At 29.0% G+C, this 144179-nt stretch overlaps 1 protein-coding gene across 2 annotated transcripts; it reads left to right on the forward strand.

Annotated features, from left to right (window-relative positions):
- Window positions 1–5642: 5642 nt before the first annotated feature.
- On the forward strand, window positions 5643–72508 carry LOC111628933 (para-nitrobenzyl esterase-like). Of its 2 annotated transcripts, none has more exons than XM_023372792.1 (9): window positions 5643–5754; window positions 26816–27149; window positions 31597–31809; window positions 32016–32294; window positions 33361–33682; window positions 33757–33828; window positions 34740–34898; window positions 67211–67359; window positions 71629–72508. In XM_023372792.1, the coding sequence occupies exons 2-9, from the start codon at window positions 26817–26819 to the stop codon at window positions 71932–71934; spliced, it is 1833 nt and encodes a 610-aa protein (XP_023228560.1). In that variant the 5' UTR covers window positions 5643–5754; window position 26816; the 3' UTR covers window positions 71935–72508. The 2 variants fall into 2 exon arrangements, with proteins under 2 accessions (XP_023228560.1, XP_023228559.1); XM_023372791.1 differs by lacking the exon at window positions 5643–5754 and adding an exon at window positions 10672–10969.
- The last annotated feature ends 71671 nt before the right edge of the window (window positions 72509–144179 follow it).

Here is a 144179-nt window from a genome sequence, read left to right on the forward strand (position 1 = left end):
TATTATAAAATATATATGATTTATTTTATAATAAATAACGTCACTAAACAATAAGCATTAGTTATATTTCTCAGATAATTTCGACGAATTGATTACTCGTTTGATGAATCATTATCGAACGTAGATAATTCTTTGTTTTAACAACGATTTCATTTTATCTGTAAAGTTTCGCTAATGACTTTATTTTTTTTAACCTTATTTTTCTCGCGATGAAAGGTTCCTAAAACAAAAAACAACCGTATTATTGTTCAACTAAACACTAATAGAATTTTTTCATTTATAATACTCTTCAATAATGGGTCATAACATAGAAAGATATATTTTTATCCTCTTTTCTTGATGTTTCCTGTTAGAAACTAATTAAAAAACTACTGAAGACTAAAATTTACATTAGCATTAAATTATTTTATATTTNCTGAACTTGAGTAATTTTATAAAAATAAAAATTACAAGAAAGGATAGAATTAAAAAAAATAATAATAAATTCGAATTTAAACTGTCGATGACATTTTTGAAAGGTCTTCTACCTTTTTAAAAAATGTCTTATGGGGACTAGGGCTTAGAAGTAGGGCGTAAGGCCAAATTTACAAATAACCTAAACAAGTTATAGTTTAGAAACAAAGAAATAAAAAATAAATTCGAATTTAAACCGTTGAGAGCGTTTCTAAAAGGTAAAAGGCCTTTCATAAACGTCGATAAGTTTAAATAGAGTCTAGGACCAAATCTACAAAGAACCTAAACAAGTTACAGTATAAGGTTTCATGCCTTACTGTTCTTTCTTTCATTTTAAAATTCTGTTAAGCTTATATTAATCTATTCTTCTATTCTTTTAAAAATAGTTTTGTACATTTATCTTATATTTTTTCGTAATTAAAACTAAATTTAGTTATGCAGAATGTTGATACATTAAATTTTTTAAATATGAAATGTCTCAAGAGAGTCTGGGATTCTTTTTATATAATGGAATTTTAAGATCTGAAATTTTATCTGGTTTATTTATATGAATTTATTTAAATATTAGACTATACTCCAATAAACAATCTATTACATTCAATAATCCTTTATCTCTTACAATATATTTTGTTTTCAGAACCAGATAGAGAAATGCCAAAAGGGCCCATTTGCACTAGATCCTGAATGGAGAGGAGCCTCAAAATTTAGTCTTTTAAGTAAAAAAAGCATATGAAATAAAACTTTTTTCGATAAGAGGTAGAAAAAAATTATTTTATTAATTTATTATATAAAAGTCTAGAAGTTAATGAATAGTTTGAATGGAAAGCTTGTTAAATGACAAAAGGAACAAAAATAGAAAAGACATGATAAGATGTTAGCTGTCAAACTGACAGTTCATTGATTATGTTGGGAATAGAACATGTGGAAGGTGAAAGGTTGACTGCTTACCCAAAATATTGCAAAGAAATATGGTTAATGTTCTAGCAATTTCTAGAATTTAATTTTCTTAAAGATATATATAAAATCCTATAGTGGATTAATACCTTCCGAGGCTCCTAGGCACAGAAGATTGGGGCCCCTAGTTTCACGACATCATAAACTAATAATGTCTAATTGTATCTGTAGTATTATTTATAAAATTTAATTACAAAAACCGTAAAATTATTATTATTTTTTTTCAGTTTTGGGGCCCTTTCGATCCGGTCTTAGATATGTTCCTCAAGTGAAATCCTGCACTGATAAAATATATCAATACTTTTACATTCATAAACATTCCTATAATGAAGGAAAAACACTTAAAATTTATTATTTAGAGTTTTAATCATTTAAATGAATTTATTTTACATTTAAATGATTATTTTTAAAGAAAATTCTACATTATTAACTATAAATAATGTAGTATTGTATATCTACAGTCGACAGAAAGGAACGACAATAATATTGATAAATTATTCATAGACGAGAGAAATCTTTCAAGTATATTATTGTTTACTTCACGCAATAATGCAATATATTAGATCTAAGAGGTTTTTATAAGAAGAGAGTGCTTTTATAATTGGTTATAATTTATTTAATATATATTTTTTATTATAAATATTAATTAAGATCCACTTTTTTTATAATGTTTTCAAGTTATTTTTAGCTTTTTAGGAGTCTAAATTATGAAAAAACAAGTATAAAATATTGATTATTTCAATTTTAGGGAAGAATGCTAAATTGAAAAAAAGAAATTGTACAAAAGATGGTAGTAAATACCTAAAATTATAAATATCGATTGAGAAATAACAACATAACTAGTTATTTCTCAATTAATTTTCACAATTAATTCATGCAATTAGTTCATCGTATTTCTGGGTTTCATTAATGTTTAGTTAGCAAAATTTCTCCCAGGCAAAAATATAAGCCTACATTATCTCTTTAAAACTGTTTTTAATTAAATAAATATATAAAAATATATTTAATTACAAAAAAATAAATCGTTTTTATTAATATGCAGTGGCATAGCGAGGAATTAAGTTTGGTATAGATAGCAAATAAATTTAAATTACAGTCAGTAATTGCGGTTCTAAATTACAATATACATGTCTTTCATCTCTACTAAACAAGAATAAATTTAAAAGTTTTAGGCTCTAACCTGTAGAATGAGATGACTATGAATATATGACATTCGTGCAGGCCCCGCGCCAGCATTTTAAAGCCTCTAAATTCCATAGAGGAGTTTAAAGGGACCTCGCACTTGATTAATGCTCTGTCTTAATGTTTTGAAAAGGCTCCGCATTTATACTTTGCATTATTGAGCTAATTACGATCGTAGCTTTTAGCATGAGGCCTAAGGTATAAATTATAATAGTTATATATGTTCTTACATTTTAATAAACTTTTTTTCAGAACATAAAAAATTCTTTAAAATAATGAAAATTGATTCAGTATAATATTTGAATTCTTTTATTCATTTCTTTTAATTTAATTAAAATTTTAAAATTAAAATTACTCTTTTTTACGTGATGTTACATCCATTTAATCCCCTAAGCTATGCCTGTGTATTTATATATAAATTAAACATTTAACCAATTATTCTTACAAAAAGGTTCACATTTTAATTTGATAAATATTCCTTTTTGTGCAGAACAATTTTCTCTATAGAAAATAGAAGAATAAAAAAAATATCCACAAGGAAAATAACCTATACATAATTCAACTCAACATAAAAAATGGATATTTTTGTAATTTCCCAATTTTCTGTGAAATATTTTCGAATTTCTCGCTCACAAATCAAGTTTAAAAAAAAAAAAAACTTTACTCAATCTGTAAGGCCTTTTCCATAAGGCTTAATATCTATGGGAAAAAGGCCTCTTAAGCTTTTTTCCAAAGACATTATTGGTTCGTCAGACCCATAATGGGGGTGGCCTGGTGACGAAGAACCAGGACTTACTGCCTATGAACAATTCCTGGGAAGTTGTTCATACAGATTCAATTCCGGATCCCTCAGAGCGGTAGTCTGACGTTTTAACCGCCTCGGCCGTCTACAAATCAAGATTAAGTTAATTTTCAATTATAGAAATTAATTTATTTAATCTCAACAAGATATGCATAACACGATATGACTAATTACAGTCTACTTAATCATAAATACGTGCTATAGAATAATTATTAAAGCTGCACAGAATAACTTCAGCAATTACATAATGTAAATCCATATCAATTAATATAACGTTATATAGCGAAAACAATTATTCATAAGATACATACATGAAAAATTTATTAAGTAACGGCGATTAATTAGTAATAAATGGAAGTTACAAACGTTTTGCGTAAGACTATTCAATCGAGGTTTTACTAAAATTCGTTCGATAATTATTAATTTAATGCAATTAACGCGTATATAAGCAATACATATGTATTAAGTTCTATTAACTGATAACAGATGGCGTTATATCGATTATTTTTGAATGTTTCTACGTCAGTGTTGATGTGTCTGTTGATGTTAGTCGGTTTGTAGGTCTGTCTGTATTAAAATTAAATAGTAAAGTTTGTATTTTTAATGTAAAATTGCTGGATTTTTCTTTAATTCGTGAAATTACGTAATTTTAATGAATTTTTTTAAGTTAAATTTTCTATTAATAGGATGATTTAAATAATTTTTAATTATTTTTTATATATTACATATCCAGCTAAATATTAGCTTTTATTTTTATTTAATTTTTAATTTCTTATGTATTTTCTGTATTATTTAAGAATATTTTATAATTTAATAACTCATTCATTACACGTTTAATTATATCTCTGTGTATCACTGGATAATTTTCGACACTTTTTAGAAATTTTTATCAGTAAAATAGAAATATTTAAGGTAGTCCAAAAACCAGTTAACCATTAATAAATTTATACACAACAAAATATTTGAGTAATAGCAAGTGTATATGTGGTTAACTGAGTTTTGGGCCAATTTCTAAATAGCGATTTTAGAATCATTTTTAAATTTTTTATAATAATAATAACGCTTTTCAATTAATGAAGCCCTCTATAATCAAGAAATTGGGAAAGAAAATAAGAGCTCGCGATTCACCACTTGAGCAACTCTTCAATAATATCCCAATCTCTAAGGAATCATGAAAAATCTATTGTTGTGTAATTCATCATTTATGTAAGTAATAATGTTGACATACACGCCACTCTGTCTGTTGAGTATATTTACTTCGTTGGTGTTTAAAAGTAAATAAAATTTATATTATCAGTAGGCATACCTTTTTAATTAGAGAATATTCTCGGTATTTTTGAGTTTCAATCTTCAGAAAATGGAATATAGTAGAGAAGAAAGAAAACAAATAACATTTTCAAAGAGAAAATCATTTATTTCGGCTCCTTAAATGGAAATGTAATGAATATAAGATTAAGAAGATGAAAGCTTTTGGAGATATATGCTTACTTCTCGAATTATTTTTCTGTTTTTTAATCATATTCTTTTATTTTTACATTAGTCGTGAAGCTAAAATAAATAAAAAGGATGCTGAACTTGAGTAATTTTATAAAAATAAAAATTACAAGAAAGGATAGAATTAAAAAAAATAATAATAAATTCGAATTTAAACTGTCGATGACATTTTTGAAAGGTCTTCTACCTTTTTAAAAAATGTCTTATGGGGACTAGGGCTTAGAAGTAGGGCGTAAGGCCAAATTTACAAATAACCTAAACAAGTTATAGTTTAGAAACAAAGAAATAAAAAATAAATTCGAATTTAAACCGTTGAGAGCGTTTCTAAAAGGTAAAAGGCCTTTCATAAACGTCGATAAGTTTAAATAGAGTCTAGGACCAAATCTACAAAGAACCTAAACAAGTTACAGTATAAGGTTTCATGCCTTACTGTTCTTTCTTTCATTTTAAAATTCTGTTAAGCTTATATTAATCTATTCTTCTATTCTTTTAAAAATAGTTTTGTACATTTATCTTATATTTTTTCGTAATTAAAACTAAATTTAGTTATGCAGAATGTTGATACATTAAATTTTTTAAATATGAAATGTCTCAAGAGAGTCTGGGATTCTTTTTATATAATGGAATTTTAAGATCTGAAATTTTATCTGGTTTATTTATATGAATTTATTTAAATATTAGACTATACTCCAATAAACAATCTATTACATTCAATAATCCTTTATCTCTTACAATATATTTTGTTTTCAGAACCAGATAGAGAAATGCCAAAAGGGCCCATTTGCACTAGATCCTGAATGGAGAGGAGCCTCAAAATTTAGTCTTTTAAGTAAAAAAAGCATATGAAATAAAACTTTTTTCGATAAGAGGTAGAAAAAATTATTTTATTAATCTTATTTATATATTTTTATGACTTTCAGAGAGAGATAGGACCTAAGGCCAAATTTACTAACAACCTAAACAAGTTACAGTATAAGGCTTTAAAATTTATTATTATTATTTAAAACGAGAAGCCTCTTAATTTTTTATTTTACAGGAAAACCAAGCATAAATGAGGTCCTACCAGGGCCTCATTTATATTTGTACTTTATATTTGTGTCAGGTTAGAGCCCTCATCTCACCCCACTCAAGCCTTGTGAAATACTATTCTATCTGTTTTGATAGAGTCAACAAAAGCCAATATTTAAATAATGTTGATTATTAGATACTATATAAAATATTTAAGATAAATCTTATTTTTTTTATTTAAAATGTTAAATTAATATAAAAAGTGTATCAATGATAATTATCTATATATTTATTTCAGTGTAATATTTTGAAATGTTTTTAATAAATATTATTCATTAAACATAAATGAATTAAATATAATTGGTTTATATTTTATTTTGAATTTGAGATTTAAAATTAAAAAATATTAAATTTTTTATTTTATTGTTTTATTATTTTATCTTTAAGAATATTCTCTCTGTTTTCAGAGGTTAAAAATAGATTCAACTGAATATAAGGAAAACATAAGATTTAATCCAAGAGAGAATAGAATCCAATTTCTTCTAAAAATAAAACTGCAGATATGAAACAACACATCATTTTTCCACAATATTTTAATTAGCATTTAGTTTTGTTTATTCTTTTAAAATTTCAATACAGTGTTCTTTTTAATTATAACTAAGATTTTTTATATAAAATTCAGATCTATTTATATTTAAAATATTGAAAATTAATAGTAAATTTTCTGAATGTTTTGCTAAATTTCAATTTATCAATATGCCTTATTTTATTAAATCATAGTCTACATACAGTATATAAAATAGAATGTCTGTTTGTCTGTTCTCTATACACTTCTAAACCTTTTTACTGATCAACACCAGATTATTTATAATTATTTTCTAAGACCCCGCGAAAAATATAGACTACCATAAAATCTGGACATTCTACTTCAGCCCCTGTAGGCTAAAATAACTAAACTTTTAATATGGTTTTCATTTTAATGTTTGTACTGTACTTACTAATGTTTTGTCCGGCAGTGCTGGGCTCATCTGCTAGTATATAATATAATAATAAATTGTTTTATTTATATATTTACTTTTCATAGTTTCTCAGTACCCTTTTGGGACCTTCTCTCTTCTTTCTTATCCCTCACTCTCTACTTTTCTTCAGGTAGACCCTTGAATTGGCTTTACTATCTAATAATAATCTAGCTGTAAGAAGGAAATGTTATCTTTCATAATATAAGTAAATTCAATTTGTTATTATCTGCTTCTTGTAGTAAAATCTAGTAAATCTAGTAAAAAAATATATTACATCTTCTTCAATTAATAAATTCAAAGCTTTTTTTCTATTTTGCATTATTTCGTAGAATAAGAATGGAGCCGATATGCTGAATCCTAAATGTGTATCACTCCGCCGCCGTAGTTTAAAAAATTCAAAAATTCAAACATCACGTCACGTATGACATCGAGTGACATTTTTTGTTTTTTGTAATCTTAAATTTCTTGCAAAAATGTCGAAACTTTTAATAGATTATAACAGTTTAACATATCTTATAATTTTCTGATATATGTTCTGTGGATATCAAGTTCTGCTTCGTAATGAATACGGAACTATTTTCATTCGCATATGTAGACTTTGTTATTCTGGGAAAGCCTATATTCATGTATCAAACCTATTGTTTTAGGACGTTTTCAAAATATCAAATGTGTGTTTTCTCTCGAGTATTTTTCAAGAACAAAAATCAAATTTAAATTTTAATTGATTCAAAATGTATTTGATTTTATGCTTGGGCTTCAATCGTTTTAATTGTAAAGTCCGACCCATAATGGGGTCGTCATTATGGTGAGAGATGAAGAATGACGTTCCTACTATGATGGCATTTCAAACCAGAAGCCAATTCCATTGCATTTGCCCACAAGCTTTCTTCATCTTCCTCTATCCCTTCATGCATTTTTGTTGATTCCTGTTTTGTCTGCATCCTTTTTTACTGAGTCTAGCCATCTTGATCTAAGTCTTTTTCGTATTTTCTTTTCAGCGAAATTCTTCTTTACTTTTCTTTTATTATTAGCACTAGATCTCGTCTTATTACATGGCTTTACCACTGTAACCTTTTTCTTCGATAATCGTAACAATACAGATCTCCTAGTTCATTGTTTTTTCCTTCTTTTCCATTCTTTACTTAACTTTAACTAGTCCAAAATTTTGTATAAAACAGTATAAGATTTTCAATAAAATAATTGAAATAAATAAGGCTTATTTTAAATATTATAGAAGAAAATATTGCAGAATTGCTTATTTACTATTGCAGCATTATCTTACCTAACATATACGTTAAATACTACAGAAATTGTGCATCTTCCTAAGAAAATTGTCCACTGAACAGAATAGTTCCAATTTTTAAATTTAAAACATAAATGACAAATAATACGGAAATTAAAGGTTTGTTTCATTATTTTATTATAAAATATATATGATTTATTTTATAATAAATAACGTCACTAAACAATAAGCATTAGTTATATTTCTCAGATAATTTCGACGAATTGATTACTCGTTTGATGAATCATTATCGAACGTAGATAATTCTTTGTTTTAACAACGATTTCATTTTATCTGTAAAGTTTCGCTAATGACTTTATTTTTTTTAACCTTATTTTTCTCGCGATGAAAGGTTCCTAAAACAAAAAACAACCGTATTATTGTTCAACTAAACACTAATAGAATTTTTTCATTTATAATACTCTTCAATAATGGGTCATAACATAGAAAGATATATTTTTATCCTCTTTTCTTGATGTTTCCTGTTAGAAACTAATTAAAAAACTACTGAAGACTAAAATTTACATTAGCATTAAATTATTTTATAGAAGACAATATTTTATTAAATTAAATTTAAAAGTTTTTCTTTAAATTATTATTAAAATTATTTAAATAATTTCAGATAAAAATAGAATAATATAATAAAATGTGAAATATATTAAAATTATAAGGTATATAATGCTTCAGGCTAATTATTATTACTGTACCTAATATATACAGGCAAACCTTCGAATAACGGCCAATGATAGAAACATAAAAGATGGTCGCCGTTTAGAGGTTCGACTGCAGATCCAGATTTACGTATAAGATAAGCTATAGCTTGGGGCCTCGCATTATGAGGGGTATCGTTATATATATATATCTCATTACTATTTGATAGAGGAAGGCCTTTTGTTGTTGTAGTGTAGGGCTACAATAAGTCTAAATCCGGATCTGTTCCACTATGTATATAAAGTGTGTGTCTGTGAGTAATGATATACATAATATTTATGTATTTATTTATTTTACTTTATTTTATTGCTAAATTATTGTTTTATAAAAAGAAAATAATATATATATATATATAGCATTATTATTATCATCAACAGCAGCATCCATTTTCAAACCACTGATTCTCAATCTCAATCCATTTTCAATCCACTGATTCTCCAAATACCTTTCAACTACGCCTGTCCAATATATAAATACATACATACATAAGCCAAAGTCTTACATAGTTCTTGACCTCTATTAAGAACTACATAGCACATCTATATTAGGATAATCTTCAAAAATATAAATTTAAACGTTAACTGCAATTACATAAAAATAAACCTTGAATATATATCGAATTGAAGAACTATAATTTATAATTATACATACATAAACATACAGTAAAGGATTTATTAACTATGTTTTTAATATCTAAATTCTTACTTTGTGTAAGCTTACTAATTATTATAAAATAAAAAAATTCATTATATAAATACACAATGAAAGTACTTAGGGCCCCTATAATGCTTATCTTAAAATATCCAAATTTACAGTTTAAAAAAAAAAATTATTTTCACACTTAAATTTCCTTTGAAAGCTTGTATGAGGCCCGAAGAGTGGATGCGGTCCTTTCTTTTTATTGAAAGAAATACGCAGAGTGTTTCTTTATTAATAAAAAGCAATCTTAACACTTTTATTTCTTGTTAGTAAAAATGACATTAAGTTATATGACCAGGAAACACTATGGACTCGAAGAAAAATCCCAGCTTCCCCTCTCGACGGCCTGATAATGTATTATTGATTTAATTATAAAATAGGAATTTGCTAGAATATTAATTAATTCCATTAGATCTATTTTCTTCTTACATATTTTAACACTTATCAGATTATATCGATTTATGAATCAAGGATCTTCGCTTTATACTTGTCTTCTTCGTTCTTACTCAAAGAACTCTTATAAAGTTGTATGCACACGATTTCTACATCTTTCACTTTTTTAAAACATCCTTTTAACGCTTACTTCCATTCGAAAATTTCCTCGTTTATTCAAAATTGTTAAATTAAATTACTTTAAAATATTGTTAAATTAATTATACGTAATTATTATAACAAATAATTATTTACCAATATTGTTAAATTAAATTACTTAAAAATATTCAAAAATTATTCATTTTTGGGATCAAATTTGGTACAATTTAAATTATAAAAAATAACCTAATTTAATTAATAATTTATATAAAAATGGATTTAAATTTTAAAATAAACTAATTAGAATAAGAAAAGTTTTAAAATGTTTTAAATGTTTGTACGCTTGAGAATTTATTCTTGAATAATTTGTACGAAATTCGAAATTACTTATTTATGTTTAAAACAATTTTAATCTATCAAAATGACAAGAGAACAATAGGAAAATATTAAAAATTTTATCGTGGATTAACATGACACTAATTTCTAATAACGAAAAGAGCAACTAAACTCGAGAGAATTGTATATATCAAAATAGAAGACAGATGATCATTAGAAAAACAAAGCATGCTGTATAACAAACGAACGCCATATTTCAAGCATCTTTCTTTCTTTCACAAGAGATGTTTCAGTCTTTCCTCATCGACCGACGTCATTTAAGACAAACCCTGATTGGCCCGTCTCTACAGAGTTTCCTATTGGTAGTCGAGACAGCTTTTGCTCACAGCGCGATCCACAAGCACACATCCAGTCTGCACCTTGGAAATAACATATACAGCTTTTCATCTTCTAAATAAGTTTAACTTAAATGAAGTACGACGATTGTTGACCAGTTAGGTAAGGAAGTTTTTACTCTTCTCTACTTAAAATTTATTATATTACTCATCCTTTCTACTCGATAACGCTTTTAATTTCGTTACTATATATATACGTATATATCTATATCTATATATAAATATATTTTTAGTTGTGTGATATATTGTTGGTTATATGTCTGGTCGTTCAACTCAATCGATGGTCTTGTCAGACTGTGGGCTTTGAGTAGAGAAAATTCTCCAGTCTCTTCTATTGTTAAATAACAATGACACCGAGCACGTTTTCGATAGAATTCTCCTTCTCTGCTTACACAGCTTTATTTCTTAACCCCCAATTGATTTCTAACTAATTAATATGCATATTGGTATGTTGTAGTTATGTTTAGTAGATAGACATCCGTGTCTCCTCCACCTGACAGTTAAGAGATGGAGATAAACGCTCATTATTTCTGGTATGCAAATCATGATATTATCTACTACCGAGATGCGAAAATATTTAAAGACAATTATCCACTTCTAAACTTTAATATCTTGACACTAAGCTTAGAATATTCTATATATTGTGTAGGGTATTATTTGAATTGCATCCGCTTTAACGCTATGCTCTTCTGTTTGGTGACGATGTTTAATATTTGTTTAGTTCATTACATTGGATGTCTCGGGTTGACATTACCTCAACGCTTTATTTCGTACATCCGATGTATTGTAGTGACGCCAGATGTGCTATAACGCCTACAAAGACAAGGCATTTTAGAAGAAAGGAACAGGGAAAAAAATTCTGTATTACTAAGATAGGAAAATATCTCGGAGTTTACGCTTGTTTCCCTTGAGTATTGGTGGGTATCTTGACGTCGAACGGATTTTTTTATATTGTAAGGAAACATTGGATGTTGTCTATGGCGAGAGGAAAAATTGTAGTATTTTTTTTTCTTAGTTATAAGATCTTCTGTGCCAATTCAGTTCATATGTTAAATATTTTATTCCTCTATTTTTATCATACTAGTTTTTGGTTTTTATATTTAAAATATTTTTTGTCTCACCAGTGGACGAGTAGATAAAACCACGAAACACTGACAGTTGATCACGTGTTCACGCCTAACCGACGGGTTCACGTGGAGTTTTCTGGATTTTTTCACGTGTCTAACACCTAAATAGGGGTCAGTTTTCCTTTAAAATATTATCTCAGTGGTCAACCCCCTTGATAGAATGTCCATGTGTTGTGTTGCCTTATTCTATCAATCCTAAACTGTCTTTTACGCATGATATTTTTTAGATAAAATTCGAAAAATCGAAAATTCAATCAAATTTTGTCCTTCTGATATTTGATATATTTATTTTTTAATCTTTCAAATTCTGTTTTCAATATATATATATTTGTTTTCTCCATAGATAGATGACCGGCACGACTCTATTGTTTATGATGTACAGGGGCAAGCCACTACTAATTTGAGGTAAGAGTATATATTTTAAGTTAAATACATTAAAAATACAATTAAAAATTGCAGCCCAGCATTATGACGATGTCCCAATAAATAATCGCTCCTTTACATTAAAATCTTTTAATCTCGTTAGTAAAACAGTTCGTAATATTTATCATTATCTTGTTAAATCCAGTTCTTTGACAATTTTAAATAAAGCGATAGACTTGGAAGGCGTCTTTTTTAGATGATTTTTCCATTTTACTTTTCCCGGATGTGAAAAAATGAATTCGAATTTATTTGCGATTCAACTGTAAACAATTATTTAACTTACCGAGCGTATATTTCATATTTGCTATTGATCCTCGTGCCACTTACTTTTATCATCATTGTATTAGATCCACAAACATATAGGGCACGTTACCTAGTAAAGAGGCTTTAATACAGCTGGATAAGCCAGCCAATCACATAGTCCGTTTCATATATCGCTAGTAACCGTATCCAGCTGTATTAAAGCTACAGATTTAAAAGTGAATACGGAATCTTCGATATCTATGGAACTTTAAATGCAATAATAAAATATTCTCTATAGTAATTTTAAGATGATTGAATATTCCCTTTGTTGTGTTTATTTACTCGAACGCAATATTTGAATTGGTGATTTAACCTTTCCCCCTATAAACTATATTTCTTATAAATATAACCACCTACTCGAAGAACTTTCTTCATATTCTTAAAGAAATTGTTAAAGTCTTAATATCTAAATTTACATTGGCTACGTGGAAGTGCTAAAANCTTTTAACAATTATTTTAAAAAAGTTTCTCGTTTGCAAAAAGTGAGATCTTACAGCTTACTTCCTTTAACAATCATTTCTAAATTACAACCCATTAAACGTTTCTTTAATGTCATCACTCTACATTGGCTTCTATAGAAAACCAGAAATCGCTAACAAGTAATAAATTGATGGTTTAATGAACTAATATCTGTAGTACTTTATTGGTAACCTCATAAATCTCTATATGATTTAGAATCGATATATCTTTTATTATATGTAGATATATATATATGTGTTATTAGCTTCGCCTCACGTTCTGAATCTGATTATACTAATTAAGTGCAATACAAAATATTATAATTAGAAAGGTTACACTCTGCAGCCGTTTGAATACTTATTATCTCTTTCCTAACTGCAAATTATCTTTAATTAAATTTATATCTTTTACATAATATAAAATTTGCAACTCATTTTCAAATTTTTCTTTTGGATTGTAAAGGAAAATAAAAATTCTTTACTCAGTTACCTGCTTTTTATAACACCCTTTTTTATTGGCTCTCAAGCAGCATTTTTTAAGTTAAAAACTTTGAAGAAGTCATAAAGATAGAAAAATATTACGTTAATTACTACATTATGAAGAAAAGATCTACACGTTTTTATATTTGGAACGTCCTTTTTAACGTTTTTTTCCTTACATCTTTTCATTTTCTCAGCACACAAATATATGTATGAAGTGTCAAAAATCCATATTTATCTTGGGATTTATTAAAGTTTACAAGTTTCGAAAGCGTTAAATTTATGAGGACATTCGCTTCCCCTGAGCGTGGATGCACGTAAAGCGATAGCAAACCTTGATTTACCCCCTCACAGATTGACTAAACATTCTTGTTGGAAAGTAGAGAGCAACCGAAGCGAAGTTAAATATAAATAATTCGATAAGATGGAGGCGATAATAAGTTAGTTAATTAGATGTGAAGTTTAGCCAATATTATTGGATTAATACATTTGGCTGAGGATTAAATCATCTTATTGGTATGGAAGAGCGCACCAGTAATTTGCCACATATCTAGGACGCTTCCCAGATGAGTGAAGTTCTAAGTCTAGTCACTGAAGTCTTGGGAATTATTATTTCGACATTCGACAGATGAGGATGGTTTGTAATTACCAAGTCTTGTTGCGTTGTAATCGAGTCACTTCTAGATCGAAAGAAAGTATTTCAGTTGCCAAATTGAGACATCGATTATCATCCACAGGTCTAGCTTGTCTTCCTTACTGTTGCTAGAGAGGGAGAGACAGACAGAGAAGGGGAGACAAAAGCTTTATTCAGGAATATTTTTACTTGTTTGTCTACTTATGAGAAAATTCAGTTGGGAGTTGATTGGTTTTCATTGGATGTTCTATAATCTGACAATCTAATCTAATCTCTTATCTAATTTATTTTGAAAATTAAGGTTTACTCTCTGAAAATTTAGATAAAAGAATATATAAATATTAAAATTGCTTTGAGAATATTTTCCAAACATTTTGTATATATTATTCAGGTTTGTTTCTATTATTATTCATTCTGTAAAGATGTTGTTGTTAAAAACATTTTTATTTTGTGAAAAATTAAATCGATTTTTGAAAATAAAACAATTTATGCAGAAAAGATATAAAAAATATGTTTTTAATATTTTCCAGTTGAATTTTCTGTTTACTGTTATAATTTTTCCAGTTATAAAGAAAAATTGTTTTTATTCGATTTTAAATTTAACTGTTGAGATTTGATTTCATTAAATTCTGAATTTAATGTTTGAAATGTTAAATTTTCGTATACATTCTTAATTTTAAAATCATTTTTTCTGTTTAAAATATTTTTAATGTTAACTCCAATTATATATAACTAGAATATTATTTATAATAAATTCTGTAAAAAGAAAAAAGATAATCCAATGCAAGTTAAAAGATGCTTTACCTTTCTTAAGAGAATCATCTGGATAAAATTATATTTGCACATAATTAAGCCAATAAATATAATCAGATTAGTAGATTAGAATAGCATTTTCTGTTACTATTCAGATATAATTTCTAAGTTTGGAGTGTGCTTAAATATCAGAGTTAATGTAAAGATCTTTTTTATGAAGTATCTTCTATATTGAACTAACTTACACTTAGAACCAGAATTAAAATCAGCGGGTTTATTAATCAAGCAAATTCTATACAAATTTAACAAGCAACTAAGATGACCATTGGCGAGGAAATTTGTTAATTACATCACTCATTAAACTAACAACTTTCACCAACAAATAATTGGATGCAAATACATGGTTTCTGTCTTAAATCAGAAACAAATCCTTCCCGTGTATTAGAATAGTAACATTTAAAACGGAATCAATTAAATGATGCATCTTTAAAAATAAAATTAATTAATTAAACTCCCCTATCACCCCTTCTTCCTATCACTAATTAATTAAACAAGATACTGTCAAAGAAGATTACAATATTCCTCATCTAAAAGTTTGGATTTGTCTTTCTCTATTTCTACTATTATTAAAAACTTTGTAGTGCTCCTTATATAAACTGAGCACGTTTTACTAGAAAATTAAAGAGGTTTTATTATCCCAAAGATAATTTGATTGTTGTGTGGTTAATTTAATTTCACGTCAGAATTTTTTTGCAAAATATCACCGCACTACTTTTACCCGCTTTATTAATTATAAAAACATCAATTGTTTAAAAATACATTTGACACGTCCGGTTTAACAATTCTTCTCCAACATTCACACAGTTTCTTTTCTTTTTATATATATATTTTTTTTTTATTCGTTCTTTTTGCAAGTTGCAGCGAGAAAATTTCACTAGCAACTTTTTTCTCTAGAGAATAGTACTTTACCCCTGTACATGTATCTTCGCAGCATTACTTCGCTGCAATGCAGTAATGACACCTTCTTGTTTATCATTTCAATTTTTACTCTCTTTATTCTTTTCTCTATAATTTTTGTTGTTTATTATTTTCGAAATATTTTAATGTTTTATAATTTATTAATTTATTAAATTTTTATCTTTTGTTAAATTAACAACGCTTAACTAAATTTTGCTACATCAGTTTGTTATACATCTTTAGTGCATTCTTTAGATTTCGTATAATTTATAACTGTCTGGGGAATGAGTTGAGTGGAAATGTACTTTAGTTGAATCTAGAATTCCACTTAAGATCAACCCATTGTCAAAGCAAGCTTAAGAGATACAATGCCTGATTCTAAAATTGGATTAAACAGTTTATTGAAGGGAACTCTTTTATCAACTTTTCATTAAACATTTACCAATTGTCGATTATAATGGTTGTCTGATGATAGTATTAATTCAGGTTTTTGTTAGATGTCTGTCTTGCTGCTTATGTATTTATTAATACAATACACGTTCTATAGTACAAAAAAGAGCAAGTTGATATAATATAATTTTTATAATTAAGTGCACATTATTTTATTTAATGGGTTCAACAACATTTGCTATTCTAGTAACAGTACAGTTATTTATAGTTGTATAATTACTTACATAATTATTTAATATTAAATAAATGATGATAAAATTCTATTGTTCTATTTAAATCGAGGATACTTATATACAATTCTACAAGGATATTATTGCTAATTATACACAAATTATATGTTTATAAACTTGATAAAGAGCTTTTTTCATTCATTTATATAATCATATAATCATACGTTTGTGTAAAATTCTTATAAATTTAAATAATGTGAGAATTTAGTCAGGCTCATCTACCCATCTCGCTTTAGATTAATTTAACCCATTGTTAAATCAATCTAACAATGGGTTGAGTAACTTTTACATTGTTAATCCAATGAGATATTGTTATGTAAATATTCTCTAACCCCATTAAAATTTTGAAGAAGTGTTTATTCTTTACATAATCGAATCGTGATTTTATCTATCGCTCTATAGCAATAACAAGAGAAGTAATAAAACAGCAAGTATTTGTCGAAACAATTGAAAGTTGCTTTGAAACAACCACAAACCACATATAATTGGGAACGAAACAATTAGCTAGAGGCCAAAGGATAACATGCTTCAGCAACTTTCTTTCTCTATCTATCTAGTTAAACCAAAAACTTTCCTCTGGCTAAAACTTCATAGAAAACCGACACTAATGGATAATATATTATGAAAATTATTCGATATACAATAAAAATTAAATTAACTAATTTATTTTAATTTTAAAAATTATTTTACAATTAATAAGCAATGTTTAACATTGGAAGAGTTGATTCTTAACTTTACTTCTTGCACAAAATATAAGCAACACAATTTCCATTTTTTATATTTGAATATATAATCGAGAATTTAAATGATATTTCAATAAAAATATTACTATTTCACTTATTATTTTTTTTACTTTTCAAACTTTTTCTCAACAAATCTCGTTTATAATTCAAATTTTTTGAATTATAAACGAGATTTATGATCAAATATTCGATAGTTTATAATGTTTATAGTAAAAAAAATTTTCAGGTTAAAACTAATCCATTAATCAGGAAAAGCATATCAGATAAATGAAGGAGAAAGTAAAAGTCGAGAAAGTGGAAATGACTTGAGAGCAGTGACCTGAGAACTGTTGAAAGTGACCAGTGGTTATAACAGCAAATGATGAAAGTCCAAGTGAAGAAAACAAAAACACTCATGACGTCAAGCTTCGTTACTTCTTAAACAACTTCTAACTAATTTAAGCAAAAAATAGCCTTATATTGTGCCTTTTTTTAGATTAGATGAATTTTTTAATAAATCGAATTCATAATTTCAAATTTTATTTTATATTATATTAAGGAAAATGTTTTAAACCTTTCTCCTTACACAAAATGTTTGCGACATCATTTTTATTTTAAGGGAAATATTTAGTTATTATTATTTTAAGATAATTTTGCGAGGATTTTGATATTTTAAGAGAAGTTTTTATCTAGAGAATATGTATTGTTTATCATCACTTTTGATAAGGATATCAATAATAATAAGGAATAATTTGATTTTCTTTCAAGAAAATGAAATCATTTCCCCTAATAACTGTTTCACTTAATATTTTATTATAATAAATTCCTTATTATTGTTACTCTTCCTATGAAAAGTGAAGGCGGAAAAACACAAATTTTCCGTTTCATCAATTTAAAATAATTGAATATAAATTTAATCCTACCAAAATTTTATCCCTGTTTATTACACGAATTAATGAGGTTTTAATTTCAACAATTCGCCAATTTAACTTTTCCTAAATCATTAAAAAGCAATTCATTGTCCAAACCTATCGAAACCATAAGCTTGCTATGATAATCTAAGTGGGAAAAAGAGCATAATATCATCTTGACTCGAAGAAAATAAATAAAATATTAATAAAAAAAAGATATTTTATGATCTGATATGATCTATAGCTGCAAGTTTAATCCCCTTAAAGTGGGGTGTTTGATAGAAGAGCGTGGAGAGTGAAGAGTTTCTCTTTACATCAAATTCAAAATTCGGATAGTAAACGATTGGAATGATGTTAGAACGGGAAAGAAAATCGATTAGGTGGCCACCACGTGCGTCTTAATGAGACTACAAACATTTCAATTTTGCTGTTACATATATTGGGATATAAGCAAAATTTACTACATAAAACTCGAGCTTACGGAATTAATTCTCTTCCTCATCATTATACTTTCTGGTTTATAAATTAAATTTTAAAATTTATTATTGAAAATGAAATAAATTAACCTGAAATTTAATATTTTTGTAACAAAATTACGAACATTTTATTCGTTTTTTACAAATTTAAAGTGGTGAATTTTAATGTTTAATAAAGCTTATTTCGTTGTATATCTATACTGCTTAATCTAAAACTAAATTAGCTTTATTTGGTTTTCAGTATGCCCTAAAGCGAGGCCCTAAACCGTAACTTAAGGCCTCACATTTTACATGTATCATTATTTGATGGAAGGGAAGGGCTTGTTATACGTTATAGCTTACGGCCACAACAAGTTTTTGTCTGAATGTTTTAAGCTGTTTTGTACGTTATATATTAAACAGAAATACTTAAAATAAAGCAAGACTTTTTTAATATTTTAAAATATAATTAAAACATAAATTTATTTTAAAAAGAACCCAACTTTCTATTAGTACAGTTGACAATTATTTGAATTCTCTTATTATAAAATAATGAAAGAGCAAAAATTTTTCTTTAATTATTTATTCTTTTTTGTTATTTACTAAAATGATTTAGGAACTTGTAATTTGGAAAAATACTTGGAAGTTATAAATTGCAAAAAAAGCTTTTTGATGTACAAATTACAAGAATAGTTCATAAACTATAAATTTTCTTGTTTACAAGAAGGAAACGTTTCCATTGTAAAGATTAAAAGCTATGAAAGGAGAGGAAGACATTCCTTCACTTCTTCGATTATTTTGGAAAAACTAGAAGATATATCTGAGATATTAAACGTAAGATAGCTACTTTATGACAATAATTACTTGCCTAGTTAAAGCAGAGAAAATATTAATGTCATAATTCTCAAATAATCGATCTTAATCTAAGAGTTAGTACAATTAATGTGTAGAGTGGAGCCTATCTGTACTGATTATGCTTTAAATTGTGCTTTTTTCATATAAAATTTTTAAAGGAAGAAATTAAAAATTCATTATTTTCTTTTCATAGTTATCATTGCTTCAAAATTTTGTATTCTATTAAATATTTATGCACTTATTACGGGGCCAATGCTTCAGGAAATAGAAAATTTCAAGATAAGAGAAGGTTATGATGCGATTATACAGTACTTCTCAACGAGTAGCTCGCAAGCTACTCGAAGTTTATTACTTAAAAAGAGTCAATAATGTAACTATTGATAGAACCGATATTAAGAAGTTCCGAATTAAAACACACTTGTATTTGTAGATGAAGAGTAAACTCTTTGATATTGCATATACATGTGTAATTTCATTTGGCACATTCAATTGTGTTTTCTTCTACTAATTTAATTTTATTTATATATTTACAAAGGTAAGGAGATCGGAATCACTGGGTCCTCCCTGATTACGCTAGTGAAAGGAATAAAATATTTAAAATTTGGAGAGTAATTTATATAAAGGAGAATAGCCTGTTTAAAAAGTATTTAAACCGTTCTAAAATTAGAAATATAAATCCTGTATAAGCCACAAAGAAAATTTAAATTATGACACTCGATTAGACAAAATGACAGTATAAATCACCAAGAATTTATATTCATTAGTCTTTTTTTAACACATCCCTTAATATCTTTTAAAATATTTTTTGTCTCACCAGTGGACGAGTAGATAAAACCACGAAACACTGACAGTTGATCACGTGTTCACGCCTAACCGACGGGTTCACGTGGAGTTTTCTGGATTTTTTCACGTGTCTAACACCTAAATAGGGGTCAGTTTTCCTTTAAAATATTATCTCAGTGGTCAACCCCCTTGATAGAATGTCCATGTGTTGTGTTGCCTTATTCTATCAATCCTAAACTGTCTTTTACGCATGATATTTTTTAGATAAAATTCGAAAAATCGAAAATTCAATCAAATTTTGTCCTTCTGATATTTGATATATTTATTTTTTAATCTTTCAAATTCTGTTTTCAATATATATATATTTGTTTTCTCCATAGATAGATGACCGGCACGACTCTATTGTTTATGATGTACAGGGGCAAGCCACTACTAATTTGAGGTAAGAGTATATATTTTAAGTTAAATACATTAAAAATACAATTAAAAATTGCAGCCCAGCATTATGACGATGTCCCAATAAATAATCGCTCCTTTACATTAAAATCTTTTAATCTCGTTAGTAAAACAGTTCGTAATATTTATCATTATCTTGTTAAATCCAGTTCTTTGACAATTTTAAATAAAGCGATAGACTTGGAAGGCGTCTTTTTTANGTATCTTTTTGATATAATTGAGAATAAAATTCAATTTTAAATAATAAATACGAAGTGTTTGAATTGAATTTTATCTTCTTATCTTTGAATTATTATTATCATTAATTTCGTAAAAAATGGAGCAGAAATGTATGTTAATCTGGAATAGAAATCGATTTTATTTTTACAATTACAAATTTTAGACGTTGGTTTTTGGGATAATCAGTGACTGAACAGACCTTATGACCGGGCTAACAACGAGAAATTGTTTTGGGTTTTTTTTAACGTATATAACACCTAAATAGGGACCATTAAGAAATTCTCCTGGGAGGCATCACCCCTTGACAGATCGTATAAGTGCTGTGTTACCTTATTCCATTAAATCAAACCAAACCAAATTGGTAATTGGTCGTGGGTTCGCAACTCACCAACGTACTAACCACGTGAAATTTTCTGGGTTTTCTTCACGTGACTAACACCTAAATAAGGGCCAGTTTTCTGTGTAAAATCCTTCCGGGGCATTTCCCTCGGCAGATGTATTGTGTTGCACATTCCATCAACCCAAAACCCTACTTTATTTTTTCAAATTTTCCAATTAAAATTTCTTTATAAAAAAAAGCGCAATATTCTCGCAATTTTTAAAGCTTTTTTTTTAATTAAACAATTTTCTTAAAACATTAATTTATAGCTATCTTCTCATAGATAACATTCCCTCGTTTTTTTAGTATTTTTTCGTTGTGAAATGTTAAAATAATAACAAAGTACAAGCTATCTTTTTAATAAAACTTTATCTTTCTAGTAAACAAAACACTAAAGCAGCGATATTGAGTGCTCTTCTAAGAAAAAAAATTGTTTCACAGCTACAGAAATTTATATAAATAACTTCTTCCTCTGCTTCAAGTAAATTTGAGTAAATTATTGATGAGGTGTGAACTAGATTTAAGTTGGAGTTTGGAATTTTAATAACTACTCTCTTGCTTGCTTTCTATTTTTATCCATAGTTGCAGACAATTGGATTGTTGCTCCCAGGGATGCGTGTGACTGACAACTTATTACTTCAAATCATTCATACTAAGCTGAACACGATATGTTTAATGTCGACAGTCACACACTCGTATAGTTTTTTAAGAACTTTCGAATGGATTACCGTAAAGAGATTTAAAAATATATTTTCTAACCGAATTATGCGAACTTTACTTAGATTTTTATATATTATTGAAGATATCGCACTTATTTCTGTCAAGAAATCTCATTTTTCTTTTTCAATTTGGCTCCTCTCATGGTTCTTTCTGTTTAACCATTTTCTTCTTTGCCATCAATGGCTTACAAGAACCTGTCAATTACACAGAGTTTACTTTTGACATCCAACTTTCCATCTGTAAAATTGTCAATTTGGGAAGGGATCGTGTCAACCAATCTTTTCTTCTAGAACAAATAATATTAGAAATACTAAAAATTTCCAGAAAAAATTAATTGTGTCAAATAAAGTTATTTAAAAAAATAGAAAATTTATCATTATACATCTCGTCCTCTTTAACTAAATTACGGTTCCTATTTCTTTGTACGCATCGAACTTTTATTATGCTGATACAATCAGAAAATAGTAAAAAAAATCGAACAATAGTTATTTGCACAGAATAAATATATAACAATAATATTGTTTATTTCGTCCTCTTCAGCTACAGAATATGCTTGAATACCTATCTTAGTTCTAAGAACCGATAAATTAGAACAGTGCATATTTTTAAGTAAATTTGACAACATTCTTTAAAAGTTTTCATTGTTAAACTGAAGTAATAGCGTAAAATTGTACGCTATCCCAACTAATCGAAGACCTAAAGTATAAGTTATAGTTATAGTGCAAAATTACTAAACAGCACAGTTACAGTCCAGCCCTATTCATTGCCAGACTGCCCACTAGGAAAGTGAGGCATGTATCTAGAGGCTCCGAAATTAGAAAAAAATTAAGTAATTTTACCGTTGCAATTACAAATCTTAAGTCATAAAAATTTCTATACGTACAATTAGATGTATTAGTTTATAATGTAAAATTATGTGAAGGGCCCAATCTTCTGTGCCCAAGAGCCTCGAAAGGTGTTAATTAACTACGGTTTTAATAACGATTTTATTATAGTTATAGTCCAGTAGTAAACAGTTGTAGTTACAATCCGGAATTACTAAAAAACTTATTTTAAAAATTTTAATTTTTTATAATATTTTTCTACTCTTTAGCTACTGAATATAATAGATTGGATATTTCAGTTCTTAGTAAGCACCGAACACTCTTGATCTATATAATGCAGTTACTGTTAGAGACCGGAATTCAGAAGGAAAAAAATTGAGTTTATTTGTGTTAATAGTAAAAAAGATATATATTATTCCGCTCATGATATTCTCCAAAGTGGTTCTTATAGGCGTAAAAGTGATAACTTATCCATTGCGGCCAAAATAATCACCATTAAACATTACGGAGCTGGAAAAGAAATAGTTGAATTCCTCATCACGTGTTAAATGCAATAAACCTTTGCTGATCCACTGGCATTCACTAGTAGTCGAGCAGAATCAATTTTCTGCACTTTCATCCGATTCCAGAACGGAAAATATTAAAATTTTATACAATATATAATCTTAAACACCTGATTTTTTGGTATCTTTTTGATATAATTGAGAATAAAATTCAATTTTAAATAATAAATACGAAGTGTTTGAATTGAATTTTATCTTCTTATCTTTGAATTATTATTATCATTAATTTCGTAAAAAATGGAGCAGAAATGTATGTTAATCTGGAATAGAAATCGATTTTATTTTTACAATTACAAATTTTAGACGTTGGTTTTTGGGATAATCAATGACTGAACAGACCTTATGACCGGGCTAACAACGAGAAATTGTTTTGGGTTTTTTTTAACGTATATAACACCTAAATAGGGACCATTAAGAAATTCTCCTGGGAGGCATCACCCCTTGACAGATCGTATAAGTGCTGTGTTACCTTATTCCATTAAATCAAACCAAACCAAATTGGTAATTGGTCGTGGGTTCGCAACTCACCAACGTACTAACCACGTGAAATTTTCTGGGTTTTCTTCACGTGACTAACACCTAAATAAGGGCCAGTTTTCTGTGTAAAATCCTTCCGGGGCATTTCCCTCGGTAGATGTATTGTGTTGCACATTCCATCAACCCAAAACCCTACTTTATTTTTTCAAATTTTCCAATTAAAATTTCTTTATAAAAAAAAGCGCAATATTCTCGCAATTTTTAAAGCTTTTTTTTTAATTAAACAATTTTCTTAAAACTATTACGAAATTTTATTTTAAAAATTTGACTAAATGAAAACAAATTTTTAATTTAAATACTGAGTTTCAAATTTTCCAAATCGTTATTTAGAATTTTAGAGCTAAAAATCGAAATAAAGTAGAACAATTTTTCTGTTGGGAAATAATATTATCTTCTCTCTCGCAGCTAGAAAATATAACTGATCAATACTTTTGGCTCTTGGCACCGAAATCAACAGAAAGATTTAAGTTGAGCAGTTGGCTTAATGCAAAACACTTATTTTAAGCTATGAAACTAACTTAATATTCGTTTTTTCTTAAAGCAATTTTAACTTTACATTATGGAATGTATCAAAGAGATAAAGTTTAAAGAAACACATGCAGAACTAATCAATAACATGGAATTTTATTAAATCTTCTTATACGGTGATGCAACTTAAGAGATGCTTTCTCTTCAGTTTATTCGTTTATAGAACAGAATTTTTTCATTTTTTATACACTAAATTTGGTTTATTATTTAGTTATTAAAGTTTAACTGATTTAAACGTTTTTTCTTATGTTTTAGTCAAAATAATGTACAATGTTATATCAGTTTGACGTCATTCTTACAGTTTTCTTATGAAAAAAACTGTAATAATGACTTCAATTTGATGTAAAAGTGCACTTTATAGGAGCATTCGTTTTGTTTAAATAGTGTACACTTTTAAGTCAAGTTAACATCATTATCACTTTCTCGTAAGAAAACAAGTTGACGTCAAATTGACGTACTACTGTACATTATTCGTATAAAGCAAATAGTCCTACAGTTAACACTTTTACGTGAAATTGATGTCATTATCACACTTTCTTGTATGAAAACCTCAAGAATGACATCAAATTAACGTCATTATCGCACTTTCTCATAAGGAAACTGCAAGAAAACTTCAAATTAACGTAATAGTGTACATTATTCTTACAAAACGAATGATGTTAAGAAGATGACGTTGAATCTATTCTTCATATTATTCATTTATAAATTTATAAAAGTATAATTAATAAATTTCCATTTTTTATATACTAAATTCGATTTATTGTCCAGTTATATTGTTTTATTTTTCAACGTTTTTCTGACGTTTTAAACTGTTAGAAGAATGATGTTGACTCCATTCACTATAGAAAAATTCAAATTTTATTTTCTTGTGATTGTCATTTCTTAGATTTCCTTAGGCCAGACAGATCAATGGAAAATATTATGTATCCTATTCAACTTAACTCAGAATAAATTTTTATATTGATTTTATTCTATAAAAATACAAAATAAAACGTTAAAAAATACTATTTATATATCATTAAATTATTTTTTTTATATTTAAAATCACGTCAAAGTCTCTTAAAGTGAATTCTTTATCAAATGTAGCTTCTATAGTTAATCGATCAGGTAAGAAGCATCATCAAGTGCAGCATCACAGGAAGAAAAAGAGGTGTAATTGCAACTGAAATATATTTTTAAAAGTTACTCAAATTAATTTTTAATATAAAATTCGCGTAAGAAATTTAAATATAATAATTTTTCAACTTTGAAAGACATTAATAAATGCGTGTTTTGTGTGTAGACAAGCCCGGAGCGTTTTTTTTGGAAGCAGAAGGCTATGCACCTTGTCAATAACTACCTTCGATAGGTATTATTGAGAGTGTATGGCCCGCAGATATTTTGATGGAATTGCAATGCTTTGATAAGCTTACAGCTTTGCAATGTGTAACTGTGATGTATTTCTTCTTGTCAGCCCTTGCCACGTTATTACTGGAAATAGCGTTATGTATCATTCTGACACATGTAGTCACTCTTTCCGATTTGTGGTCACATTCTTTCATACTGTTCTATAAAGAAAAATTATCGTGATATTAATAACCTTGTTCGTTCTTTAAAAAAGATGATCATTTTTTTAAGCTAAGCGTGCTAATTAACTTTCGTGTATTTTGCGTGTTTGGAATACTTTTACATGAAATTCGTGAGTATTTTAAACAATATTTTATGCAACTTCTTCTTTTCAAACTTAAGCACTAACGTAACTATAATAGGTATTAGGGGGAGCACTAATTAGAACGTGCTACGCTCTGCACTACTAGCGCTGTGGATGACGATTATACTTTTTACAAAGGTAGGGGACTCCTGGTCCCCTCCCTGCTTACGCTACTGATCTTAACATTAACTTAATCACTTTAACTTTACATTTTAATATGAAAACCTTCGGTATATTTGAGTTAAATATTGATTTTTGACTCACACAATAAAGTTATTTATATATTCAAAAATTAACCCGAAGCGAATAGAATAATTATTAATTCTTTCAATAATTGAATAGGTTGTCTCATACAGAAAATATCGGATTTCAAAACAATTCAGTCAGAGTAAATAATATCCGACTGTTTATGTCAGTTTTAATTAAAATTTACGAATATTATCAAAATTGACGTCATTAAAATGATGAATATTTTTTTCCACGTGCCGTTAGCATGTCCCTCTTGCGTAATGTCCATCGACCTTACTGTCATCTGGATGATGAAGACGAAGCCATTAGAAAAAGGTACCAGGAACTGAGAATGAAGAGACGTTGGTACCAAAAAGCCAAGGTGACATTGATTACTGTGGCTCTTATGGTCGTCCTATTGGCCATGGCTGGTGTCACTTTATGCTTCGTCCTACCCTGGAAAGATGGTTTTAACACGCTACGCCTAACACCAGATGCTAAATCTTCTAATGGTGGAGGTTTTGAAGATGCTCTCCTGGTTAAAACTAACTGCGGACAATATGCAGGGGTGGTAGAAGAAGGTGCTTTTGTTTTCAAGGTAAGTAATGATAAATTTGTTATTGCTTTAATTAAAATTAATGTTGAAAAGTATAATTTACATACCTCAAAACTGGAATTCTTAAATTTCATTCTTAATAATCAAGAGAAATTTAAAACTTTGTTTAAAATAAGTGGTATCTCATTTATATTCGTCATTAAGCAAAGGCAGAGGTTGTTTTAAATTGCAGTTTAATGAAAAATATTTTAATTTTTAAGTGTCACATATCAATGATATGATCACTGTAATTGAAAATCTGACGTTGCAATAGTTAAAATTAAGAGGCCTATGGGGTTGAGATAGTTCATACTTTTACGTCAATTTGACGTCATTTTTTTAAAACTCGTTCATTATAAAAATGAAGAGATGGTGTCAATTTGACATTAAAGTGTACACTTTCTGGGCGAAACGAAGAGAGCTGAGGTTAAAGACAATAATATAATTATTTTTAAAGCTAAGATTTATGAATTAACGAAGAAATTTATCATTAAAATTTTGTTTTGATTATAAAAATGATAAATTTATAGTTTTTAACATTGAAAAAAGTTGTTTTAATTTAAATTTTTAAGTGACATACATTAATAATGGACGAATTACACTTGTTATTAATGATCCGTTAATGTTAATGAAGGAGATGAGGGTTATCAGTTTGTTAAAATTAAATACGAGTGTCTACTTAAGAGAAATATTATCTACTTTATTCTGAGAATATTCATTTAAGTGAATATCAACAGATATTCTCGAAATTTATTTAAATAAGTAGCCATTTATGAAATATGCAAATTTGAATTTTTAATTTAAAAAATAAATAAATAAACTTGTTTTATCAATATTTTAAAAATTATTAAAATAATTTGTTATTAAACATTTAAAAATAAATAAAAAAATATCTTTTAAATCTTAAGTTTCTTAATTGAAAATATTATTTTAAGAAAGTAAAAAGATAGACAATTAAAGTTTTTAAAATTCGGTTAAACTAAGGTAAATATAAAATTAAACTCTTTATTAACTTGAATATTGACCCAAAAGTTTAAGCACTGATAATGGGTTCGTGCCTGATTAATGGACTAGCCGCTTGGAGTTTTCTAGTTTTTCATCATGTGTCTAACACTTAAATAGGGGCCAGTTTACTATAGAAAGTCCTCATAAACAGTATCTATTTTGGCAGATTGTTCATGTGTTGGGTTGCCTTATACCATCAATCCAATACCAAAAATTTAATGTTTTAAGGTTTAACCTCAAATTTATGTTAATACCTTAGAGTTTATAATCCTTACAAAGTGACAGACAAATTGATTAAAACATAAGCCTGCTGTTCTGGTGGACCCGGAATCGAATCTGGAAGAGCAACACCCCCAGAATGTATATATGTATTTTTAATGAGTGGTTTAACCGAATATATTCAGCTCCCGTTTCTCATATGTTAAGGGGTTTTTTAATCAACCCATTATGGGTATGATTTAAAAAAGTATCTCTTAGTGACTATAGCGTAAAAAGAGTAAAAAAAAAATAACTGTTTGGACTGAAATTTTCAAATTACAGACCTACGCATTCCCACTGCCGTCTGTTTGTCTGTCTTCTTTCATTAATCTCGAGAACGGAATTAGATAGATGAAAATCGCGACCAGATATGGAAAACTTTTGGACCTAGCGACTCGATTAACTATATACAAACTTCCGAGCTGAATCGGAAGTTACGTGATTTCAATTCAAAATTTTCTCGAGAACGGAGTTAGATAGATAACAGGCATGACTCAATTGTTGTCAGGAGAAGTATGATGTACAGGGGCAAGACGCCACTAAAATCCAGATCGAGTATGGAAAGCTTAGGAATCGGAAACCCCGATTAACTATATACGAAGTCGTGTGACTTTTTAAATTAAAGTATGGTGAAAAATTGCAGCCCGGCATTGTGACGATGTCACAATAAATAATCGCTCGTTTCATTTACCTTACATTTACCTAAAGTTTTTGGTATATTTACTCAAATTATTAAATATTCATACGAATTTTATATGCCAAATTTTTAATATTTTAATTTTTGTATTGACATTTGACTTAAAATTGCGATCAAATTTTATTTTTCTTATTTTAATCACTTTCATTAACAAACGAACAGACTTTTTTTTAGTTTTACTTCACAATTTTAAACTGTAAACAGATTATTTTTATAATAACCATTTTCTTTTATCGAATATTAAAAAAAAAATTATTTTTCAAAAAATAAATTACAATTTTCAGATATTTATTTTTATAATTCACGCAAACTGAATAATTAAATAAGATTAAATCCGTTAATTATTATTATGAAAATTTGAAAAAAAAAACAATTTATAAATGTAAAATGAACGAATTCATTATTTTGTTGTTGAAATTTATAATATCGTATAAAGAATTTAAATTATATTCCTCTANTTAACCTAGCCAAATAAATAATAAAATAAGTTATTATTTCATGCAGATAATAAGATTAATCAAGTTATTTATTTGCTTAATTCTTGACGATAATAAGCTTAGTTACTGTACGTATCGGATGATCGTAATTAAAGTACCACTATTCAACGCTGTCTACAGAGATATTTAACAGTCTAAGTGCAACGAAATCTGGTGTGGCGATATTTCGGGAGAAGCCGAAGACATTTTCATTTAAAAAATTAATACCAAATTTAGCACTTTCGGTGCTGCAAATAACAAATACAGTATTTTATTTGTACATGACATTCGTGTTTTACACAAACCTCGGCGATACTTTCAATGTGGTTCCCATTCTGAACGTGTATCGAAGGCGATGAACAGTGTATTGAACAGTCGAACGTAATTAATGTTCTTTGTAATATTTCTCGCGTGCTGTATTTGGGAGAGTCCATAAATTACGTTACGCATATCCTCGATCGACCCCATTAACTGTACTAAGGAACAATACACAGCGTGGAGTATTGAGCGTTACAATATTTCATTCACGTATAATGTTACACCTGTAATATTCAAAGCAACGACATAAACAGTGTGGTTTGTTATGCAACGCTACAGAATTATTGTGAGGTCCAAGATCATTGGACTCTAGCATTATGTAACGTTTTTGTAAACACTCTCACCCAGTTGTAAGGCGTAACAATTTCCTCCGTAGCCACTCCGTTGTAACGCATCGTAACGATTACCTTCATACCCATCACCCATACTTATGTTAAGTAGTTTCTAAACAGAACCTGATACTATCTTTCAAGGCTTCCAAATTTACAACATGCCTTCGATAAAGCACATTTTTAAGTTTTCTAAAGCCGAAAATTACCCGAATTAAGATAAAATGGCTTGTAGTATCTTGAAATGTCGCCATACCAGATTTGCACTGCAAAATATCTCTCTAGACAGCGCTAAATAGAGGTGCTTTAATTACGACCACTCGGTATATTTATCTACTTCTTCACATTCTAATATTACTCGATAAAATTATTTTATAATTCTTTAAATATCTAAATGTTCGAGCATATAGGATGACTCAAAATTCAGGTAACCAAGATATATTTTTAACCTCAGATGTAGCTGTTCTAAACAGGTTTTCACAGTTCTGAAAATATATTTCAGTTAACTGAATTTTGGGACATATGTTATGACTTTTTTAATTGTAAAAACACTAATTAAATTATTTTTTAACGATTTACTTAATAAATTAAGCCTTGTTTAAACACTCTAAAAGGAACAAAGACCTCGATTATATGAACTATAATTTATTAGTTTTAAGTGGTGGACATGTTTAAACGTATGCTATTTTAAGTATTTAAAGTTAACATATTTTCAAATAAATATGCATAATTTGCGGAAACGAATTTAAAACCGCGAGGGCCTTATATTCGTTATTATTTGGTAGATGGAAAGAAGCCCTTTATATTACTGCATCTTCTTTATGGCTGCAACAAGTAGCCTATAAGTTTGACACTTGTAATTTTTTCTAGAATGATTTAAAATCTAGTTTAAATACTGTACTTTTGTACAGGCAAACCTCTAAATAACGGACACTGACGTGAACATAAAATGGTGGTGTAAAGAAGTAAACGTTTGGAGGTTATTTTGTACGTATTTGAAAAAGAAATGACGCCGTTTAGAGAAAAGGACGTTCCTGAGAAATGACCGCCGTTTAGAGGTGGCCTTTGTTGTGAGGTTTGACTCTATAATGTAACTCGACTTTATTATGGCTCAAAATGATTTAAATGAAAGAAGTAAAAAGATTGCCACATAACAAATATATTTTGTGTTTGTTACTATCCATTAATAACGAGTTATAATAACAAATAAAAGAAAACTAATTAAATTTATAGTTGCGTCTTTTGGTAATGACATTTTCTGACATAAGTCGATTTAGAAACAAGATTTTATATTAATTATCCTTATTTTGTTTAATTCTTATTTACAAAATACATTATAAATACATTAATAAATTTATTATGTTCAGGGAATACCTTACGCAGTTCCTCCAGTGGGAGATTTAAGATGGAAGAAGACGGTTCCTATATGGACTGATACTAAACATTGTAGCAACACAAGTAGACAAAGAGCTCATCAGTTTAGTCCTCCTTGCTTTCAACTTAGTCCTTATAACAAAAAGTATAAAGGACAAGAAGATTGCTTATATTTAAATATTTGGTCCCCTCGATTGGATAGTTCTGTACGTATCTGCTTTTTTTTTATTTAAAGTTATACATAATTAAGGCTATGTTCGATTGGTTGGAATAGTGCAGTTTTTACGTCAAGTTGATGTCGTTACGTCAGTTTCACTGTGAAAAATTCTAAAGAATAATGTCAAATTTACATAAAAATTTGCACTATTTCAACCAATCGATCGTATTTTGAGATTAATCGAAAGAATTTTAGGCAGATTTAGAGGTTATGGTATGGATTCACGGAGGATTTCTTCAATTTGGTGCTGGAAATCGACCGGGACTATGCCCATCAGCTAAATTGGCAAAGAAGTTAAACATGGTCTTCGTGTCTCTCAATTATCGCCTTCACTCTTTAGGTTTTATGGCACTAGACTTACTTGTAGGAAGTATTTTAGCCGATGGTTTCGGCAATTACGGCTTGTGGGACATGATTGTGGCATTGCAATGGATACAGGATAACATAAAGAATTTCGGTGGAGATCCGAAAAAGGTTGGTACTTGAGTGTCTCTATCGTTTATGTCAGTAGTTACGGTTATTGCTGTCAAAAATAGATACCCCTCTCTGAACATTAATCTATTTTTTTATCTTTTGATAATAAAATAAACGAGTTAAACAATCTTTTATTATGCTTTTATATCTGGTCTGTTTATAGGAGAATTGGTTTTAATGCATTTGAGTTACAGGAATGAATTCGTAATTTATTTACAGACCGTAACAATGCTTGTCGTATTGTCCCTTTTAACACTGAATATTAGCTTTAATGCTTCTATGCTACAATTATTTCCCTTTCAATTTACAAGATTTTACAAATTATACGCTTGAACTATGTCCTGTAATACAGGAAGTGAGGATTAACCATTAGGCTGAGAAGGCTTAAGCCTAGGAGCCCGGAAAAGAGGGGCCCGAGAGCAAAAACAAATATTTTAATTGATATGTTATGTAACGTAAGTTAAGTACAAAGGATTTGACAGGAAGGTCGGGGAAACCTTGCTAAATCTCAGCCTAGGGATGGTTTTTAATCCTCCACTGGATACAGAATAAGTCAAGAATCGCTTATCATACTTTTAAAATCGAACTGAGTTGGGCAGAAGAATTTTGTTACGATAGAAATATGTTATGCCTAGGGGGCAACCATCTTTATGTGTGTCAACTGGACTACGTACAGTACGTACATGTTTCTTTCGTGCCAAAATTTTTCCTGTCTAACTGAGTTCGATTTTATAAGGGTATTCAACAACTTTTGACTTATCCTGTAGAACGTAATGTCAGTGATTTATCCAGGATTTTGAGAATATGGGTGCTGCTAAATTCAGATTCGGTAGGTAATGGCAGGGTGGGTTCCCTCTGTCTTTTAGAGCATGTTAATCAATTACCTTAAATTATTTTAGCTACCTAATCAAAGTTATATTTATTTTTACATTAAAGTAACAAAACTGATTGCATTTACATCAAAAGAGTGCTGCAACACCAAAAGTACCCTTTCCTAGATGTGCCCCTGTATAATATATAATTTTACAAGAATAATAGTAAAAAATTTTATTAATATTTTATTTAGATAACAGTCTTCGGTCCCGATGCGGGAGCTTCTTCTATATTAGCAATGATTTCTTCTAAAGTTGGTAGAGAGTTGTTCAGATCCGCTTGGTTGATAGGTCCTGCAGCCATCTTTAATCGAACTTTTGAAGAACTGCAAAAACATAATACGGCTTTTTTCCTGGCTAGAAGTGGTTGCAGAGATGTAAAATGCCTAAAACAGATGTCTAGTAAGGAGATTTTGCTGTCATATTTAGGAAAAGACGATCCCTCGTTCAGAATCAGAGATCAGAACGATCTTCCTATTCAAGGAATATATCCGGAGCAATTAATTGTAGTCGATGGTAAAATCTCGTAAATCCTCATTTAATTAATTAATTTTAAAATACGTTTATTTAATGATTTTATTATTTTTCAGGTGATATTTTACCAGCTACACCTTTTGAAACTATAAACATGGGACAAGCTAACGACTTGCCTCTACTTATAGGTAAATCTTGCTGTAAAGGCAAAATTTTTGATTTTTTAATTTTTATTAATTTATCAAATTTATGTATATTCATAAATATATAGATGTCTACATAAAAATTAAATATATCTTTGGATATCTTTTATAAGAAAGACGTGTGAATATTATTAAGTAAGCGTACATATTGCTACGTATATAAAATGCTTATAAACCGCTTTAAAATAGAGCTTAAATGATTAAAACATTATCTGAATGACCACAAAAAGCAAGCAATTATAGTAAAATTAGTAAAAGAAGTTGGTATTTAGTTAGTAGGATAATAAACAATAGCGTTATTTAAGAGACGTTTAAGGTATAAAGTGTTTTACAATGGATAAGGCATGATTCTATTAAAGTATCGATTTAGTAGTAGGACAGTCATTTGGAGAATGATTAATAGACAAAGAAGCTGAACGCCTGAAGCGTTTTCCAAGTGACAAGTTGGAAGTGCCACCAGATGTGAGTCGCCTCGCTCGTTGATATCGCATCAAGATGCTATGTCTCGCAGAAAGCGAAATCAAACGATCAAAGTTCTTACTGAAAAGAAAAGTCCTTTGATAGATAGATCGATTTAGTAAAAACTCTTGGGAAATCCGTGGCAGATGGTTTTAAGATAGAATTTTCTATGTAATTCTTTCTCTAACGTCAACAGAAATTCGTATTGGGCCTTCCTGCAATCTATTTATAGAATCTTTTATATATATATATGTAACGCTTGCCGCACACCTATACTTTATATAGGGTAAATTGACTTTGGCAAGTTTCTGGAAGATGATTCGATACGGAGTATTTGCCTTATTTCGAACATTTTTACTAGCTGTTAATATATAATGCATGAATCTTGCCTTTATTTCCGTATCGATTTTTTAGTGATGATTTGTAAATATCTACAGGTACTGGGTCGCAGAGTGTAGATATTTGGCCAGGACCCGAAGATCTTAGCCTTTGGACTTGGAACCAGTTAAGAAAATACGTTACAACTAGTTTAGATAGCTTCGATCCGAGGATTAGTCAAATGGCTTTACATCTTTATAACGATACCGACGTGGAAGGTAAATATATACAATTAATTACTTTTTATTAGAGAAAAAATTTATAAATAAATATTTTACAGTGAAACCAGTCCAAAACGGAACTCGAATAAAACGGAAATTTGCCAAACTGAAAAAAAAAAATTCGATACTGTACCATTCCAGTTTACACAAAGAAAGTTGATACAGCAAAACCTGTGTAAACCGGAATCCCGTCGTACTGATTTTTTTTTTTTTTTTTTAATTTTGGAGATTGCCAACAGTTGCCAAATAGATAAAATCACTGAACACTGGTAGTTGGTCGAGGGCTCCATCTTATCAACGGGCTGGTCACGTGGAATTTTCCGGGTATTTTACACCTAAATAGGTGTCAGTTTCCACAGAAAGCCCTCCCGAGGGTACCCTTCTTTGTTAAATCATCAATCCGAATTTTTTCATTTAGGAGGTTCCGTTTTAGACAAGTTTTACTGTACAATAATTTTGAAGTATTTAACAAATGTTAAACAGTCGACGACAATTTCTGATAAAGACATGAAAATATATAGAAAATTCATTTGAAAAATTAACAATTAAGATTGATTTCCCTACTGACAATTTACCACATTAACTCGAATTATGCGAAATTTATATTTGAAGATTGTTATTAATATTAAAATTTAGTGATTTTATAAAACAATTTTTCTAGTTTTCTTTAAATATAGGTTATATATAATAAAAAAGCGTCGAACTGTTCATTTTAATAATAAAAGTATGTTAATTAGTTATAAAAAATGGTGGAATATTTTTAAATAGTTTACGCTATTCGAAAATTGGCATTTTTTTTTTGTATAAATTAATTATTTTTCTTTCACGAGTTGAGTTTTTTATTGATGTTTCATGCGTAAAAAGTCACCAAAGAGATAATTTTCATTTATAAAACCGCATTTTTTTAAATCAATTTTCATGATAATTTACGTAGTTTTTGAACAAGAAATTGTGAATATTACCGTAACAGTGGGCCACTAGAGAATCTGCAGACGGTAATTGGGATAATTATCTTTTCTAAGATTTATATCTTTAATGTTGAAAGGATCTAATTTCCTTATCTAATTTTCCAATTTTATTATTATTTATTTGTAAATGTTTTATATTGTAAATTCTGATTTAATTAATTACATTAAATAGATTGCTTGAAATATTTTTAATTAATTCTCCCTAAAACATTATTTATCCTAGATGCGAATGATTTAATATTTTCAATTAATAATGCTCAATAATGTTTAATGAAGCTCGCGCTAATAATAATTACTATTCTTTAATGAATTTTATGTTAATAATGTCTAAATTACGTATAATGTTAATAATTATAATGTAATGTAATTTTATTAATAACGTTAATAAAAATAATAAAGAGGCGCGTGTTAATAAATGTTCAATTGTGTTGAATAGTTAGTGATCAGTAATGCTAAATGAGATTTAAAATGATGAATAATGCGTCGAATAGTTATATTAATAAAGTTTGATTATGTTAAATAAATTGAATAATGCCAATAATTCTTAGGTCAACAGAGGTAAATAATGTTGAACAATGCTCAATTATTAACGCGTTAATAAAGCCCATTAATGCTAAATAATCCTAATAATGCTCAATTAATAAGGCTAACTATTAATAATATCAACTAATATTCAATAATATTGAATAATTGTCACGTTAATAAAGCTTAACAATGCTCAGTCAACAAGGCTAATTACTAGTAGCCTAAATAGTGCTCAGTTAACGAGTTTAATTAATGGTAAATAATGCTCAATCAGTCCTAATAATTCTCACGTTAATACAGCTGAATTATAAGGATACTAACAGTAGATAATGTTCAATATCGAATAATTTTCAAATTAATAAAGCTCGATAATACTGAATAATTCCACTTTAAATAATGGTTTTACTTACATAAGGAAGAAAAATATTTATTTTTCGGTAATTCAAATACAAAAGATTTTAAATTATAAAGAAATGAATTTATTTAGTTGACAAAGAGAATCTTAAAGTAAAACTTATTGATCTTTTATGCGAAATAACTAAATGTTAAATGATTTATTAAATTATTCATTATTATTGTGTAACTTATCTAAAATGTAATCTTAGTTGCACGTGATGAATTTTTAATCATTCGAATAAATAAATAAATAAATAAATAATATATTTTCTTGTATTATGAATTGTCTTATCAGTTTAAATATTTAAAAATTGTCATTATTTATTATCAAAGATATTCACGAGCAATATTTGATTGTTCATCAGACTTCAGGTAAAGTTCATACAAACGAAGAATAGTTTTCATTAATCATTATATTATGTATATTTTGTTTATTATATTTAATATACTTTGCAGATTTCAAGTTCTAAATGTGGTTTTAAATTGTTGAATTTGCAATTTTATTTAATGAATCGTGTACTGGTTTTACCAGTAATCTGTATAAGAAACTAATTTAAAGTTGTTATAGTCCTAAGATATAACCCACCCAAAACAATCACTAAATACTGTTAGTTGGTCGCGGGTTTGAGCCTCACCAATGGCTGACCACGTAGAATTTTCCGAATTTTTTCACTTTTGTAACACCTAAATAGTAGCCAGTTTGCCATAGAAATCCTTCCAACAGGTATCCCTCCTGGCAGATAGCCCAAGTCCCATCAATTCAATCCGAATCTAAGCTTTAGCATATCAGGGGTCCTTCCTCCTCCATCAAATAACAATACATTTAAAAGCTGAGGCCAGTCCGGAAATACAGTCAAATCTTCAATAATTGCTACCTTCTAATAACGAGCATTTTTTTCAAAAACGGATTTTCTTTCTTTACAAAAATTCCTGAAAAATACCTTCAAATAACGACCTCCTCCGAATATCGACTAATTTTCACGTTGCATCAGTGGCCTTTGTTTAGATGTTTGACTGTATTTGTACAATTTAATAAATGATATATTCACAATAAATTTTTTATTATTTTAATTCTTTTTTACTAATTAAAATATTGTTTTCATTATAAATTAGTATTTTTCTATTAGTATTTTTTAATCTTTAAAGACAAATCAAAAAATTTAGTGAAATGAAATAAAAATAGAATATTCATTAGATATTTGGAGCTAGAGAAGAGGTGAAGAATTATAGTCTTCAAGCCTTATGATGCCTTTTATAGCTTTTAGTGAGGCCTTATAAGATGTAAATTATTATAAATTTAAGTTTGCTGTTATGAGTTTGAGTTATGAAAGTATATTTCCTGTTCTTTTGTCAACAAAGGCATCCATTTAAACACAGTCTAACCTGTGAACAGCGGCCACTGATGGAAAAAAAATTATGGCCGTTGCTTGAAAGTGGTCATTTTTTATTCATTTCAAAAAAACAAACGTGCCTGAAAAAATGGCCGCCGTTTAGAGTTTATCTGTTATTGGGATTTGGCCATTATTGGAGATTTGACTGTATTAATATTCATTTTTTCACATGTATGCCGAATGTATGCACTCATACAATTTGCAAATACAACACGAGGTCTTATGAGTGGGCCTTCTTAAATGGCGTTCTGGTTAAAAACACGCTCCCTCCTCTAAATAAAGATTTTTTTAATCAAAAGATGAGAATGGTCATATCACAAAAGTGCTTTAAAATTTAATTTTTAAAAATTTTATTAAGTTTAATAAATTTTAAAAAGTCAACGTAAATTTCTTCTATGTTATATTATGTTTATTAGTATTCTTTTGTATTATTTTAGTGCCAAATTAATATTTTTATACAATTAAATCTCTAAAGAACGGCCATTCAAAGTAGCCGTTGTTTGGAGGTTATTTTATATGCATTTTTGTTAAAAAAAAAAAAAAATACAATAGTTGTTGTTTAGAGGTGATCGTTATCGAAGGTTCTGCTATATTATTATATTAAATATTACTTTGTGTATGTGTGTTTAAGTAGCGTATAACTCTCAAATTTGTTTTATCTTATTTTACGAAAATTTTTAAAAATGATTCAATATTTACATGTTATGTTTGCAATCATTAAACGATTGAAAGCGAAACGGGTATATTTTCTATGGATTAAATTAACTTTTTAAACGAAATGAAATATTATTTTTAATGCATATTTTAAGAACTTTTTTATATATTTGTTTATTTAATATACTGTTTAATATAGGCTACAAATATTTAATGTAACACATATAGAACTCTTTAAACGCTTACTTTTAATTCTTTTTACAAATGAAATATATTTAAAGAAAGTATAGGTTAATTTTAAACTTGTATTAATCGATTTTTTAAATATATTTTTTATAAGGTAAATTTTGAATTAGTTACCAGTAGTGAGATAAAACTATCAATAAATAAGCTTGCTTTAATTTATTTGTACATTAGAGGAAACAGAAGAAAATGATAAATATAGATGATTTTTTGCCAAAATTTTGTTCTAAAATGCTTTAAAATAAATTTTTAAAATGTATATGTTTTATCTAATGCTTAGATATAAAAGACAAAAACTACAATAATCCATTTAAATTTGCAACATACCTTTGATAAACCACACTTTTTAAGTGTTCTAAGAACCAAAAATCGCACGAATTAAGACCCAAAGGGCCAAAAGTGCAGTAGTAAATGAGTTTTCATATTGAAGTTTTTTATGAAAATGTCTTCTGCAAATCTTGAAGTGTCACTATACCCAGATTTGGTTCACTGACTGTTAAATATCTCTCTAGACAGTGTTGAAAAGGGATATTTTAATTACGATGATTGACTGACTTTTGACTCATTCTGCGACAAAGTACTTTACACAAAACATTTACTTTACTTAAATATTGTGGACTATAATCCGCATTTTGATATATTTATAATTAAAAATCAAAATTAGTGGTCGAGACGGTAAAAACCACTGAAACACTGGTAGTTTGTCACGGGTACCAACGTTAAAGTTTTTCGGGTTTTTCTCATGTGTCTAACACTTGAATAGGGATCAGTTTTCTGGTTTTCCAATTTCCCAGGCAGATTATCCGTGTGTTTCATTGTCTTACCCCATCACTTTCAATACAAAACGTGTGAAAAATTCCTGAACATGTTACCAAAATCAAGTGTAGAGAAAAGTATATTGGCCCATCAAGAATAAAATTGATTAAATTTTTAAATAAGCAAAATGTTATAATGGTTATATTACAATAATAGTAAATTAATACGTGTGAGGTCAGCTGGATCTTAAAAGATCCATTGTGCACTGTGATAATGGAAATTGTATATGCAACGGTAATATTTTCTAAATAATGATTTGTTTATGTAGTTCAACATTCAATTTGTTTGAATTAAATAAATTCGAAATACAACGCACAGACGCAAATATTTTTGTATCAGTAAGTTGTACTGTATGTATCTGTTTCCATAACATCATAAACGACTGCTACGAAGAGATATTTAATTAAATAATTATTCCTATTATACGTTGTATCTATGATATAATATCTTGTATATGTATTACATTACAATTATAGAAGCAATTAATAGTGTGAATTGTTACGAAATACTGTAACAACATACACAAACAGTGTGCTTATATTACATTGTTATGAACGTATTGTTTGCGCAGGATCCTGAATAAATCAATTTTTATAGTATTTTCTGTTTTATTTTTATTGTTATTTAGTGAACAGACATTTCTATTCATTTTTAGTAACTTACAATTAAATTGGATTAATGGGATAAGGCAATGCAATCTTTGAATTATCTGCCAAGGGAAAGTGCCTCTTATAGAACACTTTTTAATGGGAAACTGGTCCCTATTTAAGTGTGAAGAAAACACGGAAAATTTCACATAGCCAAACAGTGAAGCGCAAATTCACCACCAACTCACATCCCAGGTGTTCAGTAGTTACACCCACTTGGCCAGTGTTTGGAATATAGCAAAATTGATTAATTAAAAAATAAGGTATGAAAATTCACTTTGATGAAGTAAATAGACACATATTATGCGAAAAAGTAAGGAAATAAAATTCCTAAAGACGTACAAAATATTGCAAGACAGTAAAAAATATTCCAATATAGAAAACGTTGTACGTAAAGTGAATATTTTGATGAACACATATCGTATTTTAATAGATAAATAATGTAATAATCGTACAGCTATCAAAATCAAGTGTGTATCGATGACAATATTGACAATTTTGTCAAAACAAGCGTGAAAGGTTTGATCTCTTTTTTGTTGTGGTGCAGACAAGCAGATATCTCTAGTGATATAGAAGAAAGAAATGTATAAAATAGCTTAAAACGTTATGTTAAAATTATAATTAAAGATTTTTTATAATCGATAAAGTCAAAATAATGCTGTACAATATGAATACACATTAAAATATTCGCAAAAATATATTGGAGTTAAACTTGAATAGGAAGATATTCAAGGGATCCAAACCGAGGACGAATCTATGTACTGTACAGTTACCTCTTTTAAGCGAATTACTATTTCTATAAGAATTCTCTTGCTCTTTCACAACTATTCTCTTGCTATTTTGTTGTGGAAACAAAAATAAGTGAAATAAATTTTTACAAACATATATTTTCCTTCACAATATTCTTAAAAATGCATTAAATATTACTTGAAATATGGTTGCATGAGATTGATAGATGGAAGTGTATCTTATACTTTTTATTTTTATTTTCCAGCAAGCTATCTTTAGTGCGATATCTCGAAAAGATATTTATTAAAATCTTTCTCAGCTATTATATTAACAGTGAACGAAATTGGAGATTGTATTGGATACGAAATTATTGCATTTATTTCATAATTAGCATATGATTAATTCAAGATCTTAAATTGAAGCTTATGTGAAGTAGTCCAAGTAATTGATTGATTAAATCATATTCAAAATTTAATTTACATTTCTAACAATGACCGTTTGCATTAATTGTCTCCTATTTTAATTATTAAAACGAACTTTATAAATGACTAGCAGATATGTCATGTTAGAGAGTAACTATGAAAAATTTGGTGATGATCAATGATTTTAGAAGTGTTTGAAGAACAGATACATATTCGTAATTTTGTTATATATATAAATTCTAATTCGAAAACGATTAATTTTTAGAATGTCCAAATATAAAAATTCTCTTAGGAAAAGCTATTAATCTATCTTACACAGTCGTAGATTCTGTTATACAATTGTATAATATCTATTCAGAACAAACTACAATTATCCAATTAACGAAATGAAATTACAAAATCAATCAGTTTAGTTAGCCCATCTTGAATTTAAAATACAATTTATGAAACAATAGTAGAAGAACAATGAGAAGAGAATGAATAGAATCATTTGCATCGCTTGTCTTTTGAAAATAATAGAAACTATTACAAATAAAACTGTCAAAAATCATATTTAACAATAGAAACTGACGTAAAAGAATTGTCCTTGAGAAAATGCAAAGAACTTAATCCCCTGCTGACGTTCAACCAACTTCATTTTACATCAGATTTTGCAGATTATAAATGAGTTTAGCATAAAAATTAAGGTATTATCTTGCAATTTAAATCATTCAAAGCCATTTTGTTTATTTAAATAACGAGAAATCCAATTCAGAATTCTGTTTTAAATGAAGTATGCAGCTATTCAAATTATTCAGATATCATATATTCAAAGTAAGTAACAATACTTGCAGTCAATGAATCATGAAAGTTTTTAAGGATGCTTTAATATTATTAAACTTCAACTTTGAAAAGTAACACTATTCATCATAAAAATAAAAAGAATATCTTACTGGGGAGTAATTGAGTGTAGGATAATAAAAAAAGAAAAGGGAAGAAGCGAAGACGAAGAGAACGCCTTAATATTTATACTTTATGAACGACCTGCATCGGATAAAAGTAGAAGTGTAAGCGATCAAAACGGGAAAAAATTACCTTTTTAATACGTTTGATAGCATTATTTTATATCAAAGCATTAAATTAATGTGTCTGTTTGTCTATTTTATATTGTATACGTTTACGTTCTTATCGTAACGTTAGAAAATCTTATAATGAGAAGTGATATCTTAGAGAAAACAGAGAAAGAAAGTCATTTATCAGTGCATAAAATAAATTAAAGAAACCTGAAAATAAAAAACGTACAATCTAATGTTTATACAGTCAAACCTGTAAACAACGGCCATTGACAGAACATAAAGACCGCCGTTCTTCGGAAGTGATTGTTGTTTGGAATCTATTTTGAATGCAGTTTTGCTAAAGAAATTTTTTGAAAAATGGTCACTGTTTACAGGTGACCGTTGTTGGGAGGTGGCCGTTATCGGAGGTAAAACTTTTGAATATATATATAAAGCCTTTATTACGTAGAATAAACTGTAAGTGATGATTTAATACATAAAAAAATGCATTCTTTTACGAATTTTATATAGATCCTTACACTTTAAGAGCGCATAAAGGTTTAAAAAAGGTATTATCTCGAATATATTTATTGAAAAATTGAATGTAATATTCACTCCAGAATGTTTTTATAACGTCAAATAATCAATAAACTTATATTAACGATTTGATAAAGCATAATAATATTTTTATATAATTAACTTCTCGTACAACAAATATTGAAACTATTATAAGGCCTGTATTTCTTGCTGAATACACAGTAAATCTATTCTTACAGATAGTCTTATAGATCTATTCCCTTCGATTATGAAACTCAAAGAAATTCAGCAAAATCTATGACGTTTTTTAGTAGAATTGCTACACGTATACCAATCTCTACGAGGTAAACCCTCCTCACAAAAATGGCATTACATCTAACTGCGAATTTCCTAGATATTACTTCGAAATTGAAAGGAGTAATACATTCCAAAGTATCAGTCGAGTGAAAAAGTTAGAAAAATAACTGGACCATGACTGAGTACAGATTATGAAAGATAGGCAGTGCCGCATCTAGACGGAATATTTATAGTGCATTTTTGTTCTTTTTTTTTATTCATATAATGAAAGTTTTCTTTATAGGTCACTCCACTTTTTGACCATAAATTTAAATTTTTGCTTAATTTTTCCGCCCACAGGGCCACAAATAGATAAAACTACTGAACAGTGCCAATTGGTTGTTGGTTCGCGCCTGACCAACGGACTGGCCAAGTGAAGTTTTCTAGATTTTATTTCACGTGCCTAACACCGAAATAGGAACCAGTTTCCAGTAGAATATTCTACGGGAGTCAGATCGTCCATGAATGTTGCGTTACCTTATCCCATCAACCTAATCCATAATTTCTCTAGCTATATGTATTTTATTTAATGTTTTTGCATCATGTTCTCAAATCTTGAAACACCCCATCACTCTTCCCAATATAACCACAAAATGTAAAATTTATTTGTAAATGGCACTGTAGTGATGGCTCATCCCAATCTCGAAAATGACCAATAAAACCAACTTTTTAAAAATATATTAAAATTACTAACCTCTTGATTTTTCAGTTAGCTGTCTAGAAACATAAATAAATTATTTTATGTCGAAACAGAAAGAAATTAAAGTTACTTTAATAGGAAAAATGGTGAAGTAAACGGAATAAATAAATGTTTTTACTCCGCTACTAAATTTACCTTCTTAATTATTCTGTTGTCAGTAAAATTTACATCATATATCAGTTAGATCAACGTTAAGATCTTCTAGAGGAATCGACATACCAAGCTTGGATTCTTTTAAAATGATGAAAGATTACAGATTACGATGTTTGATACCAGATTTTTCCTGATAAAAAGCCTAACTTTTCCGCACTGTCATCCAACTGAACCTATGATTAATAGGAGAATCGAGTGAATGATTGCTAGAAATCCGGAATGAAGTCATTAAATACATCAGAAAACCAATAAACATTTTCCCGATACAAGTATTAATGTTAAATGTGGAAGAATTTTAAAAAAGAAGTCTTTGTAAACGATTCTTGTTCGACACTTTACTGCAAACAAGAACAAAAGTTCGAGGTTCAGCTTGCTTCTCACAAAAAAAACAGTATATTCCGTGTTAATAAGCAAACGAACTGAATTAAAACTACTTAAATCAATTTAGTAAACAACTTTTGTAGTTTTTCTAAGCAGAATTTCTTAAAACTTCTAATAAAATTAGCAAGTTATAATATAACATAATATAATTACATTCAACTATATTCATATATATAAGTATAGAATGTAAGAGATGACTCAGAAGTCGATTAACTATTATAAAAACGGATTAGTGGAATAAGAGCGATTTACTAAGGGAGTCAGTTCCTTTCAGGGATGACTTCTATGGGAAACTGGACCTTATTTAAGTATTAGAGACACGTTGTTCTCTAATACGTGCCGGAAAACAGCACGTTGTTCAGGTGCGAACCCAAAGTATTCAGTGCTTTTATTAATTCGGTCACAGGTGGGCAAAATTCATAGAATTTTTTGCTCTTCCCCTGTGGGCACTAAAAAGGCCTGGGGGAAAAAAAGATTTGGACCGACTCATAATGGGACAGTCGATGGTGAAGAATGGGCCCGACGAATCCGGGACGAACTTCCATGAAAAAAATTTCTATGGTTCTTCGCCACTTGGATTCATTTCCAGATCCTCCAAAGCAGTTTGCTGACGCCTTAACCACCTTGCTCATCTGGCTAGTATTTTTAGAATTTTATACGGAGTTATTCATTTGGAGTTAAAAAACTGTAATTATTTAATTCGAAAAACTAAGTAAATGCTTGTTTATTTTTTCTTTTTTATAGAATAAAAGTTATTTGTTATAATTAATCAGTTTATTTATAGATTGTTCCAATTTTTGTTAAAATAAGCAAACTTTTGATGTAAGTTTTTTTTTGCTTTTTTCATCGCTTCGTATAAATAAATGAAATAAAACAATTATAATCATTATCATCTATACAGTTAATTAATAAAAATAATTGAATTCTTAAATTAGTTTATTAAAATATTAAAAATACAAACCAATTTCTTACTTCTGTTACTTTTCTTAAATCCTTTCCAAGCCATTTTAGTCCACTTTTCCGAGAACTGTTATATTAAATTTTTTATGTAAATAAACTTAGAAATCTTTATGAAAACAAGAAAAGTTTAGTGTTTGCAATATTCTCAATTCTTATAATAAAAACAAAGAAACGAATTGCATTCTAAGCTGCTGTTTTTTAATCTGCACAATGGATTTCAACAAAACTTCCGAATTTCAGGCAAATTTTTATTATTTTTCGGCAGAAATTTGGCTAGTGGATAAAACACTGGCAGTTGATCGTGGGTTCGCTCCTCGCCAACGGGCTGACCACGTGGAGTTTTTCGGCTTTATTTGCGTGTCTATCTTAAATAAAGGACAGTTTCCCGTAGAAAGTCCTCTTTGGCAGATGGCAAATTGCCTACATTCAAATCGCCACCGCCTTCAAAAAATGGCCTCTCTTGGCACCTGAAAGGCCTCGACTAGAAAGAAAGTTAGTAATATTATATAAATGAAATATTAAATACGAAGCTTAAATTATAAAGAATTATACACTGAATTTAATAATTAAACAATAAAATATTTTTAAAATTTAACGAGAAATTTTTCGTACATAAAATGAGATGAAATATTTTTGTTATTTAAAGGAGGGAAAAAATATTCAGGTGAAACTCATTCCATTGTTAGCAACAATAATCAATAGGACGAAGTTAATGAACTAAAATATTCATTAATTTCGTGTTTTGTTACTTTCAGCCTATTGATTGCAAATTTAAGAAGAATTTCACTAAATTTAATTATAAAATTACCTATTACTTCAATTATAAATTCTTATAATGTAGTCCCTTTTACGCAAGAAGAAGAAGGATTCGTCACACTTGCTCTTTTCATTACCTTCAATTATCTCCTTTATCAATAATTTATATAAGAATAAAATTTAATTATATTTAAAAATTATAAATAATAGATAATATAATTTGTTATATATTAAATTTAATTTTATATTCGATTCGTTTATTCATTTACAATATTTTTCTTATAACAAAAGCAATAATTATTTTGTTGCTTTATTTTTTTAAACTGCAGTCAAACCTCTGAACAATGACCACTGACGAGAACATAAAAAATGGCCGTTGTCTGAGGTTACCTTCTTTACAATTGTAAATCATGCTTTTATTTTTATCATTGATTATTTTTAATTAAAAGTGCAAAATTAATCTTTACTTCTTTCTTATTTGACTTGAAAAATGCGTTCAGGAGCATGATAATGATGTAAAACAATCATACAGAACACCATAATGACTAACTAGACTTATATTTCAAATGCTATTTAATTTATTGTTCTTTGTATCATATTGCAGATCAATAAACGTCATCTATACTACAATAATAGCAATGTTTATTGAATTATTTAATGAATTCTAGATTTATAATAATGCATTTTTCTTTTATATTACTTTATAATAAAGATTTTCTCATAAGTTATGATCATCTTTGTTCACTCATTTAAGAGAAAAGCATGATGCTGAGTAAGAGGAACGAATTCTTTTGATGATGAAAACTCGCAATAAGCGTGAAATCACTGAAGAGACTGCATCTAGACTTTTCACCAATTACACAATGCGGTCTGGATGTAGCCTGTTAAACTCTTCAGTGATTTCACGCTGATTGAGAGTCTTCGCCATCAAAATAACTTGAAATCGTTCCTCCTTACTTGGTGTCATGCTTTACCTGTAAAAAATAAACAGAGATTAATATAACGCGTATAGTTCCAATTTTATGGGACCCAACAATGGAATGGATAAAGTCCATAAACACCGGTTTTTGGTCGTTGGTTTGCGCCTGATCAACGGGCTGACACCGCAGAGTTTTCCCGGTTTTATTCACATGCCTAACGCCTAAATAGGAGCTAGTTTCGTGTAAGAAGTTCTTCCAGGAAGCATCTCTTGGCAGTTCACTCATGTGATGTGTTGCTTTAACTCAGTAGTTTTCAACCGGAGTGCCGCGAATAATTCTGAGCAGCTTCATAACACTTCTTACATATATTAGAAATATAATGTTTTTAGCATAATAGCTCTACATTGATAAAGGAGTAGAAGTGCCGGAAGAAAAAATTTATTAAATTAGGAGTGCCACTATTAGAAACAGGTTGAAAAACATTGCGACCCTCAATCAGATCTAGACTTATGGGACACTCTGTATAAAGAAATTTTCAATATTTCTATACGTTTTTTATGCATCTATCAGGTTTTTGTGTCTTTAACAATTTTTTCTTTAAAAATGCTCTATAATATTAATTGCTTTAACGTTTTACGAGACAATTCAGCTTTAAAATTAGATATAATGATTGTGATTTGTTAGGAAAGAGAACATGGCTGCTGCATAATATGAGAAGTGAATGCTAAGTATATTTGTGTTTCGTGATCAATAGAGCAATAACGTCTGACGAAACATATTAAATTGATTTTCAATGTTTATCCAAAGTTCTTACGATAGTCATAGATTCCTTTATTTACTGCCATTCACAATATCCATTTCAAGTAGATGAAATTTATTATATCGTTCTTCACATTAAATTTTAATGAAAAATAAAGTTATTTTTATAAATAAACACTTTAAAATAATTAAATTCCTTAAATATTAAATATACTGTATAAACACTAAATTTATATTTTAGACTGTAATTTATTCACAATTAATATATAAAGCTTACTTCTACATAATCTGTTCATTAATTAAAGAGAGTCATATGACCGTTGTATGGAAGATTAATGTAATAGTTTTAATAATCAAATAAACACAATTGTTGAAACACCAACAAGCTATACTTTTATATAAAATAAGTATAGAATGCTCCAAAAGTCAATTAACAGTGTAAATATGAATAGTACAATGAGTTTGTAATAACGTGTTTTTCTTTTATAAAATAAATGAAAGTGTAATTTAAAAATATGCGATAGAATGTTTAAATAAGGCAGCAATACATTTTTACAGTGGTTAACTGACTTTTAGTCCACCCTCTGTTATACGGTACTCTATATATTTATTTTATTATATAAAATATAACAAAGTCCCTCCCACCCTTATTGCAGGGATAGCAAATTCACATGAGTATGGAATATAAATGCCCTCTTAAAGTCCAAAAGGTGGAAAAAGCCAAAAAAATTGGAAAAAAAATAAGTAAATAAAAAGAATCAAATGTAAGCGTAGGAAATTTTTTAACATTTCTCCCCTAAAATTGTAAAAACTTTATAAAAGTTTATTACATAATTATAATTTCTGATAAAATATATTTTACGAAATTTTGTATTGTTTACGTCCAATAAAATAAAATACCTTTGTTATTCATTAGAAGTCATTCCATTAAGAATTTTTATAGCATTATAACGTAATAATATAAATTTAAATAATATTTTATTAAAGTAAACTTCTCAGTAAATCTTTAAATAAGCTAAATTAAGCTATAAAAATTAAGAGAATGAGTTATAATTTTTTAAAACATTTTTAGCGAACAAAATTATTATTTTTTTTTTCGTATTACATTAATAATATAGCAACATATTGTTATTTAATGTAGCGGTAAACCAATACAATCTACACTAAAATTATATTACCTGCGAAGATATATTGTTCTCATCTCTTCCCATCTCTTTGTTTCTCTTTCTATTGTCCTCATTTTTCCTATTTTTTCATTACTTCGTCTTCTTTTCATCTTTATATGAATCTCCATTTAAAAGCTAAGGTCTTGATATCAATTCTTCTTTCACACTTTAATATAAAAAACCATATTTAAATTCTTTATACCATTTTTCTCTACATATAATTGAAAAATGTATAAATAAAATTTGAATATGAACACTTTCCGGTAGTAAAGCATTGTCTAAATCACGTGCATATTGATTAAATCGCTGAACACTGGTGGCCGCGGGTTCGTACCTGACTAACCTGCTGGGTGCGCTTTTTTCGGTTTTTTTTTTTTACGTTTCGAACAACTAAATACGGGCCAGTTTTCTGTAGAAAGTCTTCTCGGGTGGCATCTTCATGACAGATCGCTTATGTGTTGCTTTTCCGTATCCCATCAAATCAAACGAAACTAATCGTGGGTTCGTGCATCACCAATAGGCTGGCCACGTGGAATTTTCTGAGTTTTCTTTTTACTTTTTAACACCTAAGGTGCCAGTTTACCTAGAAAGCCTCTCGATTCGCATTCCCTTGGCAGATCGTTCATGTGTTGCGTTGCCTTATCCCCCGAATCCTACACGTAAATCTTGAATTTCTTAGCTCCTGTAGTTAAACGTAAAATATTTAAATGGAAGAAATGAGAAGTCATTGTTGATTTAAATACCATTGCTTTTTATTTGAATAAGAGTAAAAAAAATACTGTCTACATATGAAAAGAAAACAGAATTGCTAGCTTTAAGCAGACAAATTCGTTACCTAAAGGCGATTTACTGCACAAAAGTATATTTGCATTAAACATACCAGTGAATCAATCTAGAAAAAAAAAGTAAAAATATCTGCTCAATCGGATTACCTTTTTTATCGGCTTTCTTGCAGATTGCTTGTAATTGTTGTTTACCAGTGAAGAATAGAAAACTTACTCTTTATGGATAAACTTCAATATAATAGCAATTTAAAAGACCTAAAAGCAACCTATTTATGAGAAAATAATGAATTTAGCTCGATCCACATATGCAGGGTAAGCATAAACACTGCACCAATGCTATGTAATAACTAAATGCAATTGCACTGGAGTGTAACATACAACAGGTCCTTTCCCTCTACCAAATAATAATACACTTAAAAATGTGAGGTTCAAATTGCAGACACATGTGAAGTAACTTGAGGTCCTAAGCTGCAGCTTAGCTAACTCAATAAGCTTATGTGCAAATCCGGCCCTGACCACGAAACCAATAAATCTGGTTTGTGCTTAACTATGGAGTTTCTCTTGATGATAAGATTAAATTTTCCTATTCACAAGATGTCGAATTGTTCCATATACTTCCTGGAAAACTTATATTATAGTAAAATGACAATTTATACAGGGTGTAGACAAAAACATTGCATCAAGCTAGCTTAGGGCTGTAAGTCTGTCCAGCGTTGGGACGTGCATAGTATTGAAACCAAATAGTACATTACCGATTACTTATATATCTCGCTTCGGCTACGTCCATAATAAAACGTAAAATACAATTGTATCGAAGTATGGGTAGCCGGAAAGAACGCCATGCATCCCTAAACCAATTTCATATGATGGCAAAACCTATTTCAAGTCCTATGAAAGATAACACCATAGTTTAAATTAGAAAATCGTAGAGCATCTTAGGAATAGCGTAAAACCTTTTTTACTGATCTTGCACCTTTCACAGCCTTGAGTATTCAAAGCTGTGCAGAGAAGCAAGCTACTCACAGTTTCATTACTCATTTTCTAATAATGTATAGCCGTTCTTTCGAGTATTTTAAATAGACAAAAACGTATTGTACTAATTTCGAACCGCTCCATCACTTTGTGATTTAAACTATGTCATTATCGAGATAAGATTTATCCAATGCTAAGGAGATTGAGAGCATGGGCGTTTGCTGGGGGACGAACAAGTAATTTTCCCCTACTAAATCAACCATTATAACCGAAAAAAGGGGTTTAGAATCATATAATTAATTTTTTAAGAAATATTGGTTCTAAATCTGTTTTTTATATTTAAATTTATATGTGATCAATAATCGGTATAATATGTATGAATATTTATATTTATATTAGTATTTTTATTTTATTCTATTTGGAACTTTAAAAAATTATTTTAAATCTTCCTGCAGCCTGATATATCTCAATTGAGTTCTGATAGTCTTTATGATTGTGTTCACTGAAAACCCACTTCCTAGCTATAGAAGCCCACTAAACTCGCCTTACCTCATTACCACTACGCCGTATGAGGACTCATGGCTAGTATAATGTTAAGCAATAATTGCGCTAGTGGGGATGTATACCTTTGCTCCCTTGGGAAAGTTGCAGTGGACGTCCGAGTTTGGGGTTCCAAACTAAATTGTCTACTACGGATTATCTATACTCTACTGAAATTACGTAGCAGAAATGAGTTATAATCCGGTGCAATATTTGTACCAGTATCTATACTCTGTTTAAACTATAACAAAGTTTTCCAAACAAATATATGCAACAATTCAACGTTTTGTGAATAGGAAAATTTGATCTTATCATTAAGAGGACCTATTATAAAAGGCTCATATGTGAATCCACACAGTTAAGCACGAATTAGATTTATTTGACATGTCCAGTGGCTATTGTATGTAAGTGTGTCAGCTCTAATTCATCTTTGATCTGTTTCGTTTTACATACGGATATACTTTGCACCTAGTTTGAAATTTTGATAACATTGATTTTGAATCGCGAGCAAAATTTTAAATTTTATTCATAAATTAATTCAGCGTAACATCATTATGCTGAATTAATTTATGAATATCGCATTCAAAATAAATAATTTAATATTGTAAAATTATAGAAGATTGATACAGTTGAGTAAGATCCACATTCACTAAACAAATATACATTTATCTATTGAATCAAGCATAATCTTTTAGGAATAATAACCTATGTTATAACAATGTTTTATAAGAAAATTATGTAATCGGTCAAAGAATAGAGGAATGTTATATAAAATTTTATTGTATACATTATGGAGAAAAAATTTTATATATAATATTGATTTATTAATGAACGCGAGATAGTAGCACATATGATCGATTACAATAATTATGCCCATTACGGACAAGATTGATCGGGATGAGTTGATGGGATATGGCAATGCAATGCAATATATGGGCAATCGATCTGCTAAGGGGATGCCCTGGAAAATTTTATGGGAATGGACCCTTATTTAGGTGTTAAGTACGTGAAGAAAACCCGGAAAATTCAATGCAGCCAGTTTGTTGGTCAGGCGCAAACCCGCAATCAACTAATGATTTAATGGTTTTATCCCTTTGGTTACATGATAGCAATGTGGTCGACCAGCATAAGTGAGAATGGGAACTGCTCTTAGGAAGGATGGTACTGCCATGATTAATTATGGGTGTCTGAATTGGAAAGATATCCAAGCCGAAACAAATTATTGAATAAAATTCATGTTATCCGAATATTGTGTAAACATTAGATACAGTCAGTAACGATTTTACGCAAAGCATCTTAAACTTTTGCCTAAGTTGTCGCATTTTTAGAGAATTACACACGCACAAAAATATGCTTGTCGATACGCTGTCATGTCAAATTCTATCTACGATCCTAATTTTATACAATAATAGGCCTAATTGTTTTGTGCTACAGTCATTATTTAAACCTATATAAAAGACCTTACATATTTAACCTTGTTTAGAATATAAAACTGCTTCTTGGTATAATTACAATAATTATATTCATTTTTAAAAAATAAATTGTTATTTCTAAGCATTTTATGTTGTACAAGAAATAATAACTTTCTTTTATATAAATGTTATAAAAATTATTTTGTAACACAAAACATTATATGGAATACAATCGAATCTCTGACAAAGGTCATCTCCCTATAACGGCCATTTTTCAGGAACATTTTTTTGAATAAAAATTCATACAAAATAACCTTCTAGAACGGTCATTTTTATGTTCCCGTCAGTGGCCGTTTTTCAGAGGTTTTGCTGTATAAACAATGTTATCTCAAGAAAATAACAAACACATCTTAAAATTGCTTTCTTCTTCTCCCGAAAAAAGAATAACTGACAAGTAGAGAAAAAAGCAATTTTAAAATGCGTTTTTTATTATATAAAATCAAGCTATTTTGATTTCAAACAATAAAAAAATAATTTTTTTGATAAAAATTCTCTAAGGAAAAAAACAATTCTCATTAAATTTGATACCGATTCCGCATTGTTCTATTATTAAAGAACGGTATTTTTTTAGAAGAAAATAAATTTGAGAGAGATTTTAGAGGAGGAAAAAATAATAATGTCGTAAAGTAATCTATAACAATCATCCTTTACGTAGTTGATTCTTGATTACAGTAATTTAGTTCACAGTTTTAGAGGCGTTGTCAACTTTAAAACCATTAAATCAACCAACGACTCTATTATTTGAGGTTACTATTTAATATTGGATCAAATATGGCTACCTGATTATTTTTTCAATGATTATTTTCATTTTATTGATGATTTTTAATGTAATTTCTGATATTTTTTCATCGAAAATTCCATTTATGTATCGAAATTTATCTCGCATTACAATGATTATTAAGGGGAAGACTGGAAATGTCTATACTGTACCGTACAGTACATGCGATCTTGATAACAAAGATAGTTTTGAATTTTAATTTTTAAAGGTAGTTTTGAATTTAAATTTTTGAATTTCTCTTTATATCTGAATATGTTTTCGATGTTTTTATATTTTTCTTGGTTTTATTTATAGATGCGTAAAGTTTTCAAAATAATGTTTATACATTTTTCATATAGTCAATTTAAACAAAATATTTGATAAAATAAGAAATCTGTCACAGTGTAAATGTACAGTTTACATCGTCCGTAAATTACGTAACGCTATCTATTTTTATACTTTTCAACTGTCATTCCCCCTCGTAACACCCAGTAATACTATCGCATATATTAGGTAACGCGTCGATCCTCTTAATTGTACTAAGAAGCATTATTCAGCACGAAGTACTGGATGTTATATTATTTTATTAAATACATGTATAACGTACAAATCAGTGACATAAACGATATGGTTCTTTACCCAACACTTTAGAAACTAGTATGAATCATTCGGTTATTCAAGGATTGAGACCGTAGCATTACGTAACGTTTTTGTAAGCACACCACCCCTTTGTAACGCAACATAACGATTACCTAAATACCAATCCACCCAAATATGTGTATAAATAACGTATATTTTATTAATTAAAGTATGCAAATTTATATTATCTCATTCACGAAAATTTTATGAGATATCTAACTAAGTTCTATAACAACAATATACATGATGTAGATAAAAGTATTGCAACAGGCTATAAGTTCCTTCTGCTACTTATTAGCTAAATGCAACTGCACAAACGTATACGTAATCGATGGCGTGGCTGGCATGCACGCCGACCCCTTTCCTTCTCATGGGACTAAATCATTTCTCGTCTTCTACGAAAGATAGCGACACAGTTTAAGTACAGAGTCGTAGAACATCTCGAAATTAGTACAAAACGTTTTTCGTTCGGTTAAAATACTGAAACGGGAGCAGCTGAGCTCTGTAGAAAATGGTTGAGGAAAATTAGGAAACTTCTCTGCATAGCCTCGCACTCTAAACTTTATCAGACAGCCTCATATCTTACTTTGCTATTTGTTTTCCCCTGAAATTACTAAATCTAATATGGTATTAAACTGAAGTATATCAAACAATGAGAATTAGGTATAGTAATGATGTCTGCATACAAATGATTTGCAGTATAAGTCACGTGATTTGGTTAGAGGGCTATCGGTTACAATGCAAATCGTTTATTTAGTAATTCATAAATACTGAAGGGCTCCATTTAATATTTACGAAAATATTCATTCATAAGTATTTATTAACTCTTTTACGAGGGCAGCGTTATTTAGGCACGCGTTATATCGGGATTTTATTACATATAACTTTCATATTTATAACTTTACGTAGTTTATTACATCTACCTTATAGTTTTTTGCGAATGCATTATATCGAGGTTTTATTATATTTGGTATTGTGGCATTTCAGGACACGAAGATGACATTTCTGTAAACAACAAATTTTATAAATTTAGAAATTACAAGTATATATTTGCATTTTTGGGCTGCAGTTTTCAAATTGCAGACCTATAAATTCTCACTGGTGTCCATTTGTCTGTCTGTGTATCTTTCCTTAACCTCGAGAACGGAGTTAGATAGATGAAAATAGAGACAGAGACCTGATTTGGAAAGCTCAGGGACAGAAAACCCCTATTAACTATATACGAATTTCTAGTTTAAACCGTAAATCAAGTAATTTCAATTCAAATTTTTCTCCAGAGCAGATTTAGATGACCGGTATGACTTTGTTGTTACCAGGAAAAGTATGATATACAGGGGCAAGACGCCACTAAAATCGAAAAGATGTTCTAAATTAAATAATTGAAAATTGTAGCCCGGCATTGTGATGATGATGTAATAATTTTTGCTTTCCTTAAAAATAATTTCCTATGGGGTATAAAATCTGTAAGAAATAATTAAGTTAATTTAAAAAAGGTTGGTTTGACGGGATAATGCAACGCTACACGTAGAAGGTGGACTTCTAATGAGAAATTGGCTCCTCTTTAGGTGTTAGACTCGTAAAGAAAACCCAGAAAATTCCACGTGACCAGCACGTTAGTAAAGCGCGAACCCGCGTCGAATTACCAGTGTTTAGTGCTTTTATTTACTCGGCCAGGGGTGAGCGAATACAGAAACGAACAAATGTACAATATACAGTTAAAAATTATGAAAATTTTTGTGAAGAGAAATTTAAAAATACTTTTATATTTGTAAAGATATAAAAAGAAACGTGTACTTTTTATTTTTTTGTGATTTTTATGTTGATAGACGTATATATATATCGATATTGAATACTTAAGTGATCGCATCTTTAATCTTATTTCCAAGTTTAAGAGAGTGATGACATTTATCTCCAATCTGTTACAAATCCTTTACGTTTTTTAAAGTAAATTTACTACTTAAAGTTACAAAAATATCGATAATTCTTTCTTTCTTTATTCTTAGGCACATATTTAAGCAATTATAATTTTAAAAAATAAGCAATTTTTATTAAATGTAAGAAGATATATCCACGAAGAATTTTAATTTTAAGCACCTACAAAAAAAATGATAAAATGTTTATTTTCTACGTTATTAAATAATTTTCGAATTGAGATCGCAAACTATATAAGGGGCTTCAAATTGGTCTCTAGCAACCCCCTAGGGATCGATCGATTTATCTACAGATCGATAAATAGGAAGTCGGTGGATAAATTTATTTTTATTATACAGTCAAACCTCTGTATAACGGCCACTGACGAGAACATAGAAATATCGTTGTTCAAATTGGCCGTTGTTTGGAGATTATTTTATATGCATATAAAAGGAACAGTTTCTAATATGGCCGCCATTTAGAGGTGGCCATTGTTAGAGATTCGACTGAGTTTAAAAAGTATAAAAAAAAATAATTTTATTTTATATAATACTTTATAATAAAATAAATAAATAAATAAATAAAATAAAATAAAATAATACTTTTTATTTTATCAGGAAAAGTATGATATACAGGGACAAGACGCCACTAAAATCGGAAAGATGTTATAAATTAAATAATTGAAAATTGTAGCCCGGCATTGTAAATTTTATTTACAATAACTTAAAATCGTGTTTGTGTCTAATTAATAGAAAAGCATCATTAATTCCTTTTTCATTTCATTTTTATTCAATTTGTAATTTATTATTTTGTATATAGGCCTAAATATAGGAAGAGGTCGACAAATTAAATCTAATTTCGGAGGAGAAGAAAAAAAAATGGAAATCTCTGAATTAAATGATAAATATTTATAAATATTTTAAATAGAAACAAGAGAAATTTTGCTTATAAAATTTTAATTATATAGAATTTTTCTTATTATTTTTACACTTATAACTCAATTGTATTGATATAAAATTTTAAAGAAAAAAAATCTGGAAAGGAATTATTCTATAGAAGAAAAAAAAAGTAAATCTCAATCATCTAAGTGCATCTCACAGATCTTTGCCTGACCATCATCTCAACTAACTTTCCAATTTCGATTCTTTGGAAACCCGATAATTCTCCTAATATCGGAAGATCCGGGAGGAAACTAGACTTTGCAACTTTGCATTTACTACAGAAAACTCAAACAAATATTCTTTTAAAGTAAAGGAAAGAACATCAATTCCGTAACTAATGGTTTCATTCAGAAACAAGTGAAACAAAGTTTAAAACTCGAAATGAACTAGTAGACATTAATTTCGTGAGTTGAATATATTTCGAAATCCTCCAATGAAACATGTTGTTTTCTTCCTTTTACTCTCTCAAGAATTCTTTATTTAGTGTATATATATATATATATATTTTTTTTTACTTTAAAGAAACACAAAATCGTGGGTAGAATATATTGTAAGTGATATATACTGATTCATTCGAAAGTAAACTTAAAATATATCTGGAGTGGAAAATGATAAAGTTAGCCGGAAGGAAAAGTTTTCTTAATATTCTCAGATTGGATTTTTGCACAATTTTTTGTATATTTCATATTGACTAGTACTTGTCGTAGGATGTGTGGCACTCCACTTCAGTCCACGTTCATGTTTGCACAGTTGCATCTGTCTGCCCAATGAGAGTCTGTTAAGAGAAATAGATTTGTTTAGTGGCTGAATCACATATTAAGTAAACAGTACTCTACTCTCTTCCATACTATAAATAGTAACGGGTATTGTTATCCTAACTCAGATTTATAACTACAGAGTTGATATTTTGCATAATAATGCCATTAGATAACCGAATTGTTAAAGTTTTGGTATTATAAAATATTTATGGAATTAAATTTATTTAATTAATTGTTGGATATATTAATTTTTAGATCGTTGAGAGATTGGAATTTGATATAAACAATAGTACAAAGAGATGGATAACATATCATTATTTTGTTCTACAACATTAGTTCTGTCTACTTAACTCATCTCTGGCAACAATCTATCTTATATCCTACCTCTTGGTCCTTACTCAGTCAATAATCTGAATTATGTTCTATTACTTACTTATTTCTAGACATTTCTTGATCTCTTTCTTTCAGTTTCATCATTTAGTTCTATCATGAATCTTCCAAGTTCTGTTAAGGCAAGTTGGAAAGATCATATAAAATATTTAATAATTTTCCATTTTATCAATTAATTTAGTTTTAAAAATTAATAAATTTTATATAATTTACTTCATAAAGTATATTCATATAAACTCACTAGTTTCTATTAATTAGAATTAAAAATTTTATTTTAAAAATACACAAGTAAAGAGTATGTGTTTAGATTTCTCTGTAGAGAGAACTATTGGGTTACCTTCAATCTACTTTACTTCTAAATTTAGCTGCTAGGGTAAAATTTAGCGCTGCTCACTCCTTAATATGCATATTACGTACGTTTTCTAACCAATTTTGGGAGTTAATAAACAAAGTGCAATAATTTTGTCTTAATTACAGGTGCGATTACATACCTAAAATTGAGATCTAAAATTGGTAATTACATGAAAGATTTGGTTTCATTCCATTCTCTAAAAACTGCAACTCGCCTGCTCGTTTTGCGACTCCTTTTGTAATCGAAATTCTTTATAAAACCTACGTAATGTGTGTATTGAAGAGGCAGCAGCGATAATTTTACCCTAGTGGTTGAATTCTAAAATACAAATTTTTTCACAAAATAGAAACAACATGCTCAGAATAGTAGGGGAGACCGGGGCAAGATCGGCATGTTAAGTTTTACTTACATTTTGTGTAATAAATACTGCTGTAAACTGAAAAAAAAGCTTTGCATATTGTCTATTAGAATGTTACCTTACTATAGAACTGGTTAAAATCAGTTTGGAAATAAAAATAATTAAAATAATTACAACTTTACAAGAAGAGAGAAATTGACGAAGTTGCCCCGGGTATAGGGGCAAGATCGGCAACTTCTCTCTTTTTGTAAAGTTGTAATTATTTTAATTATTTTTATTAAAGTTGCCCCTGGTATAGGGGCAACAGTAATGGGGCAAGATAGGCACGTATATAAAATTATGTTATTAACAATGTATAAGTTGGAATTCACTATTAAAACAAAGAAATACAAATCCAACACCCATTTAATATTATTACAACGAAATGCAAGTTCAAAGACATATATACATGAATAACAAATGCAAACATGTTTTCATTTATCATCTGTTTGATTTTTATCCTTTGCTTCTAATGTGGCTTTATGTTGCCGATCTTACCCCGCTAGTCATGATTTCGAAACATTAAGTACAACCCTGAGAACAGAATGCCAAGCCACGATCTGGCCACGTGAATAAGTTGAAGTTACATCCTTCTAACAGGAAAAGTAACTTTCGTTATCATGGAATTATAACAAAACCTGCCAATTCAATATAAATGGAAAAAAAATATTATATGGAATTGAACGAAAATGAAAATTTGCTTGATAATTCAACTACGCTTGTTGGAGAACAATAAAAACACTACACTCAACAAGCCACCAATAAAACTCAACTGCCTAACCTATAACCAAAGTCTCCTTTTAATTTGTTTTTTAAAAAAAGCGCTTGACAAACTTGCCCCGCATGCCGAAGTTGCCCCGGTCTCCCCTACGTATTTAAGCTCTTGATACCTTGTGCAATAATAAAAACAAAAATTTTAAATAGTTTCTCTTAAGCATTCAAAGAAGTTTTTTAAATTTTATTTTTATTTTTTACATTTTTTTATAAATTTATTTTTATTGACATAAATTTTCATGTGCTCGTCTTTAGTATTTTATAAGAGCTTATTACGAGGCTAAATAAATTGAAATGAATTGATGCAAATAGATTCCGAAATAAAATGTAAGAAATTAATAATAATTGTGTAGATTTATAAATCATAAATCATAATTTATTTGCAAAAGTGATTACAAAATATAGAAGATTTTCAGTAACAGCAGTCGACTCCATTCATGTTTTTGAAAGTCTTTTATATTTTCTAATCTCTTTTGCAAATAAATTATGATTTATGAAGCGTGTATTTATCGTTTTCTAAACGTTCAAAATGGAAATATTCAAATAACAATAACAGAAATTTATGAAAAATACGTGATAAATAGTGCAGAAGAATATTTAAAACATGATTAAAATGTTTGGAATATTATCCAACCATATATTCTTATTTATTTTATTTATATTTTAAAAAATTGTCAATTTATTGGCTTGCAGTAAGCTTGAAATCATAACATTAAGAAGTTATATATTCATTTTTAGGCACTAATGAAGTGTGATAGATTCCACTTGAAGCTCTGTCCCTCATAAAATTATATAGATAAAATCAAATAAGTAGTAAAATATCTGTTTGTTTAATACAAACAATAATTTATATTATTTTACACTGTGTTTTTATATAAAATAATAAATTTGGTGCCCCTCTGTGCTCGAATCTTAAGCTAACTGGTCCTCCTAGTTTATTCTATCTAGGCCTGTTCGCCTTTTTTGCTATACAAATAGCTCACCCAAAATATACCTTTTTTATTAAGATATATAATATACATAAAATAAATAGTATATACACAAATCAATATATATATATATATATTGATTTGTATATATGTATATATATTTAAATAATGAAATATAAAGTCAAACTTCGATATAGCGTCCTTCTAAGCAATACCACCCACTTAAAACGTCAACGAATACTTCGACATCTATGTATTACTAAATGTACATAATTTTGGATTGTTAAAGACATTATCATCACAAAATCACGACTTTCAAGCTGAAATTCATGTGCAGACATTATTAATATACAGACAGACCTCTGAACAACGGCCACTGACGATAACATAAAGAATGATCGTTGTATTGTGATTTTTAACAAAAACGTTTAGAGGCGGCCGTTTTTGCAGGTTCGACTGCATATAATACTTGTTTGAGGTACAGTACCTTAGTTTAACGCCATACTCGATTTAGTGACAATTTCAGGGAATGGCGATGTTAAACCGAGATACGACTGTATATATTTAAGCAACATAAGATGAAGTTAATTTATGTTTTTATTGAATATTTAAACAGAATGATATGAACGATTGAACCTGTTTAACCATTACTACTATTGTCTTGTACAATTATTATATTCATTTAGAGCTCACTTTATAATAATATAATCTATATAAATTTATATTAAGCAAAACAAAATATTGCTGATTAGGAATTTATGCAATCGAACGGCCATTATTTTATGTTTTCGTCAGTGGCCGTTATTCAGAGGTTTGACTTTATTATTTAGTGTATTACTGTATTAAAATTTACTAAATTTAATTATGTTTAATTAGTTTTTATTTTTTTAATTAATAATTTAGCAAAGGCAAACTATTGTTTCTAATATAGAATCTACAGGATTTAATAATAATTTATAAGTTTTATTTGATTAATTTTACCAAATTCTTAAAATAATCTAGAAAATAAATTAAATCAATTTATTATCTCAGAATTAAATTAAGTATCCTTAATGAAGAGAATAATAATATTATTAAATATATTTAGTCAGATTGAGATAATATAAAATAATACAAATGAGATTTACAATTAATTCGTAATGCTTTCTCTAATACGAATCTCTGAACAACGATCACTGATAGAAAACATAAAAAATAGCCGTTGGTTGTAGGTTATTTTCCATACATTTTGTTAAGAAAGAATATTCTGAAAAAATGATCGCTGAGGTGGCCGTTATAGGAGATTCAGCTGTATTTGTAGGGTAAATAGGAGAATACCAAAAATATAATTAGTTAATTTTGATGATACGATGGATAGATTTAGGGCATAAACATTAATATTGATATTTGCCTAAAGTTATTAAAAAAACATAAAATAATCTATTATTAAATACAGTAAAACCTGTCTAAAACGGAAAACGGTGGTATCGTGGTACGGTGGAAAAATGAAAATATTTACAGTAAAACGTGTAAATCGGACTCACACCATATATTTTTTTTCCGGTTCGACAGGTTTTCGTTTTAAACATGTATTTTTTTTTTAACACAGAAAAATGTTCCGTTCCGAAGAATATTTCCCGTTAGGCAGATTTCCATTTTATTAAGCTTCATTTTGAATAGGTTTTACTGTATATAACTTTCTTGCAGTCCATATAAGATAAAACGATAATAATGCATTTCAAAATCCTTACATAGAGCTAACGTTATGTTACAATTATATAGGCCTATATATATATAATAGAACCTCTAATAACAGCAGCTCCTAACAATGGCCACTTTTTCAGGAGCATTTTTCTTCGAAATGAATAGAAAATAACCTCCATACAACGACCACTATTTCTCATCCCATCAATGGCCGTTGTTTAGAAGTTTGACTTCATATATTATTTTCAAGAAGAGTACTGTATAATTTTATTATATTTTATATATTAATATGCTAAATAGATACATTAATAATAGAATTTACTAGAGAAAATACTTCTTTGGGGGAAAGTTGCGTATTTTTGTCTAGGAAATACATTATTTTGTATAGTAAATTATTTATTGTCTGGTGAATTTATTTGTCTACTGAATACCAATGGATTTTGTCTGGTAAACATAACCATTGTCTGTAATATTTTTTTCTACAATTGATTCTTATGATGCTTTAAATTGGCATTTCAGGACTTGTGGAAGACATTTCCGTAAAAAAAAATTAGTACTAAAACTTACCACTATGGCACATTTGGCGCTTTGATTATTACTCTATATGTTTTTTGGTTGAAGACACTTAAAAAGTGTGTTTTTAGAGGGCATGCCACGTGTAGCAGTATCCTCTATATCGCTGAAGTCTGTGTAGCACGAGCATCTTGCACATACAAAATATTTGTTGCTTGCAGCACCAAAAGTGCCACAGCGGTGAGTCTTAGTAATATATATATATATATATTACAGAAATGTCTTCCGCGTATTTTGAAATGCCACCATACCAGATTAGTTTGGATTAGACTGTTAAATATTTTTCTAGACAGCGTTGAATAAAGGTACTTTAATTACGATCACCAGGTACTTGCTAGTGCTTTGTATTGATAAAAAAAATCGTATAACTATTTACTAAAAATTAATTTAAAACATTACAGATAAAAATTATATTTACAAGACAAAAATTCCGAATTCCATAATTAATAAATGGTAATGTTAATAAACTTAATTAGCTAATATCTATTTATTTATTAGGGGAGATCGGGGCAACTTCGGCAGGCGGGGCAAGTTTGTCAAGCGCTTTTTTTTAAAAACAAATTAAAAGGAGACTTTGGTTATAGGTTAGGCAGTTGAGTTTTATTGGTGGCTTGTTGAGTGTAGTGTTTTTATTGTTCTCCAACAAGCGTAGTTGAATTATCAAGCAAATTTTCATTTTCGTTCAATTCCATATAATATTTTTTTTCCATTTATATTGAATTGGCAGGTTTTGTTATAATTCCATGATAACGAAAGTTACTTTTCCTGTTAGAAGGATGTAACTTCAACTTATTCACGTGGCCAGATCGTGGCTTGGCATTCTGTTCTCAGGGTTGTACTTAATGTTTCGAAATCATGACTAGCGGGGTAAGATCGGCAACATAAAGCCACATTAGAAGCAAAGGATAAAAATCAAACAGATGATAAATGAAAACATGTTTGCATTTGTTATTCATGTATATATGTCTTTGAACTTGCATTTCGTTGTAATAATATTAAATGGGTGTTGGATTTGTATTTCTTTGTTTTAATAGTGAATTCCAACTTATACATTGTTAATAACATAATTTTATATACGTGCCTATCTTGCCCCATTACTGTTGCCCCTATACCAGGGGCAACTTTAATAAAAATAATTAAAATAATTACAACTTTACAAAAAGAGAGAAGTTGCCGATCTTGCCCCTATACCCGGGGCAACTTCGTCAATTTCTCTCTTCTTGTAAAGTTGTAATTATTTTAATTATTTTTATTTCCAAACTGATTTTAACCAGTTCTATAGTAAGGTAACATTCCAATAGACAATATGCAAAGCTTTTTTTTCAGTTTACAGCAGTATTTATTACACAAAATTTAAGTAAAGCTTAACATGCCGATCTTGCCCCGATCTCCCCTATTATAAACTAAACTTGAATTTTTCTACTTTTATTTGCCTAAAAGGACTAAAAAATTCTACATTTTTTTGTAGGAATGTACTGTACAGTGCCCTTGTTTATATTTGTATTTAGCATCCCAATAAATTAAATTTAAAATTTAATTTGTACTTTTCTAATGCCAGATAAATATGTTTTAATATAATGATGCTGAGATTATTTAATTAATTATTAATAATACAATATCTAAAATGTCGCATATAATCAGATATTGAACACAAGAATTGTAACAAAGCAATTATTACAGTAGAATGGATTTACTTTGATATTTTTTGTTGATATTTTCTCAAACGAGAAGGAAATGTAGCAGTAAAGCTGGATTGTAAAATCTCGCATCGTCGAATATTATGTCTCTTATTGATTACAGTACTGAGATCTTACGATGCCAAGTTTTAAAATAAGTTACATTACACCTTTATTTAAGAAATGACTCTTCGTGTAATTATAAAATATTAATTATTTAGTCGTTTGTAAATACTTTATCGTCTATTGTATATAATAATGTACATGTAATAAGAGTTTCAGATTAACCGTTATTCTATTTAAAACAAGATTAATCTGGAAAGACGGTGGAGTTCGCAGCGAACGAAAATCGAACTCGGATTCACCTGCATTGGACTGATAAATAAAGCAACATAATACTTAGGCGATTTGCCAATGGGGTGCTGCCCAGGACTTTCTATAAGAAACCGACCCTTTTTAAGTGTTAAACGTGGTCAGGCGTGAACCCGCGACCTATTCAGGAGTTTTACCCATTCAGATAATGTTAGAAGCAAAGTATATTTTCATGTAATCATACGAATATATATGTACTGTACGGTACAAAAATATGTACGTGTGCGCGGATGTGTAATAAGTGTTTAGGCATATGCATAATCTGTATGCTTGTTGTATGTCTATGATTTGTTTGTGTCCGTATACTCATATATGTATATATTAGCATATACTATATCCTTTGTAAATAACAACACTTTCGTATTCTTAACTTAATTTCGTTTACTCAAAAACCTCTGAATTAAATAAAATAAAAGTTCGATATAACATTATTGGGCTATGTGTGTGTGTGTTTAAGGACCTGATATTAAAAAAATCAATTTTGAATTTTATAAACCATAATTATATGTAAATTATTACTGTTTCAGTACTTAAATTTTTACGAATTTAATAAATTTAAATTACCATAAAAAACAGAGAAGAAACACAATCAATTGGTTGGTGTTTTCTTCTCTATGTGTAATTGCCATTTTGGATAGAGTCTCTCAAAAATAAATTACAGACCTATAAACAAAAAAAAATAGACAGCTTATATAAAGAGACTTATAATTTTCTATCGAGTTCAAAACTTTTATTTCCAACTGCCATTTTATCACTAGTTTTGTTACTTAACTTACTTGTAGCTATCCCACTTCAACTCCCATCATTTCCTAGATATAAAGCACTCCATGCAGTCAGGCAGAAGATCCAACAATCCTAGTTAAACTATAATCTGCTCGCAGAAGATATCCATCCCATCTGTCTGTACGCAATTTTAGCGATACTGTTTAATACTAAAAAGCATTATTTATACAATAAAAACCTGTTTACCAGATTTAACTTTCGAAGAAGAGTAGAACAAATGATGGGATTTCAGTTTTATAGTGATATATATATATATATTTTTTTTTTAAATTTTAAGTCTTTTATTTTAAGATTTCCAGGAAAATAAATCTAATGATTATTATACTTTTAGCAATAGATCAAATTCTCTTGAGATTAAATTTTTCGGATTCAATCTTAGAAGGAGAATATACAATTTATTTACTTTGATACGTCAACTGTGTTATATTCAGTAAACAAACACTAAAATTACAGTTTATAGCTAAAAATCCACTTAAAATATCCTATTTTCGTGTAGAAAAGTGTTGTTATTTATATTTTAAAACAGGCTATTTAATTATTAATGATTAACTTTGATTTTACTTTTTAAATTAGAATATTTGTTATACAATGTGCAGATAATTCTTGTAAAATTTTAAACAGTTTCTGTGGAAATAGGATAAACTACTTGAGAGAAAAGATTTTGTATATATGTATAGGCGTGTATTTTGTGCGTTTGTTGATTGAATTTTGCTTAATATCTGAGGATCCTACTCATCAAAAAATTTTGAAATTTGACAGGTATTTTTATATTTGGCCATTGATGCTATTACAATTTGGAAATTATAAGTCAAAGAGGAGGGAAATTAGAGGGATAGGAATCATATCTGGAGTGTGGTCAGAATTAATGAAAATTTTACACGTACGAGTTTTTTGGTTCATTAAAAACAAATTTTGTTGGCATTTACAGGTTTTTAAAAATTTACCCAACCCAAAATCTCCGTTCCTCCTGTTCAAGTGCCAAGAAAGTGCCGCAAGAACTATTGCCAGCTTTTTTCTTAACTATAACAAGGAACATACATTTATATTAAGTGTTTAATAATGGATATTGATAGCAACGCCTTAAAATAAAACAATTTCTTCGTAAATTACAGATGAATTATATACTCCCGAACGTTTGTATACTACAATGGTTACCGATTTGAGACAGACGTGCCCTGTTAAAGACTTGGCATCGATGCTTGCTAAATCGTTTCAATCTCCCATACATCGTTACATAGTGACGTCCATTCCATCCAAACCAGTAAGTACAGTTTTTTTAAATTATTAAAACTCCTCTCGCTATTTCCTTTCTTCTTTCTTTTCTGAATTTTAATACTGAACTCTGCAACGCTTACATCTTTATAATCGTAAAAATTCACTTAATGGTTCCCACAGGTGGTGCAAAAAGGGGCTAACGTTATGTGAGTTCGCTAAAGTTTAAAGTATTTTTTAGGGATTTTTTTAATAGGATTCAATAATTTAAAACTTTACCGTTACTAAAAATAGACAAACCTTTCATCATTCTGTCATTTTTGCACCTGATATGTTTGGACCTTTGCCATCTTTTCTAAAACTTTTACCAAGACCGATCGTTTATAGTTGAAACAACGATTTCTAAATCTTATCCCCCCTTTATAAAAAAAAAAAAAAATGTTTCTTCGAGACTCATATGTCTTTTATTGTTAGGTTCTTTTCTAGTATGAGGGGGAAAAAGATATTCATTTTCTTAAAGAAGATAAATCAGAATTTCAATTGTCCCTCAAGTCATGTGACTGCAGTCAGTAAGCTGTACAACTAAAAGATTTATTCTGTAAAAACTTGTATTTTTCTATACGTTTTTTAAAAATTGAATGAAAATTCTATTTACATATAAACATCGGCTTCACTACACTATTTATATCTGTTAGAAGTTTACAAAATGAAACAATTTTTCAATAAAAAAACTTATTACATTATTCCATTACGTACTTACATACATAAACAGTTTTTTACGTTCTTACAACTTATTTTACATAAATATAAATAATTTAAAAAGTGTTATAAAATATTTTTCGAATAAATAATAATTTACATTAATTATAAATCTAATTTTCTTTAGAATAAGCAAGGAAAATATATTTTACCGTACACTAGATTATACTAAGTACTGTACATTTACAAGCATATAAATACATTCCAGTAATATTTTTAGTATTTTAGTGTACTTAATAATACCTTAAAGTATATTAAGTACAGGCCTACTAAGAAAAGTACATTTATAAGAAAGTATACTTAATAGAATTTATTTAATTTTTATTCCTCGAAAGTTATTAAATTTTATTGTGATTAGATTCTAATTCATAATCACAATATAAGAGATTGTCTATTAATTACATGTACAGTTTTTGGCTGTTATATACCATGATGCATTTTTGTCAAACTTCATCCTTTAATTACGTGCATTGTACAATAGTTTATGACATTGAATAAACGACTTTAAAAAGTTCTGCAAATATTTTTCTAACTGAATACTAAATAGACTTATAAGACCATATTTGTACGCCACTACTACCATTAAAAAAGCCACATATACGACTTCCTTTCACCCCTTATACTACTCGTAGTATAATGAACGACTCTAAGAATTATTCAAATAAATCCTATATTGCAATTATCCAATACAATTGTGAATGTCTTAGAAGCAATGCAGTTCTGTAAAAATATCATACACATACTTTATACGCTCCTGTAAATTATTTTATACAAATATAGAAAAACCTATTTAAGCCGGAATCTCACGATACCAAATATTTTTCCTGTTTGACAGATTTCTGTTTTGAACAGGTTTTTTTTTAACAGAAAAATCATTGCTATCCGAAGAATTTTTCCGTCTAGACAGGTTTCCGTTTCGTACAGGTTTTATTTTACAAACAATTTAAATTTATTGTAAATATAATTTTCTATCCAATAAAGAAAATACACATCGCAAAACTTCTTTATTATTCCATGAAAATCATTATTGTGATTTTTTGCTTACGCAGGTCTTACGTCTTCCATTTTCAAAATCGTTGATCTTTGTTTTTTTTTTCTTTTTTTTTAAAAAGGGAGAAATTTATCGAACCGTCTACTACTGTAGCGATAAATCACGCTCTGTTCGGAATATAATTCTGTAGTAGAGTTTATAGCAATGTTGCTATATCCGGAATCATTAGATACAGGCTGCAATGTATACAAAATGTTTCAAGTCTTATCTTTGTGATAAAATATCAAGTCATCAAGTTAAATAACTGAACGCAGAATATCCAACTATACTTAGATAAATACGTAATTATATTTTTATTGCTTTAGGGATCGACAATTTATGCCTTTTATTAACCAACTTTATAATCATTAATTTCGTTGAAGTCCAAGTAAGTAATGCGTTTGTCACCGTAACTTTTATAAAATAGGATCGTAACGGAAGAATTGCTTCTGTAATACTTAAGATTACAATGGAGATTTTCTCATTTTTTTAACATTAAAATGTTCCCAATTCTCTAATTTACAGTCGTGTTTATAAACTTATAATAATGCCTCAAAACTTTAGAAATTAGACACCTACATACATTTATATGTAGAAAATATGTAAATAAAGCTACGCGGAAGTAAGGTATAAAAAAATAATTTTATAGAGGAATGTATAAAATAGCGTCATAAAAACAAAAAAAAAAAAAAACGTAGAAAATTACATTCGAACATTTTCTTATTTATTTACATAATTATGCAAAAGCTGTGATGCGTATGTAATTGTAATATATATGGTGCACGCACTCCCCACTTTTATAAAGGGATTTCGAGGGATGTAAATGGTATTTAAGGGGTGAAATTGTTAATAAAGTATAATTAATATAAAATAAATAGTGATTAATTTATAACACACTCCAATGGAAACGTGAGAAAAGTGCCTCTGAGATTCGAAGTAATGTAGTGTGTGTATACAGGGTGTACCATAAGTCACGCACCATAAATGTTCGATGTGATTGCTTCGGCCTCTGTGAATTACTAAATATGCGATCGATTCTGCATCATAAAGGTCATTTTTTATCACAAAATCACGCGACTTTCAAACTTGTGTGTATATCCCGTTGTTTTATATAGTATAATTCTTATCGTTCGAGTTCCTTCAGTTCGATTTAGTGCCAATTTCGAAAGGTGGTGCTATATCGAGGTTTCACTGTATGTAAAAAAATAATAAGCTTTATATAGAATAAATATATTTTAAAAATAATTACATCAGAATGAGTGTAATTACGAGGAAAATTATTTGCAAAGAAACAGTCAGACAGAAAGAACGTTTACAGAAAATTATGCAAGAAATAATTACGTTTGAAAATAATATTTATATGTTTTAAAAAATCATTTTCACTCTGATTATTGATTTTTGAACGATAGAGGAATTCATTATTTGCATAAAACTAGTATAGATCTTACGTCTAAGAAGTTTGACGTTTCTAAATATATTCATGAAATCTCTCGATATTCGCAAATGTAATTGATACCATGAAATATTTTAAATAAAATATATTTCATTCTTATTCAAATCTACATTTTTCAAAGTATAATTTTAATAATATCCAATTTATTTTTGTATGCAAATGTCATCTTGAAATCCTTTACATTTACGGATTTCAATTCATCAATTAATTAAAATTATTTATTTTACTGTTTATTAAGAAAACATTATTTAAATTTTTCTGCTTATTTTAAGCAATATTTAAGAATATTTTAAATGAAAGAATACTATCCGTGAATTTATAAATGTGTGAGTTTGCATTCCGAAAGGGCTTGTCATCACCATATCACGTGACTTTCAAACACTCAAACTTCTATGCAGACCTTGTTGTTTTACATAACTGTTATTGTTTCAGCTCCTTCTATGTAGCATCACGTTCGATTTAATGTTAACTTCGATATATTGGGGCTATATCGAGTTTGAAGTGAAAATTTATCTGTCAAAACTTGAAAACTTGGAAAACATAATTGAAATTCTGAAAGGTTAAGCTAGGCATCGTCTATAAATTACGTAAAGCTATCCATTTTTATACTTTTCAACTGCCATTTCATCCTCGTGACGCTCAGTAACGCTAGCGCACATATACGTTCTGAAAATACGTAACGCGTCGACAATTTTTAATTGTACAGTACTAAGAAATAATACACAGTACGGGAATATCGTACGTTACATTATTTTATTAATTACACCTTTAACGTATAAAGCTGTGATGTAAACGGTACAGTTCGCTAATCGACATTTCAGAAACTTTTGTTACTTAGCATTACGTAACGTTTTTGTAAAACCCTACTCCTTTGTAACGCATCATAACGATTCCTGCATACTCACCCTCTCATATATGTGTTACGTAATTTTCGACAGCCCCTTGAGTAAAAGAAATTGTAACGATATGTGTGTAATATTTAACTACAGACCTCGTATTCTTTCTCTTCTATCTATATTTTAGTGAAGGAGAGAAAAAAACAGAGCAAAGGTTAACGACATTTTTCTCTATTTCAGGTGAGAGTATACGATTATAACTCACGCTACAGCTTTCACATGTGGGAAGCGATAGCATTCCTCGACCAATTGGAGCATTTTTTAAAAGAACCAACCGCAGAAGATTACGCTTTCAGAGACTCCATCCAAAATGCTGTAACATCATTCGTCCGCAGTGGAGGAGTAACTGCAACCAGCGGATGGTGCAGTTATCCGGATTGCATAGCCCTGATATCAAATAACATCACTTACGTTGAAAGTTACCAAAGAAGACAATGTAAATTTTGGTCTTCTCAAGGATTAACCGATTACGCATGGGTCAGTTAACTGATTCTACGTTAAAAAAAAAAAAACACATTTTAATTGGTGTTTGGGATTTTGATCGTGCATGTGTATCGAATGAGGTTTATAAATTCATCCAAGTTTGTAGAATATATATATATATTTCTGACTCCCTCCTACCGACTCGATGTTTTAAAATGGAAAAAAAGATTTTAAACCGAATAATTGGGTCAAAATCTTGTTTTTTTATTGTTTTACTGGTAAATGGTGTCAACCAGCAGGCCGTCGAGAGCTTGTATGCGACTTGGGTGTAGAGCGGGCTCCTTTTGCTCTTTAGAGGGCCTTATTTATCTTTTTTTAAACAAATGAAATACGTAGAATGTTTCTTTATTAATAAAAAGCAGTCTTGACGATTTTATTTTATATTGGTAATAAAATAACGTTAATTTATAGGGGTAGGAACTATTACGGGTTTTTCACTTTTTTCTGGGAATCGGGAAAAATCCCCAGCTCCTTCCTCTCGACGGCCTCGTCAACCAGTACATACATGCTTTACCTTCGAATTATATAAATCAATAAAAAAATAAATAAAGGAATTATAGGATTAGAATTAATAAATCACCCCTTGAAATTTATACAATAAAAACCTGTTTACCAGATTTAACTTTCGAAGAAGAGTAGAACAAATGATGGGATTTCAGTTTTATAGTGATATATATATATATAAATAGATAAATAAATTTTGCTTTTTTATATAAAAAATTGCTATTTAACTTAAAATTTATTCGAGAAATTTGGCAAAGTTCCCGCGAATGAGTTCATTTTCTTGACGAACGGTTACATTCCTGTTAACATTCTAACTGAATTTTTAATTTTAATGTATTATGTAAGTACGTGGTCGAAAGAAGGATTACTATGGGAATGGATGTGCTTTACGCTGTGTACTGAGGATTTAAATAGGATCTAGAAAAGGAAGTTCGTGTGTAGGAGACCAAGGATTATATCTGTTGGGGATTTCAAGAGATAAGGAAAACAAGAGGCATTTAATAGACTTTATTTCTTTTTCAGTTTCATAATTTATATTTTTCGTTTAAAAATGTAAAAAAAAACACAAAAATTTTTATTTAAACAGTTTTTGTGTTTTAGTTACAAATTTTTGTGTTTTAAAAAAGTTTTTATAAAATAAGATAAAGTTCATATTTAAGAGATTTTTAAAACTCTTTTTGCCCTGTGGGTACTAAGAAAACCTTTATTAAAGCCTATTGTGGGTTCAATCAGACCCACAATAAGGCGGTCGGGTGGGAAAGAAGGGGGCTCAACAATTGCAGGACAGACTGTAATGGATTTATTCGTTAGATTTGCTGTATTTCTGAGCTATAACATATAACAGCATTTTTCCCTTCTTATCAAATAAAGATACATGTAAAAATGTGAGAACGTAAGCTATAGACTCATAACGAGAGACCCCAAGCTGCAGCTTATTTAGCTTATTGTGCAAATCCGGCCCTAGGGACAAACCACCACCCGAAAAATTCCTGGGGTTTTTCGACCGCTCGAATTCGATCCCGGATCCCCAGAGAGATAAACTGAAGCCTTAACCACTTCGGTCGTGAAATAAATATATTAATTTGTACCAGTCATGTAATTTATTATAGAATTTGGCGTTTTTATGTAAGAACTGTATCGGTTATTTGATGTATTTATATATAAATTATCGATTCAAAGCGTTATTAATAAGAACTTCTAGCATCTCTACATACACTTTTTACACAGCTGTTGAAACATTTTATTAATATTATAAGCGAGAACGATTATCAATATTAATAGTAACTCCAATAAATGTGCTAAATATACTTTAGATATTTTCTGGGTCATTTATTACGTTAGAGATGCCAACAATTAAATTTATTGTGCTATTTTTTCGTGATTTATATTAATTAAATCTATAAATAGTATTATTAAAGATTTTAAAAGGGATGATACGGTTATATTATTTTATATTTTTCAACATACAGTACATAATAGTATTTATATATAAATTAACTCTATGACTACAAGGAGATAGGAGGGACACATGATGAAGACTCGTAATCTTAGAAACCGTCTTTGTTTCATGGGATAAGGAAATGCAACATCAGTGCACTTTGCAAACTGGGGAGGCTTCTAGGAGGAAAACAGGCCCTATTTAGGTGTTAGACACACGAAGAAAACCCAGAAGACTCCTCTTAGCCAGAGAGTTGGGGAGGACTTCTATGGAAAACTGGCCTCTATTTATATATTAAACAAGTTAAGAAAACCCGGAAAATTCCACGTTGTCAGTCCATTAATTAGATGCGAACCCAAGAGTCAGTATGCAGTCACTGGTGGGTTCGTATTAATTCGAAGTTATAATTTTCAAAATAAATTCAAAGACAATATTAATATCAAAATGTTATTAAACTATACTAATACGAAATAACTTAAAAACACAATTTTACTTTAATAACTACCCATAAAGGTGCAATTTATCTTCCTCAAATACCATCAAACAACACAATTTTATAACATAGTAATTGGTCTATAAACCATAATAAAAGGTTAAAACATACAATTCTAAAGACATAAATTATGTTAATACGTAGTAAAAACATTTTATAATATTTCTTAATCCAATAAAACGGGAGAATAACATAAATCCATCTTAACTCAAACACATCTATTACATAAGCGTTAAAGAAGATACAAACTAAAAAAAGTTCTTCATAATATAAAAAATTCAAGAAAAGTTGTATAAACTTTTAAAGCAAGAAACAATCGTTAAAAAAGGAAACTCATGGCATCTGAGTTTAAACCAACAAATGAAAATCCCAGCGGGATGGTGCTGACGGTTGACAACACAGTAAATAATTACGTGTTGGCAATTCCCAAATGGGGTTGGAGGTCGCACCTTTTAATTAATTCTTTATTTTACTGTGAACAATAGTGTTTCTATACTGTGTCAATGATAAAGGAGAAGCGCCAATATACTATATTGATAATGTGAATTATTAATGAAGACACTAATTTAGTTTAGAGTCAGATAATAAAATAAAAATCGTGTCTAGTCTGATAAGATACGTCGAAGTCATTTAGAGATTAATTAATAACTTTTCAAGCTTTAATTCATCTTTCATTCCTAAATATTGATTTAAGAGTTAATTATAAACTCTACACTTGTCTTATTTGTTTGTATGTTTAATTAATTATGAATGAATTTTGTGAAATTGAGCGCAGCTCAATTTAATGTTTCCAATTCAGATAATGTCTTAAGAATGTTTCTCAGTTGAATACAGAATTTCATGTTTTGTTCTTCCATGTTAAAGTTTTAAATATTAATTTATAAATAAAATTAATGTTTTAAAATTTAAAATAATTTATATAATATAATATATTTTTAGAAAATTGTTTGAATTCTTCACTCAATTTAAACTCATTTAAATCTTTGAATTTAAGTTCAAACAGTTTGAATTATTTAAGAGAGGAAAATCCTTTAAAAATTTATAAAAATTTAATTTTTAAAATGGGTTTCAGTTGTTTGTTTTAGTGTTTAAATTATTTATATTTTATTTTGAAATGTTTTTATAAATAATTTTAAAGATTTTTAGCTTAGCTCAGGGAGCTTATCTTATAGATCAGGGATGGCCAACACGTAGACCGCGGTCGACCGGCCGACTGCAAACTTTAGATTCGCGGGCTACTTTTGAAAGTAGCCCGCGAATCTAAAGTTGAACAATTTGCTTTCACTTAAATTAATGTTTAAAAATCTTAATTCGATAATTTATTCTTACAATAATAGACTGTGCAAGGTACCCATAGTGTTTGTATTTATCCCTATGAACAATGCAAATGAATGTTAACGCATGCGCATATAAAAATCCTAAAATTGTTTGCCCATATTCATAGTTGCCCGCAGATTATATTTTACCAAAAAAGTAGCCCCTAAGGGATAAAAGTTTGGCCACACCTGTTACAGATTATTGGTTTCCCTTAGAGAAATTTAACTCTAAATAGTCTTTTATATAGACACTTAATTATTAATTTTTATATTTTATACAATAAAAATATAATTTAAAACATGAGAGATCAAAAGGCCCAGATAGAGGGGTCCAGCAGGACTATTTGACTCGATTCCTAGACACAGAGGCCCTAAATATAAGAATTGTGATATGAAAATGATATAAATTAAAGTTTCTTTTGATAAATTTATTTTTATTTTTGTTTACTTTATATATTTGTATAGCTTTCGATGAAGAACAAGACCCAAATTTATGATTCTAGTTTCATTTTTATTTTTATTACACCTTGGACACACGAAACAAAAATATAGAAATTAATTTATATCCAATTTTTAAAAATAATTTTATAAATATCATTAAAAGTTTTAAATATATTTAGATACAATTTTAACTAATTAAATTCTCCTATTTAATAATAAAACAAAATTAGTTTATAATAAGAACTGGTTATAAGAGATTGGCGTGGATTTAAAGTCTTATATTTTTATTTTCTAAAAATCCGCTTCAAATTACTCTCACAAAGTTTTATAAACAATATTATGGATTATCATACGTTTAGTTTTAAATTTAATTAGTTTAATAAAAAAAATAGTATAAGGTTACAACGTTTTCAGCAACAAAGAGAACACATTTGTCCTCTTTTTGTTGATAGAAAATGCCTTCTGTTTTCTTTAAAAAAGAGGACAGAGGTTATTTTCTAGTTCTTTAAATCTGTCTTCTGTTCAAAAATCTTAATAGTAATTATAAAAAATTTAAAAAAACTGATGTTTCATGTAATTAAACACGTTTCGAAATTTATTCTATTATATTTTTTAGTTTATCTACCTCATAAAACGAATGAATAATGAAAAATATTAGTTAGATACGAAAAATGCTTAATTTAACTTCCACTCAATTGTTGATTACTGAATATAAATATGAAATATTTGCAAATTTTAGTAAATTATGTTTTTAATATCGATATCTAATGGTATTTACAGCATTATGAATGTGTTATTTAAAATGTATAACGAGCAACCAAAACTAAATGATCTGTGCTTTTCATTCATCATGACCACGTGTTAAGCACGCAACTTTTACTTTTAATTCGTCAGCTAGTTTACAGTTTTTCTTTAATGACATTGTGCTTTATTCTTAGTTACGAAGCTAATTATTAAATTATGCAGTTGCTTCGAATAACAGAAATAAAATATTCAGAAATTATATGAAGTAAATATTTGGATATAAGATAATAGCAATTTTAATGGTACTGAATGAGTTATAATAGCATCTTTAAAGTACAGGCGGCTCAATAATCAGTTAACCGTGTTTTATTTTACTCGCGAATAATGAATCGTAAACTAGTTTAAAACAATGTATAGCGGAGTATCAAAATTGCTACAATTCTCTATTTAATAAGCAATAATTAATGCTTATTCTGTATCAATAACTAATATTAATTAGAAGGCCGGATGGCCGAGGCAGTTACGATTGAATTGGATTGATGACATATGTTAACGCAAGCCCCTTGATGGGAGGCACCCACTTTTGTATGGATGATTTGCCAAGAAGAATGCTTTCCTGGAAAACTTACTATGGGAAACTGGCCCTTAGATGTATATGTGAAAAAAAAAATCCCTGATAAACTGCACATGGCCAGTTGTTGGTCAAATGCGAACCAGTGTTCGTCGAATCCGGAAGGGTCGAAATATCCCAGGAAATTTTTCATGGTCGGTACGTTATGGATTCGGTCGCCCCATTGTGGGCCGAGCTGAGTCCATAACGGACTTGATAAAGGGCCATCTTAGTTTCCAAAAAGCGAAAAGAGTAATAAAAAAACGCTGTTATTAGTTAATTAATTAATCAATGTTTGCCTTTTTTATAATAAGTTGTAGTCACTTTGATGAAAAATTGTAATTTAAACTTTATAACGATTAACAGACTTTTGGGACACCGTATATTTAGCAAAGTTCGTATTTAAATCTCTAATTTGACTATTATTATAAGAACGAAAGCAAGTTAATTAGCAAATTCTACTTTTTTCTTAAATCAGCGATGTTGACAGCTTATTTTATTAGTAATTTACAGAAGATGATTGAAATTATGAGTGATAGTTATACAAACTTATTATAAAAAAAAGTCCCGAATGTTTGAATTTCTTCTTGATACTAATTTAAGTTACAAAAAAGGACATGTCAGAGAAATAATGACGTTTTTAATGTTTCTCTCAGAGCCAGATTTATGTCTAAACTAAACGAAATATCTTAGGGCCTCATATTACGAGGGCCCTCGTTTCCTCGTGCATTATTATTTGATGAAGGAAGAAGGGCCTTTTGTATATTGTCAGCTTAGAACCACAACAAATTTAAATCTCTGGTTCCTCTATAAATATCATAAAGAAATTATTCTGTGAATTATTTTAAATTCAATTACTTAAAGTATATTCATGCACAATTGGAGTATATTAAACAACCCGCCGTCTTCCAGTATAATTCTGTAAAAAGTAAAAATTGCTGTTATAGATTTAGATCTAATTTTAAGCTATATTTACGATTTAAGAAATTTCGTTCGTCAAATGAATTAAATTAAACTAAGTCAAATCACCTACGAGATATATGTTAATCTAGGAAGCAGCTGCAATAGTTTCTCTCACCCCCACTTCTATAAAGTCATGCAAAACCAGGATTACAACAAATTTATTCCACTTAATTATATGGAAGGAAGCTATCAAATAAATTTCAATTTTAAATATTTGACTAAAGTCGTAAAATTGTGTAAGATTCCTATTTTACTATCCAATTTAGGTAAATAGGATTGAAGGAAACTAATTAACAAGCTGATGGGGCGGATCCGGAAAATGCTTTTGTTAAGAAAATAGATTGTAGATAAGGCGAAAAAACTTGTAAGGCAAACATGAATAATTCAAGATAAAAAACAATGATAACGTCTGCAACAACATCTGATTTGCATCAACCTGTCAGACCCGCTTTCATTCCTACAGAAATGCCCAAACTGCTTATCGAAATCAAATCTGACGAACACAAACTCTGTATCGATCTTTCCATTCGGAAGAGGACCAAAGCCGGAATGCTTCCATAGAAATCTCGCCACTTCACAAGCAAACTTTTCCTTCCCCCCTTTGCAGAAGAAGCGCCATTTACAAAAGGAAAAGTATCTTACGATGAAAAAGATGAGATCCGTTATATAGAATGTCACTTTCCTTTTCTTTTACTTTCTTTTTTATAAACGGAATTTCTCGATTTTTCTGCTCCCCATTATTATAGATCTATACTTTCTCCCCTTTACATTTTTTTTTCTTTTCTTTTTTTAAAGGAGTTTCCGATTTTCTGCTACCGCGCCATTTTGTAAAATTCAACGCTATCGCGCTCGTATTTATTTTTTCTAAAACAGGGGTTTTCCTAAATTTTATCAAACTTGACCCATTCATTATTCATGTAGAATGTAGTTTGCTTCTCCTTTCAATATCTCGCGTTTTTAATTTCCCTTTTCTCCAATCTTTTTTTCTTTAAATAAAACGTTTCCTGTCCTATCTCTCTCCCACTTCTTCGCTCCTAAAAAAAACGATCTCCATCCCTCTATCTGCTTCTAAAATGATTCACTTCCTATCTACTTCTTTATAAAATATATTTATTCTTCTCTATTTTTGCTTACTAAAGTTTTCTTTTTTTTGTTTTCTCTTCCAAAATACAGGACCTTACTGCACTAATATAATGATTCCATTTACATGTCCGAGAACAAACAAGACGTTCCATTGGATTTTTTAAAAGTCTTTCTAGAACTAAATAGGTGTTATCTGGAAATTACATTCCCAATTTGGGGGAAATGATACTTATCTTTTTTTTAAAGCGTTAATGTTTTTATCAAAATAACAAAACCTTAGAAATCGTTAATGACTGGCGGATTGTCTTTTTTTCTGCTTGTGGTGGGATGTCAAAATGACCTTCTTTATCACTTTCACATAAAAAAAGTGCACTTCTTGATGATTTTTTCTTATCCTCAGATAAAGTTTTTCTACAGATATCCTCTAATTAACTCAACAAATGGCCAATTTCATCTATTCTTATCATTCGTTCATCTGCGGGTTCGAAAACACTCGAGGATCTCGCACTCTGAAGTGTGGCACATAGAAGAAGTTTAAATCGAATCACGTAGGATTTTAAAGATACAAGAAGCTCTTATCACTTAATAATTTATTTACAAAACTCCTGAGATCCATTTACAGTTATTAACCTTATATATATTTATCTATATATATATATAAGTTTTAGGGGAATAAACCGTTCAAACTACAAACACGTCGCAAATTATATTAGGTAATTACGTTACTAAGTTTTGTATTTTTATATTTTAGAGCATAAAAATTTCATTTTTAAGCATCCAAAGAGGTAAAAAGTGTTAAAACATGTATAGATTTGTAATGGATGATGAATTTTAGAGAAGGAAAAATCGAGTGATGCTTCAAACCCCTCTCGAGGGGGTGCTCGACTATAATTATCAAAATTTGAAGCAATTTTAGATTATCGCCAGAGATTAGCTAATGGTTTGCCATTTTTGTGACCTTAGTGAGAGAAGAAGGTTTTTGAAGCGATTAAGAGCGATCGAAGTTACACAATGTTCTTTCAAGATGGCGCGTTGCCGGGCAACCGTACCATTTCGACTCGTTTTGCTATCAGCCATGCAATCTGCTCCAGATTACTTCTGATTATAGAAATGATTAATGGAAGCGGGAGATTGCTTGCAAACAGTTGATTGAAAAGACCGCATCTCTCCGTCGGCCGATTGATAATAAAGAAAAAATAAATAAATAAAAAGAAGTGCTCAGATTGATCTCAGCTAAGCATTTTCCTAAAATCTTGATAGCAAAGAAGAAAGTGATAAATTTTGCACAACAAAACATTTACTGAAATTTTATTTGAATAATAATAATAATAGAAATGTAAATTTTTTTATTTTTTATTTTTTAGTACAAAAAATTGCTTGTTGAGTGTTTACTTCACTTTTTTTTTGTAAATTATTTTATTAGTTAAAATATTAAATTTCACTTAAGCTGTTTATGGCAGAAAGTATGAAAAATTTGATCCAGATTAGTTAAAGTGTTTTGGAGTTACTCGGGATATAAACAAAGGGAAGGGGTGTCCATGTTTTGTGGGAACTTACATTTTCCTAAGGTTTCCTAGAGAGTTTCTAGAGGCTCCTAACTATAAAAAGTTTGGTGTAGATCGGTCAAAGAGTTAAAAGTGCCTAGAATAACAGATATGTACACATTATATATATATAATTTCTGCATTATATTTATAATCACTTCAGAGCAACGATACCGAAACGATGATAATTTTCACTAAATATTTCATTTCTTTGCCTTCGTTTTAGTAAATATTTATTTTTAGTCTATATTTATAGTATTATTGTATGTATTTAGTCCATTTAATTCGCACAAAAAGCAAGAAACAGGCGCATTATATGAAATATTTGAACAAACTATTTCAAATTCAAACACGTTTAAAGCACTCTACAAATTTGTTTATAGACTAGCGGAATGGGTATTTCTGATAATGCATCGGCATGGAATTTAAATCCTAGTGTGTATGCTTCATATTCACATAAAAATATATTGATCTTAAATAGAAACAATAAGCACGTAATTCAAAATGGTGGACGAAGATGGATTCAATTCTCATCTTAATAAAATACATTTTTTTCTTTCTTTAATCAAACATTTATAGTTTAAACTTTGTTTATTAATTACAATATTTTATTTATTTATTATAATAATACCGATTAATGTTGAAATTTAGCTATTTAATCATTTATTCTAGCTGAGCAACAGAAAAAGTTTCAGAACAGATTTTCCATTAAATTCATATTCTGAATATGTCTTCATAGGAGACTGCAAGGATTCAAATATGAATGTGAGCCACTATAAAATCTAAATTTTCTAGTGGATCACATTCATATTTCAATACACTCATCTCATAAAAATACACTCCAGAATAAGGGTTGCTATGGTGTAGAATATGTATTTTTAAGACTTGTAAAGGATACAGTAGAATAAACCTTTATCATCATTCAGTATTTAGAGCCTTCAAACAGTATTCGTAACCTTCATATACTACTCGAATACTTTATATACTGTAGTATTCGGAGTCTCTATACAGTATTCAGGTATCCATAAGAGCAAATTCTTCGTCATGGTACCCATATTTTGGAATATACCTTCATAAGAGACTGAAAGACCCATAATAAGCCAATGTTTTTGAATGATACTAAAAAGCCCATCCATTTATAAATATGTTTTTAGTCGGAATTTAAAATAAGAATTTTATTCGATTATAAGCATAATTGTTAAAATTAGTGCTGGAAATCCAAGAAAACTTCATAATTACATAATCATTTACTAATTTTAGAATGACTTAAAATAAAATAATGCAAAAAAAGGTTCTAATTTAATATTGAGCATGATTGGACACTTTAAACATCATTAGAGTTCCTTATGAAGGCTAGGGGGAAGAGAAACAATCAAATTGATTACATATCATTTTTGATAAATGATTATAATTTTATGATTAAATATTATTATAAACTGTAACTGTAGTTATAATGAAGATCGTTACACATAACAGATTGCGTTCATTCGACTGAAGTTATAATAATTTCGCATTTATAAACTGCATTGGATTGATGGAAGAAGGCAGCGCAACACATAAAGAGGCACGCACTAATAGAGGAGCATAACCTAATATAACAGGGACAACCTAAATAGGAGTAAACTGAGGATATAAAAATAACCTAACCTAACGTAGGATAACTTAAATAAGGACAAACTAAGGGTATAAGGTGAACAGTAAATTGAGAGAACAGTTTGTACCTATTTAGATATTAGACACGTGAAAATACTCAGAAAACCCCACAAGGTTAGCCCGTTGGTGAGGTGCGAACCCGTGATCAACTACTTGTGTTTAGCAGTTTTATCCGCGTGGCCTCTGATGGGCGCATTTATAAACTGTGCGAAGAATTCTCGTTACTCCATTTTATGTAATAAAATTTATGAATTGCAACTAGAAAAATGTAATTCTTATATATATTGAATACATAAATATGAAATATTCAATTCTTTCGATTTTTATCAACAAAAAGTGTAATAGAGAGAAAACAAACACAGTTTTATAAAAAAAAAACTAGCGCAAAATGAAAGAAAAACAAGTATATAGACTAATATATCACGCAAGCATTGGTTGATAAATTGATTGCTAATCTATGGTTTCGATATGAAAGTTTGCAAAATATTATTTTTTTCTTGTTTAGAAAATAGAAAAGAAAGGGAAAAAAGAAAGATTGAATATTATTTTTCTTCTCATTTTTTAAAAATTTTACATTAAATTTCGATCAATTTTTTCGTTCTCTTGTAACGTTTACTTAATTAAAATAATGATGTAAAAATTTTAAGTTTATGAGTGTAAAATATATTTAAATAAAGAAATTTTTTGTTTGAATAGTTTAAAAAATTAAATAAAATATATAAAAGCAATTAAAGTTTAAAATCTTTTAACGATTTTCGCAACAGGAAGACGATCATTTGTCAGATCAACGTTTCTTTTAATGCAATTTCTTGAGAAATTACTCTTTTTAGTTAAACAATTTTTATTTTAAAATTTAATTAAGTATATTCAAATTCGATTTTACTTGAAGCTGCGTAAAATTATTTAAATTTGTTTAAAGTCTTTCTAATTCTTGCTTACTTTATACACGAAACCATTCCTCCTTACAATGAAACAAATTAGATTTTATTTAATTTTGTCTTGCAAAGGATGAAAAATTACTTTATTTACTACTCGAAACTACAAAATTTATGTTAAATTAAAATATTATGAGAAATATGAAGAAAAATAAATAAAAATCCTAATAAATTTTACTGAACTTTAACAACTTTCTCTGTTTGTGATGAAAGATCAATATTCTCTTTATAGTGTTTAAAGTTATATCATAGTTAAAACATTAAAGTTATGCTATTGAAGCTCGACTCTGCTTAAAGGAATTGTATAAAATTATTTAAATTTATGTAAAACCTTCTAATTCACGTTTACGTCGTACAAATATCTGAAGAAATCATTCTTTGTTATGCTGAAAAAAGGTATATTTTATCTAATTTCGGTGTCAGAAAAGTAAAAATAAATGGATTAATTTATTAAAATCTTTATGATAAAATTAAAATATTATGACAAACATATATAAAAAAATAAAAAAATCCAGATAAATCAACTAAACATTAGCATCTTTCTTTGCTTTGTTTGTTAAGAAAGATCAATATCCTGTAGCAGTAATGCTTATATATCGGAGTGTACAGTTTAATATACTTATTTGTTAGATAATTTTGATTGCTATCATCGAAATTTAAAATGAAAGTTGTACTTAATTAATCTTACTTAATTATCGATAGATTATCAGAATTCCTATTTGGTTCGATGGCATGGAAACGGGATTTTTCTTCAGCTGTTTCTGTGTTCCTTCCACACCATTAAGTACGATTACGTCACCGCATCTCTTACAAGACGGAATCAAACCATGCGTCAGATTGAGTTAAGGTTCAGTCTGTCAATGTTAACATACATTCTTGGTATTTTCAATTTAATTACAAAGAAAACTGTAAAAAGTAAAAGGCAAATTTACAAATGAGAAATTTACAAATATTCTTAATTTCTTTAAATTCCCAAATTTTTTTATTTCACAATTTTCTTTAATATCCCCAAATTTAAAGTGAAAAATTTATAAATATTGTATCCCCAAATTTCTTTAATATCCTCAAATTTTTCATTCCTCCAAATTTCTTTAATATCACCCGAAATATTCCAAAATTTCTTACATCGTGCAAATATCCCAATTTTGTATAATATTCCCGAAATTTCTTAAATGTCTCCCTGAATTTCCAAATGGAAAATTTATAAATTTTCCATTTGTGAATTTGTCAATTGAAATTTGATTTTTCTTTCGTTTAAATCTAAAAAAATTAGTTTCGATAAATGCTTCTTTAACTTCCGAAAACGGATATAAGAAATGATATTATGTGACGTTAAGGAATCAATAAAAAGTTTAGGAAAGAACTGAGTTTTTTTTCTTGAAAAAATCGAGCTTTAAAAATAAAAGAAAAGGTTTAACAACAACTTGTAAATAGAAAGAACAAATTCGATTAGTTGATCCGTAAGTGAATAGGTTGACTTGTGGCATTAAAAAATACAAAAAAATTGTTTTTTTAAGAAAAAATACTATATATCGATTTAAGTTGATCGATAATTTCCGTTATATTCATTTAAAAAATCATTTTAGTTTTTAGAATATAAATATAAAGCTACTGTCAAATCTCTGAACGGCGACCGCTGAGAGGGACGTAAAAACTAGGCGTTGTTCGGAAGTTATTTTGTATGCAAATTTATTCAAAAAAGTGTCCTCTGTTTAGAGGTGGCCGTTGCTTAAAGGTTATTCTTTATGCATTTTGTTCAAAAATGTAGTCGTTGTTGGGAAGTGGCCTTTATTGGAGGTTTAAAAATGACACGAAACCATGTCTGGGTTGATGGTTACATATGGTGAAAAAATTGACTTTAAAATACCAGAAAGACCCTATTTCTAGAATATAATCTTTTCTAAACAGTCGAAAAATAATTTAATCATAAATTGAATATTAAAATTATTTAAAAAGTTAATTGATTAAGTTTCCGTTAAATTTGATTAAAATCTATTTTTCTCAAGTTAAAATGCAATCAACTAAATAAGAGAGATAAAAAGTAATTTTCTATTCGTGGTCTGTTTTGTATTATCTTAAATTCGTTTAAAACAGAATTTTCCTTAAAAAGTTTTCGAGAAAAATGTCGATATTAAAAGTTATCAATACATTCACCTCTATATCGATTGATTTCTAACATCAATGTGAAAAAAATGCTATTAGCATCCGTCTGACTGTCTAGCTATATAAACAAATTTAAACTGACGAACAGAGTTTATTAACAAAAACAGAACTGCCCAAAAGTCAATTAACCATGATTTTTCAAAACCACTGAATACTGGTAATTCGTTGCGAGTTCGACAAAAAGTCAATCTTTACACCACTCGAATTACACATTCGCAATCTGTGAATGTGTAATTCGAGTATCGAAATTTGTTAAGTACAAATGCATATGAATAAAACAGCGTTTCAATCTAACAAGGTCCACCAGTGGATAAAAGTGACTGAGTGGATAAAACCACTGAATACTGGTAATTTGTCGCGTGTTCGTGTCCTACAAAAGACTGGCCACGTAGAGTTTTCCGGGTTTTCTTCACGTCTTTCCAAGAAGCGTTGCAATCGCCTGCAAGTCCCTTAATACCAGTATTGCAATTGCTAACTGACTTTTGGACCACCCTATGCGTGGAAACCTTTTACAATCAGCTACGAACGAACATTTAAAACATATTTTTCCATAAAAAGTTATTTATTAAATTTTAACAAAATTTTATTTAACTTATGAAATTTTAACGACAATTTAACTATAATTTTCATTTTTTCATTAATAAATCAAATTTTTGTACAGAATAACAATTAAAAATTTATATTATTGGAAAAGTTTTATGGCACAATTATAATGTCTAGACGTTTAATTTTACTTTTATATTTCAGAACATATTTCTTGTTTTAAAATGCGCTCACTTGACATTAAATATACACTTGAGTTTTACTAATGCATCCTTTTTATTGAATACAGTAGATTCTTACTAATCCGGCCATTCTTTCCACGGAGGGGTTGTCGTATTTGCGAGAGTCTAATGTATTATAGAATAATGATTATAGAAAATGTAATTCTAGGATATAACTGTAAGAATCATAAAGATAATTTTGAAATTATTTAAAAAGCTCAGGATAGAACTTACGAGATAAAGCAATGCAACACTTTGGAAATTTGGAAAAAGGCTTTATGGAAAACTGGCCCCTATTTAGGTGTCAGACGTAAAAACACGAAAAATTTTGTCAGCACGAATCCGCAAACAGTGGTCAGTAATTTTATCCACTCGGCCACTGGTGGGCTTCAAGAGGTTCAAACATATCTTAGATTAAAAAAAAAAAAAAAACAAGTTTTCCTGTTCATCTTAAACATCTTGCCAGATATTTTCAAATAACATTCCCGTTTGGACCAACTGTTGGACCCAGAAATAGAACAAATTCAATGCAGGAAGCACATCTCCCAATAATACGAGTGCATATACTTTTCGTTTCAGATGGATCGATCTGTAAGATCGGATCAGTCTTTATCCCGTGATACACATTGGTTCTATCATGTGTTTTAGTTGACCGAAAGTATACAAGTAGGATCGAATCGTATTTACTCTGCAAATAAAATTGCTCAGAAAATGGCAAAATGGGAGAGTGCACGCTATGCATTCCTGCCGTACAATCTCGCAAAATTGTCTCTTAATATTTATTTTTTTTTTATCTCAGTTTATCGGAAATTTTCATAATGATGTTTTTACCATTTATAAATTTTAAATACTTTTCATTGTTGACCGTTATACATATTTCTTTGCTGTAAACTATAAACTTGACTTTAACAATGGAGATTGCCATCTTTAATCTTTATCCAATTCAAACGATTCTATCCTCCTCTCAGATTAGTTTGATCGCAATCCAGTTAATCCTAGATGACATTTGTATATGCGGATAGAGATTAATCATATCTCTACAATTAGTTTGTACAGACGATTTGAACGATCAGTGTAATCTTGGATCAGTTTGATTTCCCTAGTATATACATCCTAGGAAATGAGAATCAAATTGAAATCTTCCTATTTACTCAAGATAAAGAGGTATGGAGAGATTTAATTAAGTCTGTTTATAGCCATTCCTTGTTTATAGGCCACCATTAGACCAACGGTAGACCTACCATTGAATGCTAGTAGTTGATCGTGGGTTCGCACTTGACAAACGGACTGCCTCAGGGAGTTTTTTTGTGTTTTTGTGTTTTCTTCACGTAAATAGACACGTAAAGACAATTTAATACATGGGTGATGGGAAACTAGTTTCCCACCCCATGTGATGAGAACTAGTTTCCCATCACCCATGAATTAAGTTGTCTTATCCTATCAATCCTTAATTTGTACTGTTTCCCAATTCACAAATGCGTTAATTTAAATTTTGTTCTGTCATTTTAAATATAAATACATAAACTTATAAGTTATTAATACAGTTTTCTATATAATAATAGAAACTAAAAAAATAATTAATTAATTAAAGTTACTTCGCCAGACAAACTTCAGAAAGAAAATTTGGCTGTTCACTCTTTGCTCTTGAGTCAATGAAGACTTTTTCTAGTGTAATTGGCAAGGCCTCTTCTGTGTGTAGATTAACCTTTAATGAACAATTTACCTCTCGAGTAGATATATGGTGACTCTATAGCTCTGGGAATGAAGTGACACCCCAAGGCATCGCGAAATTAGTTTGGAAAGCGCTACATTAACAGTATGATAATGGTAATAATCTACGCATAAAATTGATAACATTTATATATGTTCCGTATATAACCCCTGCAATAGGTTCTCGACAATTATTAACTGTATCGAATAATTGATACATTCGAAATTTAAGAGAAAACTTTTGATTGAATGAATGATTCCAATTATACTGCTTCGTATGTACTGTACAGTACAGCCTTTTATCGATAGATTCTCTAAAAATTAAAAATTGTTTGTCGTAATAAAAAAACTTTGCTAAGAATTCAAATATACAAGACGACCCAAAAGTCAGTTAACCATGGTAAGGGCCAAATTACCACTTAACATTGGTAAAATTTTCAAAATTTGTTGAAAGAAGAGGGAAATTTTATTGCAAAAATTACATAGTTGACTGACTTTCGGGTTACCTTGCATATGTATATAATCCCAAATTACTTCAAAACTTCGTAAGGTTCGTGAATTCTTCATCTCTGTCGGATCGTTAATGTTACTTGGACTGTGAAGTATTTATGGCCTTCATTAGTTATACAGTATATGGATTTATGGTGTATAACTGCATATTAGGCCATAATTTAAAATTATTTTATATACTTCATGTACAAAACCCAGTAATTTATTTAATTGAGTGTAAAAAAACTGTAACAAAGTATTTGGAAATGTAACGATTAAATGTAAAATACAATAGGAAGAATAATATAAAGCTACTTATGTTACTGTAAATACATTACATATATTATTTACATTTCTATTTTAGGCATATTTTATATAATACAAGAGAATTGTTTAAAATATTTAATTTGGCGTGTATAATTTATCTAGGTCCAAATGAAGGAGAGTACAGTATAGACATTTGGTCAAGACTGCAGATAGAGGAAATCCAATATTTAGTTGTTTTTTTTTTAAATATAAATAAATAACGTGAAAGTGAAACAAGTTGCTGTCGAACCTCCAATAATGGTCACCTCAAAATGCGGACAGTTTTTTTAAGAACGTTATTTGCAGGTTATTTTATATGCATTTTTATGCATTCAAAATAACCTCCGAACAACGGCTACTCCCTACAGCGTCCATTTTTTAATGTTCCCACTAGTGGCCGTTGTTCAGAGGTTTGATTATAGTTTTTTCTGATGAGTTTATTCGTATATTTTTATAGTTTTTATTACAAAATAACTGCATTTGCACTAGTTTGAATCGCATTTCGCTTCTCTCAAGCTTTGATCATTAAATATAAGCTAATAAATACTTTACTATTTATAATGAATTTAAATATTTGTAACTTTAATTACATTTAATGTCATAATTAATGATATATTTCTAATTTTAAAAGCAATTTATCTTTTTTTAATTTTAATTTTTCGATTATTTTACCAATAAAATAGGAACGATGAAGCGCCTCCAAGTTAATAGAATCAGAAAAAAAGCGTAACAAACTTTCAAACATTAAATATTCTAACTTAAAATAAACAGAGGTTTATGTACTTATGAATTTTAACGAAATTTTGAATTTTTAATAAGAAGAATTTAATCGAAACAGAAATTAATTTACACTTCGCATTGAGTACTAATTCATAAAGATACTGAAGGTATTTGCAGTAGGCTAAAAAAGAAGTTGGACTCTTTTAATATTGTATTTGTTGGAATATGGTAAATCTTTCTTAGATTCCGGTTAAAAAAAAATAGATAAATGTTTATTTTAAATAGTTCTTTCTTTAATTTCCTCTCTTCTATTTGCAGTCAGCGCTAGAAATACTTATAAATTCTCGAATTGCGTTGTTAAATTTATTATATACCATCTAAAAAAACTAGAATTTAATAAATATTTTATACGAAAAATGTAGTTATTTATCACAAAAATCTTTAATGACATACAAGCTTAAGAAATGCATAGAAAATAACCTCCAAACAACGACCATTTTTTAACGTTCCTGTTAATGTCCGTTGTTTACAAGTTTGTCTGAACTACTTTTTGTTAAATTTACTCGTATATTTTAATAGTTTTTGGAGCAAAAATGAATCACACCTTCGACTATTTTGAGCCACATCTCGCATCTCTCAAGCTTTAATTAGGTAAATATAAATCTATAATATATGAATAAAAATAATATATTTAATAGTAAATATTTCTTATATAAATTTATAAACATTAATAATTTATAAGGGAAAACAGTATAAAAAGATAATTTTTAAAAATATTTTTGGCTTACATAATTAGCTAGAATATGTAGAAAAATGAATATCCAATCTAAAATATGACAGGAGTTAGACAAGCGTAAAGTGAACTTTATCGTCATGTAAATGAATTCGATTCTTCAACATGATCTCTTTTATAATCGATTTTTGTGGTTTAGCCATTTTTTAATTTTATTTTCTTTTTTCTTATGTCTTATGATGTCTATAAATTTATTTTCTTGCGTATAATCTACGTCATTCATTGATTAGTAATGTTGAAAGTGTGTATAATGTTAATTGAATCGGCCTTTTATCGGAAATAATGAAATAAATTCTTAACAAGATATCGTATTTCGATAATAATTTATTAAATTATTTAATCTTGAATATTTCGCATCGATCGAAACAATACTCGTGTATTTACGCCAATATTTAAGCCTTATTTTTGTCTGTAAATGATAAAAATCTTAAATTATTGAATATTTATATATTTTTTTTCATAGATCTAGCTTCGTACTATATAAAATGTATAAATTATTCATAAATTCTCATTTGAAATATTATATTTTTAAATATAAAATTTGAGACAAGAATTTGCAATTTTATTAAAATTTTAAAGTAAATTCGTATACAGTATTTCAGCTAGTGTAAATAATAGAAATTATCATAATTTTTAGATAAAAACAATTTTAAAATAAACGTAAATTTACTACTTTTCTTCATTCTTTCTTGAACTTTCTGCGATCAAGAAAGAATGAAGAAAAGCGGTGAAGAAAGAAATTAAATGAGCAGAAGGTAAGATATAAAAAAAAATCTGAAGACCTGAGATCAGTGAATTAGTCCACCAATGGCTGAGTGGATAAAACGACTGAATACTAGTCATCACTAACATCGTGGAATTTTCCTGTTTTCTCATCTAGAGTTCAATTTCCTATAGAAAATGCACTCGGAGGCATCTCCTTACCAGATCTCTCTCATAGTGCGTTGCCTTATCCCATCAGTGAAACTCAGATCTAGACTCTTTCGGGTCTTCGTCCACAATATTTAAGAATCTCCTTTTCTCCTCAAAATAATGATGAACACGAGGCTTTCTTAAGCTTAATAGTTTCAGGCCCTAAATTCTAGTTTGTCTAGCTTATATATGAATCCGACTTTGTGATTAGCTGATTGAGACAGAAGAAACAACACTAACTTATTTGAGAATTCTTTCAGTATATGCTAAATATATATATTTTAAATAAGCCATTAAAAATGCAGCTAAAATAAATTTTTGAGTATTGCATTTCAAAATATATTTGAGAATTTTTATAGTAAATATAAAATTTATATATCTATATATAAATAAATAAATTTATGCAATAATTCGTCAGTTTAAAAGACACAAATATCCATTTATAAATAATGAATAATTCACTTTTTACAACATTAATTAAAGAAAAAGGTTAATAATACATTGTTCAATTTTCATTAATGTTCTAACCCGTCAGTAGCCGAGTGGATAAAGTTTAGTGGTAGTTGGTTGTGGATTAATATCTGTCACATGATTAGCTTCGCGAATTTCCCGGTTTTTCTTCAAGTATCAAACACTTAAATAGAGGTCAGTTTTCCATAGAAAGGCCTTCCGGGAGACACCCCCTTGTCAGATCGCTTATGTGTTCCGTTAACCTTTCAAACCAAACCAAACTATAAATATTCTGATCACATTTTATTTTTAAATTCTTGCTTTTTTTTCATTCAGACAGAATGAAGCAGGCAAGAAATTCAACAGGTTTGATACACCTAAATACATTATAGCAATATTACACGGAAAAGTCAGTAACATAAGCTGTTAAATCGCTGTAAAAACCGTTAAAGATAACTTTTGACATTCTACATCTGCAGTTGAAATTGCTCGAATCATGATATTAACCAATCAGAACCCGTAAAATAAATTTGAAAAATTTCTAGACTCTACGCTGTTATGGAAACGGACTGTCTGGACACTTCAGAGTTTATAAATAGTAGCATAACAAATAGCTTCTATCAATTTTTAAATGGTTTCAATATTTTATAAACTAAACTATTTAACAGTTTATTTTTTAAATAATAAAAAATATTGACATAAAAAATAAATTATATTTTATCTGAATTAATTAATCTCATTTAAGAAATATTCTGTATGTTAAATTTCACATATATTTAAACATATAAATCGTGTTTCTATTTGATATTTTAAGAGAAATTTTATGAATTATAATAAATTTTAAAGTAAATTTTATTTGCTTTTAAACTTTTATAATATTAACTTAATATATGCTTATTTAACCATTGGTGGTCTCTAGCCTATTGCTCTGGAGGATCCGGGATCAAACAGGGCGAGCAATTCCAAGAATTTAAAAAAAATTTTTTGAGTGGCCAGTCCCGGATTTTTCGGACTTCATCATCCTGCCATATCCATTGTATTCCTGGCTGAACTCACGATGAGTTTAGAAAAAGCCCTATTAGTGTCCACAAGGCACTGAAAGAGGTTAGATTGGATCAGGAGAGGATTTAGGAGTAGGACACAGCTGTACTCCTTTCTGGGGCTTTTTCCCGAGTAAAACAGGGTACCACAGGCAATAAAAAATTTTGTAAGGCATATTTTTCCTTTCTGCGACCCCATCTAAGATTTCTGTATCCGCTATTAAATGGTATAGTTCCATCTCACTTCTTTCTCTAACTCTTTCCTAAATATATATAAATCAAATTAAGAAAATGAATAAATAACTGAGTTTTTAAAAATCATTTATAAAAATAAACTTTAATTTATATAACTTTCGCATTGTCTTTACGTAAAAGACTAAATTTTGAAAACTCTTTCAGCGGTGATTTTCGATGTAAACGAGAGCCTGGAGAGAGGTCCACTTTAAAATTCTCCTTATACTATGCTTATATAATTATTAATGTTGTATATTTACAAGAATTTAAAATGTAAAATATTTTCCATTCTATAAGAACATCTTGTTCGTCTACTGGCAGAAACGGGGCTTGGAGACCCGAAATTTTTATCCTGCGTAGAGCCCGATATGGAGTAAAATCGCTGCTGAGGCCCCTTGGTGTTTAGAGCTCCAGTCAAATGGGTTTTCATTTTACATGGGCCTAAGAGGACTTAGGTAAACTTTCAAAACCACATAAAATAGTAAACGGTGCTTAAATCTATCTAAATTTAATAGTTTATTAATGTTTAAAACTTAATATAAAATTTAATTTAATATTAATAAATTTAAGTAATTATGATAAATTTCGAAAAATGTTTGCAAGTTTAAAACTTATTAATTAAGAAAACTGATAACATACTTTGTAATTTATAAAGTTTAGAAGAAAAATTTTCTCGACACCATCTTGTGCGATTAAATCGAGCTTTAGCATGTGAAGCGTGTATAAATCTCCATAAATCCCCAAATTTCCTAGCTAAAATAACCATAAATTACCTTTATTTAAAAAATATGAATGTAATTATAGAAACCTTACATTTAAAAGTAATGTATGTTTGGATATATATATATATAATAATATATAATATATATATATATATATTAAAGATATTACTATGCTTCTTACCGGTAGCATAACTAGAGATGATCCCAGGGGCCTGGGCTCTCTTACTTTTGTAAATAAATTACTTAAGGATAAAGATTTAAATGTGACAAACACATTTATAGATGTGTATAAACAATATTTAAGAGTTTATTTTTTATACACAGCTCTAGTGTCTACATCTACAGTGATACAATAGAACAAGTCTTTATGGAACCGCTAGGCACAGAAGATTGGGGACTTTTGTACATACTTTTACGACATCATGAGCTAATAACGTTTAATTGTAGCTATAGAATTATTTATAAATTATGATATACAATTACTTAATTTAATTTAATTTAATTATAATTCTCCTCTAGACTCGGAGCTCCTAGGAATGTTTCTCACGTGCGTATTGAGCAATCCGGCATTGTACAGAGTGAATGTAGATTTTCATATTTAGGCTGATATTAGGGGGTCCGAATTATAATGTAGATTTGAACATTATAAGTGCCCTCTTAATATAGATTCTAGTTACACTCTTGTTGCTACACTTGCACTTGTTTTACAGATGTGAACGAAGAAAAATTATGCAACGTTTAAACAATACAGTATTTTTGTTTGAAATATATATTTATTATTATATAAACTTATATTTCATTCGTCAGTTTAACATGTACAAAGTTCTGTAAAGAAAATAATCAATATTTCTTGAGATAACGCGTTATAAATAGCGACAGGGGTTAGTAGAATTGCCATTATCTGAAATTTTATAGATAATTCTCTANATATAGGCCTATATATGCTGAATATCTATCGGCGGCGTCGACAGATCTGGAGTTAATTAATTAAACTTTTCGTGGTCCTGCGCTACTATACACGAGACATACCAAATATCTAATAATGGGCAATGTATATAAACTGTCTTTGAGAATAGGCCCCACTATTGATCAGGTGGATAAAACCGCTGAACATTGGCAGTTGATCGGGTTGTGTTCTAGTCATGCTCGATCAACAGAGTGTTCACGTGGAGTTTTCCGGATTTTCTTCACTCCTCTAACACTGTAAATAGAGGCCAATTTCCTTTAGAAAGTTCAGCTGGAAGGCATCTCTCTTGGTAGATCACCTACAGTGCTTTATTTCATCAATCCTATCATTGATATTAGGACGAGGCCTTTCGAAACATGAGGCCCTAAGCTACAGTTTATTTAGTCTGTACATAAATTCGGTTCTAAGCTTTAGAGGAGAAACAATTTGCCTGTGTAAAAATATTGGGGAGGTATAACCGCCTTTGTCCCTTATGGATCGACGCCCGTATATATATCACATAGCGAATTGGCTAGTTAATCGACCCATAGTTAATTAAATTGAACTCGCTAAACTCGATTAAAATCTCATTTCCTTCATCTGCCAACTTTCGATGTCCTCGGGGGGTGTAACCGTTTTATTATCCAAAATGCTGGCGGAGATGTAAACATATATATGCTATTATTAAGGTTATTAATCGAAATTTCAATAATATTTGACATTTGGTTATCTCTCTAATATTATGTAATTGCCTGAAAATTTCTCTAACAAATTGGTTAAAGGCCCCATTTTTCATTCTAATTGATACTCTTATCAAGCATATATTATTGTATATATTTATTATTATATAAACTTATATTTCATTCGTCAGTTTAACATGTACAAAGTTCTGTAAAGAAAATAATCAATATTTCTTGAGATAACGCGTTATAAATAGCGACAGGGGTTAGTAGAATTGCCATTATCTGAAATTTTATAGATAATTCTCTAGTCGGTTGGTTTCGAAGTTATTATCTCCTCTTCGAGTCAATGTAGATCATTTTAGAAAGCATTAATCCGCTTTATCTTTGTAATGATTCCCAATTTGATTGAACGAGTCAATGACCAGAGAATTAAAATCGAATTAATGTTGCTTAATGTCTTATGTGTAACACAATAGATAATTTTCTGTCATTTAGACTTAATGAAACATCAAATTATCCAATAATCTGATAATTAAACCGTTTATTAAATGCTGTAGAATTTTATAGTCTTGAATTTATTCAAATTTGAATTTTTCATTATCTTAAGATGATAAATTTCATTCATTTAGGCCAAAATAGGAAGAATTTTGTAAGTTTATTCATGATAATGTTAAATATTAATAAGGGTGATTAATTAACGATCCGTAAGATAATTTACATCCAACTAGACCGGGAATTCAATCTGAACAATAGTTTGATAACAAGGATAATGCGATGAGATTCTGTTAGAGATATTGAAATTGTCTTAGAAAATTTTTTTAAAAAATTAACAAAATACCTTTTCGGTTTATCGAAATAATTTTATTAAATATGATATTCTAAATGGTCAGAACAAGGAAAAAAGTTATACAATCGAATCTCCAAAATCGGCCGCTTCTAAACAAAGGCCACTTATTTAGGTTTTTTTTAAATCAAAAATGCATTTAAAAATTTGACAATTGTCAAAGTTTTAAATGCATTTTTGCTTATAAATAACGGCAATTTCTTACGTTATCTTCAGTGGCCGTTCTTCAGAGGTTTGATGCACATCGAAACATAACTGCAAGGAAACGAATGTTATCATCTGCTTAAAAATATAATTATATGAATGCGATTACATAAAATATATACATTTAAGCTTGTTACTTATAGTTTTTTAATATATAAGAAATACCAAGGAATGAATTATTTATAACAAATGTGTATGAGGCCTATAGATGTGAGATCTGCTCAAATATAAGAGGCTCTATTGTCTCCTTGACAGATTGTGTTTAGAGCCATCCGTTAATTACATGTAGAATATAGTTTTTGAGACACTTTTTATCCTCTCATTTCTTGTTGTATACAGTGATGTACTGTACTTTTGATGAACTTCCTCCCTTCTAATTATATGTACTGTACGTAGATCATAAACATCCCATGAAATTGAAAAAACAACTTTAAAGAATTCTGCAAATGTTTTTTTTTATGATAGTGTTTATTCACATGACTAGTAAGTCATAAGGACAAATTTAGATGCCAGTAATACTACTAAAAACGTTTATGTAGACAACGTTTCGATCCTCTCCACTTTCGTGTACAACGATGTACTTTTCTCGATCGACATCAACTTTTCATTGTACAGAGTGAATGTAGATTTTCATATTTAGGCTGATATTAGGGGGTCCGAATTATAATGTAGATTTGAACATTATAAGTGCCCTCTTAATATAGATTCTAGTTACACTCTTGTTGCTACACTTGCACTTGTTTTACAGATGTGAACGAAGAAAAATTATGCAACGTTTAAACAATACAGTATTTTTGTTTGAAATATATATTTATTATTATATAAACTTATATTTCATTCGTCAGTTTAACATGTACAAAGTTCTGTAAAGAAAATAATCAATATTTCTTGAGATAACGCGTTATAAATAGCGACAGGGGTTAGTAGAATTGCCATTATCTGAAATTTTATAGATAATTCTCTAGTCGGTTGGTTTCGAAGTTATTATCTCCTCTTCGAGTCAATGTAGATCATTTTAGAAAGCATTAATCCGCTTTATCTTTGTAATGATTCCCAATTTGATTGAACGAGTCAATGACCAGAGAATTAAAATCGAATTAATGTTGCTTAATGTCTTATGTGTAACACAATAGATAATTTTCTGTCATTTAGACTTAATGAAACATCAAATTATCCAATAATCTGATAATTAAACCGTTTATTAAATGCTGTAGAATTTTATAGTCTTGAATTTATTCAAATTTGAATTTTTCATTATCTTAAGATGATAAATTTCATTCATTTAGGCCAAAATAGGAAGAATTTTGTAAGTTTATTCATGATAATGTTAAATATTAATAAGGGTGATTAATTAACGATCCGTAAGATAATTTACATCCAACTAGACCGGGAATTCAATCTGAACAATAGTTTGATAACAAGGATAATGCGATGAGATTCTGTTAGAGATATTGAAATTGTCTTAGAAAATTTTTTTAAAAAATTAACAAAATACCTTTTCGGTTTATCGAAATAATTTTATTAAATATGATATTCTAAATGGTCAGAACAAGGAAAAAAGTTATACAATCGAATCTCCAAAATCGGCCGCTTCTAAACAAAGGCCACTTATTTAGGTTTTTTTTAAATCAAAAATGCATTTAAAAATTTGACAATTGTCAAAGTTTTAAATGCATTTTTGCTTATAAATAACGGCAATTTCTTACGTTATCTTCAGTGGCCGTTCTTCAGAGGTTTGATGCACATCGAAACATAACTGCAAGGAAACGAATGTTATCATCTGCTTAAAAATATAATTATATGAATGCGATTACATAAAATATATACATTTAAGCTTGTTACTTATAGTTTTTTAATATATAAATAAAAAATAGTTCTGTTAAAAGTGTATCTTAATTAAGCCCTATTTAGTCTATACATATGCTGTTTTAAATGTTACAAATTAATTTTTTAATTAAAAATATTTATAATTAGAAGATAAGTATGAATTTGGGTCTTCATAATTTGTTCTTTCTCATAATATAGGAACGCAAGATGACACTGTAAAGCCGCCTTTCTTTTGTAGGCTTTCCTTGTGTCTTATGGAGGTCTTGTTTATAGATTTTTCTTCTTATATTACTAGAGGTCTTGTCTAAATATTTTTTCCTACTTAAATACGTAAAATTGTTAAAAACGGTCCTCTAGTATCTGAAATTATTTAAAAGTACAGAGTATAATAATACAGAAAAATAGTACAGAGTATAATTTTTAAATTTTCAGTTTATACTTTAATAACGAATATTTTTCAGTAGAATGCATCTTGAATTTTTATTGCTATACAATCTATCACTTTTAAAATTTTCTTTTTTCCAGAAATAAAGTAGAGGGTTGGGAAATGTGTAATGGATTTTCATCAATTTATATTTTGTCTTCCTGTTATATTTTTCTAAAGTTATAAAAGATGATTACTTTTGTATCAACCTGTATATAGGGTCTCTAAGAATCAGAGATGCACTTGTCTTTTTAAAATATCTCCAGCTTATTAAAAAAAGAAANAATGTAAGTCTATTCATTAAAGAAAATATATTACTAATTATAAAAATAATTTTAAAAATTAATACAGTTGAATCCCAAGCAATAGGAACTTCAAACAATGGTCACTTTATGTTCCCGTCAGTGGCCTTTTTCTTAGGTTTTAATAAAATAAAATTATTTTAAAAAATACTTAATATAGTCGAGCTTTTAATAACGGCCAATTTTTCAGAACGTTTCTTTTTGAAATGTATTCAAAATAACCTCCAAACGCCCCCGAACAACGATCAATTTATCAGTGGCCGTTGTTCAGAGGTTTGACTGAAATAAAATTATATTCAAAAATTTCTATGAATACAAATGTTCGGTCTTACGCAAATTGAATTAATTGGGCTTAAGATTCTCATGCTTCAAGGGGTCCTTGAGCAATTGGGCCAAATTCTAGAGTGTTAGATGCAATAGGACTATAGACACTAGGGTTATAGTCATCCCGAAGGAAGGAAATTTTCATTGTAAAGTGCAAATCGTTGTCCCATTTTGTGTTTTAGATTTTTAGAGTTATCAAAACCTTGCGCAGTTAAGATTTTATTGTTTTTTCATGATCTCAGTAAAGTCCTATATTTGGCAAGACCGTCTGTTCGCTATATACATATAAAAATAAACATGTATGTCCCTATACTTCAGCTTTTCGCCAAAACTACACATCGCACGTGAATGGTGTTTGTATGTGACAGTAGCCCCAAGTCTCCATTCGTGCATAGGGGTGGTTGCGTCTCGATAGCTATAAGGATGCGGGAGATATGAGGCTGAAGTGGTTGAAAGTGGCTTTCTATTTCGAATGTTTTGTTCGANGCTATATACATATAAAAATAAAATAAAATAAAACTATTTAATATAAATTGATTTCAGTTTTAGTTCTATTAGCGAAAATTAGCTGAAAGAATAAAAATTGACATATTTCTGATTTGTTTACTGTCTTTTTTTAATTAATTTGTCATTAAAATGATTATTTTTGTTAGTTTCCTCAATTCTTTCATGCTGTATATGGAGTATACACATGCTTTGTTTAATTTTGTTTCCAATATCTCTTCCACTGGCATCGTATTTATTTAAAGATCATTCTGCATGCAAAAGGATTATAAAGAATATTGATTTTTTAGATTCTTTTAGAAGTAGTTATTATTATATAGGCTTTTATTGATTATTCTCTAAATAAACGTGATTGTACTGAAGAACTGTATCCGCATATCTCTAACGTAAGTATCTTTAATAAAAGAAAAATCGTGCCTATATTTATTATATGCAATATATCATAATTAACTGTAAAATTTCTTTTATTTTAATGAGAATTTTAAGAGAACGTTTATAGAATGCACTACGTTTTACACGGAGAAAACACAACACTTCCTTATTTAAAACAATTAAAAAAATTCTGTAAAGTTTCATTTAATTAAAAGTATCAAAAATTCCTTCTAAGAGCATTTAAATTTCGTTAAATTGCTCTTTTATAAAATCCTCCATAAAGTACACTTCTTACTTCAGCTAAAATGAGAATTTCTATAAGAGAAGCCATTCGTTTTCATTCGATCATTAGAATACTGATACGAAGTGTAGGAGATGTTAAGAAATTTTTCACATTTTCATTTTAAATGCCTCCATAAAAATGTTTTAGTCGCATTTATAATTGAAATATTGTATTCGGCTGTACTATAAATGCTGTAGCAATAACTTAAAAATGTCAGTCTGTCCATCTGTGAGCACGATAACTTTTTCGTATGGTGTACTGTACATCCTTTGGAGTTAAATATTTTTGTCTTCAATAACGATTCGCTATAAAGAAAAATATTTTTTAAAAAAATGTTCTTAAAGAATATTTAATAAGGTATTTTAAGGATTTTTTTAAATATTTACATAATATAATTTAATTAAGATTTTGCCAACATCCAAGGTTGGATTTATATACGTAGTCTAAGCTAAATGAATTACAGTTTGGGGCCTGATAGCACGAAAGGCAAGACTTTTAATGAGAAACTGGGTCCTATTTAGGTGTTAGGCACGTGAAAAAACCCAAAAAATTTTACATAGCCAGCCTGTTTATCGGGGGTGAACTCATTTTATCCACTCGGGCACTGTTGGGTCCCTGCAAAGAGCCTCGCTACATCTTCAAAAAATAAATAAATAAATAATAATAATAATAATTAATATATACTATCTAGTATTATTTGATGGATGTATACATATATATATATATTTATTATCTTTAAAAATATTTTAAAAATTGAGTTATTTAATAAAATATAATAAATACAGGCAATTAATAGCGTAATTAGCGTATATTTAAGCGCTGTTAGATAGAGAAATAAAATTAAAAGTACACCCCACCCCCCTTTGAGGGAAGACAATCTTTAACGTAAGAGATATAAAGGCTATTTTTCCTTCTTTTGGGAAAATACCTTCAACAAAGCCGAATATAAATGATCTTCATTTACTTAATGACTAATTACATAGACCAATTTGTTCTTAATTAAGTTTTGCCGTATCGTCTTGACATTATGTAAATGAAAAGCAAAAATTACTTTGATACGCGGCTTTGTTTCATTTACTTGACGTATTTTCTTAATAAGTAATCTCTTGCAGGGGCAATTTTTATTTTATTCTCAACTTTCCTATCTTACTTTAATAAGAAAATGTAATTTTAACCGTCAAGATGTAGAACAAAACATAAAAAAAATTAAAATAAAAAAGAAAAAGTCATTCAGCGCTAAGAACTACTAATTTGTCTCTTAACTTATTTGTAATTTATACTAGAATTTAATAAATTTAATCGCTGAATTTGCAACTGGAACAGAATTTCATCAAAATTTAATTTATCTTATTTACGTTTTTATAGAATTTATAGGAGATAAGTAATATTGGACATGTTGTGGCCGTAAACTATAACATACAGTATAACAGGGGCCTCCCCTTTACCAAATAATGATACACGTAAAGACGTAAGGCCCTAAACTATAACATGACAGGACTTTTTTCTTTATCAAATAATAATACATGTAAACATGTGAGGCCCTAAGGCATAGATTCATAACTCGAGGCCCTAAGCAGCAATTTCTTTAGCTTCCGTGTAAATCCGATCCTGGAGGTAAGCGTTATGGAAGAGAACTTTAACTGAAAGTTTTGATAATTATAGCACATTTTTTTTTGTTAAGCGAAAATAAATTTCCTTTCAGATTTTTAATAGAAGAAAGTTTTTTTCATTAAATATAAATTATTTTCATCATAATTTATATATTAATTCAAAGATTTTAATAACATATCGTTGGCCATGTTACTACTCGTAAATTAAAGTGTCTTGCTACGTTCCACCCGCGAGCTGTTCCTTCAAAACTTGGCAAGTTAAAAACCCTTTAATGAAAAAGATGACGATATCATAAAAAATAATGATTTTTAAATAAATAAACTTCTGGAAATTTCATAAATTATCTCGTGTTTACAGTGTAATTGCTGATTGAAACGTCAAAAATATAATGTAAGTCTATTCATTAAAGTGCAAATTTTATTTAAATTTATTTTGTAGAAGGAAAAAAAATTAATTAAAATATGTAATAAATAAATTATAAATGTATAAGAGAATGAATTAGATTTATGAATTTTTTAGAAGTTGTAAAATTGATTTAGTAACTTTGTTAAGAATTAAGACTCTTACTTAATCATACTTAAAATATTCATTATATATAAGATATATCGTGTGATCATTAAAGTACCCTATTCAACGCTGTTTAGGGAGACATTTAACTGATCAAATGCAACCAAATTTAGTATGGTGCTATTTCAGTACGCGAGAAAGACATTTCTGTAATAAAAAAATTTATATCCAAACTCACCACTGTGGCACTTTTGGTGCTTCAAGCAACAAACATTTTATTTGTACAAGACGCCGTACTATACAAAAACTTTAGAGATTTAGAGGATACTGTTCTATGGTTCCCATTCTGAATGTAAAGAACCTAAGGAGATGAACAGTATGTTCAATTTTTTATTGAATCTCTGTGATGCTCCCACATGCAGTGTTATACTATCTTTCAAGGCTGTAAAGTTTGCTACAGGCCCTCGATAAAACTTACTTTTCAAGAGTTCCAAAAGTCAAAAATCATAAGAAGTAAGGTCCAAAGCGCCAAAAGGGACATAGTGGTGAATTTTGGTACTATTTTCCTTTTTACTGAAATGGCTTTCGCAAGTTCTGAAATGCCACCGTACCACATTTAGTTGCATTTGGGTTGAATTAATAGGATAAGACAACATGATACATGGACGATCTGTCAAGAAATCAATTTCCCATAGGAAAACTAATCTCTATTTAGATATTAAACACGTGAAGAAAATTCTCAAAATTCCACTAGGCACAGATAAAAGCATCTACTCGGCCACTAGTGGGCACACTAGTTGCATTTGAATTCTTAAATATTTGTCTACACAACATTAGATAGGTGTACTTTAATTACAATTAGCCAGTACTGTAGCCTAATATGAAGTTGTAGTTATCATTACTCCACATAAAATTTATATAAAGTTATGTAGTTCAGTGTTTTGAGTTTATGGAACAAAATATTATATTTTCTAACTGTAGAAGAGAATCGTGTAACTAAAATTGGATAAGGTAACAGTCAACTTCAAATATACTTCAGAGTCAGATAAATTTTAAAACTTAATGTATATTGAAATAAAACGTATGTACAGTTACAATTAAAGTTCACATATAAGAATTACAAACATTAGATATTAACAAAGTTCAAGGTAATCATCCACTGCAACAGGTCCGTCGGAAAAGCACCTTGCGACGTACAAATTCAAAGTCCACAACAATACAACAAGATGAGGCAAACTTCTAAAACAGTTTAGGCGAGCTAAGGTCAGCGTGAGTTCACTTCCTGATGTCCGAAGCAAACTGAACTTCCCGCCAGAACTTCAATGCTTTTATAGGATTGAAACAGCATTGGATTCCACCAATCAGCATTTACCAGCTCTATAAGACGTCCGCCGATGGTCTGATGTCTTTTAACCAATGAACGGTCGAGTTTTCAAAATGGTCTGATGGCCGTATCTATGGCGACAACGGTCGTTCATAAAAAGGCGGGAAAACTGAGTGCCAGACGATTTTTCCATCCCGACAGTAACTATGAATAAATTAAAATAAACTTTAATGTCTATATAAACATACATTATTCGGAAGGAAGAATCATTTTGATTCTGAAAATATTAATTTTTTCCCTCAGACTCCAAAATGAAGTTCACCTAAATTTATATAAATTTATTTGTATATATTAAATATTAAATATATATTTAAATAAAATAGCAATTCGTCATTAATTAAAACTTTTATCAATAATTTTTCTCTGTGATTATTAATTCAAAAAACTTATTAGTCTTTGGAATGAATAATTCCAAAAGACCTATAAACAGACGTTATAATAAATACAATATAACTTCTAAGAAACTAAAATTTAAACTGAATGTATTATAGAAATATTCGCAAATAAATTGCCGTTTACTGCCTAAATATTCCCCAAGAAATTCACATTTATTTCTAAATATTTCTCAATAAATACGGTAATAAAGTTAATAGGTTATTGGTAAAAAGGTCTTCTTAGTGCCCTGTGGGAACTTTGTTAATTTTATCTATTATGGGTTTGACCAGGTCCACAATGAAGGCCACTAGGATGGTGCAAAAAACGGGGCCTGACATATTCGGAGCAGATCACCCTTCGAAAAATTTTTGAGGTATTGCTGGCAAAAATTTGATTCCGGGTTCCCGGGAGTGGTAGAATGACGCGTTTTTCGAAAGTATACTTTTAAAAAGCAGACATTTGTATGTTGAATTATAAGATAGATACAATTTCAAACACATAAAATGAAAGCCGTGTTCGTTATATTTATAAATTTTATTACTATAAAACAGGATCCCTACTACTAGTAAATCATGCTGTTAAAATTTTAAAAACTCGTATTCACTCGGCCCACTAGCGGCCGAGTAAATACTGATAGTGGGTCATCGGTTCGCGCCTCACTAACAAACTGGTTATGTATAGTTTTCCAGGTTTTCTTCATATGGCACTTAAATATGGACAAGTTTCATGTAAAAGTTCTCTGGAGAGGCATCCCTTTTGCAGAAGTGTTGAGTTTCCTTTATCCATCAATCCAATCCATTCTAATCTAATAACCATTATTCTAGAAATAATCAAAGGAAGAATGAAAGGAGAACTGGTTAATATCCAATTTGGCTTCTGCAGAAATAGAATCACAATGGAAGCAATCATCTTCTTAAGAGTAATTGATGGAAAGATTATAAATCATGGTGGAAGGCTTCACCTAGGCTTTATTGACTTTGATAATGACAAACATAAGATGCTGTTTCATATACTTGAGTGTATAGATACTGACAAATACCACATAGAATTTTATCAAAAGGTTGCACTAGATACAGAAAATTAATGCGATGATTGAATCAGAACACTCAAAAGTCTTCCTAAAAGAAAAGGAATAAGACAAAATTCATGTCTCTCCCTATCTTGTTAAATATGTGTATTGAATAGATCCACAGAGAGGTAATTGACAATACAAGTGAAGACACAAATTAATAACAAAAAATTCAACACGCAGATGATATGGCAGTAATGGCAGATTTAAATGGCAGAGCAGGTTTACGACTGTTGGATAGAATAGAAGACGTTAGTAACAAATATAGTTTGAAAATAAACATAACACAGACAAAGATTGATGGCAAAAACAACAATAGATTTAATACCAAATATAACTAAACGTCAAATCAAATATAACGTTAAAAGTTGTAAACAAATTTCTTTATCTAGGAAGCTGAGTTAAAAATAATTGAACTCCAACCCTAAGTGTAAAGTGAGGAATTGGTAAGACAAAGGCGCTTTTTCACGGGTCCAAGAAGTAATTACAAATAATTATATAACCAGAAAACTGAAAATTAGACTAATTAGAAGTTTAATATAACGTGTGATGAGCTATGGATGAATACTAGACTGCGAGAAAAAGAAACAAGAAAATTATTAACGCATTTGACATGTGCTGTCATAGAAGGATGAAAATAAGTAGCATACAGCAACAAATGAAGTACGAGAAAGAATTGGGAAAAGAGAAAACTTTTACAGCAAATTATGGAAAGGAAAATTAGCTTTGAAGGACATACACAAGCAAGTAAAAGGATCAGGAAAGATTACTAAAATTATCAAAGAAGAAAGAGTAGAAAGAGCATAGAAAAGCGACAGTCTAAGGAATGTGTGATTCAACAACATAAAATAATGAACATATCTAAGGATGGAATCTGCACCAAATGAGATGACATAGAGGAAAAAATGCTCAATAAGTGCAACTTTCTATATAGAAGATGCGACGAAGAAAGAAAGACTAGGTTTCTATAACTACATTTATACTAAAGAATGTAAGTATTAAGATCTATTACATTGTAAACTTATTCTATAATGAACATTAGCACATTATAAATCATTATAGATGTCACTCATTTTAGAAGTTATTGAATTATATATTATAAGAGATTATACAGTATATAACATGTAAATTATATTATAGAACATTACAGAATATTAGTACAGTAGCGCATCAGAACATTAGATCATACGTTAGTGCATTATTAATCCTAATATATTTTAGAAATAATATATTTTTAAGAAGTAACCTACTTTTCATGTCGATATGCAAGTACACTAAAGCAAAAATTTGGATAGCTTGATAGAATTAAGCAATGCAACAGTTAAGCGATTTTCTAAGAGGCTGCCTTTCGGGAGAAATTTCTATGGAAGACTGGCCCTATTTAGATCTTACACACGTGATAAAAACCGAAAAATTGCACGTGTCCAGCCCGATTGTCAAGGGCGAACCAGCGACCAACTAAATTGTCAGTGTTCAGTGGTTTTATTCATTCATCCATTAGGGGAAATCTCAACCTTTACTTGAATTTTTTTTTATTGTAAATATATTTTTATATTAATCAAATAAATCTGTAATAATTTTAAGTCTCTCTACATTCTGATAAATTAAATTGTATTTAAATTAAATACAACATTATTCGGAAGGAAGAATCATTTTGATTCTGAAAATATTAATTTTTTCCCTCAGACTCCAAAATGAAGTTCACCTAAATTTATATAAATTTATTTGTATATATTAAATATTAAATATATATTTAAATAAAATAGCAATTCGTCATTAATTAAAACTTTTATCAATAATTTTTCTCTGTGATTATTAATTCAAAAAACTTATTAGTCTTTGGAATGAATAATTCCAAAAGACCTATAAACAGACGTTATAATAAATACAATATAACTTCTAAGAAACTAAAATTTAAACTGAATGTATTATAGAAATATTCGCAAATAAATTGCCGTTTACTGCCTAAATATTCCCCAAGAAATTCACATTTATTTCTAAATATTTCTCAATAAATACGGTAATAAAGTTAATAGGTTATTGGTAAAAAGGTCTTCTTAGTGCCCTGTGGGAACTTTGTTAATTTTATCTATTATGGGTTTGACCAGGTCCACAATGAAGGCCACTAGGATGGTGCAAAAAACGGGGCCTGACATATTCGGAGCAGATCACCCTTCGAAAAATTTTTGAGGTATTGCTGGCAAAAATTNGCCTTATTATCTAATTTATAATACACTTCTAGTTCAGTGATATTTATGTATATATATATACAGAGATGAGACATAAGTAATACTTTTTCGAAATGTACAGTAAATCTGGTGATAATTGGTTTTTAATTTTGTTTTTCGTTTTAGTGCTGCAATCAATGGAAAAGTATGGCCTCAGCTCACCTAACCTGGCTTTTTCTATGTTTACAGCCTTGAAACAAGGGTTTTTGAATATATTTGTCCACCCAGGCATTTAAGGCATTAGTCTATCACTCTAAGAAACTCGTGATCGAATTCGGGGTTGAAGAATCTCAATAATATTCCGGGGGACTGTTCATTCCATACCACTCGGCTGCCCCATTATGAACCTTCCGAATCTACACCTGAAAAAGATCTCGTAGTGTCCACAGGGCAGAAAAAGTTAAACAAAGCGCAAAGCTAAAAATTTCATTAGTCTAAATAAATAGTTCCATGCTTATTACCAAATATAACATTAATATAGAACGTATATTAGAAAAATTTATGTTTAAACTGTTATAATCTGTTTAAAATTTCTGACATTTTTGCAAAAAAATATGAGACTGTAAAAAAAGGAATTACGTTATGTTTGAATTTTCTAAGTTTATGAATACGACAGCATAGTGATACAGGTTTAAGATCCAACACTATTTGTATTCTGGGATATATTATTACAACACTTTTTTCCATTCGTGAGCACTGAGAGGGCCCTTGTATTCTTCCTGGCCCATCATGGGTTCGACCAGGCCCAAAACAGTGAGGTGAGGGATGAGACCAACAGAAAAGCAGACCACTATAAAAAATTCTCGGGGTTTCTCGATCATCTGGATGCGATCCTCAGAGGCGCTTGGGCTAGGAAACAGGTTCTAAAACTTATTTCAAAGCTGTAAACAATGGAGAAAAACAAAGTTAAATTAACTTCATTAAAATAGTTAAAATGAAAGTGATAAAGAGTTTAAAAATAAAAATAAAAATTTATTTAATTTAAATTCTTTATTAATATAACAAACTTTTAATTTAATTAAAATTATATTAATAATTAAATTCAACGTGATATTGTCTTCAAGGCAAAACAAACGTTACATTAAAAATACATTTTTAAATTACGAGACTAAAATAATTGCGAATATTATTTTTTTAAAGTTTAAAACTTTTATAATTATATAATTATATTGTAANTTATTTGATTTTCTTTTATTTTATACTATAAAATATAAAACAATATAACAAATATTCATTATTAAATGCAAATTATATTAATTTTAGTAATGTTATTAACTATATTAAAATAAATTACAATAATTATATATTTTTCTTTAAGTAGAATTTAAATAATTACTTTAAAATTTTCTTCAAGAATTTTTATAGTACAATAAATAAATTAGAAATTATAAATATTGTATCTCGGTTATCAGGCTGTATTTACAAGAGGGCCAACAGGGCCCTGATGATAGACATAAGACTGCGATGGAGAAAGCAGGACCCCCCTATGTGTTTCATGATATTCTCATTATCTTCTTGAATTTTAATAAATATTATTTTTTGTCAAATTTAATTATTAAAAAATGTAATGTAATTTTTTTAGCACTGTTATGTTTCTTTTCGTTATACTAAGAGCCTCAAAAAGATAAGTAGCTCAGATCTCTCCATCTCCGTTGTTAAAACCTATGCAATAATTTTATAATATTTTTTAAAATACAAAAATTAAATAAATTTATGTAATATTTTAAAAACTAGGTGCAGAATTACGAAATAAATTATTTCTGACAAGAAATCTGTAACAACTTCTACGATTTGATATAACTGAAAAATTTTATGAATATTTTTTAAAATCTAAAATGAAAAGAAAACTACTGGGAAATTTTCTGAATTGTATATATAATTTCATTTAAATGTAATAAAAAAGAAACCACGATGGTGACTATACAAACAAATAAAGTTTCAACAAATTTTATTCATTTTATGATTACGTTACATTTATTAAAAGAAAACAAAATAGAATTATGATAAACATTCTGTTGCTTTTAAATTAATTTTTAAAAATACTAAACAGAATTAAGCGGTACATAAATTATATTATACATAAATAAAAATATATGTTTTTAAATACTGTACAATTATATCTACATTAAGGGCTTTTATGAAGCTTAAGAGTAACGAAAACCTTTCTTTCCATTTTTTTGTTTTATCTAATAAATTAAATACATAGAATGTTTCTTTATTAATAAAAAGTAGTTTTAAAAATTTCTTTTCTTAGTAAAAGTAGCATTAATTTATACAGATAGGAACTACTATCGTCCCTAAGGTTTCTCCGGGCTTGGGAAAAATATCCCCAGTTTTCCCTCTCAACGGAATGATTTTACTGTTTATACAGCCTTATTATCTAATTTATAATACACTTCTAGTTTACTAAAATAAATATAGGAATTTGATTAATTGTAGATTATTACTGTATATACTTATTTATTTATTTATACAAGACAATGTCATGAGGACAACAATCTTCTTCCCAATACAACAATATAAACAACATCGTACAGAATAATAACTTTTAAAATAAGTTAATATACAGTTCTGTCCTTATTTACAGTTTAAAGTTTTACAGTTATATCTTTTTATAATTGTTCAGTTAAATCGGTATGTTGCAGTTAAAAATCATATCGTTACATTTAAGGGTGGATCGTTTGTCAGAACTGCCTTAAACGGACCCATAATTCATGTGATGGAATGGACAATGACGATGAAGATTTGTGAATTTTGCAGTTAATTAAAACAAAAATAATTTTCACTTAATCTTTTACATTTTTTTAAGCAAGTGTTCCATGGGCAATACAACTAATTTTGAAATAATATTTACATAAAGCAAAATGAACTACAGAATAATAATTAATTTAAAGTGTTACAGAACATTTTTAAATAATAAAAGTAATTGCTCCGTGTAACAGACATGCATTTTGGTTCGTTCGGCCCTGGTAGGAAGGACCAAAGTCAAATCTTTTTACATCATAACTAATAGTTGACGTGCTTAATTTTTGGTGGTTTTGAAAGAAATATTATGTTGCCAAATACTTAGAAAATAAATTTGTTCATTTTCAAACGTATATGTGCAATGACGCACCCAGAGGGGGGCCCTGGCATCTTCCAAATGAATAGGAAAAATAACTCTAGAAAATTTTTCAAAAATCTTTTATTAATTAAAATTCATTTTTTTGTATTTGTATTGTGATGTATTTTCTATTTCTATACATTTATGTGGCAGCTAATTCATAAGGGAAGAATTTTATTGAATTCGCATTAAAAATATTTTTATCCGTTCAATTTGGCTCTCCCAAGATTAAATTCTAAGTGCGCCACTGTATGTGTTTCCTTTGCTATTTTACAACCCTTAAAACCTTAAGTGTTTCGTTCTGTCCTGGTTTTCCTATATCTTTATAGTTACAGGTACAGTTTTCTTTTCTAGTTACAGAATACAGTCACATCTTACACAGATTTTTATACAGTTATTGTATATTTTTCTAATAAAAACTATAAACTAATTATGTAAAATATTACAATTTATGTAAAATTTCGAAAATTATCGATTATTAAAAACACTTTATATTAATTTAAACTAAATTTTACGGAATAAGAATTGATTGAGTACGCTTATCACATGATATAGTAAAATTACACTTGGCTGTCAATTTACATTCACGTAATATAGAATGATTGTTGTAATAATTACATTGGTAAATGTAGTTGATTGACACGCAAATAGATAAAATGTCATAGATAACAAAGACTTTCTATGCATTTATAAATATTATTATCGTATTTTATGCTACGAAATTCATTTATTTCAATTAAAATTTGTTTAGTTAATATATAAAAAATAGATTTTGATTACAATATAAATTTGAAGTTTATATACTAAAACAGTATATTTTTAAACAGAGATAACAAACACAAATGAAAATCCTATCAAAATGCATAACGCTCTTTACATTATTGAATACTAATTATATAAATATTAGAATATATACTTAGTCCATTAAGATAAATAGATATAAATGAAGCGTTTATCGTGTATTCTAAATAGTCCATATTCGGTACAACGATTTAAATTACAATTTATGTGTTTCTATATCTTGCATCACACCTAAATCACTTATGAAATGAAATTATAGAGTGTACTTTCGTGTACGTTTAAACAGTGCATTATAAACTATCGTTAACATATTCGCTCCATATAACATATAGGCCTATGAACATTATAGACACTCCGACTACACGACAAGATGTTTACATTGCACGGATTTATGGCATTCTATATTGATTTTCGGAAACAGAAATAGTTTATTTATCTCCTCTTAGACCTAGACTATAATCCTGTTTGTTACATCATAATCACGGTGAAGATTGTAAACAATATAAATAAATATTTATGTTTATTTATGTTCGATGCCATTCGCTGTTACTTTAGATACGATAATGACGAATAATGTGACGTACAGTATTTGTAGCTGCCATATCTCTATGACAACATGTCTATCAGTGGCCGAGTGGATATAACTATTGAACACTTCGAGGGTTTTAACCCAAACAACAGGCTTCCGGGTTTTCTTCAAGTGTGTAACACCTAATGGTGGTCATTACTCATGTAAAGTCCTCCCGGAAGGCATTCTCTTAACAGATAGCCCAATTCTGAGTTCAGTGGCGGATTAACTATTAGACTGAGTAGGCAGAAGCCTAGGATTCATGAAAGGAAATGGATCTGAGAGCAAAAGAAAAATATGGCTTAATTAAATGTGTAAAAAGTGGTTTAATTGCATATATATACGTGATTATATTGAATGATATTTCAATATTTTTGCATATGGTATTTATTCATACCTGGAATATTTCAAATACTATATTATTTTCTAATTTAGGCTCCCCACTGTATTTCAAAAACGTATAACCGAGGTTTTACAGTATTTGTTAATATATTTAGAAATACAGTAAAATCTCGGTTATACATTTTTGAAAGAAACGTATGAAAAAAAATGCATAAATGAAAAAGTATATAACTGGAAACCAGTGCCGAATTGCCTACGTGAGGCACATACCTACGGGCCTCGGGTCTCCGAAATTACATAAACAATTGTATAACATAATTTATATATGATTCTATAACTACAATTAAACGTTTTTAGTTTATGATACAAAATTACGTAGAGAAAGTTCCAATCTTTTGTGCCCGGACTTAATCTACCATTGGCTGTGTTGCCTTATTCCAGGATTTTTAAACTTTTCTCTAATAGTGGCACTTCCAACTTGGTAACTTTTTTCTTGCGGCACAATTATTTCTTTCTTTGTCGATCCATAAAACGGTCATATCTCCCCATATTTTGTACCAGTAAATTGTTTTCCTCCAATTTATTTTTAATACCATAGTACAAAAATTAGGAGTAGAAATGAGTACACCATACAGGTACACAACAGGTACACACTATATCCACTGGACAACGAGCAATTTTTCTTATTCGTTGTCATTGAATCGTTGACCCAACTTCCAAATATTTATACATTGACGTTGATATTCTTTTTCAGAGTTACCATATAACGGGGTTGGATCGTGTAGAGCAGCGTTTCTCAAAGTGGGCGATAACGCCCCCTTGTGGGCGCTGGAGGCTTTCAGGGGGGCAGTAGAAGGCTCAAAGAGAATTGGGGGGCGTTAAGGAAATATAGAGGGGCGACGGCAGACAAATTCTATATATAAAAATTCGACGGAATATATATAAAATGTTGACATTTTATATATTTTTTATTGAAGGTCACAACTTGAATATTTCTAACACATTGACTTTTATTTTAGCTCAGTGTTTCTCAAAGTAAGCAATAACGCCCCCTTCTGGGCGATGAATAGATCTAGGGGGCGCTGGAGGCAGGGTATTGAAAGGTGACCAAAGGCAAAATTGGGGCTGATAAGAGGAAACATTGCGTTTAATGGTTTCCAGATGATGAGAACAATGTACAGTAAGGGCACAAAGTGTGAGATTCATAGAAAAGTTTTCCTAAGAATATTTCCAATCTTTTTCTCACACAAGAGAAAATGGGTTAGGGGGCGTTGGGTATAACTTTATGGAACAAAGGGGGCAGTGGATCGAAAAAGTTTGAGAATCACTGGTGTAGAGACACGATTCCAGTTTTTCTTTGAACTCGTCGACAGACTGTTGAAAGTGGTCGTTGGCTTTTTGAATGCGCGGTCGGCGGTTGGTCAGCAGATAATCACGTCACACGGAGTGATTTGCATAAAATCTATGGCTTGGTAATAGCTGATTTGCATAGCGTTACAACTGGTAATCACTGATTGGTCGGCCGGGAATCACGCCACACGATATTTGCATAGCACTATAGCCCGGTAAGCACTAATTGGTTATCGAGCCCGCTGTCGACGCTATAAAGAGGTTAATGTCGAAGCATGTGATTTAAGTTCAGCAAAGGGAAGTTCACTTACGTTTTACACGACAGGATATACGTCAGTTTCGTTTAAGTTCGACTTGGGACTTAAAGTGTGCATCAGAGCTAGACGCAAGTCTGGATACGTCTCGCTGTTTGTTCTACAACCGCCGGAAGGAGATTACTTCTAACAACAACTCGTTGCTACGTCGCAAGGTGTTTTCCTCGACAAAACTGTTCAACATATTGTATTATTTGAATTTTTATTTTACTGTAGCATATTGGGCTATTATTTTTATTTTGTGTAATTGGCATACCAAGTTGGTCGCCAATTGTGTGAACAAAGAACATTGTAAATTTTCCTGGCATTTGTAAATTCTTTAAACTTGACTCCTCACTTTTTGTACTTTTAGTAGAGGAGAAAGTAGTGTTACTATTAAACTAAATGTTCCTAATTGGAATTTTCGCTAGTGTAACTATAAGTATGGTTTTTGAAGGCTTCTGTACAAAAAGTCAAAGTAGGCTTAGAGAAAACCGGATGGTAATATGGTTTGTAATATGGAACCTTACTGTGTTTTTCAAAAAATGCTTTAATGCAGTGGTGTCCAAAATGCGGCCCAAGGCATGTTCCAACGAGACCCAATAAAACGTGTAAACAAAACCGACAAATTATTTTATTTATTTCAATGGCATAAATTCAAAAAAAGTTTCACGAAGCCATAAATCTTTATACATATTTACTTCTTGAGTGGAAAGGAAATATTTTCAAATACTTGGAAATATGCGAATGAGGAATACTAAATAAAGCTAAAGTTGAGACTCAAAGAATTATAGACCCAAATTCGGGGAAAGGAGAGTAAAGCCAAAAGATAAAAAGTAGTGAGAAAGGTTACATAGATTTTCTGTTAAGCAAATATGGACCCTTAATTTCCCAACCTTCCTCACTTCTTTATCTTTTGTCCTTTCTCTCCTTTCCCTTGCATTTGGGTTTATAATCCTTTGAGTCCAACTCCGGCTTTATTTAGTATTCCAGCGTTGCATGATTTGGCTACTTTGCGACAAAGTTGGCTACCCTTTTCTTAGTTTGGCGTAAAAAGTATCATTTAGCGCATTAGCTACTTTTTGGGCTACATCTTAATTATAAATATATTAGTCGAATAAAACTGCACATTAAAATAGTGTTTCGTCGCTTTTTATTAATTAGAGACCCAAATAAAACAAATATTTGTGTTTTTTAAATAAATTTTTGTTTGTCTCCTTTATAATAGATGAATTTATCTATTTCTAAGTAAAAATTGGAAGTGTCTGTAGAAGTAATTTTTTAAAATATCCTTTTTCGTGATAAAGATTTAATACTTATTATTATAACGTAGACATGTTAATTCTTAAATATACAAGTATATTTAAGGATTGGGCCACAAGTATATTATATATACTTGTGGCCCAGAACTCCATGACATCTTCCAATGTGGCCCAGAGAAACAAAAAGGTTGGACATCCCTGCTTTAATGTATCCAAAAACAAATAGGAAAGTACAAAGAATGTTAAATAATTACAAAATCCTTTACTCTATTTTTACTTTTTTCATTTTCCTTCTATTTTTTCATTCATCTACCGCATAATTTTACAAAATTTAAACGGGTTCCATATTAAAAGCACCAATGGGGTCCGATTCACGCATTGCCATTTTGAATTAACGCATTTTGGATATTTCACGCATCGCCATTTTGAATTAACTTTGTCAAGACCGAATTTCTAAAAACGTGAACATCACACAGATTAATATGTATCCCTAAGTCTCTAGAACGGAAGATATGCATCAGTGAACATACAACTACACGATTTATATTTTAGAAATAAATTCACTTAGCATTCAAAACTTTCGAATTTCGAAAAACACCAATATGCTAATTCACTACGGACAACCGTTTAACAGAAGTGAAACGGGTTTTCCCTTTGCTATGGATGTCTGCTTAATGCAGTTCAGCCACAATCTGCTACAGTTCGCCTTTATTATCAATTGGAAATGGAGGGGAAAAATTATAATACTCATAAGAAGTATTATGGTGCTGTTCAGCAGTTTTCAATTGACCAAGTTAGAACATTAATTTTATTTTTATTAGCGAGGTTGAGGCCTAAGTTTTAAACGCGAAAACGTGTACGTCGGACGTTCAGCGCCGCTTTCCTGTAAACCTAGAAGTTTGACAATGGCGTTTGGAAGGTTAGTGGAATCATGCTCGACGTTCCAAACGCCACTGTCAAACTTCTAGGCTTACAGGAACGCGGCGCTGAACGCCCGACGTACACGTTTTCGCGTTTAAAACTTCGGCCTCAACCTCGCTATTATTTTCTGAATTGCGATTTTATGAATTTGCATTAATTGTACACTATGCTACTCAAAACACATATATAAATATTATAATATAATATCACTATAATTAATAGTTTTACTGTATGTAATAATGTTAGATAAATAGAAAAAATTATTAAAGGTTTATAATGTGGTTACAAGATAAAACGTTTTAATGGAGCATATGAGCCTGCAACTATTAAAATAATAAAGCGTTGGTTACAAAAAAATAACCTTATCAAATTTTAAATCTAAATTTTAAATGTTGAAATCACCGGTCTCCCTTTTCAATAGAAACTTATCGTTGTAATGAGGGATGTTGTTACAGGCATACTTTTATCACTACAGTAATTTTAAGGAAGTTAAAATCTTTCCTTGAGTCATTGGAAGTTGATTCGCAAGTAATTAAATGTGAAGTATTTTCAAAATTTAGAATTGTCATAACAACCTTTTAACTTTAAAGGCGTAATTTCTATAATAAGAGTACTTGAAGATGGTATGAAAATGACGGAAACTTATGCAGAAGCTCGAAATTGAACTGAAAAGACAACATAAAGAAATTAAATATGTACTAGCCAAAAATTGGAAAAAATAGTCCAGTATTCATAAATATTAATGAGAGAATTTGTTTTTGAGTTAAGTATTGATCTAAACGCACATTAAAACTTCATGCGTTGTGGCCATCTTAGCTACGTTGCTATCCCTAAAATTCCTTTACAAAATTGCATAAATTTTAATACAAATCAAACTCCATCGGTGGCCACTGATCTTTAGGATACTCCTATCTTTGCCACTTAAGTGACCAAGATAGGAGTGTCCTAAAGTGATATCTCCAAACAGAATAGAAAAACCTAACATTTCTAAACTCAACATATTGTTTAAAGCACTTCAAATGGAACTGACTTTTGTCGCTATAGTTTACCGAGTTTCTCCCCATAAAAACATTTAAATAAATTAAATTCATCCAGTGTAAATAAAGATTATTTTATCTTCAGAATATAAAAAGAAATACAATTATATATTTCCTTAACAATTTAATAGAGAATCTGTAATTTATGAAAATGTAATTGTAAACGAGTAATTATTTATTGTGACATTGTCACAATGTCGGGTTGCAATTTTTAATCATATTTTTAATTTCTTTAATTTAAAATATATACTCTGCATCTCAAATTAGTAGTGTCTTGTTCCTGTACAGCATAGTTTTCCGTTAACAATGGAGTTGTGCCGGTCATGTATCTAACTCCTTTCAAAGGAAATATTTTGAATTGAAATAAAGTAACTTTCGGTTTTGGTTAGAAGTTCTTATATAGTTAATCGGGGCCTGATTTTCCTAAGATTTCCATATGTGGTCTCGTCTTTTATCTATCCAACTATTCTTGAGATTAAAGAAAGACAGACAAACAGACAGACAACAGTGAGAATTTAAAGATCTACAATTTTTTAAAATTGCAGTCCAATCAGCTATGATCGGTCTACATCACTGACACGTCACTTTCAGTACTCAACGAAAAAATATCAATAAGCCTGATGTAAAAGTCAGTTTAATTATTAACAGTCGGGCACTTCTGTATATCTAATGACATCTATTCAATAACTTTTTCTGAATTTTCCTCTTAAAACACAGTACTTAAAACTTTCATTACCATTTCATAAAAATATTGAATCCATCTATGGGAACTAAATATTTTTGTTTAGTACTATTGTGTACATTAGTTGAATGAATACTACCCCAAACAGCTTGCATTCACTATACATTTACTTTATATTTCAATATTCTGTTTTTCAATGTTAATACGTTACCCTGTATGAAAGTTTAAATTACTGTATATTGTAAAGAATAAAGTATTATGTAAGTTTTTATGCTAAGTTTTTCATAACACCACTTAGATGAACATGCGACTTATGTGACCAATAATTGCGTACTCCAAAGATAACCATATAAGTAAGTTTATTGTAGCTTAAAAATTTGTTAACGAACCAATAGTTTATGTTAACTTTGAAAAGATTTTTACATCAAAATCGTTTTTCTAAAAGCCGCAAAACACATTAAGTGGTACTTGATTTTATCCTGCTTTGTTCACAGAAAAATGCAATAAAACAACTTAAATTTAGAACAGCTTTTGTATAAATAATTATATAATTTAAACAAACTAATTTCAAGCTCACCGAGTGAATAAAACCACCGAACACGATACTTTCTCGCGGGTTTGTGGCTGACCAACGGCAACGTGTCAAACACCTAAATAATGTCAAGTTTACCATAGAATGTTCTCGATAGAAGTACTCCTCTACTTTCCTCGACAGATCGTCCATGTTTATGTTGCCACATCCCACCAAACCAAATAATTTAATTTTTTTGAAAACTATTTTCCACTTTTTATTAACTATAGACTAATTACCTAAACGTAAGATTATCATCAACTAAAATTCTCAGCCTTACTCATGATATTTGTTTACGGAATTAGCATTTACCCGAATAATTACAATTGATACAATATATTTAAAATAAATTAGGAACTGACAATACACTTTAAATTGTTCAAAATATTGAACAAATATGTTAATCATATGTTAAATTTTTTCTGTTTGATTAATTTTCTTGGCATAATTTATTTCTATTCATTTTTTAACTCTATTAAAAAATGAATAGAATTGTTTTGTTTGTCACATCTAGTTTTACGAAAATTAAAAAAATAATAATTTTCTAGTACAGTCGAACTTTCAATAAATTGAGGCTACTTTTTCAGGAATATTTCTTTTTGAAATACATACAAAGCAACTTCCAAATAACGATAATTTTTTTTACTTTCCTGGCTCTGTTATATAAAACAGAGGGAAAGTATGGACATAAAAATTGACCCACCCTCTAGATCAGGGTGGCCAACGGTTTTTGCTCCCGGGCCGAATTAGAAAGAAAACTTTTTCCACGGGCCGAATCAGAGGTTGTCCTAGGAAGATTTTGAGGTGGTGCGAGATCTCATTGTGGTGTCACCCCGTAGAGACTGAATTGTAGATAGAGATTACAGATACATTTTTCACATTATCATGCTTTATCAACACTCTACGCTGTACTTACGAGATTTGTAATGGAGGGTTAACTCTAAGCGCACAGTGAGTTGCTGACCTTTTTTCTTTTTTAGGTATCAGAATTTTTCATCGAGCTATTCGGACTTCAGTAGCTAATATTGAAAGATTGATCGTGGGCCACATAAATTCATTAGACGGGCCGGATCTGGCCCGCGGGCCATATATTGGCCATGCATGCTCTAGATATTTACATTTTTCGACTTATGGGATCTTGAAATGTCGAGATATGCAAAAAAAAATTCGGGTTTTTTAAATCTGTATGTTAGGGATGTTAGTGTGTGGGACATGTTTTGTTCATCTTGTTTGAAGCTTAATAACTCCTGCGCTTTTTGTGGAAATTTTCTGGAATTTTGCAGGGAGGTTTGTTTGTTAGGGGAATTGATGCTGTTAAATTTTGGTAAGTAAAGATCGAGAAGGTGGGGAGATAAAGGGTGTCGTGTATCTATCTCTAGAAGGCTCGAACTTAATGACGATTTTACTCGTTATTAGCATTTACAATTTTTTTTTTTTTATAAAACCCATCTGTACTCTCAAAATTAAGCTTTTTGCCATTTTTATACTAGTTAAAAATATAAACAGTTTTTAAAATAAAATATCGTCACAGATTGCACCACCAAATGTTGGCAGAAAAGTTAAGCAACTTGTTGCTGGATTTTTGTTCCCGTCAGTGGCCATTGTTCAGAGGTTGACTGAACACGTACGTACGTAAACATTTAGAGAAGTGATCAATAATTTTCATAAAATTCAAATTAAGTTTATTGCGATAGTCTTGTAAGTTTCTGATGAATAAAAAAGTGTCTAAAATTACTAAATATGAAAACTATGAATATTTATTAGATAATTGCAAGATGTTAAATTTAAAAAAGTTAAGTTTAATTAAATTATAAATATTAAGTACTAAATTTAATTCCTTATAATTATAAATATTGTAAATGATTGGAATTCTGCTGATCTCTCAGACCGCCTAGAAGTCAACAAAAACCCAACAACTTATTTCTTGAGATCTCCAATATATTAAAAAAAGAACGTTTTAAATAGAAAATAATGAATAATTTAAAATTAATAGAAGGTCTTTATAAAGTATTGTTTCGGTTTAATATTGTTTAATCTTGCTTATGTGTGTTATATAATAACAAACAACACAAAATAGCTTTTACCGCAGACATCACAAGTGCTCAATGTTGGCACCTTTCTTAACACGACACATATCCGACTTATAGTCATATTCCTGCCAAATTCGGGTCAGAATGTTTAGTGTGATGGACTCAACAACAGCGACTACCCTATGCCTCAACTCAGAAAGGCTGGTAAACAGCAATGATACGTTTACATGCTCTTTTACATAACCTTCCAATAAGAATTCACCAAGGGTAAAGTTGGAGGGCCTTGGAGTTATTTAAAGAAAAAACTATTTCGAAGACCGTCACATGCTGTATCACTGTTGGAGAACGAAACTGTTCAACCATTCCTTCATGTCGTAAATAAATAGAGGAGTTTTATCTTGTTGCCAAATGATGTCGTGTGTTATCAAGCTGTTGAATTCATTACACTAGACATGCTAATGAGCGTGATTTTCGGCTGGATGTGTGTCGTGTTACAAAATGTTTACGCATTGAGCACTTGTGATGTCTGAGGTAAACACTTGTTGAGTTGCTCTTTCATTTTATGCAAGGTTCGTTATTGTATACCATATCTAAGAGATATTAATAAATAACATTAAAATCTTAACAATCTTTTAAAAACACTCGTATTTTAAGACTTCCATAAATGTAAAAGAGAGACAAAATGTACTAAGCACCCGTAATAACGGCAGACTTACATTGACCTGAAAATTAACTCAATTATTATTTTCATATGATTTAATAATATGAATTAAAGACAAGAAAATGATTTACCAATTTAAATCTATAAAAAATCATCATAAATAGGGTTAAATCTAAATATTTCACGTCGTAACTCTTAATGAGCCGGCTGTTAAGGCGTCAAGTTGCTCTGGGAAGTCCGGGATCATATCCGGAATGTCAAAAAAACTTAGGAATTTTTCATATGTGGTCCATCCCTCACCATCCAGTCGCTTCCATTGTGGGCCTGGCCGAACGTATGGAAAGGCCTGTCGGTGCCTGAAGGAGGAAAGAACCAGAAATGACTGATAATGAATAATGAAAAATTAATTTTCGTTCGATTCGTAAGAAATTATGAAAAAAACAAAATACTTTCATTGAAATCTAAATGCATCTTAATTTAAATATGCTGCTAATTAACTGTTGTTCTATCTTTATTACTATAAAGTAACTTTCAATTTATAAAAAAGCTTTTCGTTAATTAGCTGCCTCAATTTCTAATTAACTTTTTAAAATGCTTTTTTTAAAATATTTAAACGTGAATATATTATTAATTTCATGATTTTAATCCAAACATTTTTGTTTTATGACACAATTCTTCAAGTGATTAATGAATTTATTCGCGTAATTTACTTTACAAATTTTTCCATCTGTTTATTTTAATAAACGACACAGAATTTTTATGTTAATAAAGAAAAATGCAGAAAAATTTTCAATGTTTCTTCGTTTTCTTTCGATTTATAAGGATATTTGCACAATTACGCCACAGGTAAATAAGATCGTTACATATTTTTTACATCTAGTGTTTTTAAAAAGGAATTAAATTTATATAAAAAATAACTGCATTAAAATAAATAAAATTAATAAATTATAATAGTAATAATTTTGTATTTGATTTACATATGCAAGAAATTGAATGCTTTGGTATTTAGAAAACATGGTCGACAAATGACAATTCGTGTTTACTTGTTGGCTTAAACAATAAATATTTCTAGTAAATAATTCAGGAAAAGCTATTAATAATTCTGAATTATAATTACAAGGCAGCTAAATATATAGAAGTTAAATTTGTTTGTAAATGATTTAAATAGCTATAAAATTAATTCATAATCTACTTGAAATTTTTAATATAACATTAATTAACTGGACTTATAATATTATAATTCTGACTAAAATAAATTTATTATAATTCAGGCTTGATAAAATTTTATAGTTTTCAATTAATGATTAATTGTTTAGCGATAGAGAGGTTAAATGATAAACAATTTGATTTAATTGTTTACAAGCAATTTTTGTGATCAATTTTATATTCTTGGTGATAAGCGAGAATTTTTTTAAAAGTTAATTTTAAATGAATATGTTAATATTATGTTAGAACCAAGTTTTTCCAAATTATTTCTTCAACAATAATACTTATTCTGCGCCCTTTCCAGTGGAAGGTTCACACAGTGGCGAAATGGATAAAACCACTGAATTCTCACCTAACTAATGGACTGATCATATGGAATTTTCCGGATTTTCTCTACGTTCTAACACTTAAATAGGAACAAGTCTTCCATAACAAGTCTTACTGGAAGACACGCATATTCAATTACGGGGATGCATACCCTTGGCATATCGTCCATATGTTGCGTTGCTTTATGCTATCAATTCAATCGAATCCTTTCCAGCAGTATATAAAGGGGTTAAAAGCAAAACTAAATTAAGTCGTGAAACAATATATCACTTTTAAACATTAAAAAAAAAACAAAAAAAAAATTTTATTGAAGGCTGAGTTTCGTTGTATTAAAGAAAGTAAAGACATAAGAATTACCTTTAGGATTCCATATATTGCTTTTAAGTATTACAAAACAGTCTTAATCCATAAAACTAAAAAACAAAAACTAAACGAAAACATGTGTGAATTGCATGAGAATGAATCCTCAAGCATTTCATCAACATCAGAGAAATTTTCTTCATCTTCATTCCCTGTGTGCTAAAAAATGAAGTCTTTTTAAAACCTTACTGCCCATTTAAACCTATAATGTTTTCCAAGGAGAGTAGCGACGTTCCTCAGTTTTAAAGGCAATACTTTTACTTATTTCTGAAAGCTTCACCATATACCAAGATTTTCCGCTTCTACAAATTGTTTTTGCAAGCCAACATCCACTTTATAATTCTGTTCATCCCGTACCACGGTATCTGTTACATCTTTTCTGATAATAACGATCCTCTTCAATGACTGGAATTGAAGGTATCATAAACCATGATTCCTCGCATTTCTATGTACTGCAGTCTTCCAGTCATATATTTTACATCTCTCCCCATTTTGAAGACTGTTGCATTGTCTTAGAAAACCTCTCCGTAGTCAGGTGGATTTAAGATCATTGACGTAAATAAAACTCTTCTCAACATGACTAAATAAAAGAATGTCCGGCAACAGAAAACATAAGGATTGTATTTTCACAATGGAAAAAGCTCTTTGGGATTCAACATCAGTGCAAATAACAAGTTTGGTTTCTGTAAACCGCACACAGGTTTTGGAATTATAGCCAACTTTTGATAGTTATTTTATAGGAAAAATAATGTGATTTGACATTGAATAGAAAGCTTAAAATAAGTATTTTAAAGGATTTGGCAACAGTGGCATCAAAATTACAATTTCGAAATTTGAGGGAGATCATTTCTCTTGGAATAGGGCTTATTTATTATCATTATTTTATGACGAATGTACTAAAACTAGTTAATGTAGTAACAGTTTGCTTTTTAGTTAAATTATTTAAGTAACTTTTCTAAAATTAGAAATTCTAATTTTGAAACGCTTATGATAAGAATTTCACTCGTACAAAATTTAATAATCAAGTATAATTTATAACTCTTTTTATTCAAGAATTAATCAAGAAAATTTTTAATAAAACTTTAAATATTAAAAAATAAGAAAAGGACAAATATATTCTCAACGTATATCTAATAAAATATGGAAATGCTGCGTTATAATATTGGTAAAAACGTCAGGAGATGACAATTCTTTCTCCGTATAGTTAGAAAATAGGATTTGTATCTACATATATGTGTATTCAACTGAGCTGTTCAACTGGGGATTTCAGTCTATAGATTTACAAATACCTAAAAGAGGTCTATGGAAAATACATTTTTCTGCAGCAATATTTTGTTGTTGAAAGAAGATAAGCATATCTGTTTTTCCAAAAGTGAACGTTCATCTTTTGTATAAATATAGAAAACAATTGAATCGTATACCTTTCTTCATAAAATTTTGCAAAAATAAATACATTAATTATGTATATAAAAAGTAATACATTTGTAATTAAGCAATAAAATAATTTAAAAACTTATTTATTAAATATAACAATTAACTTAAAACAAGCTTTAAAATACTGTTATAGCTTTCATTTCTTTCTGTTTATAATGTTAGGCTGCAATTTGAAAAATTGTAGACTGATAAATTCCCACTGTCTTCCGTCTGTTCGTCTGTCTGTTTGTCTTTCTTTAATATCCAAAACGGTGTAAGATAAATGAAATTCAAGACCAGATATGGAAGCTTGGGAGTAGGAAGGAGACTCTGATTAGTTAATCAGAGACTCCTACCCCTCAGTTTGTGATGCAAACTGGAATTTATATTAATATTAATAAATTTATATTATTTCAATTCAAAATTTTTTCCCGAAAGGAGTTAATAGATGACCGGCACGACTCTATTGTTAAAGGAAAAATATGATGTACAGGGGCAAGCCACCACTAATTGAGATGGAGAGCATATATTTTAAATTAAATAAAATTAAAAATATGATTAAAGATTGCAGCCCGGCATTGTGACAGTGTCACAATAAATAATTGCTCGTTTTGTAATTGAATTTATACATTATGAATACAATAAAAATAAATATATTAAATTATTATCAAATTTATATATTTTAATATTTTTAATAAATTGCCATTTTTTACAATTATATATATCTATATACGATATAGGCCTGTATATAATGAATATATGTTTGACTATGTTCTTTATCCATTTCTAAACCTTTTGACTAGCAAATTTTTCATAGTTATTTTCTATACGTATTTCTCTAGGACCCTGAAAAATATGTATATTACCAACAAACCTGGACACCCAAATCCTCTTTTTGATTTCATCCTCTTGACATTTCATGATAAGCATAGCAATATTAGGCTAAATAACCAAACTTTAAATATGATTTTCATTTTTAATGTTTGTAAAAGCAGTTATGCCAGACATAACTTCTAGTTTTTTATACGGAAAGATTCAAAGTCGGTTTAACTATTGTAAGCACTAATTTAGTATATGAATATATATATTTATTTATTTATTCCATTTTTGAAAGCACGAAGAGGCCTTTTTATCATACTTACCACGAGATCGAATCCAGACAGATCAAAAATTTCCAAAAAATTTTCGGAGATGGTCTGCCAATATGTGGCCCATCTCTCAACACTAAGTTTCCCCCATTGTGAGCCTGGCTGAATCGGTAATGGGCTTGCTATAAAAAGACCATCTTAGTGCCCTCAGAGTAGAAAGAATTTTAAAAATATCATACCCATCCTGGGTTCGGCCAGACGACAGTGGAAGCGATCGAGTAGTGAGGAAGGTGTCCGACATATCCGGGACAGAACGCTCTTGAAAAATTCTTTGGGAGTTGCTCGACCGGTTTTGATCCCGGATCTCCCAGACTTGATGACAAAGACAGATGGCAGAAGCAGTTAAGGCTGACTGCTTCTGTCATCAGGTCTTCACTGTATACGTAGCTTCGTGAAATTTCAAAACGTAATTGTTATAGTCTAATACGCAAATTCCAAGGCTGCACGCTTTCACATATTTGATATTTTATGTAAATTGTTGACTTTCTTGCAATAATCGCTGAATTGGTTACCAAAAAATAAACAGTTTATCAAACTTTTGAGCCACGTTAAATTTCTGATTACTTATGTAGTTTAAAAGCACAAATTTAGCCTATTATTTGCTGGCCGCTCGCGTCCTCCTGGACGTTAAACTCTGGAAGACCCGGAATTGAATCATAATGGGTTGAAAAAGTCAAGTAGTTTTCTTGGTGGGTCGTTCTGGATATTTCGACCTCGACCCTCACCATCTCACCGATGATGAACTCGTGATGTTCCAGGTAAAAGGTCCTCTTATTATTCAATGGACAGAAAAAGTAAATGTATATACAGTAAATATAAAATATTTGCTAAAAATATGTTAAAAATTATCTGAATTTGTTATATTTCCTTAAATTATAACAAATTAGGATATAACAGAAATTACTTTTATTCTAGTTTTTGTAATTGGAACGAAATTTAACTTATAAAATTTTCGATTATAGTCTACTTATTACTTTATCTCGACTAAAAAATTCTGAATGTTCTTTCTTCTTTTATGAAACTATTTAATGTAATTCGTTGGAAAGCGATGGCGCGTGATCACTAGTGATATACTTTAGTTATAGCTTATTCATGAGATTTTTTTCTTCATGAAGGATTATAAAGTTAAGACTTTAGTTTTGATGTATCGAAGATGTCATCAATTTTGAAATTTTTTATTGGAAATTTCTGAACAAACTTTTCTCAAAAAGTAAAAGAAATTCTAACGTAGTCATTAAAGTAATTGTGAATTTTTCACGTTCGTTATATTATTTAGTAAATATTTTAACTACATATTTCCAATGACATCAACAAGTCATTAAGCTGAACAGTTTCAAAGTTTTCATTTTTATTTTATTTTAATTTTTATAAAATAGAATAACTTTTTATCTGTTACATTATCTTCATCTCAAGTTTTAGGAATTTATTACCATTATTGCTTTGTTTTTTAAACTGCGAAGTTTTCCTTGAAAGCACTAAGAGAGGCTATTTTCTTGCCAATTTTGTGTTCAGCTAGTACTGTAATAGCTAGGAATGAGGTTCCCATATATCAATAAACTCAGATGGATTGTAAAATATAGGATTAATTAATGGAATGAGGCTCAGGAGGACTTTTATGAAAAACTGGCCCCATTTAGGTGAGAAGAAAGCCAGGAAAACTTCATATGGTTAATCAGTTGTATGACATGAACCCATGACAAACTATCAGTATGCATCAGCTTTATGTATCTAGTGTCGAGTTATACGAATAGTATCAATAATATAAACGTGTTAAAAAATCACGTGAACAATGAACATGTTTGTACTACGCGACACCCTCAAAACATTCATGTTACTAGCGTAACTCGATATTAGACATCCTGAACTGGAATCCAGGTCTTTCAAAGCACCTTTACTGCTTCAACTGTCGAATTAATTTTTGATAATTGATAAATTTAATTTATACAAATAATTTACAAAATTATGTTATTTTATATTGTTTTTTACATATTTACTGTCATTTTNGCATGACCATACTCATGGTGGATATGAAAAAGGGCCTTTTTTTAGTGCACAAAAAGCGGAAAAAGTTTTAAAAACTGTATCCAAAAAAACATACATGATCAATAATGTGTAATAAATCAGTTCACAAAATACTGCATTACATTACAAAAGTTGTAATGAACAAGCAATTTTATAAATTGCTTGGTCATATAAAATAATCCAACCTTAACTTCAGCCAACAACTTTTGCATTTTTATATTTAATTGTAATTTATAGCTTCATAAAATCCGTTCTATCATGTAAATATTAAATATTTAATATGTCATATCCACTAGTGGTCGAGCGGATAAACTTACTAAACGTTGTGCGTAAGTTTGCACCTCACAAACGAGCTGGTCGCATGAAGTTTTGGGATTTTCTTTATGTATGGGATGTTCTTTGGGATTATGTCTAACTAGGACCAGTCCTCCATATAGCCTAAATTCCTCTTTGAAAGCATATTTACTTGGCAGATTGACCTCGTGTTATGTTTGTTGCTTTATCTCTACAATACTGCGATATAAAATGTTATTGGTTAATCGAAAAGTTATTGTACAGTAAGAATATCTTTTAAAAGGTTTGAGGAATTTTGTCAGATTATTTTAAATAAAATAAATTCAAATTGAAATTAGTTGTGTGAAATTTCTTGTTAGAGAAAACTTTTCACATTCCTCAACTTTACCAAGTGATAATTTTATGATGGGAAGTCATTCGGTGCTTTAAAATGCATCATTAAACCATACATAAAAATTTTATTTCTGTAGAAAAAAATCAAAAGAAGCTTAAAATACAAATATATTTAAGAAGTAAACTTTAATTTAATTTAATTTTTTAAATTGATTTTACCATGCAATTTTATATATTGTAAACTGTTATAATTATTGGTATTAGATAAAATTCCAAGATAATTATTATTCTAAACTGCAAAGTTTGGATAATTTACACAAGTTTATATTGATATTAATTATAAGTTTCTTGTTTGTAATGCTGAAAATGTACAACAGAATGCAAATTATATGTAAGCTTATAGAGTATATACCCCGCTTTTACAACCTAATTTACCGAAAACCGTCGTTAAGCGAATTTTTGATGGCAAAGTGAAACAAGTTTCTTAATGTCTTAAATTGAAATTAGGTTTTTAAAAATATATTATATAATTAATAGAAAGTTGACGAGAGGTGAATGCGACGGATGTGCAGCGAGAGGTCGTAAAGCGGGTGCTACCAGTGACTGAGTAGATAAAATCGTAACACTGATAGTTGAGCATGGATTCTCGCCTAACGAAAGGAGTAGAAACGTGGCGGTTTCCGAGTCATATTAATGTGACTAATATTTAATATGAAAAAAGTTTTTTCTTAGAAAATTCTCCCAAGAGAAATCCCCTTTGGCAGATCGCCCACGTGTTGTATTGCTTTATTTCGTTAATTCAATTCAATCCTTCGTTTCTGTGGTATACGTTGCATATGGAAAAGAGGTATTTTTTTCATACTCAACGTAGGCTTGGCCACGTCCAGAATGTTTATGACCGGTTTGTAAGGGATGGAACCCGGCATATTTGGAATAGACCAAAAATTCCTAAAGAGTTGTTCGCTCTGGTCCGATCCCGGATTACCTAGAGCGATAGGTTAACGCATTAACCATAGGCCCCGCATAGAATTATATAAAAATAATTATTAATTTTTACTAAACTGAAAAACATTTATTTAAGAGACATCTTCTTATATTTTCCAACCATTTTTAATACAAAATTTATATTAGTGTATGGAAAATCGATTATAAACTTTCAGTTTTAGATTCATATTTTGAATAAAGTTGGTAAGAAGAAGAATATATTAAAGGAATTTTTGCTTCTATAAATAGAAATTCTGAATGAATAAAACAAAAAAAATAATTTTTTTCGATCAAAGAACCCGAAAATCACGACGATTTCATTTCAAAACGTGCTCGAAAATGTAAAATCGACTATTTATATAATCAAGCTAAACATCGATTTATTTTATTTTTATATAGTTTTTACTTTTTCTGTTTGAATAGTCGGTTCAATTTAGCTGAAAGGATACAGAAAAAATTTATTCCTTTAGTCGGAAAGTTTTAAAAATTTAATCTTTGTTTTTCAAAATTAAATGGTTTGGATGAAAAAAACTTCAACAAAAAATACAATTTATAACTTACACTAATGCTTAATTTATTATATTAAATTAATTTAAAATTTTTAAAAATATATAATATATTATCTTAATTTTCTCTTGAGTCTGTTTACGAAAGGATCAAATAATAATAATAATAATAATAAATTAAATTTTAAATCGAACAACTATTAATTCAATAAAATAGAAACAGTAAAGATGCCCTCTTAAAGCGTCAATGAATACAATCAAATGTCGATTTAAACCACCTTTGACTTCGTAATTGACACTAAATCGAGTTTGGCATTGCTCTTAAAATAATTTCTGCTCTTTGAGAGAAATTGTATGAGGAAATAATACAACTATAATACAGTCAAACCTCGATATAAAGCCTTAGTAATAAACTCATCCTCATAAAACGTCAATGAATACAGTGAAATGTCGATTTAAATCACCGTTTGACTCCGTAATTGAAATTAAATTGAATGTGGCACTAAACTGAAGTATCTAAAACAATAGTAATTATGTAGTCAAACCTCTAAACAACGGCCACTGATGGAAACGTGAAAAATGGTCGTTTTTCACAGGTTATTTTATATGCATTTCAAAAAGGATCATTCTTGAAAAAATGGGCGCCTTTTAGAAATGGCCGTTGTTAGAAGATGACCGTTAATGGAGTTTCGATGATGTATAATCTACTAGCCTAATGATATCTGCACACTAGTTTGAATTCGGAGTTTAAAAGTGATGTGATTTACTGATTACAATATCTCTGTTAATGCAATATCACACATATATATATTTTTAATTTAATATTTAAGGGAAAGATCCTTCCATGAATATTCAACTGCTATTTTTCGAGGGTGGCGCTATATCGAGATTTGAATGTAAATAATTCTTATTGTTTGAAGTAGTTCAATTTAATGCCAACTCGATTTAGTGTTAATTTTGGAGGCAAAGAAACTATGGTCTGGGACTTATTTTTTTCCATTGTTATAATTATTTTGGTTTATTTCTTGAATTTTATTTAAGTTTATGTTTGTTTTATTAAAATAATAATAATATGCATTTCATGATTTAATTTGAAAGCATTACAGTGATATAAACTGTTTAGTATTACTGAGATACAATGAGACAAACAGACTTATCTCACTTGTCAAAGGTCAAACTGAGTTTTATTGTATCTTTAACGTTAAACAGGTTAGTTTCTATGGCTTGCAAGTAAAACGGCAATTTACAGGAACTGGTATTGCCTCATAGAGTAACAAATACATTCTTTCGTTATTATGTAGGACACGTGTATAAATATAAATAAAACTGATTCCGTAAGGTTTAGATATGAACATGAATACGAAATATAGTTGCGATCTTGCATGAATAAAAATATAAAGTTGGAAATTTGAGAGAAATTTCGGTTTTTATTTATCAAATTATGTAAAGAGTTAAACTGTGATGTGGCCCACCCGTGTCGAATGGAATGTCGAACCACTAAACACTGGTGCGGGTTAACGCCTGACAACCAGCTGATAATGTGGCGTTTTTCCAGTTTTCTTCACGTGCCTAACATCTAAATAAGGGTCTGTTTCTCACAGAAAGTCCTCCAAGGAAGCAGATTACCCCTGTGTTGCGTTACCTTATCCCATCAATCCCAAAATGAGATCATCACAATGCATGTAAACGCATATAGAACTAACTTCAAGAAAATATAAATTTAAATTAGTAAATACCATCAAATTTTAAAATATGTATATTTTATCTTTAAATGAGAAAATTTAGGAGAAATAAAAAAGAAGCAAGTTAAAATTACGAGAGAATCGATGACGTGCGCTTCGTAAGTTAAGAAAACTACTGTAAATGAATTAACATTTTATAATATTAATTTAAAATTACATTTTGAATTCAAAAGCATTATATCAAATAAAAAGTGTCTTAATATATTAATATTACACACTTAAATATTATAAAACGTTAATTTATTTAGTTTTCCACCGATGCGCGGCACACACACAAGCATTGCTTCCATAGTCAATAAAACTCGAGCCTGTAAATATCAACCTATCTCTTTTAATTTCTGCTAAATTTAATTTTTAAATGGGTATATTTTGACAGAAATAAACAAACACAAAAAGCAATTCCGCTATAAATTATACAGTTGTATTTGCGACTCGGCACGTCAAAGCACTAGAATAAAATGATTTGCGTATATACTTCAACGTAATACACTGAAAATTACAAAAATAATTTTCAAATTTCTATAATCGAGAAAGGAAAATGATAATCTAAAATTAGAAAAATTTACTTTCATATGTTACAAAAACTGTTTTAATTTAATAAGAAAAATCTATTAAAGTTTTCAATTGTATATTTAAAAAAATAATAATAATAATTGTTTAAATTGTCTCGTGCAATTTTGATCAATCTGCAGTTATCTTCTTCCTTTTTTCCCTCTTCCTCCTCCTCCTCCTCCTCTTTTCCTGACTGGATGTAAAGTATAAACTTTGTATAATTGGAGAGATGCCAAACTGTTTTTGGAAAATCCAAATGAGCTGCTGTGTAAGGAACAGAATTATAGTTTGAAATAAATGGCTCGAAAAGTTTTAATGTACAGAAATAAAACTATAATTCATTTTAATGATTTATCTTTTTTTCTCTCCTCTCTCTTTGAAGTTTTGCCCTTTTCAAAAAGAATAAATGGAATATGGATTATGTATATTCATTTAGTGTTTTATATGCGCAGAGACGAGTTAATTTTTTCTGTATATTTAATATCTTAAATATACTTGAACATGTGTAACATAGCCTATGCCGAGTATATAAACATCACTGAAAACTAGTCGCAGGTTCGCGCCTGACCAACCGCTAGCCGAGTGGAATTTTCTGTTTTGTTTTATGTGTCTAACATTTAAATAGGAGTCAATTCTCTTAAAACTTTTCTCAGGGAAGCATCCTCTCATGTGTTGCTTTTTTCATCTTGGGATAAGACAACGCAAGACGGACTTGAGATGTATTTCGGGTTTTTTATCTCATCTTAAATCAACTATTCATACAATACTTGTCTATACAGTAAGATCTAATGATGTGTCATGCATTGCCTGTACGTCTTCTGTCTGTTCATATATGGAATGATATGGAATAATGCAATGACATTCTTAGGGATTTGTCTAAGTAGGATGCCTCTTGGGAGGACTTTCCATGGGAAATTGGTCCCTATTCAGATGTTACTAATATAGAGAAAATCCGGAAAACTCCAAGTTCGTTGATCAGGTATGAACCTCGATCGGAGTTCAGTAGTCTTATTCACTCGGTCACTAATGGGCTTTTAAATAATTAATTACTTTCTTGTGATTTTTTTTTTGATTCTGATGAAACCGTGTTGTTGTTATTAAGCTGTTTCTTTGCAGACACACTAAGGTGACATATATCAACACTTGGCAACTTATTGACTATTTATTCAGTTGGGACGCCTTTTACATTACGCGTTTCGGGCATTGGCCCGAAACGCGTAATGTAAAAGGCGTCCTTACGATTATACTGTATCTAAAATAACTTATACTGTACTATATACTGTATAACTTATTTAAAACAGACTGTACAAAACGTAAGCCTGCGTAAACGGAAAATAAATCTCGAAACCTTACGATTACCCATGTAAAATATTATTATAAGACGAAACCCTTGCATTGAAAGAAAATCCCTTCTAAATATAAAGTGTAAGATTTTTTACATTAATTAAAATATAACCGTGTATAAAACGGAAAGTTCCGGCCGTTTTAGACAGGTTTTACTGTATATAATTTATTTATTTAAGTTGTATTTAAGGTCTGTTTTGAGTAAAACTGTGTAAGTACCAATATACTTACATCTTGTATTATGTGCTGATATAATTATTAAAGTAAATCGCATGTTTAAAAATTAAAAAGATGATTATGTCTTTCACTGTTAATAGGCAGCTGCCTGTTATCTTTATTTTAATATTCGAATATTTCTGAATAATTTTGTAAATTAATTAGAAATACTTGACATCAAGAAGTAATATAAAAACTAAAGTTTTTTTTTTCTCAAAACTTTTCAGATAATTGATAATTGTTGAGTTGTATACGCATACACATAACTTATATAATACAAAATACACTTTTAATTCTTCAACTTTTGTGTTTAAAAAATCTTAAACCATTTAAAACTTATTATTAAAATAATTTTATGCATATATTTTTTTAAATTTTTAAATACAAGTCAAACCTTTGAACAACGATCGCTGACGAATGCATTAAAAATAACCATTGTTTGGAAGCTGTTTTGTATGCATTACAAAAAGAAACGTTCCTGAAAAAATAGTTGCCGTTTAGAGGTGTTCACTATTATTGAAGGTTCGATTGTATAAAAATTCATAATTTGAAACTTAATTTTAGCTTGTGGAAAAGGGGTGTCTTCATCGAATCATAAATTTTTGTATTAAATTAAATTTTAAATAAATTAATAAATAAATAACTAATATGAATTTATATTGAGCAATATTGATAGCGTGTGTTATTGATTTAATATAACTTTAGAGATAATATTCTAGGTTTCTTAGTATCCTATATTTCCCACGGGGTCCTAAGGAATAAGAATAAAAAATTTGGTGCGGAGCACTTATAAACCCATAAGTGTAAAGAGGATATATATATATATATATATATATATATATATATATATATATATATATATATATATATATATATATATATATATATATATATATATATATATATATATATATATATATATATATATATATATATATATATATATATATATATATATATATATATATATATATATATATATATATATATATATATATATATATATATATATATATATATATATATATATATATATATATATATATATATATATATATATATATATATATATATATATATATATATATATATATATATATATATATATATATATATATATATATATATATATATATATATATATATATATATATATATATATATATATATATATATATATATATATATATATATATATATATATATATATATATATATATATATATATATATATATATATATATATATATATATATATATATATATATATATATATATATATATATATATATATATATATATATATATATATATATATATATATATATATATATATATATATATATATATATATATATATATATATATATATATATATATATATATATATATATATATATATATATATATATATATATATATATATATATATATATATATATATATATATATATATATATATATATATATATATATATATATATATATATATATATATATATATATATATATATATATATATATATATATATATATATATATATATATATATATATATATATATATATATATATATATATATATATATATATATATATATATATATATATATATATATATATATATATATATATATATATATATATATNAGTAAGGTAACATTCCAATAGACAATATGCAAAGCTTTTTTTTCAGTTTACAGCAGTATTTATTACACAAAATTTAAGTAAAGCTTAACATGCCGATCTTGCCCCGATCTCCCCTATATATATATATTTATTGTTCAATATTGATAGTGTGTATTATTGATTTAATATAACTTGATACTGTTTAATAATAAATCGAAATTATCATAAATGCGAATACTATAATTCAATTTAAAATAATTAAATTTTGTATTAATTCTATAGTAAAGTTGTATAAGATACTAATATTTTAAATGCATTAATAATTCAATTATATAAATAAATATTGATATTAAATTGGTTATAATTTAATTTTTATAAAATTAAAAACGTTTTTAGAGTTGGAAAATCGTTCTCAATAAGCGGGAAATCATATTATTATTGAGTTTTATTAACCTTCTACCAGTTATACAGTGTCTGGATGTAGCCTGTTAAACTCTGGCAAATTCGTGTTGACTGAGGATCGCTACCATCAAAATGATTTCAATTCATAACTCCATACTCAATACCATGCTTTAACTGCAAACGAATAAGACAAATGACTCCTATGCTTCTATACTTAAGGAACACCATCTAAATACAATAAAACTTAGATGTAGCTTTTAAACAGCGCCATTCTGATAAAGCGCTAATGCATATGTGTAAATGTATCTTCCTCACAAATATTAAGTACTATATGTATGCCTTAAACCCCTTTAGTATCTGTGAATTATATAAATGTATGATTTTTGAATGCAAATGACAGGTATAGACTTTATATTATCAATACAACGCAACAATCTATTTAGTGCCGATTTCAGAGACAATTGCTGGCGTTAAATCGAAATTTTACTGTAAGAGTATTTATGTAATCCTTTTATCCTCTCTCTCTCTCTTCATTAAAAAGATGAATCGAGATGATAGAAACTACAACAGTTTACTGAAGCTTAGCAGCATGAAGACGATTGTAGCGAATGCTTTTTAATTTAAGATGTTAACAAAAATAACCTTATTTAAAACAATCTATAACAGTAAACTTATATTTATTCAGCGTAAACAATGTTAGTAATTGTAAATTTAATAACCTTGAATAATGGTAAAGGAGACAAATTAAGTTAAAAGTTCTATAATATAGGCAGACTTTTGCCAAATTTTAAAAGAAAAAATATATTTAAGGATATTTTAAACTTTTAACAAAGATTAATTACATTAAATTATGGTAATTTTGACAAGAATTATTTGAAAAATCACGCAGACATTTTCTATTTTTACTTTGATCAATATTTATCTACTATTTTTTTAAACTTCTTTTTGGGTATTTGGCAGAGTACAGCACAACCAATGTTTACGAAAAATGTTTTCACTTTTTTGTTGTCTATTCTTCGAAATTGTTGTACTTAATAATGATTTATACTATTCAGAACGAAAGATATTAAATTAGATTGTATCTAGCAAAGCATACAGTACTTGTTAAAGAAGAAAGTGAAATTTGAATATTTCGAAAGCAAATTTTTTTACTCTATTGTAGGAAAATAAAAGATAAGTCTGTATAAGTGATCAAAACGTCGAATATCATCATTAAACTAATTCAAAACGTTTAGATTGTGTTTTAATTAATAAGTCTCTCTCCAATAAAAAGAGAATTTATCAATTATAATGCAGATCTGAAATAGTAACTTTTAAAGTCAATATAAACTGCCAACCAATGGGCACTAGTAGTGAGTTTGCGCCTGAATAATAGGCTGGTCGTGTGGCATATTCCAGCATTTCTTCGTGTATTTAACACTTAAAGGGAGCCAGTTCCTCATAGAAATTCTTGCTAGAGACATCTTCATTGAAAGATCGCCCATGTCCTGCGTTGCCTTATACCATCAATCTATTCCTATATAAACTAATAAAACTCGTATTTTGTAAAATAATAAAAAAATATGATTTAAAAAATATAATATTTTAAATAAAAGTTAACTTTTTAAAAATAATAATAAAAAAGTTTTAAAAATTGATACTTGATGGAAATGCTTTGGATTAATGGGATAAGGCACAGCGCTCTGCCTCCGGATGAAGTTTCAATAGGTAAGTTTTTCCTATTAAGTGTTATACCTGAAGAAACCCCCAAAAATACCATATGGACAGCTCGTTGGCGGCAAGAACCCTTACCAACGACTACTATTCAGTAGTTTTTATTCACTTGATCATTGTTGGACTAGATGCAAAATAATTTGCGGCTGAAGCAATTTAAGATAAAAATAAACATTATATAAATATATAGGAAACAATGCATAAATATTCATAATCACTTAAATTAAATTAAATATGATGTAATGTATTTGTTGAAATAGATAAAAAGTTTCATTTAGATGAATGTTTATTAATATTCATTAAATAGCTTAGCAATTAAATATTAATTATTTTGTCTGTGCTAAATATTATATAAGAATTTGTATCTTTATTATATCATTAAAAATGTCCCATTTAGACGGGGCCGCCCAGAAGGTAACGGGGGCCTGGGAGAAAATAGGTTTACCTATCCTTCTGGGACTCCCTACACTAGAAAAAACTATAACTTGATCAGCATTTCAAATGCTGATGGTGTTGATCATGCTCCATTGCTATTAATTTCCCAGCACTTAATTGTCAACAGAACGAATTATGCAAAGAATCACTAATGGTTTCTATGTAAAGTTTTGATTAGAGGAATTTATTAACCTTTATTACATTATCAACCGACCAATAGATGACATCAAACCTTGTTAATGTAACATAAGCATGAAAATTTATATAATTGCAATCATAGGTAATAAATTTATACAAAGTTAGAAAAGTTATAAATTAAATTAATTTTAACAAATCTTTTTACATGAATTAATAAACGTTGAATTCTTTATAATTCTTAAGCAATTTTTTTCAACATTTAATAATAAATTGCGTTTAAATTTATTTAAATTGTCGATAAAAGATTACAAGAGAGAAATATTACAAGTTATATCCATACTTAATAATTTTTGATTATCTTTAAATTATTGAATTTAAAGTTAATATTCTTTGCTTCCAAATTAGTAGAAAATAATTAATGAAAATAAATAATGAAAACCAAACTAAAAAGTGTCAAGGATGCAGAGGAGGAATGGGATTTAATGGTAGCTTATATTTTTATGGTGCAGATCGGTCAGGGTATTTAGAAGTATATAGAGAATATACAGACAGACATACTGACATTATATAATACGTATATATATATATATAGATATTCATATTTTAATAATTTATGTGTAATATTAGAAAGATACGTCGTAAATTCTCCCACATTATTTTATTCAAAATGATTTGGCAAAAAATTCTGATTGATTATGGTAAAGTATGTAAATCGTTCAGATTTTATTTATATATTCTCCTCGTCAGTGTAAAAATGGTAAAAGTTTGAATTTTGTTGGTAAAATTGCATCTTAGCCTTTACTTTAAAGCGTATAAGTAAAAATAATGAGATTAGCCGAACTATAGTGCTGGATCCTAATTTTCATCGTCCTACTACTGGACGATTAGATAAATCAGTTGAACACCTGACCAACGGATCGGTTCGTTTTCTGGGTTTTCTTCGCGTGTCTAGCACCAAATAGGGACAGGTTTCTCATAAAAATTATCCAGAGAGGCCCTTTAACTTATGTGTTTCATTCCTTATACCATCAATCCAATCCAATCCAATCCTAATTCTAATCCGGTTCGGATTCTCATAATTTTTCATAAATAATATATAAATCAGGGTTTGCCTCTCTTCTTATGGTCCCTCTTCTTTCCTTGTAATAATACGCGTGCCCAAGTGGATAAAACCACTGAACACTAATAGTTGATTAGATTATAACACACGGCCATTAGTCATGGGTCCGCATCTGATCAACGGGCTAGATACATGTCGTTTTCCGTGCTTTTTACCTAGAATAGAGTCAGTTTCCAATATAAATACATCCCAAGAGTCATCCCCTTTTCTCAGATCACCAGGTTGGCATATTCTATCAAACTAACATTCTTGTTTGACTCACTGTGGGTCAAACCTAGCCAATACCCCAAACTCACGCTAATTGACCTCCGTGAGTCAATCCGTAACAGATAAACTGAAGCGGTGATATTATGAGATAAAAATCCGATCCCTTCAAGTCTAAGAGGTTTTCAGATAAACTCATTTTATAATGCCAACTTTTTATTTTATTTTATTGAATTCAAATATTTCTTTGATAATATTAAAAAAATCGAAAAATGTAAAAATAGATTTTTGTTAAAGTATTTTTTTGAGGTTTAAATACATTTTTGAATTCTTAGAATTGATATTCGTGTATAGAACAGCTTCTATAAATTATATCCAACTAAAAATTCAAACCCTGAAAATTTGTCTTCAGTCAAACCATGAAAGAAAATCGATATTTACTCAAAAAATGATATTGAAAATCAATTCTGTAAACTAGGATATAATTTATAACGTAGAAAATATGTATTTGTCACAGTTCTTGTCACCTGACGATGAGAAACAATGGAATCTCATCAGGTAACTATAGAATTTCACTTGACACATTTCTATAATCTTGTTTATGATACAATTTTGAAATATTACTAAAAATTTTCTTTTATAAAACATCAACTGAATAGATTTCACACAAATATAGGTTTATATGTAGTAGCCATGACTATTAAATTGCTATTTTAGACTTGATTGGATTGATGGAATAAGGTATAACGGAATAACATGAGATTAATCTGCTAAGGAGAGGTGCCTCCTATGAAGATTTTCAGTAGAAGGTTTTCCCTTTTTAGTTATTATATACGCAAAGAAAACACGAAAAACGCCATATTGTGAAACAACGAGTTCATAATATGGCGTTTCCGGTTGATTCGCGTTTCATCTGGGTGAAGCGCGAACTTAAGATCTACCAGCATTTAGTGCTTTTTTCCTCTCGGTCACTCGGCTCCCGTATTTAGACATTAGATTCGTGAAAAGAACACAAAAGATTCCAGTTATCCAGCCTGTTGGTGAGGCACTAACCTACGATCAACAAATGTTCTGTGGTTTTATCTAATTGCCTATTGGTTTGGATTTTAAACGTAATAACATTCATCTACAATGTTTCTTTAACATATATCTTGGAGGACTTAATCTCTATATATTTCAGTATATCGATATATCCTATAATTTATTGATAATTTTGATTTAAATTTAAGAATGATTATAAATTAATTTCATTTGCTGATTAAAATAAATTTTCTCCTAATGAATATGGTTTCTTGATATCATATTCGTATTATTTTATAGATTTCAGCTAATATATTCTATATAATAATAATATTTTTAGTTCGAACTGAGTTGACCAATTTATTTATTTCAATTACTGTAAGTACGATATCACTTCTACAGAAGGATCTTTTCTATAAGTATTAGATAAATTTACTTTGGTGAGATAAGGTAACGCAACACAAAGACAATCTATCAAGGGGGATGCCTCCTCGAAGGGCTTTCAATGGGAAAGTGCACACTATTTAGGTGTTGGTCACGTGAAAAAAACACGAAAAATTCCACATGACCAGTTGGTCAGGCGCCAACCCGCCAATAGTTATCATATTCGACAGTGTTCCGCTGTCGAATATGATAACTATTCTTGTTATAGGTGCAAACTATAAAACTACGAAAACTGATTAGAAATCAGTAATACACTTCTACGATATCAATTTATTTGGCGTTTCTTTATAATATTTACCACATAATTTACTTCATATCTGGATAGGCTGTATATCCAACTATACTTACAAACATAATTTCTAATATTTAATTGTATTTTAAGAAAACTTGTTAGTGTAGTAAAAGTATTCTCTTAAACGTGTCTGGTGATACTTTGAGATCAACTTAAAAAACAATATCTAGGCTTATTGCATTCTTGCATTAAGCAGACTTCAATTACAAGCATGGGCATATACTGTATATATATATGTGTGTGTGTGTGTGTGTGTGTGTCTTATAGCTCGAATGTTCTGAATGGAAGTTATAAACAATATTCTACTCATAATTCATTTATTTAGTAAGTTCCCACGGAAAATGAAATAGTTTATAAACATATACAATTTATCGGTTAGACACTTTGGTGAAGATTGCCTTCTCCTTTATCAGTATATGACATTTTATCACCTTAAAGAAAGTCCGTTTACATACTAACGGCAAAAATCTCGGATGATTAATTGGCTGTCTTCTGTTTTATGCCACTTTCTACTATAAATACAGATTCTATTGTTATCGTTGAAAGCTAGAGTATATCTATCATCAGCTTGGCAATGCGATCTACGAGAGAAATGAACAATGGAAATGGATGGGACAACTCGGATATCCTGGATTTTTTGAAAAATCTAGCAATGGGATCCACAAGATACGAACTTAAATTCTCTACTCCAAAAACAACAATTTATTCATTTAAACTGTGTTGTGTTGCCGTATCCCGAAACCCAACTGAGTCAAACCAATCATTTCAAAAATTAAACTTAGACTACACTAAGAGTTCCTTTTAATCGTCAGTTTATTCTTTAATATTTTTCGATTTTATAATAAAAAATGACTTATTATTATTATTATGAAGTAAGATCCTATTGCAGAATGAACTATTATGCAATTTGACTTGCACCTAAAAAGAATAAAGAAATTTTACAATGATTAAATATAAAACATATACAATACCCTCAAAATGCATTTCGGACTCTTACGAAGTCTCCCTTCATTTGGTGCTTCTATAAAGATAACAAAGTAAAATATATCGATACATAAAAGTTACATTAATAAACCAGCAATGAGTTGCTTAACTTTCCCGGCAACATTTAAAATACTGGTGGCGCCATCTGTTATCATATTTTATTTTTTAAAACTTTTTATATTTTTAACTACCGTATTATAAAATGACAAAACCCGTAATTTTGATGGTATGGATGGGTTTTATAAAAAAATTTAAATGCTAATAACGAGTAAAATCGTTACTAAGTCTGATCCTAGTGGAGATACACACGACACCTTTATCTCTCCACCCCTTGACCTTTAACCACCAAAATTTAATTGCATTAATCCCCTTAATAAACAAACCATCCTGCAAAATTTCAGAAATTTCGACAAAAATTACAGGAGTTATTAAGCTTCAAACAGGGTGAACAAAATCGTGTCCCCCCACACACATTTACATCCATACATACAGAAAATACCCCCGAATTTTTTTTGCATTTCGACGCTTCAAGGTGTTCTAAGTCCAAAAATGTAAAAATCTGGGAGGGGGTCATCGTTTGTTGGATCGCCTTACTTTCTCTGTTATAACAGTCGGGAAAGTACAAATTTAAGTTACTGGTTAGGTTATCAAAAAAGTTAACGTAACTAAAGGGCAAAATGTAATGAATAAGAAGAAGAAGAATTGTAATAATAACTTACAAGTTCTAGTTTTGACCTCTCAAACTCAAGTGATCTTGCTCTCTCCATCTTCTCGGTAGTCTTCTTTGATCTCGCTTTCTTGTAGGTTGTTACAGAAGAGTAGCTTTGATAATCCATTTTTCATTGTAATTTAATTATTTAAAATATTGACTTATTCCGAAACCCGCGTCTTCTTTTAATTATTCTTTACTTTCACAATTGGGTGCGTAGGTAGACACCGGGCATCTTTAACATCACTCTTTATTCAGGAATAAAGAGTGATGTTAAAGATGCACGGTGTCTNGTAGACACCGGGCATCTTTAACATCACTCTTTATTCAGGAATAAAGAGTGATGTTAAAGATGCACGGTGTCTACCTACGCACCCAGTTGTGAAGTAAATAATAATATTTAAAATATATAAAATTTTAAATAGTGGGTTTCAAAAGTATTCTATAAAATCTAGAGAGGTAAGTGATCGTACCTCTGTTAACTTGGAGAATCCCGGTGTTAAGTTTCAACTCCTGTAATAAAAATATCTATATTTATATCATAAAATTTTTAAAATAGAGATTTAAATATAAAATATTAAGGATAATAAGCATTCATAAACAATTTATTTATTGATTAAGCATAAATATACGAATACATCATATCAGGTAAAGGAAGTTTGTAGCGATAGACACAATAAATTAACTTAAAATATTTTAGTAATTCATTAATGCAGCAGTAAAACAATATCTAAATTTAATATGTTTGATGGAATTAACTTTTCCTTTGTTAATATTTCGCAATGATTTGCTCTCTTTGATAATGACAGGAATTACCAAATGCTATCAAGTATTGACGAATGAAGAATAATAATTGGCAATCGGATTACCTCTTTTGATTACATTTAGTACATTCAAAACTAATGTAGCTTATATATAACTTAATAACTACCGTAAAACCTCTGAACCACGTCCACCCACCGAAACAAAAAAATGATGGCCGTTGTTTAGATATTATTTTGTTTTCATTTCAAACAGAAACGTTCCTGAAAAGTAGTCGTCTTTAAAGGAGGCTTTTATTGTATGTTCGACTGTATTTTGATATTTTCTACGTGATATATATATATATAGTAAAATATAATATATCCTACAATTTCATATTTCACAATAAGGCTTTATATTCAATGAAATTCGGTAA

Source organism: Centruroides sculpturatus, unplaced genomic scaffold, assembly GCF_000671375.1.
Source record: "Centruroides sculpturatus isolate CEXI.00-Female unplaced genomic scaffold, Cexi_2.0 scaffold573, whole genome shotgun sequence".
NCBI lineage: Eukaryota > Metazoa > Arthropoda > Arachnida > Scorpiones > Buthidae > Centruroides > Centruroides sculpturatus.

Excerpts from the sequence above, each read along its gene's own strand:
- LOC111628933 (XM_023372792.1), top strand. The coding sequence starts at position 26,817 with ATGTCCCTCTTGCGTAATGTCCATCGACCTTACTGTCATCTGGATGAT. Across the intron at positions 33,683-33,756 it reads GCAATTAATTGTAGTCGATG|GTGATATTTTACCAGCTACA; the intron begins GTAAAATCTCGT and ends ATTATTTTTCAG. Across the intron at positions 67,360-71,628 it reads CGTCCATTCCATCCAAACCA|GTGAGAGTATACGATTATAA; the intron begins GTAAGTACAGTT and ends TCTCTATTTCAG.